The sequence below is a fragment of the Ursus arctos genome, unplaced genomic scaffold (assembly GCF_023065955.2).
Source record: "Ursus arctos isolate Adak ecotype North America unplaced genomic scaffold, UrsArc2.0 scaffold_21, whole genome shotgun sequence".
Lineage (NCBI taxonomy): Eukaryota > Metazoa > Chordata > Mammalia > Carnivora > Ursidae > Ursus > Ursus arctos.
In genome coordinates, this window is record NW_026622886.1 from 3,641,873 (window position 1) to 3,778,272 (window position 136,400).

At 54.0% G+C, this 136,400-nt stretch overlaps 4 protein-coding genes and 1 long non-coding RNA gene across 25 annotated transcripts; 4 read left to right on the forward strand and 1 right to left on the reverse strand.

Annotated features, from left to right (window-relative positions):
- The first annotated feature begins 4,130 nt into the window (after positions 1-4,130).
- DDX17 (DEAD-box helicase 17) lies at positions 4,131-24,199 on the forward strand. Of its 2 annotated transcripts, none has more exons than XM_026479269.4 (13): positions 4,131-4,524; positions 8,751-8,901; positions 9,599-9,698; positions 10,297-10,430; positions 10,724-10,789; positions 12,636-12,777; positions 13,148-13,308; positions 13,396-13,568; positions 14,133-14,243; positions 14,499-14,560; positions 15,946-16,005; positions 19,955-20,197; positions 21,182-24,199. In XM_026479269.4, the coding sequence occupies exons 1-13, from the start codon at positions 4,475-4,477 to the stop codon at positions 21,685-21,687; spliced, it is 1,959 nt and encodes a 652-aa protein (XP_026335054.2). In that variant the 5' UTR covers positions 4,131-4,474; the 3' UTR covers positions 21,688-24,199. The 2 variants fall into 2 exon arrangements, with proteins under 2 accessions (XP_026335054.2, XP_048073769.1); XM_048217812.2 differs by having other exon boundaries at positions 19,955-20,191.
- On the reverse strand, positions 23,143-35,590 carry KDELR3 (KDEL endoplasmic reticulum protein retention receptor 3). Its single transcript, XM_026479630.4, has 5 exons — positions 35,341-35,590; positions 30,882-30,982; positions 26,929-27,087; positions 26,051-26,303; positions 23,143-25,168 (listed from the first exon to the last, which is right to left on the reverse strand). Exons 1-5 carry the CDS (start codon positions 35,429-35,431, stop codon positions 25,128-25,130), a joined length of 645 nt encoding a protein of 214 aa, XP_026335415.2. The 5' UTR covers positions 35,432-35,590; the 3' UTR covers positions 23,143-25,127.
- A 2,126-nt stretch (positions 35,591-37,716) lies between these two features.
- On the forward strand, positions 37,717-44,467 carry LOC113241778 (uncharacterized). The gene is made up of 4 exons (XR_003311703.4): positions 37,717-40,350; positions 41,159-41,232; positions 43,120-43,230; positions 43,551-44,467. It is a non-coding gene; the product is annotated as an uncharacterized LOC113241778 (long non-coding RNA).
- A 1,475-nt stretch (positions 44,468-45,942) lies between these two features.
- On the forward strand, positions 45,943-68,590 carry KCNJ4 (potassium inwardly rectifying channel subfamily J member 4). 4 transcript variants are annotated; one of them, XM_057316525.1, is made up of 3 exons: positions 45,943-46,267; positions 61,861-62,105; positions 66,865-68,590. In XM_057316525.1, the coding sequence occupies exon 3, from the start codon at positions 66,904-66,906 to the stop codon at positions 68,257-68,259; it is 1,356 nt and encodes a 451-aa protein (XP_057172508.1). In that variant the 5' UTR covers positions 45,943-46,267; positions 61,861-62,105; positions 66,865-66,903; the 3' UTR covers positions 68,260-68,590. The 4 variants fall into 4 exon arrangements, with proteins under 4 accessions (XP_057172508.1, XP_057172509.1, XP_026335416.1 ...); XM_057316526.1 differs by lacking the exon at positions 61,861-62,105; XM_026479631.4 differs by lacking the exon at positions 45,943-46,267 and having other exon boundaries at positions 61,694-62,105.
- Positions 68,591-95,910: 27,320 nt separating this feature from the next.
- Positions 95,911-128,523, forward strand: CSNK1E (casein kinase 1 epsilon). 17 transcript variants are annotated; one of them, XM_057316424.1, is made up of 13 exons: positions 105,957-106,016; positions 108,837-108,912; positions 109,206-109,293; positions 116,720-116,830; positions 116,938-117,086; positions 118,454-118,682; positions 119,269-119,439; positions 120,895-121,043; positions 124,274-124,334; positions 125,132-125,324; positions 125,424-125,563; positions 126,246-126,311; positions 127,258-128,523. In XM_057316424.1, exons 3-12 carry the CDS (start codon positions 109,218-109,220, stop codon positions 126,260-126,262), a joined length of 1,296 nt encoding a protein of 431 aa, XP_057172407.1. In that variant the 5' UTR covers positions 105,957-106,016; positions 108,837-108,912; positions 109,206-109,217; the 3' UTR covers positions 126,263-126,311; positions 127,258-128,523. The 17 variants fall into 17 exon arrangements, with proteins under 17 accessions (XP_026335421.1, XP_048074034.1, XP_026335419.1 ...); XM_026479636.4 differs by lacking the exons at positions 105,957-106,016; positions 108,837-108,912 and adding an exon at positions 95,911-96,010; XM_026479634.4 differs by lacking the exons at positions 105,957-106,016; positions 108,837-108,912 and adding an exon at positions 105,632-105,805.
- Positions 128,524-136,400: the final 7,877 nt, after the last annotated feature.

Sequence of the window (136,400 nt, forward strand, 5' to 3'; positions counted from 1 at the left end):
GCAGGGGAGAGGGAGAGGAAGAAGCAGGCTCCCAGCCGAGGAGCCCGATGTGGGACTCGATCCCAGAATGCCAGAATCACGCCCTGGGCCGAAGGCAGACGCTTAACGACTGCGCTACCCAGGCGCCCCAGCCTTCAGTTTTTAGGGTGTTTTTTTTTTTTAAGGCTTTATTTTTTTAGAGAAGTTTTAGGTTTACAACAAAATTGAGAGGAAGGTCCAGAGACTTCCTATATACCTCCTGTCCCACACATGCATGATGTGGGAAAAATATTGGAGTTCGGAGCCGACAGCCAAGAAAGAATTCTTGAGATGTCTTTGGTGCAAAAAGGTGGCTTTATTAAAGCACAGGGACAGGACCCGTGGGCAGAAAGAGCTGCATTGGGGTTGTGAGAAGTGGCTAATTATATATTTTCAAGTTGGTAGGAGGTTAGGGATAGCGTAAGTCTCTAAGGAATTTTGGAAGCAAGGTTTCCAGGACCTTGAGGGAGTTAGATGTTGGGAGGAAAAGGTCATTTATTACTGTCTAGTGAAACTTTAGTCATGAGACCCTTCAGATGTATATCAGTGGGTGTTATGCTTGGGGGATGATTGCCAACATGTATCTTGGGGGATAGAGATAAAGGAAGCTTCCAAAGGAATTTTTATATGTTAAAGTAGACTTACAGGATCCTGAGGATTGGGCTAAGATTGCCTTTTGCCCTTAGCAAAGAATTAACATGAGGAATGTCACTCTGCCTGTTTCAAGGACTTGCAGTGGGCTGTAGGTAGTAAGGAAATTTAATTTTCCTTTTGCCTTTATTTCCCCCATCAATGCAGAGCCATTATCAACACTTCCACATTCACTACAATTGATGAACCTACACTGGCATATTATCATCACCCAAAGTCCATAGGTTACATTATGGTTCATTCTTTTTTTTTTTTTTAAGATTTTATTTATTTATTCGACAGAGATAGAGACAGCCAGCGAGAGAGGGAACACAGGCAGGGGGAGTGGGAGAGGAAGAAGCAGGCTCATAGCGGAGGAGCCTGATGTGGGGCTCGATCCCATAACGCCAGGATCACACCCTGAGCTGAAGGCAGACGCTCAACTGCTGTGCCACCCAGGCGCCCCCATTATGGTTCATTCTTAATGTTGTACATTCTTCAGGTTTGGATAAATGTATAATGATATATATTCACCATCATGGTACATACAGAATAGTTTCACTGTCCTAAAAATCCTCTGTACTCCATCTATTCTCCCTCCCTCCCTGCTAACCCCTGGAAATCACTTATTTGTTTATTGTCTTCATAGTTTTACCTTTTTCAGAATGTTTTGTAGTTAGAATCATACAGTATATAGCCTTTTTAGATTGGCTTCTTTCACTAAGTAATACACAGTTAAGATCTCAATGTCTTGTTATGGCTTGATAGCTCAGTTCTTTTTATTGCTGAATAATATTCCTCTGCTCTGATGTACCACCGTTTATCTGTTCACCTACTAAAGGACATCTTGGTTGCTTCTAAGTTTTGGCAATTATGAATAAAGCTGCTATAAACATCTGTGTGCAGGTTTTTGTGTGGATGTAAGTTTTCAAATCTTACAATAAATACCAAGGAGCATAATTGCTGGATCATATGATAAGTGCTTAGGTTTCAAAAAAAGATGAAGTGAACGAAGCATATTTCCTTTTTCTCCACAGTCTTGGCTGTTACTCATGAAATTCCTAGGTTCTCTGGCCTCTCTACTTAATGAAAATCTTTCTCTGTGTTTAGAAAAAATGTAATAAGCTTCAACCATCTTTGGTAAGAAAACATATATCAAGAATGAGAAATGCTATGGATTCACTTTATAATAAAAAACTTGTCTGCAATAGGAAAACTAAAAGTTCACTTTTTTTTTTTTTGGAGGTGGTATTAACCAAATAATGACATAAATGAAGAATTACATACTGTGAAAAGCTTTATGAAGACAAAGGAGCTATGAGATTCTGTAAGATAGGGACCTGATCTAGTAGCAAAATATGAATTATTTTCCCTCAGCAAAACATAGGGAGGGTTTCAGTGGACCTACCTTACGTTATAAATTATTTATTGTTATATAGAGAGCCTCAGATTTAATTACTTAACATATATGATAAATAGGCAAAACAGTCCAAATTATTCCTTTAGTGCATGTACAGTCTAAATCACAGGAGCTTAATTGCTGTATCACTCCTACGAGGTTATCCCTGAGTCTTCTTTCCCTCATATCCCACCCATTAGCAAATCATTGGCTAAATTTTCATTCAGACTGTTTCTCCTTTACCCATTGCTATTAGTCTGTACCAAGCTCCATCATCTCTTGCCTGAACTACTGCACTAGCCTCCTAACTAATCTTCCCGCTTCTGCCCTAGATCACTCTCTATTCATTCTCTATATGGTAGTCATAGGGGTCTTTTTATTGTGTCACTCTAAAAACTTTCTAGAGATTTCCATCTTACCAAAAAGAAAAGACAAAGTCCTACAGCCGCCTACAAATCCTTCAAATCTGGTCCTCTCCAGACTTTCCTCCTTGCTACAGCCAGCCACATTCTACCCCAGGGCCTTTACACAGGCTCTTTCCTCTGCCAGCAATGTTAGCTCCCTCCCTTTAGGGCTCTGTTCAAATGTCACTTGATTAGGGAGGCCTTCCCCCAGGGCACCCCATGTAACACTATGACACCCATGTACTCCCCGCCCCACAGGCAAGGCAACACTATCCCATTTCCCTGCTTCTTTTTTAGTTAGCAATATTTAAATAACATAAAAGATTTATTGTCCTATCTCCCCCACTAGGGTATAAACACCATGAGGGCAAGAACCCATGTGTTGGCCCTAGCACAGTGCTTGGCCCACGCGGCATTCAACACTTGTCCAGCGATTGTTTCCCCATCTGCTTCTACGGCCCCAGAGGCATCTGAACGACTTGTCACGAAGCTCCTTTCCTTATGCGCCTTTTGTAATAATTTAGGAAGCATTCACAACAGAGTAGGAGACAACATTCGGCCCCCACAATGAGGGGCCTCAAATCTCCCCCTTTGCACCCATCTGTAGAAATAAGCAAAAGAGACGTCAGGTGAGTTGCTCTCCGAGGGCCTCAGGGGCTCGACAATTGTGTGACGCTATCTGGCCAGGCTTGTGAGACTGTCGAGTTCAGTCCAAGGGAGAAGCAAGCAGGAAGTTGGAAACCAGTTAGAAGGAATTGAGGGGAACGCGGTCTGTCCTGGTTAAAAACACGTGCTTATGCCTTCACATTTTCTGTGTCTGAAGGCCACCGCTGTTAACCCTTCTCGTCTGGGGAGAGCGCGAAGGGCCAGCCAGGGCCTCCTGAGGCAGCGCCGAGGAATGGCGACCAAAGGACGCAGGTGTCTACCTCAACAAGAGCTCTATCCACGTTTTGGTTGTTAGCCAACTGTGCTCAGCCAAGGACAGTGTAAATATTCTGCTCAGAAAATGCACTTCAGACTGTTATTAGGGAGTGTATTAGGGAGTGCTTTAACCCAACTGGGACGTCGTCAACCGGCCACCTCCTGAAAGAACGGACAAGGAGCATCCATCATGGCTGCCGGCGACAGCCCAGGGAGAGGCAACCGAAAGAAAATGGCGCCGGGGCGCGCGGCCAGTGACGGCAGGTCTGGGCTGGCGCGGCCAGGGAGCCGGCAGGGCCATCTAGGAGCGCCAACCAGGGACCCTGAAGACCTGCCCGGGCTTGAGACGCCTGAAGACCCTGACACTTGACGACTGCAATATGGAGGACAGTTTTTGTGTCTGCAAAGCAACTTGCACAAGGAGGCCTGGGTTTCGTCTCGCGTTCGGAACCCGGCAAAATCCTCTATTCTCCAAACAGAATGCGTTACGCACACTGCGCATCTTCGCAATAGTGGGCCGGGTAACGACGCAAAGAATGTTACGTCGCGCCGGAGGCTCTTCCCCTCACCCCACCCCACGTTCTAGTTCAGGTGGCGCGAGAACTCTACGCCCGCTTCGTACTTTATTTTTCTTCTACGGACTGCAAAATGTACCCGTCTGCGCAACTGACGTAAAGTGCTTCCAAGAATACCCTTAGTACTCCGCCAAGCCCTCGGGCTATTCCAAGACGCTGTTTACGTATCGTCTCCGACGTACGTAGCGTTAAGCTGGAGCAGTCTCAGCGCCGGCCGCCATTTTGTGCAGCCGCTGGGAAGGAAGGAGACGCCTAAACCGCGGCACTGCCGGGTTTGAGCGTAGCCAAACCTACCCACTGTTTTTATAACCCCGATTCTCTGTGTTTTGCTCCCGTCTCCGACGAGAGAGGCGGCGACGGTGGCGTCTGCGACGGGAGACAGCGCGTCGGAGCGAGAGAGCGCCGCGCCTGCCGCCGCCCCAACAGCGGAGGCGCCGCCGCCATCGGTCGTCACCAGACCGGAGCCGCAGGCCCTCCCAAGCCCGGCCATCCGTGCCCCGCTCCCAGATATCTATCCGTTTGGGACCATGCGCGGAGGCGGCTTTGGGGACCGGGACCGGGATCGTGACCGTGGAGGGTAAGGGGGGAGGGGGAGAGAGAAGGCCTCGCGTGTGCGTGGGCCGGGGGGAGGGGGGAAGGTTGTTTCCTGAGGAGACCGCAGCCTGCGGCGGAGCGGGAGACCTGGAGCGGAGTGCGGTCCTGGGAGCGACGCCCCCGCCTCCGGGAGGCAAGGCGTCCTGGGACATAACAGCGGTTTGGTGCGCGGGCCTGCGGGTGGGCCTGCGCCCCGGGATCACGGGTGACCGGGGGGGGGGCGGCCTGGCGACGCCCCAGCCCCTCCTTGCGGACCGCCGTCGTGGCGGAGTGCGGGAGCGGCGCCTCGGCGCCCGGCTTTCGAGCCCGGCCGATTTGGGCAAGTCATTTGATCTCCAGGCCTCAGCGCTCATCTGTAAAACACGGATGTTCTTGCTGAGAAGAGGAGGAGGTCTCCGAGTGCGGCCTGGGAAAATCTTGACGCCAAATGGCTTCCCTTGTGTTATCTGTCGCCAGAGATCGCTCTTAATGGAACTGGAAAACTAGAGACCAAAAGGCTCATTTCTAGTTTTAAATAGATCTTTAAATCCCCTTTGGCCGTATCTCAGATAATTCGAAGGAGGCACATTGGACCGTAAAGCAGTGGAATTGTTTGCCATCTAAATGAAATTATTTGAGGAGGGAAGGGTTTGTTTTATTGTTACTATAGGGTTCCTCCCCATATTCCGTTCTTTCCTTCTCCAGTTGGACTGGGGTATTAGTTTTCCCGGCCTGACTAGAAAGTTTTTGGTGGGATAATGCCGCGGTTGAGTTAACAAGATTAAACCTGAAGTCTTCCCAGATACTGAGATTGAAATCTTAACATCAGTTAAAGGAAAAAGTTGCTTAACAGAGTAATCTTCGTTTGTGCTGTTACTTTTTTGTAATAAACGTCTTATATCTGGATAAAAAGTAATGCAACGCCAGTTATTAATATATGTGTGACCTTGTGCAATATCTTGGACCTTTGTGAGCCTATTTTCTCAACTGAAGATGGACATAATAATTGCCTTTACTTTGTGCATTGTTCTCCGGAATTGAGATACTGTGTGAAATTGTCTCTTTGTAGTGGGTGTTGTTAATGATATTTTCTCCAAACATTTTTTGTCTTTTGTGGTTCAAATACAGAAGTCCCAGACTAGTCACAAGCACTTATTATCATTTGAATTACAAAATAAAAGGGATTACTTTGTTTATGCCTTGTTAGGAAGGAAAATATTTGAACTTAGTGTTAATTTGGAGGGCTAGAAGTGGAATGTTTGCTTAGTGTTTCACAGTACAGCTATATTTAGAAGTGAATTTCAGCGCAACCACTTAAGACAAAGAATTTGACATTACCTAGTAGAAAATGACCCAGTAATTCTTATCTTAAGCTTTATACCCCAGACACTAAAGCCTAAAGAAATCCTTGTACATGTTCCCCAGCATTCATGTATAAAAAGTATTTATACCAGCACTGTCCGTGACAATATTGGAGACTGCTCATATGTCTGGATAAAGTGTGGGTATTCATACAGTAGAATACAATACAGCAGTGAAAAGAAAAACCGTGCATCAGCATGGATGACTCACAAACATAGAGTGAAAAAGCAGGTCGTGGTAAAAGAATACCTATAAGGCTACATATGACCAGAGGTGGTCGTTATGGGGTTTGTAAACTTGAAATAGGCACAGGGAGCTGCCAAGGTACTGATAATGTTCTATTTCTTTGCTGTGGGTGTTTGGTTTAATAATTTAACCATATATATGTTTAACAATAAAAGTATTTGAAAAAGTGAATTACTGATCCATACTTTACCCCATATTGACTATAAGATGACATTTTTTTTTGTTGTTCTTTTCAAACAAAATGACACTTTCATAAGGTCTGTGTCCTAATTCTACATTTACCATGAAATTTCATTTATGATTTGAATTTTTAACATTCTTAATGGAATGTTACAGAGCTGAAATGGATTATTATTTTGAAAAGGGAATGAAAGTGAGATCAGTGGATGTGTGTTTGTAAAATCCCAAAGTGATGTGCCTTGTACATTCAAACTAGCATGATATTGCATGTTAATATATATATATATATATATCTTCAGAGCTGCATTTATTGCAAAGCAATCAAAATATTTAATGAACAGTATAGTATGCCAGGGATTAGGATATGTGCATCTTTGAAGGATGGCAGCAATGTGCTAAAAAATTCTGTAAGAGGCTACACTTGAATATTGAGGTAAACTTCAATTATAAAGGTGGAAGATGGCAAATTTTTAAAGAACTCCATGTTTCAAATTATATCTGTAGTCTGGAATGATATGTCTTGGATAAATAGTCAAGACAATAGGGAGATGGGAAAAACCTCTTCCTTTCTTTGAATACGCCTTAAAAGGAACGTTACTTTCCAGAGTTTTCTTGTAGATCGTTAGTTTAAGGTCTGGGTAGCATTGGAATGCAGGAGCACCATTGAATGAAACAGCACCTTCTAGGAACCACATAAATTATAAAGTAGGCTGACAGTCTCTAAAAATTGGTATTACAATTCTTTGTAAGCCTGAAAATCTAAAGACTTAGCTTACCTATTATTTAGATCTGTGATAGTTGCTTCATTTGTAAGGGGGGTTCATCCAAGTGGTCTTTGATTATTCAATATTGAGCTTTGGGCCTGAAGGCAACTTGAAGAAGTCATTGATACTGTATCTTCAATATATGTGTGTATATATATATATATATATATCTTTGCTTCTGTTTTGATTCCTGATTTCTCTTACCAGTTCAGTAGTATAAATGGAATCCATCAAGTTCTACCTATTGAGTGTAGATACTCTGGTCCCAAGAAAATTTCCCACCATCCATCTTTGTATGTTTGTATTAAGAGAAAGTCTAGTTGAGTAAGTTTTAGAACACTTTGAGTTACAGGAAGTTGAGGCCCTTTAAAGTAATACAGCTACTGGCTGTCAATTATAAAGTGGAACCATCTGCAAGATGATGTTATGAGTGGGTTAGAGTGGAAAAGGGAATTCAAATTCAGGAGTAAGGAAACGGAATGAAAACATAGTGTAAGTGTATACTACTTGTATACAGAACAATGCCCCATACTTTAATAGGTTGAAATACAGAAATGAGGACCATCTTTTAGGAATAGTGAGAACATTGCAAGTTCGGCTAGTGGTCATTTGTATTCCAGTTGAACTTGTCTGTTAGGAATGTTAAATAAAGATTGGCTTTAAATCTGTTTGAGTTTTTTAAACCTTAAATAAGGGGTGCCTGGCCGGCTCAGTGGAGCATGTGACTCTTGATCTTGGGGTCGTGAGTTTGAACCCCACATTTCGTTATAGATTACTAAAAAGAATGAACTTAAAATAAGTAAAACCTTAAATAAGATTTACTGGTATTTTTTTGTTTATAGTTAATAGTTCTGTTTCCCTGGGAACAAAAAGGAGAAAGTAAACGTGGAGATGAAGAGGAAGAAGAGGTCATAAATCAGTTCTGGCTATTCATTAGCATAAACTAAAGGTGGAGAGTAGCCTACTAGTCTTAGAGGGGCCCTAGTAGTTTTCCTTAGATTAGCAGACAATAGGAGTGCTTACCACAGTTATAGATAAAAGGTTCAAGAAACTTCAAGTATGGGGCAACTTGGCTTGTAGTCTTTTTTTTCTTGCTTGTCCACAATGTTGCCTTTAATTTAAACTTAAACTAATGTCTTGCCTTGCCTACATGTCTGAGTATTACACAGGAATAGACTTCTGTTTTATTCAATTTAATATCTCCAGGACCACTTAAAACAGTACCTGGTACAGTAACTGTTGAGTGAATGTAGTTATGCTAATTTGTACTGAGTGCTTACTATGCCAGGTACTTTCTTAAGCGCTTCATCTTAGTCTCTGAAGTAAGTGGTAGTATTATGTCTGCATAAGAAACTGGAGTACAGAGAAGTTAAATTGTTCAAAATCATACCATAAGAGGCAGAATCAAAATTCAAACCTTTTCAGTGATTCTAGAATCTGTGTTGTAATTCCTATATTTTTCTAAGCATGGGAGTTTTTAATTTTTCACCTATTGTAATCATACCTGTAACGATATCATGGGATAGTAAAGGAAGTTCTACAAACTTTTTCTCCATACCTTTGAAAAAGAATTTTAAAAAATTACTGTTTCACAAGAAAATCTTTTGCTTGTTTATATGCCACCTAAGGTATATTGCTTTTTTAATACTAAAAAACGTAAAAATTTTGATGTTTCTAGATTTGGTGCAAGAGGTGGCGGTGGCCTTCCTCCGAAGAAATTTGGTAATCCTGGGGAGCGTTTACGTAAAAAGAAGTGGGATTTGAGTGAGCTCCCCAAGTTTGAGAAGAATTTTTATGTAGAGCATCCAGAAGTGGCAAGGCTGACTCCGGTAAGTTTTGGGGATTGATTGATTGATTTACCTTTTTTTCTATACACAATAATGACCAAGTTGACATATTAGGCAGCCTTTACTGCTGTTAGATGTTTTATTCTCATGTGGTATTTCCCTTAGATTCTTATTAAGACTGCTGGTACTCATAAGAGGAAATAGTTTAAATACATACCTAATCTATTGTTGGTTCTCATTTATTGGCTATGCTTCCCAATTTGTCATGTATGAGATTTTAACTGTATATGAGGTTCATGTCCTTTCATCTACGAAGTTAGGTTTAAAACATTGGCGGAATGTACTTCTGTTTTTTTGACCTCATTGTGATTGTTTTGGACTCTACTCATGGAATGGTTACTCGTTCAAAAAAAAGTGTGATGGAAAGAGCACTTAGTCCCAAGTTCCACTTTTTCTCCCTCTTCCTAGTTCTGACCTTGGGCAAATTACTTTTAATATTTCTGAGTATCTGCTTTCCCATGGGGAAAATGGAACTCTATCACTTGCTTCATTGACTCACAAAGTTGGGGGGATCCTTACAAATCGATTTAAGTTGACTGTATATGAAAGCACTGTAGAACTGTTAGACATGTTTTCTAGTGTAATTGTGGATTAGATCATTGTTCAGCTTGACTGGAACATAAAGTTTTGCACGTTTAGAGTAACTTACTCATTTTTTTTACTTTGTTTTCTTCCATAGTATGAGGTTGATGAACTACGCCGAAAGAAGGAAATTACAGTGAGAGGGGGAGATGTTTGTCCTAAACCTGTATTTGCCTTCCATCATGCTAACTTCCCACGTAAGTGTTCTTCAAACCAGGTTGTAATTGTTAATTTTTGTTGAATGGTAAATATGGGTAATGGGTTATTTAAAGGTTTTGATTCAGGCTCTGTATTTTGTTGAAGAGGCAGGTAGAAGCCTTTCACAAAGGTGGTAACATGTAATTTTTTTTTTAACTTCAAAGCTGGAAGTAAATGCTGTATTGTTGCATAAGAGATTTTTTATGCTTATCTAGTCTTCATTTTAAAACTGAGTTTTTCATCTTCCCCTAGAAGTTTTGCCTCTACCTTTTAGAAAACAGAACGAAATTGCTTTCTAGCTGGATATAGCTTAACTTGGCAAACATGTGACTAACAGCCTTGTGCCCATGCTCTGTTAGAAACTTTAGGGCAGTGATGTTAAAGTATTGAAGGGAACGGTAGATAGCTAAGGCAACAGTCCTGAGAGGTAGAAGTCAGCAGGTCAGAGATTGAGTAACTAAAGAAAGAAACAGCATTTCTCTTGGAGAGATACGAAGCTGCGTGAATCTTTCCTTTGTTGAGTTGAACAGTTTCGTAGGGTTCTTTTGGCTTTGTCCTTAGTTTTACCTAAAAGCACCGACATCGCTTCCCTTACAGAATATGTAATGGATGTGTTGATGGATCAGCACTTTACAGAACCAACTCCGATTCAGTGCCAGGGATTTCCTTTGGCTCTCAGTGGCCGAGATATGGTGGGCATTGCTCAGACTGGGTCTGGGAAGACACTGGCGGTACGTACCAGCAAGGGAATGTTAATGTTGTGGTAACTTATTTTGCTATTCTGATTATCCTGTTAATTCTTAATTCTTAAAAAATTCTAATTCAGCTAGTTAGGTAATATTTCAACTTTCTTAGCTATGAGAAATGTGTGCGAGTATTTTGTGTTCAAGTTTACGTTACACATAATGTGTAACAGTTGTGAGTTCTGTTTTCACTTTTGAGGTTAGACGTTATCAATTAACTGTGATAATTTAGAATAATGGCTTAGTTTTGGAATAAGACTGTTGTTCTTCCTCCCCCCCAGTATTTGCTCCCTGCGATTGTCCATATTAACCACCAGCCGTACTTGGAAAGGGGAGATGGCCCAATTGTAAGTGTGTTTATAATTCTAAAGATAACCACAATGTAATGATAACTGTGTTCCAGGCAGTGTGCTTTGCTTGTGTTTTCAGATTTCATTCTCAAACCCACCCTCCATATCTAGTAGTGATGTTATCCCCATCTTACTGATAAAATTTTGACATAGTGCTATTAAATGACTAGTCCAAAGTCATACAGCTGTTAAATGGCTGAGTTTGAATTTGAACCAGTCTTACTCTTAACAGACACTGTGTGTACTGCCTTTATATTACTTCATATTACTGCATTTACTCTGCAGTAAATTCAAATACACTTCTGAATTGCTCGATGATGCTGTGAGGGATAAGGAATTGGGATATGATGTCCCTGCCATGTGTATGTAAGTCAGATTTAGGATGTGTATTCTTTGTGGTTAAGAAATACTTCTGTAGGGGCGCCTGGGTGGCACAGCGGTTGATCGTCTGCCTTCGGCTCAGGGCGTGATCCCGGTGTTGCGGGATCGAGTCCCACGTCAGGCTCTTCTGCTATGAGCCTGCTTCTTCCTCTCCCACTCCCCCTGCTTGTGTTCCCTCTCTCGCTGGCTGTCTCTCTCTGTCGAATGAATAAATAAAATCTTTAAAAAAAAAAAAAAAAAAAAAGAAATACTTCTGTAAATGTTTATAAAGCAGTATGGTTTTCTGGTGATTATTTTCACTTACACTACTTTCTGTAAAATGTGTGTAGTGGTTATGAAACATTTTTAATAATTCTTACCTGTTTTCTTAAAGATTTTATTTCTTTATTTATTTTTGATAATAAAAAATAGTTGCATTTATTTTATTTTTTTTAATGTTTTTTTATTATGTTAGTCACCATACAGTACATCCCTGGTTTTTGATGTAAAGTTCAATGATTCATTAGTTGCGTATAACACCCAGTGCACCCTGCAATACGTGCCCTCCTTACTACCCATCACCAGCCTATCCCATTCCCCTTCCCCTCTGAAGCCCTCAGTTTGTTTCTCAGAGTCCATAGTCTCTCATGCTTCACTCCCCCCTCTGATTACCCCCCCTTCTTTATCCCTTTCTTCTCCTACCGATCTTACCTGTTTTTTAAAAATCAAGGGGTGCCTGACTGGCTCAGTAGAGTATGCAGCTCTTGAGCTCAGTGAGTTGGAGCCCCATAATGGGTGTAGAGATTACTTAAAAATAAAATCTTAAAAAAAAAATCAGCTTTTTGTTTTTACAAATAGGTACATTATTACAGTCTCCCAAATACTCACAAAAAGAATAATACATTACTTTGCAATATGAAATACATTCCATATGGCTAGTAGAATAAGCTTCATTATTGTTAGCTAATATCTCATGGATCTGTACACAGAACAGGTTGCAGTTGTTAACAGTATATGTTAACCTATTTCAAAGAGTTTTAATTTTGTGTTATTTCGATTGTGTGTAAGTCATTGTTTTTGCCAAATATGTCTGGCTGAAAGCTTAAACTAGAAGTCAGAAAAGTATCTGCTTTGCTATTACCTTATTCATCTGTTTTTTTCCTAATATTTAATCCATGGTTAAAGCCACTTACTCAGTTTGTGAGCATCGTTTAGTTAAAACTAGGTAGTATAATCTGTAAATCCACTTAAATAGTACACAGACTATAATGAATCCCATATCAAAAGTAAACCATCTCACGTGCTAAATATTCTGTTTTTTGCCACACTCCACGGAACTGTCTTAAACTCTCTGCCTTCCCCACTCCCTCACATAATTTTAAAGTACCAGATTAGACAATAGAAAAAGAATTTAGGTAACCTTTTTTGTTTTTTTTCTTTTTTAACTTGGGATAGGTGTCTTAAACATGTGTGTTTATTTCAGTGTCTAGTTCTGGCTCCTACCAGAGAGCTTGCCCAGCAAGTACAGCAGGTAGCTGATGACTACGGCAAATGTTCTAGATTGAAGAGTACTTGCATTTATGGAGGTGCTCCTAAAGGTCCTCAGATTCGAGACTTGGAGAGAGGTAATTAAAAAAAAAAAAAAAGTAAGAATTAATGTTTTTTCTCATTTTACCAATTTTTATGAACGAATTTGGAGAGGAAACTAGTGGGTTCTTGTTGGAAAAAATCAGTGTTTCAGCAGCTTAGAAATTCTCAGGTATGGTTAAACTGCTATTAAGAGAATGTTTAACATAGTAGAGACTTAAACTTTGTGGGGATCTGATGATTATGCATAAATCTACGTCATGCTTTTCCAAGTATTGTGTTAAAATTTAGCTAGTGCTCTGCACTATTGAATGCAACCACCAGAGCTGGTGCTGCTTAGTTTGCTGAGGCTTGGACAGTGTATATAAAGAATTCTTAATGTACTACATCTTTGGTTTTGTTTTACAGGTGTTGAGATCTGTATAGCTACTCCTGGGCGCCTGATAGATTTCCTGGAGTCAGGAAAAACAAATCTTCGCCGATGTACTTACCTTGTATTGGATGAGGCTGACAGGATGCTTGATATGGGCTTTGAACCTCAGATCCGTAAAATTGTGGACCAAATCAGGGTGTGTAAAACTGATGACACCCTGTCTTTATGCTTATTGCCTGTCACAGTTCCTTAGCCTAAAAGAAAGCTTTTCTTTTCCTGATAGCCTGATAGGCAGACATTGATGTGGAGTGCAACCTGGCCAAAAGAAGTAAGACAGCTTGCAGAGGATTTCCTTCGTGATTACACCCAGATCAACGTGGGCAATCTGGAGTTGAGTGCCAACCACAACATCCTCCAGATTGTGGATGTCTGCATGGAAAGTGAAAAAGACCACAAGTAAGAAGATTTTACTGCTTTGATAATGCTGTTAAACCTTTCCTAATAATTCTCCCAAAATTAAAGCATTGAAGAAGTCTGAAATTTTTTTTTTTTTAAAGATTTTTTTTATTTATTCGACAGAGATAGAGACAGCCAGCGAGAGAGGGAACACAAGCAGGGGGAGTGGGAGAGGAAGAAGCAGGCTCACAGCGGAGGAGCCTGATGTGGGTCTCGATCCCAGAACGCCGGGATCATGCCCTGAGCCGAAGGCAGACGCTTAACCGCTGTGCCACCCAGGCGCCCCAGAAGTCTGAAATTTTTTGAGGCCCCAAAACATTAAAAGCATTATTAGCTTTCCAACTATCCATTCTTTATCTCATTTTCCAGCGCATTGTGGTTATAAGCAAGGATTCTGGATCCTTAGAATTAAATCCCAGTTCGGATAGTTAACAGCTGTCTAGAAAATAACGTGAAAAGGAAGTACTGTAGCTTTGGGGAATTGGTATTGTAGACATAGCTTCCATATAATGTATGGGGGGGGTCTTCTCTGAATGTGTGCATTTTTGCTGGTCTTGTTTTCAGGTTGATCCAACTCATGGAGGAAATAATGGCTGAGAAAGAAAATAAGACAATAATATTTGTAGAGACAAAGAGACGCTGTGATGACCTCACTCGACGGATGCGCAGAGATGGGTGAGTACTGCGCAGAGGTAATTAGCCACAGGTTTTGTATTTATAGTTCATTTGGAATTTCTAAATTGGTATAATGAATGTTATATAACATTTCAGTAATGCCTGTCATGCACTTCACTCTTTGGATGGACACAGTCATCTGTTCATGTAGCCTTAATAAACCGTCACAATTCCGTGTGGTAGCACTTCTTCTTAAAGTTTAGTTTTCCTCTTTTTTAAAGATTTCTGAAATATTGGTCACTTTTCTTCTGACAGTTGGCCAGCTATGTGTATCCATGGAGACAAGAGTCAACCAGAAAGAGATTGGGTACTTAATGGTGAGTTCAAAACTAAACATTGTCGGTACTCTGTTTTAGGGATGGGCAGACTTTCTCTAAAGGATCAAGAAGTAAATACTTCTGCTTTGAAGACTGTCAACAGTCATTCAGCTCTGATGTAGCAAAAAGATGGTCGTAGGCAATATGTAAAGAAACAGCTTCGCTGTGTTGCAAAAATAAAAATAGATACTGCCAGATTTAATCCGTAGGCCAGAGTTTGCCTATCTCTGCTCTCATTAATTATTAGGGACATTTTTTTTTAGCATATCTCTTCTGTCCTTGAAGGTCAATAATGCTGGCTGTTTACACTTTTTTGTAACTTAGACCACCCTTTATTTAATAAGGTCTTGTCGTTATTAATGTTCTGGTGATGTAATGTTCATCAACCTGGAGAGCTCCCCAAACCCTGTACTTTTGGTGGGTGGTTTTTTTTTTTTTTTTTTTAAGATTTATTTTAGAACAGGTGAGCAGGGGGAGGGGCAGAGTGAGAGGGAGAGAGCATCTCAAGCTGACTCTGCGCTGAGCTTGGAGTCCTGTGTGGGACTCAATCTCACGACCCTGAGATCATGATCCAAGGCGAAACCAAGAGTTGTACACACAACCGACTACACCACCCAGGTGCCCCTACTTTTGGAATTTTATGGAGGCTTCATAGCATTGGCCTGATTGATGATAATAACTCACTCTGTAGTCCCTCTCCCCTTCTCTAGGGATGGGGGGGTGGCTAGGGCTGAAAGTTCCAAGCTCTTAACAGTCTTATAGCTTGGTCTTTCCCGTGACCAGCCCCCATCCTGAAGCTCTCCAGGATTCCACCAAGTAGTGCCTCAGCACAAAAGGCACTGTGATCACTCAGGAAATTCTGAGGGACTTGGGGTCTCTGTGTCAGCAACCAGGCAAGGTCAAAGACTAAGAATAAAAGACACTTCATAGCATCTCTGTGTACAAGGGTTTTAGGATCTCGGCCAGGACTTGAGGGCAGAGGAAAGTAGGGTTTCTCCTTTGACTCCACATCTTTAAATTTGCTTCCTCCCCCTGCCCTCTACTTTTGGTATTAATTTGGAAGGTAACTTCAGTGTCATAATTTAAGGGAAAATTCTAGCTCATTTTAATTTTGTTACGAATTGCTACAGAGTTTTAATAGTACTTCATTAGAGGTAGTTTATTGTCTGTTCCTCTGCTAAAAGCGAGTATAATAAAGATTTTCAAAGTACTATTTCTCTTGAATTTAAAAGAGTTTGGCATGTTTTGACACCATTATTTGAAGTTTAACGTGGTAAAATAAAAAGGCCAGATAGCTAGAAATGGTTGTACAGTCATTTTATAAAGATAATCATTTAGCCTTGGTTGTATAACTTGGCTTTCATGGTACTATGCTTGTTTTACAGAATTCCGTTCAGGAAAGGCTCCCATCCTCATTGCCACGGATGTAGCCTCCCGTGGGCTAGGTTTGTATAGATAGGTGTCTCTGTCAGTGGTATATGTATCTTTTGGTTTAAAGCTTTGTCATTTCAAATTAGAGTTGTATATTCGTGTGTTTAGATAAATATTTAAAAGAGACGAATACAAAGTGTGACTTTCTCCCCTCCCCCCCCCAACAACTTTTTTTAACCTTGGTTATTTTGTTTTGTTTTGTTTTTCCTTTTATTTTCAAAGTCTCTTCCTGCTCCTGACAAACAGGCTTTGGTCTGCAGCAAGGCCTAGGCATGACTATTCAAACAGTTAGAGGGACAGGAGACATTCAGTTGAACGGCTCAGCTTCTTCCTGGTTTTATTCTATTTTCTGGCTGGATAGAAAGAGCCCGATTGAACCTGGCTCTTAGAAGCTAGTGTCCGCAGTTCTCCCTATACCAGTCTGTCTGTGCTAGATGTGTGTGTGGAAGTCCAATTCCATGAATGCTAGCATAATACATTCTTGGATTAAATAAGTCTATAAATGTGTTACCATTCAGCAGTTAAATCTATATTGCCCAATGGTATTTACTGGCGTAAAATTATCGTGTACACTCAGTTATCCCCTCTTCCCACCCATGTTTCTGTCATCAGTGTGCTGTCTTCCAATTTAAGAACTTCATTTGAAGCTCGTGTTCTTTTGGAGTTTTCCACCCATTATGATTTAAGATTTATAAACCATTTTGTGGTACTTTATCCCGTTACTCTGAGGTAAACCAGGTATAACTCAAACCTTTATATTAGAAAAAGATGACATTTTTATCACAAAGATTTTTAAATTATTGACAGGTATTGAATTTCTTGCCCAGTAAGGTGCGAAGTACCATATTCCCTTGTAATACTTAACATAAAGTGGATAAGTGTTCAACCGGAATACAAAAGAATGAAGGCTTTCTATACATTGCACTCATCATTCCCTCCTTCAGAGGTGGTGACCTGCAGCCATGACTGAAAACTGTCTCTGCCCTCTGAGGTCATGTCTGGATCTGTGCGGTTAGAACTCGGGCCTGTTGGGAGAAGAGGCTGAGGCCTGAAAGCAGTTTACACAAAAGCTTTCAGTGATGGTGGTTTTTAAACAGGCTTGCTATGTGCTGGTAGCTTCTTTGTGCATCTTGCCTAGACAATTAAAAATATTTGTTCCTTTTCCCCCTGCATTTCTAAACCAAATCAATTGGCTACCATTAGAATAATTTAGACTCTTCATCCCACCCCCACTCATCCAAGTGAGGGGAGAGGGAAGGTACCTGAGTCTGTTTCTTGTTACTCAGCATCAGTGCTTGTTTTGGGCCCCTTTGTTTGCTGCCTTGTAAAAATCAAAAGGAGGGGGAAAACCCACCAAAATGGCAGAATGCTGACCAAGGTCCTACAAGATCCTGGAAAGTGAAGGCTTCTACCTCACAGACAGGGGTGCAATTTTCAGCTGAGTCACCAGGCCTTTTTTCACTTCCTGTCGAGCGATGGCCTCTTAAATGTTCCCTTCAGGTAAGTTCTTCACTTCCCATAGTTTTATGATAGTCATCCTCAGGAAGCCACTATTCCCTTTCCACTGGGATAGTTTTAATTTTTCCTTTTTTTTTTTTTTTTTTTTTTTTGTTTAAACTACACACTGTGAAACTAAAAGTATTGAATTTATTTTGTTTTGTTTTTTAACAGAAGCTTTGATATCAGCTGCAGATCACTCAGTACATGGCCGAGGCAAATCTACATTGGCCCGAAGCAGCTCTAGATGAGCCTATTGGCTAGTTTCAGTCCCTCCCCATTAGTGATTGGATATCAGGCCATGTCCTAGGGCTTGTCAGACAAAAAAAGTTGTTATCTTAGGCAGCTGGCCAAAACAATAACTTTTTCAATTTCTTACCCTGCTACAGCATCTTCTCTAAAGGCAGCAAGATAATATTGTGGCAGTGCACAAATAACATCAGGGCAGGCTTGACTGGAGAAAACCAAATTCTGCGCTTGCTCCTATGTGCCCGCAGCCAGCTCTATGTGTATACACACAGGACACCTTTCTAGTATGAAGACCTGGCACCACATCTGTCCCCTGGTGAACCCCTCCAGAAATACTCCCAAGTCTTAGGTTCTGATCTGTTGACTCCAGTTCCCAGTGCTTTCTGCTAGGAAAGCACACATCTGTGTATTCAGGGCAGTCCCTCAACTTGCTCTGCTGCCCATGGTCTGACACCATGGGACTGACGAAGGAGCATTATCCTAGCTCTGAAGATGCGGCCATGGAGCACAATTTCCCATCCCCCCACCTTCTATCCATCCTGGCCCTGTACATTTTTGTTTTTCCTTCGTTGCATCAACGACCCTAGCCGGAGACTCACGCTGCCCCCTGTGATAACTGCCTTCTCGTCTTTCTGGTGTGATTTCAGGACTTTAGGGGTCAGTAAAGACTGAGGAGCCTTACTGTAATAAGAAACAGACATAATGCCCCTTTCTTCATAGGCCCTTTAACAACAGCTGAATTTTTTTTTTTAATCATCTCCCCTTTCCCCCTGAAATTAATCCAGTCTGGGCAATAGATGCAGTCTGACCCTTTGGATGTAACTTACATTTTTTTATTAATTATTTTTTTCTACAATCACCCCAATTATCCTTGGGGGAGGCGTTGGAGGACCTGAAATTTTTACCCGAACCCAGGTTCTCCGGCGCTTGGCAACCAAATGGGGCTACAGAGAAGCATCTAAGCCAGTTCACAGAGCGAGCGTGTGTGGGGACTTCTCACTGCCACGGACCCTTGATGCATGCTCCCCGCGCTCCAGTGGTCCCGTGTCAGAAGGCGGAGTTTTCGAAAGGAGGCCGCCAAAAATAAAAGGCAAAGAGACGGGATCGGCTGCAGCGGTTTCCCAAAGGAGGAGGGAGTGTGCATCGGTCTGGTAACAAACAGAGAATGTTTTTTAATTATTTATATCACAAAAATCTGTGTTTTATCTAGGATATTTTCTGGATATTCTTTGTAAAATGCAGATTTTTTTCCACAAAACATTAGGATTCTTTGTTATATTAGATTTGTTTGTTTAAGTAGGTAAAAATATACATTTAGCTGAAAGCATTACACTAACATTTACATACTTTAAGCATTAGGAGGTTATTCAACCCAATTCCCAGCAGTGGATAGAACATTAAACTGTCTCAAGGTTTCATGGTTTTTCCCACCCTCTTTGGCTATTTAATTTCCCAGGTTATGTAGATAATCTGCAATAATTAAAGCAAGTACTGAGTTGAAATAACCTTGAGTTGAGCAAAAAAAAAAAAAACCTCATTTGGCAGAGCTGGGCTTGGTAGTACAGTGAAATTTTAGTGTAATGTGCTCTTGCGGAAATTGAAAGGGGAAAGATAATTCGGATAATTCTGCAAAGGAAAATAGGTGTGTACTTAACTTTTTTAAATATGAGAGCAAACATTTTTTAATACAAGTATTTCAATTAAGTCTCCTTGAAAATGTAGTAATAAAGTATATGAAGTTTCTTTTTTCATTTTGCTCTGTGACTGGTTTAAAGGTAAGTTTGTTATATTACTGGTAGATTTTGCCAGGCTTCTCCCAACAGAGTAGAAGTAATTTGACCTTGTACCTTATTGGTGATACCACTTATTTTCTACGTAGACTTTCCAGTTTTGAAAAGGAACTGGAATTCGGTACAATTCCTGCCGGTATGTTGGTTAGAATGAAGAGGCAGGAGTTTGGATGGTTGGATGGGATTCCCTTAGGATTTTACAGCTGATAAAGACACCACTTCCTGTGCATGTCCCAAGAATCATTAATCCTCTTTTACTCTGTTGGGATGAGTCTTTCTTTGTTCCTGTGCAGAGTGGTTACTAACTTAATCTTCTTTCCTCTTGCTGTCATCTGCATTCGTGCTTCCCACCTGTTGTTGGCATGTCCTTTACCTTCTCTTTCCCTGCCACATCAACCTACACACTGACTCATCGTTGGTTTTGAAGATGTGGAAGATGTCAAGTTTGTGATCAACTATGACTATCCAAACAGTTCAGAGGATTACGTGCACCGTATTGGCCGAACAGCCCGTAGCACCAACAAGGGCACCGCCTACACGTTCTTCACCCCAGGGAATCTAAAGCAGGCCAGAGAGCTGATCAAAGTGCTGGAAGAGGCTAATCAGGCTATCAATCCAAAGCTGATGCAGTTGGTGGACCACAGAGGAGGCGGCGGAGGAGGGGGTAAGGGTAAGTCCTGGAGTTCTCCAGGTACTGCCAAAGGTATCTTTTTGTGCTCATTGTGTCTTTGTTTTCTTTTTTTTCCCCCCCAAGTCCTGTGAAGGCTTTTGGGTATGTTGCTTAGTAACAGAGGACAGTGATGAGTAGTTTTTCATAATCTCTTCTAAGTAAGATCACGTGAAGGGGGAGGGGGGCTGCCATGATTGTCCTCCTTGTGCAGCCCAGTATTTCCATAGACAGTAATATAAAACTGACTTGTGTTTTGAAGCACATGGTGCATGTTCAGAATTAAGCTGAATTCTTCAAAAGCCTTAGTGTATGTTAGGTTTTTGGTTTTTCAGGTGAAGAGTAATTTTATACCATTTTATGATTAATAGAGACAGGCGTAGTTAATGAATCTGAAAATTGGATAGTTGTAAAATATACTAGGATCGGAGCTTCTTGACTGCCAGTTTGGTATTACTTTGTCCCAGACTTTGTGCGTGCTGAATCTGTTAAAATTATCTGAGCAGTTTCTTAAATAATAAGGTTTTTGTTTTTTAAGTGGGTTTGGAATTGAGCCTAGGATTCCAAAGTTTGTGAGGTAATTCCGATGCAGTTAGCTCCACAAAGCAACATTTGAGAACCACTGTGTGCCAGGTAGGGTGCTCCGAACCTAGCTGCTTGTGTTTTTTTAACCTGTGGTAAGTCACCTAAACTTCTTTACCATTGTTCCTGCATTTTGAACACTGTGTTTTCTTGGTAAATCCTCAGGGGAAAAAGGACCTAAAACAGTGAGAAGTTGAATGACCTTTAATGTCCACCATTCTTTTGAGTATGTCCTATTAACGAATCAAATTTTGGGTGTAGTTTTTAAAGTAACAGATTTGGAGGCTGGCCTAGCTAGAGATCAAGAAAGAAGTTTGAATACTCTTGTGCCTCGTCGAGTTTTTACATCTGATTGTGTTTGGATTGTATATCTGGCATTAAAAATATCTCATGTCCTCCCCTCAGGAGGTCGTTCTCGATACCGGACCACTTCTTCAGCCAACAATCCCAATCTGATGTATCAGGATGAGTGTGACCGGAGGCTTCGAGGAGTCAAGGATGGTGGCCGGAGAGACTCTGCGAGCTATCGGGATCGTAGTGAAACCGATAGAGCCGGTTATGCTAACGGCAGTGGCTATGGAAGTCCAAATTCTGCTTTTGGAGCACAAGCAGGCCAATACACCTATGGTCAAGGCACCTATGGGGCAGCTGCTTATGGCACCAGTGGCTATACAGCCCAAGAATATGGCGCTGGCACTTACGGGGCCAGTAGCACCACCTCAACTGGGAGAAGTTCACAGAGCTCTAGCCAGCAGTTTAGTGGGATAGGCCGGTCTGGGCAGCAGCCACAGCCACTGATGTCACAACAGTTTGCACAGCCTCCGGGAGCTACCAATATGATAGGTTACATGGGGCAGACTGCCTACCAATACCCTCCTCCTCCTCCTCCCCCTCCTCCTTCACGTAAATGAAACCACTCAAGTGGTAGTGACTTGTGCAGACTTACTACAGTTAAAGGAACGCTGTCTTTCCCTTTTTTTCTCTTCCCCTTTTCTTTCTTTTTCTTTTTTATTTTTTCCCCAACCATTGTGATTTGTCTTTCATGCAGATTAGTTAGAATTCACTGCCAGGTTTCTTCTGTCCGCCAAAATGATCCAGTCTGTAATAATAGATTTTGTAAAAACATATATATATAGCCGACTGGAAGAGATTCCCCCCCCCCCAACTTCTTGCATGTTGAGGATACTTGAGCTATTTTTCATCTTAAAAGGTATTAGGCCCTTTTGTGGGAGCCCTTTTTTTGTTGTTGTCCTGAGTTGGGGGGGGAGGGGGGAGGGTAGAGGGTTGAATTCTGCAGAAGAAGATGGCATCTGTGCTTTAGGTTGCTCTCATTACTGGGTTAGAAAACCAAGAGGGAATTGCCTGCACATTTTCTGTAATGCTTTTTAATGTTCCTCAGGCCTGATGAGTTTTTAAGACAGTGCTTTGCCATTGTCGTTTTGGCTGATTGCTTGTTAAGTGCATTTGACAGTTTAAAAAAATTCCTAATTGGTTTTGTCTCCCTTATATTCTGCCTTGCCCCTTCCCAATTACTGAAAAATAACCATTTTAGTCCAGTTAGACATTGAATTTTTGAGTTTAAGTGTATCTTTTAAATTAAAAACCCCAAGTGTTTATTGCGATGGTTAAATGTAGCATCTCAGCATCTGGGTGGAAGCTGCCTGTTTTTCTTCCCCACATAACCAGGGACCATCTGTGACAAACATTTTCCAACTAGATAGCTGCTCTGAGCAGAGTGAACATAAACGCTCACTGAAAATTTATTAACCAGTTATAACTTAACCAGTTAAGTATGCACTCACCTGCAGTATAAAAACCACCTTTAATTATAAACAGAATATACTCAGTGGCAAATTTTATTTTTAAATTCAGTATCTGTAGAGCTAGAATAAAAGCACCTCTTTGCTAATACTCAGCCCTTTTGGCCAAATTATCTTGAATAAAGAATCTTTGGGGTCTGTTAAGAAAGCTCTTAATTCTCTTCATACTCTTCTCTGCAGTGCTTTGTAACAGCTTTGGGATGCAAAATTTCTTCAGCATCCTTTTGCACTCAGCTTTTTACAGGTAGGTAGTGCTTAAGTTACAGAGGACTTAAGTCCTCACTTTTCTTCCTCCTGAAGGTAGGTGAGTTTGTCCCCTTCATAGTGATACTGTTTTACTGAGACTTCTGTAGCACATGGGCCTAGAGGGAATGTTCTGCTCTGCGTTCACTGTAACAGGACAGGGAGATCAGACAGCCCCAGAACCCTCTTCCATATCCAGTGTTAGACTATTAATTTTTTGTGCTATTATTGGTATTGTTCATTAACAACGTAGTTAAAGGGGGAAGGCTCCACTGCTTCCTTTGGCTAAGGCCTGAGGGTGCATGCTGGTTTGTAATATCTAAATACTTGAGGGGTTTTTTGTTTTGTTTTTTTTTTCTTTTTAAAATTCTTCAGGGAGAGAGAAGGGATGGTTTCTGAGGGGTTCTGAAAGTATGGTTGAATGTGCAACATACAGGTAGGTTGTCAGCATCAGCTGAAATGTACGCATGTAAGAACTTTGACATGTCTCCCCCCCCCCCACTTTCTTCTTCCTAAATTACTTCTTTTTTCCCCTTCTTCTAGAAGTTGAGGCCGAGGGAGGATGGTAGGCACAGGAAACTTGGCAAAACTGCTCTGTGCTTTTAAAACCAAAGTGCCCCCTCACCCCCTGCCAAAAAAGAAAAATAACTTTATGGTGTAAGCACTGACCAGTCCATTATAGATATTTCTACACCAAAATTCTGATTGTTTTTTAAACAGAGGTGCCACCACAAGGGGTGTCCTACTTCTATCTTGCGGGTCTTAAAGCATCCCTTTGTGGGAAAGGTTTCTGGGCAAGCAGGTGGTATTTAGTCTGCTGCTTGCTTCCCTTCTTCCGCCAGAGATGTTGTCATAAATCAGAATAACAGCATATTCCAAATCTCGAAAGCTATTGTGGCCTGAGCACAATTGAAATCTAGCAGTTTTTTTCCTATATAGCTTTAGAATAACTCTTCTGCTTCTCTGTCACTCATAATTCAGGTTCTGCCTTTGCTTCAGAACATGAGCAGGAGAGTCCTCATGTGATGGTAGTTGTTGCAGTCATGGTTGAAACTCATTAGGGAAAGGATTTCAGTACTAAGCTACGGGGCTGCTTCTCCCCAATTCCTCCCTAACAATTCATTGTGTGGACTTCTCTCATCTAAAAGGTTGGTGGCTTTCGCTTGGGATCAGTGCTCTATTCATGTTCTTGCTGGTCTCTGAACACATTCCTGTTGCGTTAAGACTTGAAAGATTGTAGATGTGTGATGTTCAGGCACAGGATGCTAAGAGCTATATTACTATTCTTAGTTTGTAAATTGTCCTTTTGATACCATCTTGTTTTCTTTTGTAGGTATAAATAAAACACTGTTGACAATAAGGTGTGAACTTTTTATTGCTTGAAAATTCTGACTCTAGCCCAGTAGTATTCTTTGTTTTTATTTGCTTCAAGACCAAGGTTGGGGGGGGGTTGTTGGATTGAGTAATCACTTTAGCACCTAAAAATGTGTAAGGAAAGTGGGACTGATCGGTCTTAATCGAAAAATTTGAGTCACAAAGCAACAAGGCCAGGCACCAAGTAGGTGAAGACTTGGGCATTTGTTTCTTCGTTGGTAAATGGTTGTCATGGTCGTCGTACCCGCCTAGGTTACTGGGGTTAAAGTACTGTGTGCAGCTGCTGTGAACTACAGCAAGACCCAAGTCTGTTTTAAAGGTGAGGCAGGAACAACCAGTTAAGTATGCACTCACCTGCAGTATAAAAACCTAGCCAAAGCTGATAAACTTGGCTTTTTGCTTGTGCCTTGAAGGCAGAAGTGAAGTAACACACCTGTAAGACTAGATCACCTCTGTATCAATCACTCCCTAAACGTGGTCTATCTGGAAAGTGAAAATCACATCGCATGCGTCTAGTACTTGAAGTCTGCTCTTTAGGGACATTTGCCTTACGCACAGACACCTTTCCGGATGGGATTGACTTGTTCCTTAGCATGAGGCTCACACTAGGACTTGGGGGAGCAATAGTTTGACCCATACATGGGTTAAGCACCTAAGATTTCTTGATACCCAGTTGATGTGAGGCACCATGCTTGTATAATTGGCCTAGGTTTTCTATTGCTGCTATAATTTAAGGGACAGATTGGTGAGAACGTCTTCTAGGTAGAATGATCAGTGCTTTGCTGAAATTCACACTAAGCATTTTTCTCATTTTCATTTTAACATTTGGCCCGAGCTCTGTAGAAGTCCAGGAGAACATTTCAAATAGTTTGTTCAGTGTCCTTGTTAAGGTGTTAGAACCATCTCTGGGGCCCTCAAATTGGCATTGGAAGACTTAACTTCTTTCCTTTAAGGACTAGAAGAAAATGGGAGATGAAATGAGAATTGATTGCAATGATGAAAAGACTCCCTTATTAACTGCAGTGTCCTTGATCCCTAGTTCATAATAGCCGTTCGGCTGTTCAAGCCAAGGGGGAAACTTCATCCCAGGTTAACTACAGACTCAGTAATGCACCCCCACCCCTGCCTCCAGTCTTGGTTACTGATCCCACTTTCCCTTAGGCCATAAACTCAATAGTTGGCCTCCATTTCTTTTTCACCTGTGTCCAGTGCCTCTCCACTGGACAGCTGTCCACACATGGGTGACCTCTTGAACTGCCACTGCCCCATCCCTAGTCTCCCCACTTCTCCACTGGACATCTGTCCACACACGGGTGACCTCTTGAACTGCAACTGCCCCATCCCTAGTCTCCCCACTTGGCTGCCTTTTACTCTCCACAGCAGCTGCTGGGCTGGTTCTGTAACTTTCCACTTGGCACTTTGCACTTGGCAGTGCAAACCTGTAACCCCCGATCTTGCTTGACCTCTGAGCTCTCCAGCTTTACAGGTTGTGATCACACTAGCCTTTATCACACCGACCTGGTTCCAATCTCGGGGCTCCTCCATAAGCTATTCTGTGGAATGTTTCCCCTATATTTTCCTAACCAAGTATTACGTCAGATGTCCTCCCATAGTTGTCTTCTCTCTACACAGTGTTGCCCAGTACATAGAGTAGCTAACTGGTCTGTGTTTTTTCATGGTACTTGTTTCCTGAAAAGACTTGTTCATCTTCGTCACTGAAATAAAAGCACCACGAGGGGCAGAGACTTGGATCTATACTTTCACCTCCAGATCCCCTCCTACCAAATGGGAACTCCCTGTGCCAGTGCCAGCAGCCCTGCTCTGTTCCGGCACCTACCTTTGGTCACGTACAAGTAGAAGAAGTCACAGTAGAAGATGGTTTGTACTACCCCAGACACCACTGCAATCTGGTCGTAGAAGTTCTCCGTCTGGTACCGCCTGATCCAGTTAGCCAGGTAGAGGGCCCGGTAGAGCCCCAGAAAGAACAGGTAGTGAGTAGTAATGGTCTCAGCCTCTCCCGTTTTACTGATCATGAAGAGCTGGGGCAGGATGGCCACTGATTCCAGGTAGATAGAGAAAGTCCACAGGATCTGAGCCAAAGAGAAGTGGCCAGAGGAGGTGGATCAAGACCATGAAGGGGGCCATTTCTTTAAAAAAAAATGTAATTACTAAAATAGTATGTTTACTGGAATAATCTAGTGAAGCAAAAAAGTTTCTGAGATAATCATGTACCATTCCACCCCTGTCTCTGTAAATATAAAATTTTTAAAAGATTGAAGCAAACTGCTTTTTTTTAATATCACATGAATATTTCTTTAGAAGGTAATTTTTAATTGTTGTAGGACTTTGTTGTCTAAACTCATCTTAATTGAAGCCTCGGGACTTGCTGGTAGGTATGTTTTCAGCCCCCCAGGTTCTTGGCCGCAGCCCAGACCTACGGAGTTGAAATCTCAGCCCGGACTGCGCTCTAGCAGCGTCTGTTGGACAGAAGGTCTCAGCAGCCGTAAGTGGTGCTGTGATGCCTCCTTTGTTAACATAATGACTATTTGGATGTGCCCGTTTTCAAATTACCAATTTTTAAACTTGTAACAATATATGAGTAATAGTCACGGCTGTACCAAAAAGCAAGTCCAGATACTACAAAGGATCCAGAGGGAAGGATGTTAGGGAACGTGTTTACCTTTCAGAATTAATACCCTGGGTCCCTTCCCTTACCTCCAGGGGAGTAAAACTGTAGTTCTCAAGAAAGGAGAGGCCAATGACGGGGACCAGAAGAAACTCCAAGCGGAATGTGTCATTCTCACTGTCAAATGTTTTCCGAAATTTCCCATAGATCATGTACACTGTGACATAGGCACAGAGGAGAAAAACCACCTAACAAGGGAAAGAGACACATGGGAATCAAGTCATTTTCCAACCTATTTGCTGGGCTTCCAAGTCCCGTAGTTGGGACCTGACAAACAGAGGGCTAGTGCGCTGCCCCAAGGGGGACAAACTGAAGTGTGCGTGCAATTTCTTTGAGTCATTGGCCTAGATTCTGAAGCGAATGACCCTTTTGTTAAGTAACTCCATGCTTCTAATGGGGACTGATGGCACTAACCATGAAGACTCAAAGGTGCCCAGGCCTTTTCTTACTACAAAGTGTCAGGGAGAAGACCAGGGTTGGTCTCTGGGGATTTAGCAGTGGCTGGAATTCCAGGGCTCTTAACTCAAATCCCTGGACCTGCCTCAGTGACTTGTGAGCATTCTTTTACCAGGAACTGACATCCTTGAATCAGCTGATGCTTGCTCTTAGAAAAGCTCCTCTCCAGCATGTGATGGTTTTATGGTTTGGCCTCTAACCTGCTAGGCCAGAGGTTCTTAAATTTGTGTGTGCATCAGAATCACATAAATGGATGCCTTTTTCCCTCCCGCCCCCAGTTATGGATTTAGTAGGTCTAAGTAGGCCTGAAGATCTGCATTTCTAGCAAGTTCCTATGTGATGCTGATGCTGCTGGTCCAGGAACTCACTGGCCTAGAGAACTCCTATTTGTACTTCAAAACTCAGATTAGTTTCTCACCAGAATGAGGCAAATAAATATACTTTGTGTCACCATAGCCCCATGGGAACACATTCACTGCCACCCACGATCACATGTTCTATAAATGTCTGTGTACCAGTCTCTTTCCCCTATGGGAGGTGATTTCTGTAAGAGGGTCCCGACTTCCTGTCCACCTCCGAATCCCCAGCCCCTAACTCAGGGCCCAGCACAAAACATGCTGGAATGAATGAATGAACCAATGAAGTGGTGATCACTTCCTCACTTCACAAATGGAGAAAATGAGTTCCTACAACTCATTCGGCCATGCTGAGGGCTGGGTCTCCAGCCCCTCCCAGGGCCGTCCAAGTCAGACTCTTGGGCAGAGGAAAGAACTAAGCAAGGAGGTGGTTGCTATTTCTGTGTTGACTTTAAGTAAAGACTGTGATTTTAGAACCTCAGACCGAAGTTCACACAGTTAACACCCCACAGATGACAACACCGTCCATTCCAACAAGATGCCTGGAATCCCAAAGGCACATCTCTGATATGGAGGGGAGAGAGAACTTGCCTTGGTTAAGTATCTGCTGGGTGTGAGGCACTTTACATATATTCTCTCATACAGTCTTCACAGTAGTCCTGCAACATACGTACAACTCCCCTCACACAGCCTTTCTTCCTTAAAAACGGAACTATTAGATGATACGCCCAACTAAAAACTACATTTCCCAGCCTCCTCTGCAGATAAGGATGGTCAGTAATGTGCAGGTGAAAGTCACTGGGTACGGTTTGGAGAAAGCTCTTTACACAGGGCTTGCCCAGCTGGCAGACACCCTATTGCTTTCTCCCCTTCTTCCTCCTCCCTGCCCAGAATGTGATGTGATGGTAAGGAGTTCTAGCATCCATTTTGTGACCCTGAGGCAACCTTGAAGGTAGATGTCACATCTGGACTCTGTATAATTTGCAGGGCCTCTTAAAGAATTAAATTTCAAGATGGCAACAGCAAAGCATTAAACCTGTGTGGGGCTCTCTTGAGCAACGGCATGGGTCACACATCCGTGAGTCCTGGTCACACTAAAGATGATGGAGCAGAAAGTTAAAAGGAGCTGCCATCCCAGCCCTGCACTGCCCACCGCCAGACTCCACGTTACGAGTGAGGTAAAAATAAGCCTTTATCTTATTAAAATAACTCTTTTTAAAAAATATTTTTTATTTTAAAGAGGGAGCACGAGCAGGAGGGGCAGGGACGGAGAATCAAGCAGACTCCACCTGAGCATAGAGCCCGACGTGGGGCTTGATCTCACACCCCCGAGATCATGACCAGAGCTGGAACCAAGAGTTGGACACTGAACCGACTGCCCCACCCAGGCGCCCCTGAAACGATGTTTATTTTAAGTCTCTGTTACCAGCACCCAAGCAGTAACATTCCAGTTCACGGACTCTGAAACCTGTGCTCCTTTCGCTAACCTAGGCCACCTTGAAGAGTGAGGATGGCTGAGGGGCACTGGCTGGCTCCGTCAATGGAGCATGGGACTCTTGATCCTGGGGTCGTGAGTTCAAGCCGCAGGTTGGGTGCAGAGCTTTAAAAATAAAAAAAGAGCTAGGATGACTGATTAAAAAGCTCAGAACATGGCTCACCCCAACATCACCTCTAACGGTTATGGCCCAGAGTGTAAGACATCGGTGCGGAACCAAGAGATGCTCAGTTTCTCCTAAAAAACGGGGCCAGGCTTCAGAGCAACAGCTTCCTTCCACAAAATGAAGTCCAGCCTGGGGACCCGCGCCGTCTGCCCTCCCGCCTCCACGGGCCAGCGCCTGCTGAGCTCCCCCCTGTCCTTTGAACACACCCAGCTTGCTCCTGGCTTCGTGGTCTCTGCACCGGCTCCTCCTCCTGCTTGGAATGCGCTTCCTCTGATCGTCCCACGGCTGGTTCCTTGTGTCTCACACCTTGGCATGTATGTCACCCCTTCAGAGAGGCCCTTCCTGGTCATACTCCCTAAACAGCTTCCTATTCATTCTCTTAACACATCACCCAGTTTTTAAAACCTTTTTTTTTATGGGGCGTCTGGGTGGCTTCATTGGTTAAGCAGCTGACTTTTGATTCCAGTTCAGGTCCTGATCTCAGGGTCAGGAGTTCAAACCCAAGGCTACAAGCTGGGCATGAACCCTACTTAAAATAAATAAATAAATGAATAAATAAATAAATAAGAAAGAAAGAAAAAAGAAAAGAAAGAAAAAAAAAGAAAGGAAGGAAGGAAGAAAAAAAAGAAAGAAAAAGAAAGAAAGAAAGAAAGAGAGAAAGAAAGAAAGAAAGAAAGAAAGACTACTTAAACAAGCAAAAAAACCTTTTTTTAAATTAAAGGAAACGTCACCCTATTTTAATTTTTTGCATAGGTTCATCCCTAACCAAGGTTTTCTTGCTCGTTTTATTATTTGTCTCCCCACTTAGAGTGCAGGTTCCATGCGAACAGCAGCTTCCTACGTCTTCTTCCAGCACCCGGCTCATAGTAGGTGCTCAGTAAACAGCTGTCAAATGGATGTCAGACGAATCATCTCTCTGAAAGCTCAGGGTTCATGTTTGATTTTTTTGCTTATTTTTGCACCATTATAATAGCTAACCCGTACTGACTGTTTAATATATGACGGCTATTGGGGCGCCCGCGTGGCTCCGTTGGTTAAACGTCTAACTCTTGGTTTTGGCTCAGTCGTGATCTCAGAGTCGTGCGACTGAGACTGAGCCCGAGCCCTGCTTTGGGCTCCGAGCTTAGCAGGGAGTCTGCTTCAGATTCTCTCCCTCTGTCCCTCCCTCCCCGCCCCCCCCCCCACGTTCTCTCTCTCTCTCTCAAAATAAATAAATCTTTAAAAATATATACAAGATGGCTACTGTGTATTTGCCTGCATTACCTCATTTAATTCTCACCACAAGCCCTCTGAGGTGAGTACTAGTATTATCCTATCTTGCAGATGAGCAGAGAGAGGTACACAGGGAGGCCAGAGGCCCCGCCCGAGCCCAGGTCCCACAGCGGCTAACGACACAGCCGGGATTCGCATCCAGGCCCGCCGGCCTCCACAGCCGGAGTTCCCAAGCGCACCATCTCAGTTTGTGGGGCTCAGCACGCCCCGCCCCCTTGGCCACCACCCCGCCCTCACCTTCATGACCGTGTTGTAGACGGAGATGAAGTTGGTGAACAGGTCCAGGTACCTGGTGGTGAAGACGAGAGCGAAAAGGATCTGGCTCTTCCCAGAGATGCCTGTGGCCAAAGGAGGACGGGAGACGATGAGAACACAGGCTCTTAGGCCCACCGACACTCAAGAAGCCCAGAGCCCGAGCTGAAAAGGCCTGCAGGGTGTCCAGTCCCACTCAGTGACAACACCCTGTCCCCGCACGGTCCCTCTCTGAGGGTCAGGAAACAGGCCTTCCCGCTGGGGGAGCACAAACACCGAGTTCCCAGCGCCCCGGCATGGGCCTGCCCGGGTTCGGAGCCCGGCTCTGGGGAGGCTGTGGGGTGCGGTGGAAGCTTCTCTTCGCGCCACCCCCAGGGTTCCACTGACGGTCCCCAAAGCTCTGTCTTCGGGAGAGCAACTCACGGACTTTACAGGGTGTCAGTTCACCAGGGAGACCAGAGCTCGTGGAGGAAAAAGCAGGACCGGAGGAGCATTCTGTTTTCTTTTCCCAATTTTAAAAATTAAAAATGCCTTTTTTTTTTAGTTATAAAAGTTATAACTATTTTACCCTTCATAAAACAAAAAACAGAATACAGAGGTATAACTTAAAAAAGCAGGAGTCACCTGAATCCCAGACTCAGTGTGCGTCCTCCCAGATCTTCGCTGGCTCACGTATGACACACACGTGCACACATTAAGTTCACAAAACTGGGGTCATGCTTTTCATGCTATCTCCTCACCTGCTTTGGTCTCTCTTTTTTAACTTTTTATTTTGAATTAATTTTAGATTGGCAGAAGAATTGTAAAGATAGTACAGAGCAGTACACCCTTCACTAGCTGCCCCCAACGTTGACATGTGCTTCATGACAGGACATTTACCAAAACTAAGACATTTGCATTGACACAGCACTGCTGACCAAACTCGGGGCTTTATTCACTTCTCCCGTTTTCCCACCGACACCCCTTTTGTGTCCCACAAGCCAATCCAAGAATCCTCTCTCAGCTGTCATGCTCCTGAATGTCCCTCTGGCCACTTCTGCTACATCCTGGAGGTGGGTCCGGGCCAAGGCGAGCCCAGCCCTACTTCCCGCTCCTCCTGCTGGACGGACAAGCCCACGCCAGTCCGGACACCTCAGCAAACCACTCCCATCAATGATGCCCGCGTTTCTGATCCAAAGGTCGACTCTGTCCTCACTCACCCCACCTCCCCAGAGCCAGCTGACGACGGTGTCTGTTCAGAACCACATCCTTCCTCTGGCTTCTGCGACCATCCACACTGCTGGCTAGCTGCCCCTGGCTGCTCCTGTTCTCACCTCATGGCTGGAGGGCTATCCCGGCTTCTTCCTTGTCCCTGTGCCATCTCATCCCACACGCCAGGGGTGCCCCAGCTCTAGACTCCCCTCTGAGTTCTGACCAAACTCACCATCTCCCCTCAAGCCCCTCCTCCTGTCTCCCTCCTTTGCGAATGCCACCACTGTCCCCTCCATGCTCAAACCAGGAAACCAAGAGCCATCCTTGCGTCCCTCCCCGGTGTTCCTCCCCCTCCATCTTCCCCAGCTCCACTACCCCCACTTCCATGCCCCTTGCCTGCCCAGCGCCCTACCTCAGGGGGTCTCACTGGTCTCCCCAAGTCCGTCCTTGCTGCCAAACCCCTCTATTCCCACTTACCAACCAATGGTGGAACGACTGGGACTTTGGCACCAAGAAGTGACATTACCTGATTAAGGGTCTGGTTCCTTTATTCGCCTAAATGGGGCCTTATCTTTTCCTCTGGTGCTGGACATTTTGGGGAGGGGGACAATTTTAAAGACGGAGGATGAATACTGCTGAAGCCCCTAACATTCTGGAGGGTGCTGGGTCCCCGTGCCGGCCTTCCTACCAGTATGGCAAGCCTGAGCCTCGCACTCATGGTGAAAGGAGCAGCCTCACACAGGTGGGACAGCACGGACGGAAGCTACACAGGACCCAGCGAGAACGTGAGTGCCCCGTGGGGGTCTGGGACTGGGACTTAGAGCGGCGGCGCTGGCTGTGGGTGAGGGAGCCCCCTCCCCCGGCGTGGGGTGTGGAATCCAGGAGCCAACGCTGAGCTGAGGCCAGCTCTGGGCTATGCCTGCTGCCACCCCATCTCACAGAGGCCCCACAGAGAGGTCCTCAGCACCATTTCGGAGGGCCCAGGAGGGGACTCTGGTAGGGGACAATTCGCTACCCACTCCCCCCAACGGCCTTCCCCCACCCCTCCCCTCTCTGCAGCCTCAGCCTGCCAGGTTTCCGGACTTTGCTCACATTTTCCTTAGTGCTTGGGCCCCTGAGCACAAAGGTTTTCACACTCCCTTGAAAGCAGTGAAAAATTTCCACCAGAGCAAGCCACGCACAGAGACCCAAGACACAGAAGAGAACACGAGCTGGTACCTGGCCAGAGTCCCTCATGGGTCCACTGAGCACATAGGGGACCCGCTGCAGCGCTCCCTCCATTTCACAGATGGGGAAACTGAGGTCTGAGGTCACACGGTGAGTCAGTGGCTGAGTGAGAACTAAGCCCCAGTGTCCCACCTCTGTGGGGGGTGGGGAGGATCTCAGGGAGACCTCAGGGAGGGTCTCAGCAGGCTCTGAATCTCAGGGTGGACAGGGCTAGCATCCAGGCACCTCACCTCCTCAGATTCCAACCAGGCCTATGCCAACCCCACTCCGCCACTCCACACACACACAGGATCCACCACCCAGCTGCCCTTTCCCTCTTCCCATAGCACTGAGCACGTCTAACAAACCATATCATTTACTTGGTTGCTCCGACGGTTGCTTGCGGGCAGTGTCCCACTGCTAGAAAGTCGGCTCCCCCAGGCCCGGAGGCTCTGCCCCAGTTGTCCAAGTTATGTCCGGGGCCTAGGGCCGGGCGGACAGAATGAGCTGGGGAACAGCGCCCCCTCCTGGTCATGGCTGCTCATCCCGCCCAGGGCCATCCGTGGAAGTACCGGGACAGGTCCCAGCGAGCTAGATTCCTCGCCTCACCAGAGCTGGGAGCGCCTCTAGGGGCTCCTGCCTCACTTCCCCCCGTGGGAATCTGAGGGGCCATGAGAGCCTATCTCTCCAGAGACCAAAAACTGGAATGGCCTGCAGGTCCAGAACACTCCCTCCGCAATGCCTCTCACGCCAGCGTCCACACCTCACCGCGCCCCGCCCCCCCCCCCCCCCGCAAGCCTCCCAGACTGGCAGACTCCCCGCTGCTCTGTCTCCTCTCTTGGTGGGTCCACACAGCTTTCAGAGTGACCTGCTTCAGGTCCCTTCCGGGCCCCCTCCCCTGCTCCCCAAACTTCCATCACTCCCCAGTCCTGACTCCCTAGCCTGAAATACAAGGCCCCTTCACATTTGGACCACTGGCCCCCTGCCACTCATCTCCCTATGGACCCCCCCCCCCCAAATCGGGCTGCTCGCTCTCCCTGGGGACATGCCCTGCCCTCTGCGACCTGTGGGCTTTTGTACCCCCAATGCCCTCCACACAGCACACCCTTCCTGGGCGACACCCTGCCCGTCTTCCAGGACCCAGCACAAAGCGGCTCCCTCCACGAAGCCTTCAGGGGTCTGCTCTCTGCCTCCTCGCCCCCACCCAGCCCTCACTCATCTCTGTATCCCCTCACCCCAGTGCCAAGCACAGGATGGGTGCCTCCGGGACACCAGCGGGCAAAGATGGCTGCAGGAGGCTTGAGCAGCCTCTTAACGCCCTGAGTCTGTTTGGCGACCCCCAGTCCCGCCGTAAAACTTCTCCAAACCCCCAGCAGGACATCCAGACTGCTGGGCCAAAGGGGGGCCTCTCCTGCCATCCCTGGGCTTCTGCTCAGGGGCAGCCCCGTGCTCACCAGGGCCCAGCCTGGTGTCCCTCCTGCCACATCACAGCCGCCTGTGCCACTCGCAGGCAAGGGAGGGAAGAGGGACCAGCCCCAGGGGCTGTGTGGAGGGGGCAGGGGAGAGTGGTGGGGGAAGGAAAGAGAAGGCCCCGGGAACTGGAGGCCATTTCCTGTGTGCATACCTCCCGCCCCCCCCCACCCCGCCCCACCTCCGGATCCCACTCTGGGCCTAAGGCCTCCAGCTCCTACGGAGCAAAGGGAGCCCCTGGCAGGAGCGAGAGGGGGTCACCTCCTCCTCTTCCCACTAGCGGTGGCTGTGCCAAGGCAGGGGTGGCGCGGGTGAGTGGAGGCACAGCCCACCTCCTCCCTAACCTCCACGGATCCTCCTTCTTTGATATGCTACAACTTCACATCTTCTTTGCAGCTGAGCTGTGCAGAAACAGTTTCAAGCACCGGCGAGCCCAAGTCCTCACCCTGAACGGAAATTCGGGAGCCCCCACCCGGGCCTCGCGGGCAGGCGGCAGCGACCCGCCCGCGCGGACGAGGCGACCCAGGTGGCCCAGCCCCTCCGCCCCCCGTCCCCCGCCGCCCGGGGCGACCCTCACCCGAGCAGCACTTGGACCTCCAGATCTTCCCCAGGAGCAAGATCATGGCTAGGAGGTGGCTCAGGTCGCCGAGGATCCGGAACACGTTCATGGTGCCCCCGGCGGCCCCGCACCGCTCGCCGCCAACTCCCGGGAAACTTTCTGGCGGGCGAGGCGGCTGCCACGTCCCCGGCCCGGCTCTGCGTCCCGCGCGCCGCCGCCCGCGCTCCGAGCGCCGCGCTCCCGGCCGCCGCCGCTCCGCCAGCGCACTCCGGCCGGGCGGTGACGTGGCCGGGCCGGCCGCCGAGCCAGGCGGGCCAGGAAGCGCCGCCGCCCGAGACCCCGCCTCCCGCCCGCCCCAGCGCCGCGGTCCCGGGGCGGGGCGGCCGCGGCCACCCGGGGGCTTCCGGCCGCGGCCTCTGCGGAACCCCCGCGGCCCCCGGGGGCGGCCACCGCGCCCCTCGCGCCGCCTCAGTGCGCTCTTCTGGACCCCGGGTTAACAGGGCGGGGGCCGGGGTGGGGTTCCTCCGGCCAGCGCTTGGGGGCTGGAAGTAGCCCATAAATTTGACCCACGGCCCCTGTCACCATCAACCTGGGGTTCAACTCCTCCTTCCTCGGAGCCGGACACCCCGCCCTCTCACCTGTTCCCTGAGGGAGCCGCCTTGCTCCGCCCTGACCAGTAGGAGGGGAAGGTGGTAAGCCGGGGCCCTCAAGTTTGGAGTCGGGCTGACCGCGGGTCCAGCCTCCCCGCAGTGGGCTCCGGTCTTGGCCTCGGTTGACTCGTCTGTAGAATGAGGTGACTGTATGAAAGATGTCTGTCAGGGAGATCCAGGGCCCCCCTAGTGCTTTCCTCTCCTTGGTACGACAGATGAGAAACAGGAGCACAGGCCAGGACGCTCCAGAGGGCCGGGGTGTTGGCCACCAAGGTGGGAGGCCGGAAGCGTGAAGGTGAAGGACACCTCGGGGCAGGAGTCCTCCCCATGCTGTGTGGCCTGAGCAGGTCCGCCCACCCTCTCTGGGCTTTCCTCTCTGCATCTATAGGAGTGGACCGCCTAAGCTAAGGGCCCTTATTACCGCCCTCCTTTTGACCCCAGTGGGCCCTTGTCCCACGCAGGCCCTTCATCTCTTCCTAAACACTGGCCTCCTCCCACCCCCATGCCCACCACAGCCAGAGAGGCTTTGCTATGATGGAATCTGTCACTCCCCAACCCGTCACCCTCCCATGGCCCGCTCACCATGACTCCCAGGGCAAGGCAGGCCTCTGAGACTCAGCACGTGGTCCGAGGGCCAGCAGCATCTGTCTCACCTGCTGGGAATGCAAGATCCCGAGCCCCACCTCACACGCACTGACTTCGAATCTGCGGTTCAAGAAGATCGCCGGCTGATTCTTGGGCACGTGGAAGTTTGAGAGGCACTGATCTAAACGACACTATGAGGGAGGTACCACTATTATTCCCACTTTACCCTGGGGAAACTGAGGCACCGAGAGGTTAAGTCATTTGCTTAAAGTCACGCAGACACTAAGTAGTGGAGCCTAGATTCCAACACATAGTCTGACTCCAGGGTTTACGCAATTAGTGCGGTTTTTTAAAGATTTTATTTTAAAGTAATCTCTACACCCAATGTGGGGCTAGAACTCATGACCCCAGGATTAAGCATTGCATACTCCTCTGACTGAGCCAGCCGGGCACCCCCAGGGTTTATGCAAATAAATGAACACATTACTCTGTAGGTCACTGTAGGAGATGATCTCTGGTACCAGAGATGGGTGAGCAGGGGTGGGTGCCCATTTGTCAAAGATGCTGCAGTGGGGGCTCCTGCCCTGGCAGGGAGGTTGGGATGACAACAGCCTTCAAGTACGGAGGACTGACTGGGTGCCATGCATGGGTCAGGCACGTTAGTGAGCTCTCTCCATTCAGCCTCGACAGGCACCCTCCCAAGTAGGCTTTGCGTGCTCACTTCGCAGGTGACAGCTATGGAGGTCCAGGGAGGTGAGGTGCGTGGGCCAAGTCTCTCTGGGAGGAGGAGTCAGGCACTCATGTCGGGGCTGTGACAGATTCTCAATGGGCTGCTCTGTCTGTTCCCTGCTCCCCCCTCCCAGTCCTGCCCAGATGCCTCTCTTCCAGCGTCGCCCAGAGAAGGCGGTGGCTATTTAAACCCCTCAGGTGTGGCTACGGTTCTCGGCCCTACCAGCTGGCATCTCCTTCTCAGCGCCCACCTCCTCCCCGAGCCAGGGAAAAGCACGTGCATTTGCCATTTGGTGAAACATCTGTCCTCCTGAGAAGCAGTCCCAACTGCCAGCGGGGGCTGGAACAAGGCTAGTCTCCTTTTCCCTCTCTTTCTCCAGCACCGCCCCCCCCCCCCCCCCGGAGAACTGACCAAGGCCAGGGAAGGTCTGAGAACCATGGTGGTGGAAGGGAGAGAACCCAGGCTGGGTGGCCCCAGGGCCAAGATCTTGTCCTGGGCCTGCCACAGTGGTCTTGAGCCTGCCAAGTCCTCTCCTTGGGCCTCAGCTTTCCCATCTTTAATGGGGATAATAAAGAGGAAAGTATTGCCAACTAGTGACCTGGTCCTCCTGGCATCTAGTCTTTCCAGTCTCCCCAGGAAACCAATACTCTCTCTGTCTCAAGACAGAGAGCTCATCACCCCCATTTTAAAAAGATTGATTGATTGATTGATTTGAGAGAGAGAGAGAGAGAGAGCCCACAAGCACTGGAGGGGGCAGAGGGAGAGAAAAAATTTCAAGCAGATTCCATGCTGAACGAGGAGCCCAACTCGGGGCTCATTCTCACAACCCTGAGACCATGACCTGAGCCAAAATCAAGAGTTGGCTACTTAACCGACTGAGCCACCCAGGCGCCCCATCATCACCCCCATTTTACAGATGAGGAAACTGAGGCTCAAACTTGTCTCTTGCTCCCCTGGGTCACATAGACCCCTCTCCCCAAAGTTCTACCACTCTGTTCTTAGTAATGAGCCCTGCCTTTCTCATACCTACCCCATCTTTAAGGTGGAGCATTTTTCAAAGCTCCCTGTGGAGAAGAGGGAAAATCATGAGCTCATTTAAAACCCTCAGCCCTCGCCCATGCCAGCACTTTGGCCACCTGCACCATCAGACACTCTCTGTCCCTGATGCTGGGTGGTTCTGGGCACGTCCCTCATCCCTGCGAGCCTCACTTTCCCGACACCCCAAATGTGTCTGCTGTAGGAATGCCATTGGGGGGAAGCCAAGAGGGAAATTTCCTTCAGCTGGAAGGGCAAGGGTTCTTTTTTCCTCATTAACAAAGCAAATTGTATATTCAAAGTCAAAGGAGAGAGAACGGGGGAGTAACTCAATTATAGGGAAAAAATGTGTATAGTAATCTCTTTTCCTTCCTGGTCCTAGCTCATTGTTACACTTCACCGCCCTATTGAATATTCTGCCAATTGCCTCAAATTCTGTGCGGAAGGAGAGTGTGGATGTAAAGTGAGAACCACTATCCTGAGGATACTTCACCGCCTAATTGGCTGCCTTTCGCTGGGCAGGGCCCTGGAAAGAATGGGGAGCTGTGGGTCCCTGCTCCTGGGACTCCCTGCAGGTCAGTAGGGGCCGCTGTGGCTTCCTTACACGCATACACGAGTGGATGCTCCCCTGTGGAAGGAAAGAACTCTTCCCAGGCAGCCCGAGGTCCCACTCCAGGGGCTCGGTCAAGTCCATTCCCTAACCTGGGCTGAGGGCAGCCATTCTCTTCCTGCGGTTCTGCCCCAGGTGTTTGGGAAGCACCCCCCTCCCCAATATCTTTTGAGGGACATGCAGCAGGGCAAGTGCAGTCCAGTTTTTGCACAGCAGGAAACCAATGTGCCAACCCTCTCCTCCACTGTCGGATCCAAGCATATTTGTAGAATACCAGCTGTGTGCCGGTGCCTCACAGGTTGAACCTAGAGGCAGCCTCGAGGAGCCCTTGGGGCACTGTGGGTGGTGGTGTCTGTGCATGCATTAAATATAGCACAGATGGGAGTAGTTACCCTGGGTTGGCAGAGAGTGGAGAGGAGGATTGCAGTTAGGAAGGCTTCAGATGATGCCCCAGTGGGTTTTGCAGGATGAGTAGGAGCTTGCCTGAAGGACAAAACCTGGGAGAAAGGAGTAGGAGTCCCAAATAGAAGTAACTAGGTGCAAAGCACAGAAATATGATACAACCCACTCTCCCAGCACATTTTATTTGTACAACTCTTTAAAAGAGGCCAATAAATGGGAAAAGAGAGGGGAGGGGGGAAGGACGAATGTCAAGGTTAGACAGATCTTTGTCCAAGTCTCAAGTTTCACCACTTACTGATGAGCTGTCGGAATCTGGGCAATTCGTTTTATCTTTTCAAGTCATACTGTTCTCATGGGTAACCTGGGTATAAACCAAGTACTGACTTCGTAGGTTAGTTATGAGAGTCGAAGTTAGCTAGGTACCTAAAGCGCTTTGCAAGGAGTAAACCACTCAACAAATGTCAGTCCCTTGCTCCCCTTTACGGGACACCGAGGCCCAAAGAGGGCCCGTAAAGCAGAGCCAGGAGAAAACACAAAAATTCTGTGTTCTCAGAAGGCGAGCACTCCCTCGCCGGTTTATTCCAGAAGTGCAAAAAAAGACAATTAAAAATAACCTCTGGGCCCGAGGAAGCCTTCTGGGGCGTTAGAAGTGTTCTGTATCTTGCTCGAGTGGTGATTACACGGGTTTTATGCATATGTAAAAATCCATCGAGCTGTACTCTTAAGACGTATTACAGTTTGTAAGTTACACCTCAATTAAAAGAAAAAGAAAAACATAACAAACCTTGCGACGCGGCCTCCCTTCGCCAATGGCGACAGCTGTCTTTCTGAGACACCAAAAACCACTCTGCGAGCGGGGCAAGCCCAGTGCCCTGCGCTCGGAGTCGTGCTCCGCGCGCCTCGGCCGCGGCGAGGTTCCCAAGGCAACGGCAAGCCGCTCGCCGCGTCTCCCGAGTGACGAGGCGTCAGCGAAGACCCGGAGGCCGGATCGAGGAACCGGAGCCACGGAGCGAACGGTGCGCGGGGGTTGTGGGGTGGTGGCTGGAGAGAGATGGTGGCTAGCCAAGGGCGGAGGGGAGCGACTGGTGCCCTTCGTCCTTGTGCTGGCATTCTTGAGGGCCTCTGGCAACCACCGCTCCCTAGCCCTGTGGCCACAAACTGCTGGGTGAATACACCCCTGGGATTCACTCTCAGCTTTCCAGGTGGAGAGATGGACCGCCTGGCTACTCCCCAATATCACAGAGAGAGGCAGGGACCCAAGCAAGCCCCAGTGGTCTGCTTTCCAGTTTCTGCAGTCCGGCCAAGTGGAAGGCTCGTAGGTAGAGCTGGGTGCGGGCACCTTCTTGGGCTCTGGTTCCAGCTCAGCCAGGAGCTTGCTGTGTGGTCTTCAAGTCCCCTCTCCTGCCTGTGTCGCAGAGATGCGACAGCACCACCAATATCTCAGAGTAACTCTTACCAAGTGTGTGAAATTACGAGTGTCAAAGTGGCTTATAAACTGTAAAGTGTTGCGCACCTGTTAAGGACCATCGCTGCTGCCACTCTATTGTCTTCTTGTCCTCATCATCAGTCCAGCCCCAGCTGCAGGCTCGGTGACAACCAGATGCCCCGTGAACCTGGGGCTCCCAACTCTCCATGCCCAGAGGTTTGCAGTCTCTGGGTGAGAGTTCCCTCCAGGATGTCCCCCTTCCCGAAGAATGGACCCAGCGTAGCTCTCCCAGGCCCCAGGGATCCTTGGATCCCCAGACCACCTACTAGAGGGATTCACAGAGACAGCAGCCTCCACTCACCCTTCTGTAACCCTCCTCCTAATCTCCTACCCCGTAGCTGGATCTAGAAGTCCCCCACCAAGTGAGGATGTCTGCAGAGTCCAGGACGTGGCTCCTGCCCAGAACCTGATGGTAACACCATTTAACGCTCTTTGGATGCCACATGCTGGGCATGTGTTTGTACGGTCGTGTATTCGTGAGCTGTGAGACCGTATACACATCGGGGTGCGTGTGTGTACACGGGCCAGGCATGCACGCACGCACTGGTGTTTGTGTGTACTTGGGATTCATACTGGAGTATGTGTATGTAAATGTGTGCATTTATGGCTGCGTGCCGTGTGCCCGCAGGTGTGTGTTGTGTATTTGAGGCATATGTGTTCACCCGTGCATCTATTTGTGTCTTTGGTGAATATGCCCGTCAAGGGGGCATCTGGGGCCTGCACTTGTGTGCACAGGTGGGTGTGTCACACTGGGAGGGCTGTAATTGTGCACGTGTAGGAGTGTGCTGGGGATTGTGGGTGCAGGGGCTCTTTTCTCCCCCGTCTCCCCTCATCTGGGTGACCTTCCTCCAGCTGAGGGCTGTGGCTGAGACCACAGGCATGCCCAGACTAGCTCTTGCCCCCCTGCAGACCAGGGGCTGCCCAGGTCATCGGCTTGCGCCAGTCTTCGGGCAGTACAGGCAGTGGGAGCAAGGGCGGGTGGGTGAACCTGGGTCCAGGGCTCGTGTGCCACCCCCTCCCCTCCTGGCCTCCTCCCCTCCCCACAGCAGGAGCAGCAGCGGGAAAGGTTGGCGGAGGGGGGCTATTTTGGGAGCGTCTCCTTAGCAACAGCTGCCACGGCCGTCTGTGGCGGTTTCTCTATAGGTGCTAAAATATTCCACCCTGGTGACTACTGAGTGCTGGGGGGTGGGCGAGGGTAGGAGTGGAGGACGGGAGAGACCCCTGCAATCTTCCATTCCCAGGGCATAGCCTGCTGGGATGGGTCTTGGCCCTCTGGACTCCCCTTGCCACTTTCCCCCTCATCGGTCCCCACCCCTCACGGCTGCTGGGACTTTAGAGTTCGGAGGCAGGCCAGCTGTGTCCTGGTCCGATTTCTAATCTAAGCAGCTGGGCTGCCTCTGTTTGTCCCATCTACAGAATGGGTTGGCCAGACTTTAAGGAACTCTCTAAGTCCCAACCCCCTAGACTCTGTGACTCTGGCATATTGAAGGGGCCCGTCTGGTGTACGTCCCCTGCGCCTCCCCCCGCTTGGCCTAGGCCCTCTCACCTGCAGTCCTCCCGGCCCTCTGCACAGGCTCTCAAGGGCTCTGTGGGACCAGGGAGGCCTGGCTGGGCTCCCAGAGTGAGCCAGTTCGTGAGTGCTCTGCTGGCCTGAAACGACCTTTCCCCCAAAACTGGGAACCGATTCACTTCTGGCTCAGACCCTTGTTCACTCCCACTCAGACCCTGGGCAAGGCACGTCCTCTCTCTGCATCTCCATTCAGTTTCCTCACCTGTGAACCAGGGATAGTCAGAGTCTCCCTCATGAAGACATTGTGAGAATCAGATCTGAGAATGGAAAATGGGCCGATGTCCAGTTTTTTGCCATCATTACCCATCAAACTTCAGAGCAAGTCTCACCCTTCCAGAGAGCTGTCCCTGGCTATGTAACAATATGACCCATGCCTCAGTTTCCCCATTGGTAACAAGCACCTGGATCATACAGTTCTTGTAAGGGTTAAATTAGATGATGCCTGTGAAGGCCCAGAATGGTGCTGGGCTCATGGTATCACCCCAGGGGGGGCCTGTTCTCACTCCTTCCGGGGGGCGTTTCTGTGTTGAATGATGACAAAGTCTACTTGCCCTTTGGGGACCCAGTCCAGACTGTCCCATATCACAGATGAGGCTTCTGAGGTCCAGAAAGGATAAGCAACTTGCCCAGGGTCACCCTGGTTCTGACATGCAAGCCTCTCTCCCCTGCACACCTGTCTCACATTCCTCCCCACCTCCACCTTCCCACCCCTGCCCTTCTCAAATACAGGCTGGACAATGGTAAATTCTCCCCCAGTCTTCTGTCATCTCAACAGTGGGACTATTATCCTATGCCACGACAGGGTGTCATACAGATGAGGACACTGAGGCACAGAGAGAGGTGAGCTGCCCAGAGTCACACAAGGCTTGGAGGGGAGGGACACTTTTTCCTGGGGTCCCTGAACCTCTCTCTGGCTGGAGCTGCCCTTTCTGCCTCTCCCCACCTCCTCCCAGTCCACCCTTGGCCTCCACCAGACCCTCCTTAGAGGAGATGAGCAAGGCGGCGGGGGGGGGGGGGGTTTGCAGCCCCAGGACTAGCAAGTGACCATTACCAAATGTTTCCTTTCAACCCTACGACGTCACAGCCACCAGGCCTCCCCCTCCCATCAACCAGAAGTCACTGTCCCTGAGCCCCCACCTTTTCCTTAAACTTGTGCCCAGTGACATCGAGTCAGGACTGATCGCACAGGAACAGAGGATCTGGATGTGCAGATGCGTCTGTCTCCATCCCCCCGCACCCCACATCTCCAGGGCCCCTGGCTAGGTGAAGACACCACAGGTCATTCGCCTCACCTGCAGCCTCCCAATTTCCACGGAAAGATGTGATGGTGACCAGGCACTTATGTGACCCAGGATTCAGATCGCTGAAGTCCGTCCATCCGTTCACACCGAAGACGCACGTGAAGGAACGCCAGTCCTGGCTGCCTGCTTGTGAGGACACCGCAGAGTAATGAGGGAGATGGCCATGGAATGGCTCATCCGCTGCGGGGCTCTGCGCAGTGTTGAAGGGAGCCCTGAGAAAGGATGGTCCCGTTTACTGAACACCTACTCTGAGCCGTGACTTTCTTGTGCACCTGCCTCCCCTAATCTGCCCCTGTGAGGGGAGGGACTGTTAGGGACCCCATTTTACAAACCGGTTTGATACAAAATTGGAGTAGCAGGGCCGGATGAATGAGTGAGTGGGTAATGAATGACTTCTGCTGGGGGCATCAGGAGGCCCTCCCCGGGGAAGCAGGGGGGAGACTGGGCTGAGAGAGCAGCAGGCATTCTCTGGGCAGAGAAGGAGGAAGGGCACTTCAGGCAGGAAGAACAGCACGGGCAAAGGCAGAGAGGTGCGGAAGCATCTGGTATGTTCTGGAATCTGTGGGAATCAGGGTGTATGTGTGGGTATATAGGGTGCTGGGTAAGGTGGGGCCTGACTGTACATCATGCTGAGGAGTTGGGACTGGATCCCAACTGGAGGTGGGGAGGATCCACAGAGAAGAGAGACAGTCATGGTGGTTAGTGTGTTGGACACATGCTCGGGGATCAGCTTGGAGAAGACGCTGGAGATTTTGTCTTCAAAAAATTCTCAATCCGGCTTTGGGGTGCCTTAGTCTCTCTGCCTCTTAACTGAGACTAGCCACAGATGGCCAAGCTCCCAGGGAAGTTCTTCTGCTGTCTAACAATAGGTGCTCTCTCCTCCTCCACCCTAGAGAAGGAGCACTTTCCCTCCTCAGGGGTCGGGGTGAGTGGCAGGGTGGCCAGGGAAGTGGCTGGCTGGGGGGGGGGGGGGGACTGTGAGGTGCTGGGGACTGCTACCCATAGCCCAGAATGTGGGGCCCAGACCTGGGGCACACTCAGACCGGGATCCTTCCTTGTAAAGACAGTTTGGAGTAATAGGGACACAGAGAATAAGAGACTGGGGTTTGGTCCGGCTCTGCCACCTCTGGGTGACCTTGGACAAGCTCATGACCCTCTTTGGCACTCAGTCTCCCAGTCTATAAGATGAGGGTTGCTGTCTAGGTGACTGTGATGGTCCCTCCAGCCATGCCACCTCGGTCTGCCGGAGCACAGTGCGTAGGGTCCTTAAGTGCCGGTACTTCAGGAGGGGAAGGGGATCGCTGAGCAAAGTGGCCGGGAGCCTCCGAACCCAGGACAGACCCTCTCCCACTTACCCCCTTCCCGGCCCAGAGGAACCCAACCGACCTGCCCCTGGGGGCTAGAAAACCCGGAGCGGATCCTCGGAATGGGTTCTGGGAGGAGCGCTCCTGGAGGGAGGAGGAAAACCCGGGCAGGATCCGGGGCAGGAGCGGGGCCCAGCAGCCCCCAGCCCCCGGCCCTGCCCCACGCGGCCGGCCGACCGAAGGGGCTTTGAAGACCCGCTGGGCCGCGGGGAAGGGGCCGGGCCGGCCCGGGCCCGGCGGGCCGCCCGGGGCCCGGGGGCCCGGGGGGGGGGGGGCGCGCGGCCTCCGCACTGGGGCGCGGGTCACGTGTGAGGAGGGGCGAAAGTCTCGCAAAGCGGGGCGGCGTGCCGCGAGTTGGGAGTTCTCGGCGCGCCGCGGGCGGCGGGAGCTCGGGCTCCCGGGCGAGCCGGGGACGCGGCGGAGGCGCGGGCCTGGGTCCGAGACAGCGGGGGCCGCACCGAGAGTGGGAGGGAGAGAGAGACAGACAGAGAAGGACAGACGGAGACCGGGAGGAGGACAGAGACGCGCAGGGGAGAGAGACAGGGCAGAGGCGGAGGGAGGCAGGGGAGACACTGGGAGGGCGGCCGGGAGAAGACAGAGACCCCGCAGGGAGAGACGGAGACACCGGCACGGGGACCGAGGAGACCGGCAGAGGGACAGAGGGACAGAGACCCAGGGGGGCAGCCGGGGTGGGAGGCGGCGGATCCCGGGCCGGCCAGCCGCGGGGTTCTCGGGGCCGGGGCCGGAGGCGAGCGCCGCGGGGCAGGGAGCGGAGCGCAGGGCGGGGGACAGCGCGGAGTGACAGCGCGAGAACAGCGGGGGGCGGCGGAGGGCGGGCGGCTGCGGCGGGGGCGGGGGGCGCGAGCGCGGGCGGTCGAGAGCCATGGGCCCCCGGACCCCCGCGCTCTGAGCCGGGGCCGGCCCGACGATGCTGACGCCCAGGCGGCGCCGGGGGCGCGGCGCGGGGCAGCGCTGAAAGTTGGGCGGCCCGCGGGGAGCGGCGCGGGACGGCCCCGAGGCGCGGAGACCCGGAGACCGACGGACAGACCCACAGGCAGCCGGGGAGGGGGGCGGCGCCGGCCCGCCGAGTTCGCGGGGAGGGGGCGCCGGGACTCCCCTCTCCCCGCCCGGGACGCCGCCCGCCCGACCGCGCCGTGGGATGTAGAGCCGGCTCGCCGCCTCCTGGACCTTCGTCGGACCCTCCGCCCCGCGGTAAGCCGGGCTCACGCCCACCGCCGGCGCTGTCCGTCTGTCTGTCCGGCCGCGTGAGTGTCTGTGTGTCCCGTCGAGGGGGCGGATGGGAGCCGTTGGCCCCGTCCGCTCAGCGCCTTATCCCTGCGGGTCTCGGATGCCAGGCGCGCGTTCCGCGCCGTCCCGGGAGCTGGCAAGCTCTGTGGCTCTGTCGCTTTGTCCGTCGATCTTTCGGGAGCGTGAAGGTCTGGGTTGTGGCCAGAAAGGCGGAGAGGGGTGGGTAGAAGAGGCCTTGACCTCCTGCCCCGGCCACGACCTTTCCCTGCCTCCACCCACCCCCAGTTGTCAGCCGCTTCTGAGGAGCTTCGAGGCAGGTGACTCCTGCCTCGTGGCGAAGGGTGGGGGGGGGGTCCCCTTTCCACTTCCCCGGCTGCAACCTGTTTGCAAATGGCCCTCTGATCCGACAGAAAACAACATCCCACTTCTCATGCTTTGAGCATCTACTTTAGGCCAGGTGACCCCAAGGTGGGGGGACAGGGGTCCAGTCAAGGAGGTAGTTCACATTTCAGAGCCGTAGAGATGGAGGCTGTGGAGAGAGGCGAAGACTGCTCTTCTCTCCCTACAGGAGAGCCCCAAGGAAAGAGAGGTCTGAATGAGCCCCTGAGCAGGGAAACTTCCCTGCCTCCCCACCAGCATCAACATCACACTTCTGCCTTCAGGGCCTAGGCTCTAAAATGGGGAGAGGATGCCGGGAGATGGTAGGTGGGAGTGTGGTGGAGGGACTAGAGGCAGGGCAGGCTGGCGAAGTTGGCAAGTCAGGTCCTTGAGACCAGTAGGGTGCTGAGCAAGTGGTTGAGGGAACGGGGAGCTGAGGGACGGAGGTCCCAGGGCCACGGGTGCAAGACCCAGAGAGGAGCCAGACCCGTGTGTGTGTGTGTGTGTGTGTGTGTGTGTGTGTGTGTCCGGAGTTTGGGGAGCTTACGGGGAGGACTTTTGGGGGCCTGAGAGCCACACTGTAGCCCTGCCTTGGCCTGGGATGAGAGGAACAGAAGCCAGAGGAATGTGGTGGGATAAGATCTGGGTTGCAGACCCAACAAAGGCTATTGGCCATTGAGCTGACCCGTATCCAAGTTGGAGCCTGGAGGGCTGAGCCTAGAACATTCGACTGTTCTCCACAGGGAGGAGGGCTCCTTCTGGGGTTTTCCACACTGGGAAGTGGGCTTCACATACCCTACATGCAGGCTCCTGGAATCAGCTCACTAGCTGAGGGACCAGCACCCTGAGCAAGTGACCCTCAGCTTCCGTATCTGTGGAATGAGGACACAGCTCTCTGCCCCACTGACCTCCAAGGGCTCAGATGAACTGAGAGCTGTTCACAGGTTGGGGAGAGTGCTGGGCAGACGACAGTAAGGACTCATTTTACCTTTGAGAAGGTGAACAGCTAATGGGGAGAGAGGATATGGCCTCAAATAGAGGATTGACCAAAAAGGGGATTGTCCAGAAATTAGAGGGGGACCTGGGGCTTCGAAGCTATTCCTCAGGAACCTTTGGTTACCCTTCAAAAGGAAGCTCTTCTCCCGGGGCGGGGAGAGCCTCTGGGGTGACTGGGAACAGACGGAGCTGGCCTTGAGTATCTGCTGGGTGACCTTGGGCAGCTGGCTTGACCTCTCTGGGCCTCAGTGTCTTAACTGGAGAATGGGGATGTTGGTACTGACTTCATTGGGTTGCTGAGTGATTTACAGACGATGTCAGGTCTCTGAAAGCAGCTTGCAAAAGCCTGGAGCATAGTAGGTTCTTAGACATTTGCAGAACACAGAATGAAGTAGGTCTAGGAGATGCTGTGGAAAGATTTCTTAGCTTAGGATAAGAGGGAAGGGGAGGAGGAACAGTGTAGGCTTACAGGGCGGGTTGGTTCTTAATGTGGATCTGGGGGAGGCGGGGGCGAGAGCTGAGGGGGGTGTGAGGAGGAGGGGGCCCCTCTGCAGGGACCACTGAGTCACGAGGACATGTAAGCGACATGACAACCAGCAACATGGTAACCAGGAGACTAGTGGCGGTGGGAAACGGAGCTGGAGCGGTGTGTTGGGGGGGCAGGACTGGCAGTCCTGGGGCTGGAGGGTCCAGGGAGGAACCAGGCTGGTCTCTCAGAGTGAGGAGGGGACCCTGAGGCCAGGTGGGCTGGGGCGGACGGGGGGCCAGGGTGGAAGGAGAGGAGGTGACTCCGGGGTCTGCCGGGCAGGGGGGCTTCTCCTGCACCTCCCCAGGCTCCTCGCTCCTCTCCTCCACATCTCCACTTTTCATGCCTCTCCCCCCTAGGATGCCAAATTTGGCTCACGCAATCTGTCGTCTCTCTTCTGAGATTGGCACCGGGACCAAAGCCGAGTGCATTACATGCATTACATCACCGCCGCTCCCCCTGCACGAGGAGAGGGAGGGACGGAGGGCCGGGGGGCAAGCGGCCAACCTTCAACTTTCATTCCTGTCTTCCTGCTCACTCTTGCCGCCTCAGTCCCAGGGGGTGGGGGCTTCCGGAAGCAGCCAGGCAGGGCCTCGAGGCAGGACAAGGGCTCCGATCTTGGAAAGACCCCAGGGCCAGGGCAGGTCAGACCGTGTTGCTGTCCCCTGGCTAGGTGGCACCGGGGCGGCAGGGAGCCCAAGTTCAGGACGATCCGTCGTTGCCTCGCCGGGTGACCTTGGGCAGGTCCTCCCGCCCCATGCCCTGTGCAGGTCTACCTCTGTGTGGAGGACAGTTGGCCACTCGAGATCTTGGTGAGTGTCCTGAGAAAAAGATGCCCCTGAGCCCTGCTGCTCTCCTGGGCACAGAGGAGGAGGCCGGCATTTCGAACGGCTCTGTGGCTGACCGCCGCCTTATGGCTCCATCTCCACACCTGTCAAATGGGGACGAGAGAACCCTCAAAGGCACGAGGTGTGAAAGAGATAGTGGACGTGAAGGTGAGAGACAGGGGAAGAGACAGGGTCTCTGGCCCTGAGCCAGCAGACCCTCAGGGCCCAGTGGCTCCCTGCGTGCTGGGCGGGAGGTGAGGGGGCAGTGGGATAGCAGCTCAATACGACAGAAGGCCTGGAGCTTAACTCCCTGGGCTGATGTCCTCGTTTTATAAAAGTGGAAACCGAGGCCCAAAGAGAGAAGTAGGCCCCCACCGCACGGTCACAGTAGTGGTTTGGGGGTAGAGGAAGTAGAGCTGGGGCCCGAACCCAGGGCCCTGGCTCCCAGGCCTGCCTGGAAGTAGGTGGGCAGGTAGGCAGATACACACCCTGTGGAACGCTCTGGCAAGACCGGGCAGGACCCAGGAGCTTGGAGGGCCCAGTTCTCACTTTGGCCTCCTCTGTTCTCCCTTCCTGCTCCCTGGCTCCCCTCGTCTCCACGGTCCGTGAGCATTAATCCCATCCCTCGTTCAGTAAACTCGAAGAGCTCCCTTTTGGGCTCATTTTAAAGCGAGTTCCAAGCAGTCCCAGGCAGGGACAGGCTAGATTTGGGGTTAAGCTAGAAGATCATGGCCCCTTCTAGAAGATTCTCAGAGCTGGAGGTAGAGAAAGATGGGGAGCCTCTGTGGCTGTTTTGTGAAATAGTGAGCTCCTTATTCCCAGAGCTATTTAGCAAAACTGGATGAGTACCTGCCAAGAATCCCGTCCCAGTGAGTCCTGCTTTTGGGTGAGGGTGAATGACACCCCCACCTCCAAAATCCCAGGAGTCTTTCATATCCCAGGAGAGGCTGGGGAGCAGCACCAGTCGCTTCCCCGGTTTCCAGCAAGGAACCTCACATTCTTACGCCAGGCATTGGGGTAGGAGCTTTTTGCAAATGCTTTCTCTTATGATCCTCCCAACAACCCTGCAATGTCGATTTGGTGACCCTGTGTTACAGATGGGGGAGCCATGGCTCAGAGAGTCTATGTGATTTGCCCAAGGTCACACAGCAGGGAAATGGATGAGTCTGGATTTGAGTCCCGGCCAGTCTGATTCTTGGGGGCTGTCCCTGGGACTTCCTTGAGAAAAGAATGGAAAAAGTCCCTCCCCTGGGCTGGGGTTTGGCAGAAGATGATGTGTCGCCCCCACAGCATGACACCCCCTCAAGGATCCTCTGGGGGCTCCATTCTGAAGCCATGGATATAGACGGGCACCCAAGGAAGAACTCACTTTCCGAAGGGGAAGACTAAGGCACAGGGACAAAGAATGACCTGCTCAAAGGCACCCAGACAGTCAGATTTGGGCCAGGGGGTCTGTTCCCTGCGCTGGTGGGTCAGGAGGGTCCTTTGGGCCGACGACGGTTTGAGGTCTGGGATCAGAGGTGCTGACTGCTCGGTGGTTTGGCAGAGGGCTGAGAGAGTGCTGGCTCTAGGCTAGGGCTGTGGGTAGGGGGGCTGGCCTCAGGAATGCAGAGAAGGGCGCAGAGAGAGAAACCAGCAGGGACCGCAGGTCCACCTCTGTCCTCCCGGGTCCTGCCCCAGCGCCACCCACAGATGTCAGTGTCGTACACCCTGTGAGGTCATGGAAACCTGTGGGTGGAACCTGCCTGGCAAGAGAGGAGGAGCTTGGCGCCAGCAGCCTTGGGTGTGGCTCCCAGGGCGACCTTAGGTCAGTTCGACACCCTCCCTGAGCTTGCTGTGTGAGAGAGACTCTGGAAGGAACGGTCTAGTTCCACAGTGTAGCTGCCGGAGGTCTGTTATCTCAAAGTGCTCCTCCCATCCCCTCAAGGACCCTGGGCCCCGGGCAAGGGGCAGGCAGGAATCCTGGAGGTTGGCATAACCTTTAAGCCTCCCGGGCGACTCAGCCCTCCTTGGGGTGTGGGGGGAATCTCCGGGCGCAGCCCTTCTTCTCCTTTTCATCTTTATTTTTCTCCTGCTCCCTCTTCCCCTCTCTACGTGGGCTGATCGCTGCTCAAACTTTTAATTCAGATGGTAATTGAAATAATAATACGGGCTGAGGCCCCTCTGCTTGTGACGCTGCAGCTGGTGGAGCTCAGCTATGAATAGACCTTGAGTCACACACGCGCGCGCTCCTGCAGGCGCGCACACGGGGCTCGCGGGGTGGTGGGTGGGGTGCAGCGTGGGGGGCAGGGTGGGCTCACGCTCCAGCTGGCTCTGGGTCTCGGCCCCCTGCTCTCAAAGGCCTGGGACACTTCTGCCCCTGCCACCCACTCTCTGGTCCCTATGGTGAAGCCGCAAGACTTGGGACATCCACGGTCCTCTCTGTCTACAGAAGGGGACACTGAGGTCCAGCAAGGGGGAGTGGCTGGCGGGACACAAATAGAAAGTGGCTGGGACGAGGTTTGAGCTGGTGGGTTTTGCTTGATTCTAAGACCACTATTCTGTTTTAGGACACGCCGGCGGGCAAACAGGGGAGGGGAGCGCTGGGGTGTGGCGCTGCCCCCCCCTTTGGTGTCCCCCTGCCTCAGTCCTCCCAGCACACGCTCGCACGCTCTCTCGCGCTCTGGCACACACTCACACAACGCTCTCCCACGGTCCCTCACACGCACACTCAGACGCCCGGCTGCTCGGGGAGGTGGTGCCGTTGCTTGGTGGCTGTGCGGACAGGGAGGTTTTCTTGGGGGTCCTGTGGCAGGAAGGGGGACAAGCCCCCGCGTGCCAGGCTCTAGGCTAGGCTTTGTATTCATGGTTTTACTGAATCCTCCTTGCCACCCCGCGAGAGCCATCACTCCCACTTTTCAGTTGAGTAAAGTGAGGCTCTGCTAGAAGCCCGAGTCTGCCCAAGGTCCGGAGGGTAGAAACAGCCATACACCGTTGTCCTGCTGGAATGCTCCCGGGTCCGGCCATTCTGAGACGGTCCCTTTGGCTTGCTGGAGGAAACGTGCATCTCTTGCAGCCCGGGGCTCCCCTTTCTCGGCCTGTGCCAGTTCCCCCGTTCCTCCCTGGGGCTACCTGGCCAGTGATTGACCAGCTCTCGTGCCAGCAGCCGGAATATCCGGTCTCAGTGCGCAGGGGGAGGCGAGGTGTCCGTGAGGGGCATTGGCAGGTCAAGGAGAGAGGCTGCCAAGACAGGTGGTCCTTGGTGTTTGGGCCCCAGCTGGAGGGGTGTCGGGAGAAGGTGTGGTCATGGTTGTGGCCCTATCAGCTGGGAGCGTTGGTCTAGGCCTGCTCAGGTGGACCCAGCAGGGGCCTCTGGAGGGCAGAGGGGACATGCAGCCGGACATGGGGAGTGCAGTTGAACAGCGGCACCCCTGGGCCTGGGAAGATGGAGAAAACTCTCCCCAGCATTTTCTGGTGGCCCCATCTGCTCCTGTATCTGCTTTTTCTCCCATACACTTCTGGAACATGGAGCAACTGAGCCCAGAGACCACAGTGAATCACCCAAGGTCACACAGCAATGGTGGCAGAATTGGGGCCGGACTGGCCCAGGGCTCCTGACTCCTCTGCCTCCCATCCCCGGGACTGCCAACACCCGTCCCCTCTCTCACACACTCCCTATCTTGGGGGAGGGGGGTTGTTTAGAGGTGGGAGGGAAGAGCTGGGTCTCTTCAGGCCCCTCTCTGGGAAATCCCCAGACTGGAGGGAGGGAAGGGGCAGCAGCCCCCCGTCACAGCTGAACAAGGAAGTCTGCCCAAGTCAGGCAGGCCTGGGATTGAATCCCAGCTCCCCCTGCCCCACGTACCCCTTGTGACCTTGACTGGGTCACTGTCCCCCCCTGGGAACCTCTCTTAGCTCCTCTGTGAAACAGGGACAACCTGTGGCCATGGGGGATGTGCTTGGCTTTTCCCTTTTGTTGCCCTGTCTCCTGTCAGAGCCCAGCTTTATCTGGGCTGCAGGATGAGAGGGGACCTGAGCTAGGCCAGGGAGGAGAGGGTACATGACTGTGAGGGACTGATCCCATTTTACTGAAGGGGAGATGGAGGCCTTGTAGAAGGAGTTTGCCCAACCTCAATGTGGTGGCAGAATTGGTTTTACCATCTGGCCTCTGGGCCCCCCACCCCCCTCCCAGCGACGTTTCTCCCCTATCCTCCCCTGCAGCTCCCCTCCCAATCTTGACCTCTATCCCAAACCCCCACTGTAGGCCTGAGAAGAAGTCCAAGCCCTCCGTCCTGTGACAGTTAAGGCTCCACTCAGCCCAGGGGACAGCTGGAATGGGGGCCAGCGATTTGGAAACTCCATGGGACCATATAGGGGAGACGACAGGTACAGAACCCGAGGTGTCCTGGTCGTGGGCAGCAAGGTGGGGGAGGGCCGAGGGGCTCAGTCACTCTGGCACATGCGCAGCAGAGCCCCCTACACCCGTCTTGGTAGGGAGCTCACCATCTCCTGGGGCAGCCCACTGTGTCTGGAAGGTTCTGTTAATGGATACCTGCCTCCGACTTTGGCTTTTGCTCTGAGGGAACCAGCCCATTCCCTCCAGGAGGGGCGACTAGCTTCCCCCTGCTCCCCCAAGGCTTCTCTCCTCTGGCCTCCGTAGTCCCAGTTGAGCCCCGCAGATGGGAAACAGATCTGGCTTCAAGTCCAGCTCCACCCCTGAGTGGCTGTGTGGCCTTGGGCAGTGTATTCACCTCTCTGAGCCTCCATCCCCTGACCTACGGGATGGGTTTGTGCCCCTACATCTGTGGGCTGCTGGGAAGATCCGTGAGCTTTGAGAGTAACACGACCCATCGACCCATCATTGACAGGAGCTGCCGTGTGGCCCGACGAGTCAGGGGCGACTCCTGCTGATTGCCAGGCCCCAGCCCCCATGCTCACTGGCCTCCCCTTCAGACGCTGCTTCTCTCATTATACTGGGTGTCAGCGCCTGCACTCTCTGCCGAACCCTCCAGACCTGCTTGGGTGGGGGCAGGGCTGGCTGAGCACCCGCGCCAGGCCCAGCAGCTGCAGATCCTCGGGCCACCTGACCTTGGAAAGAGCCTCTCTGGCTGGGTTTCAGAGCCATCCCCCAGACACTGGGCAACAGGGAGGAGAAGGAGCCAGGTGGGGCAGAGCGCGGGCATGGCCTCATGCTGGAGCCGGCCTGGGTCCCTGGGGTGACAGGCCAGGAGATAGGAGAACAGCCTGACAGCCAGTCAGGGGACGGAGTTACAGTTATCAGCTGCACTGATAGCACGGCAGAGCCTCACTCCGCACGCTCTAGTGGGCTGCCCGGGGAGGGGGTGAGCTCCCTGTCACGGGAGGTGTGTAAGCAGCTTCTGAATGACATCTGTTAGGGGGATGGCAGCAGGTTCTGATATAGGGCCAGAGAAAGGGATCAGACCCAGAACCCAGAGTCCTTATTGTCTGGGCCACGGGATGGAGGTCCCGTGATCCTAAGAGTCTAACAGACTGTTCCAAGGATTCCCTCATGACCTCCAACAACTGTCCCCACAGTTGTACCCTCCAAAAGCCCATGGTCCTAGCATGCGCAGTCGCAGCTTCGAGACAGGCCCTAGAGGCTTGTGCCCATCCGGGGACACTGGAAAAGAAAATAGACAAACCCTAGATCCCCCATGTCAGCCAGTTCAGGGCTCCAGAGCACCCGGCAGCTCAGGGGTCCTCCGAGTACGTCCGGGTCCTGATCCGTGAGTGGCTGTGAAATTGATTTAGTGAGCTCACTACTTATTTTTTTAATGAAATAAAAAAGAAAATGTCAAGTGCTTCATATGTAGCGAGCGTATTATTTTGCAATGCTCTTGTTACCGTTTTTAAAATATATATGTTGTATAATGAGTAGCAACGTACAACGTGTTTGTTTTTAATCTGGGTCTTGGTCAGAAAGTTTAAAAGCTACCGCCCTGTATAGAAATCCTGGAGGCAGCACTGACAGAGGCTGGGGTGTGCAGATCCCTCTCTTTTCCAGGATGCTCAGTTCCTAAGAGTACAAGTGGCGAGAATTCCAGGATGCCACTCTCCTATCCTCAGACCTCCCTTCCCTGGCCCAGCAGCCCATTTCGCTCAGGGCTGTCAAGCCCCACAGTCAGCAACCCCCACCCCCACCCCCGCCGCAGGGCTCAGGGCCACTCTCTGCCCAGCCCAGGCCCAGCCCTGCTTCCCCTTCCCATTTCCTGCTTGTCCCACATCTTCCCGAGGACCTGTCTCGAAGCCCTCTGGCCTTGGAGACCCTTCGCCTCCTGTCCTCACCTGTTAACACGCGGAGCTCAGCTCAGCAAAGCAGGTTGTGTCTTACTCAGTTCTCTTCCGCCAGCACATGGTAGGTGCTCAGTAAACGTTCATTCATTCCACAGGGATTTGTAGGACACCCCTGAGGAAGCGCTGCGCTGTGGTGCGGACACACCAGGCGGGAGGGCGGAGGCCACACTAGCTCAGCTTGGTTTAGGGATGGATGGATGGATGGATGGATGGATGGATGGATGAATGAATGAATGGAGTCTGAGAGTCTCTGGCCTTAGGAGCCAGCTGGACCGATGGCCAGAATGATAAGAACGTAGCCCTCTGCCTGGTGTTGTAGGCATCCCCACAGGGACAGTCGCTCACGTCTGAGGCTGAGCAGGAGGTTGGGGTGGGAGCGGGGGCTGAGTGTGCCTACCCCTGTCTCCGGCCCCTCTGAGTCCTGTCTGCCTGCCCCAGCCTTCCCGGCCTCTCCCTCCAGTCCTGCAGCTTCTCTTAAGGGCCTAGAGCCTTTGGCGTGAGTCAGGGACCCCTGCTCACTCCCCTGGGAGTGAAGGGGACACCTTCGGAGAAGCCGGTGCTCTCCGGGAGGGGGAGGCACAGGCCCCGGGCCCCCGCCGTCCTGCACTCACGCCAGTGCCGCGGAAGCTGTCCTTCTGGCCTCCACGCAGAGACCACCTCCGCCACGGAGAGGTTCTCCCTGACTACGGTGACAAAAATAGCTCCTCCTTGGTCACATTCTGTCACATCCCCTGCTTAGGTCCCTCACGGGAATGGTGACACGCGGATCTTGTTTCTTTGTCTGTCATCAGATGTTTGTGAAGTGTCCACTGTGTGCCGGGGACCGGGGCTCCGGGCTGACGCAGAGATTTGAGATCCCCGCACTTCACGGTGATTGTACGGAAATCCGTTTGGATCAGAGAAGTGCTGGGAGGGTCAGGACGCAGACAGAGAGGACCCCGGGGGCTTCTTGGAGGAGGCAGCCTCTGACTCAGAGCTGAACGGTAGCAAGGTGTGAGCAGTGGCGACTTGGAAGATTTCAACCAGAAGGAACAGCCTTGTCAAGACCGGAGATAGGATTAAACTTGAGATGTTCAAGGAACAGGGAGAAAGGCCTGAGCGGAGAGGGGTGGGGTGGGGTGGGGAAGAGGCCGTGCAGTTGTGTGGTCGTGATGTGGCCTGGAGCAGGGGGGACGCTGCAGACTGGGTGGACAGCGTGGGGGGCCGGGGTCCAGGCCCCAGTCCCACAGTTCACCTTCTTGGGAAAGCTTCTGGCCCCGGGTGAGGATGAGAGGGACCTTAGCCACCTCCGGGGTGAGGATCAAAGTTGTGGCCCGGGCTTGGCCCACAGTAGACACTCAGTGTCAGTTGTTGTACCATTATGACGATGATTGGCTTCGGGAGGGTGGAAGGCCGATGCCCAGGCCTTATTTGAACGAACTCCCCCCCCCCCCACGCCCAGGTCACAGAGGGGGAGGGGTGAAGGGGAGGGGCCCTCAGGCTGTCTGGGGATTGCCAGGTTTGCGTTGCCTCTTAGCAGACGCCGCTGAGACCAGGAGCCCCGTCCGCCTGTTGCTGCTTCCAAGGACAAGTGGGGTGGTCGGGGTCCGTGGTATTTTAAGCCAAGGCCGAGCCTGGCCACTGCGAGACGTGGGCATATGGAGCTGTAGGAGGGTGAGAGGGGCCGTCCGGATGGGGGGTCCTTCGGGCTGGGAGGACTCGAGGAGGAAGGCAGGGGCGAGGAGCCAGGGCCCCCTTCGGAGCCTGTGAGCCCTGGAGAGGAGCCCTCAAGGGGGCTGGGGAGAGAATGGGAGGTGACGCCAAGTCAGCCCCTTCCAAAAGGGCTTTCTGCACATTACAGTTTACAAACTTCCCGTCCAGCGCCGCGTTTCGTCTTCACAGCGTGCCTACGAAGTGGGTGTTCTTCCTCCCCGTCTTACGGATGTGACTCAGAGAAGTCAAGGCATTTTCTCATGGGCGCACAGCACAGAAGTACAGCATTCTCAGGCTTCCTGGGATCACGGGCCCTTTTGAGGACCTTATGAATGCTCTAAGCCTTCTCAGAAAATACACATATGTATGCACTAATTTTAAAGCCTTCTATGTGTCTTTTTTTCTGTAGGTAATACATTCATATGGCTCTAAAATTAAAAAGACACAAACAGGAATACAGTGAGAATTCTTCCTCCTACCCATCCCCAGCCACCTGCTTCCCCTCCCCGGAGGCAGCCAGTGTCACCAGCTTCCTGGGGCTCCATCCACAGACAAGCCCAGACAGGCAAATATGTGTGTCTATAAATTTCGTTCTCTCCTTTTTCCCACAAATGGTAGATACTATACTCAATGTTCATCACTGTTGCCTTTTTTTTTTTTTTTTTTTTTTTTTTTTTGTTAAAAGACACATCTTGAGGACCCACGTGGCTCCTTACAGGGCTCCCTCTTCCTTTTTTGCCGGCTGTGGGATGTGCCATTCATGGATGGGCATCGGGCTGCTTCCAGGCCAGGCTGGGCAGACAAGGGGCCCAGCTCCCCTCCTGTGTGACCCTCTGCAGGCTGGGGTCCCAGGAGCGCACCCAAGTGTCATAGGCAGTCCTGTGGCTCTCCAAAGCCACCCAGGTCCACACAGGGCGAGGCAGGAAGTAAGCCTGGGACTTGGCTCAGACTCGCCTTCCCCACACCTCCCTTCTTCCCACACCTCTTGTGAGGCCCATCAGAGAATCCAGGGAACCCTGTGCCGGTGCGGGTGACAGGTGTTAGCCCCCACATGCCCCACGGCCCCAGGGGACCCTCTCCTGCACCGTCAGCCCCAGCTCCTGAGGTCTTGTTTGCTGAGAGGCCGAGGTCGGGGTGGTGATCTCCACGCCAGCCTCCTTCCCCTGCTGGGGCATGTGCCCTGGACGTGGGCTGTGCCAAGGCCACCTCTGCTCCTGTCCCCTGGCCCACCGCAGCTACCGCGTCCCCAGCAACTGGCCTTCTCTGGCGCCCATGTCCTCACTTCGCCCTTGGTGGCTGGGGAGGGACAGCATCCCAGTGGGAAAGGGCTGGGGGCTGCCGGCCTCACATGGTCTGGGCAGGTCGGGGCCTGCTGGGCAGCTCTGCTGAAACTCCTCTTCTCCTGGCTCTGGTTGCTGCTCCCTCTGCTGTACCGGGTCCTCGTCCCTGTGCAGGGGGTGCCCAGGGGCTCTGGGGCGCTCCGCTCCCCTCAACATTCCTGCCTAGGCAGCTGCATGTGCTTCCACAACTCCCAACACCGCCACAGGGGTCAGCATCAAACAGCTCCGCCCCGACCTCGACCTCGGGGCCTGACGAGCTGCGGACTTCTCCACCCGCACACCCCACGGCCACGGCGCGCTGCAGACCATCACTCCTTAAATTGGGTCTTCTTTCCGCATCCCGTTGCACCTGTTCCCAGTACCCCTCTTCCCAACAGTCCCATGCAACCCGCCACCGCACCCTACAGGCCACCGTCTGGGCCCAGGAGGAGCCCACCCAAAAGCCTCCTGTGTGCATGGCACCCCGAGCGGGGCCCCAGCACCTCTTACCCCGTGGGTGCACCAGGCCCAGACAATGGAGGCCTCCGAGGCCAGACCAGGGCAGGGGGCCCTGGGAGCCACATCGAGGAGGGGGTTGGGTTTTTTTTTTCTTTTTTTAAGTAGGCTCCACGCCCAGCATGGAGCCCAGCACGGGGCTTGAACTCACACTCCTGAGGTCAGCGTCATCATTGACATCAATGAGCTGATGTCAGGGGTCGGCCTTAACCGACTGAGCCCCCAGGCGCCCTAAGGTGGTTTTATTTCTTAAGCCTGGTGCTGGATACACAAGACTTTATTGTATTATTCTTTATCCCTATTTATCTTAAAGATTTCACATGAAAATTGAAAAGATCCAACCGGCAACACCCAGCTGCCTGCCCACCTGTTTCCTGTGACCGTGAGGGCGAAATCCGTAATCCTCCCCACCCCCTACCTCTGGGGCCTCAAGCTGGGCAAGTTTGCCCTCGCTCCTCTTGCTCACTTCACTCCCACTAAGTGGACTTGCTGCAGGTTCTCAACAACGCCAAACCCCTTCTGGAATGTTCTACACCCCACCTTTCACACAGACACACAATTCTCCACACCGACTTGACTCCCCGTCACTACTCGGGGCTCAGGTTCAATGTCACTTTCTCAAAGAGGCCTTAGGGGACCCGCGCCAAACACATCACGCCGAACTTCTCCTTCAAGCAGCTTACCACGATTTCTGACCGCCCAGCTGTGCGGATGCTACTACGCGTACAGCGTCTCTCCCCGGCTGAGCCATAAGCCGGGTGAGTCCACGGCCTGGGTCTGACCCGCAGCAAGGGTGCGATAAATAGTAATCTTGGAGCAACTTCGGAGGAAGAATGCGCAGCAGACCAGGCCCTGAGAAGCCACCGGGAGGCTGTGGGGGATTGAATCCCACCACCAATGTTCTGGAAAAGAGGAGCCTCCAGGGATCTACTCTCACGTTCCAATCCCTGTATAGAAGAAGGGCACAGGTGTTTGGGGACAGTCCGTTGGGTGGGACTGTCGGGCCAATCGAGGCCGCTCCTGTGGGGCTGGTAAGCTCCCGTCAGTGCCGGGGCCAGGCGCTGGCTGGGCAGGAAAGGGCACAGCTGCAGGTTGGAGCAGTGACCCTTGGCCCCCAGCTCCTGCTATTTGGCCGTAACCAGAAGGCCTCTCCGGACATTCTGGGGAACTTGCTTTCCAAGCCTGTTCACCTGCCGGCTGAGTGGCTGGGCGGGAAAGTTGGGAGTTGGGGTGCAGCGCTGGAAGAATGAGCCAGCTCACCCCACACTACTCAGAGCCCCTCTGGGAGCCCAGAGTCTCCTGTGCATCCAGCTCTATGATCACGGACCAGGTCCTGGCTCCAACTTGCCCTAGAACCCAGCTTCTCCTTCCCCAGAAGGACTGACTTCACAGAGCCTGGCACGTAGTAGGGCTTGATCAGTGTTTCCTAAGTGGAAGAAATGTGGAACGTGACCGTGAGTCCTCCGGCCAGCGGAGTCAAGTGTTTAATGGACGTGCTCTGGCATCGACCGCCTGTGTCCAAATCCTGGCTCCACCACTAACGGGCTGTGTGACCTTGGACAAGTTGCCGGACCTCTCTCTGCCTTCGTTTTCTTACTTCTAAAGTCAGGATAATGGTAACTTCCTCTGGGTCACGGCGGGCATGGCGGGAATTGATCAGCGTAAAGCACTCAGGAGACGGCCGCCACGGAGCAGGCGCGCTCAGTGCTCCGCGTGCAGTTGGCAATGTCACACTGGCGGCCGGTGGGGCAGGGCCTCCGTGTGCGGTGGGGTTTCGGGGTACGGAAAGTAGGAGGGAGAAACGGCGTTCATTGAGCCCCCACTCTGTGACAGTTGGCAATGCACAGCTGGCCCTCCCGACCACCCTGCAAGGTAGGCATTACCACGTTCCTTGGCCAATGAAGACGCTAAGGCCCAGAGAGGTCAAGGGGTCTGCCTGCTCCCACTTCCGGCCCAACCCGCCCCCCCCCCCCTCCACGGAGATTGTGGCCACTGCCCTAGCTCAGCTGCTCCCTGGGCTCGTGTGGGAAAACAAACGGGCAGGGCCCTGTGATGGGTGCAGGGCGGGCTCTGGCGACGTGCAGCTCAAATTCAGGGGGAGGAGGATAAGGAAGGACTGGTCAGCCCCGGGAGTGATCTGTACCCCTTAGTGATCACGTAGGCAGCGCTGGACACGTGATGTGTGTGCTCCCATTTAGTCCTCCTTACAGTTTTATGAGGTAAGGACTATTGTTAGCCCCACCCAGAGGTGATGAGTGCAGGGACCAGAGAGGCTAAGTAATTTGCCCAGGGTCACACAGGCAGAAAGTGGTAGAGAATCCACTTCGGACTTGGGTCGAAGCGAGTGCAGGGGGAAGCTGTGGGCTCTTGAGACTTGTGAAGACGGGGCAGTCAGACCTCCCGGGTTCTGAGGAGCAGCACAGCGGCCTCCAGAGGGCTGCGGGCAGGAGGGGACACACTGCCACAATGTCCCCCATGGCTAGATCCATCTCCAGCTCCCTTTTACTCTTGGAGGAACACGGCTCGGCGGCCAGGCCTCGAGCCCTTTCTCACCCCCGTGCAAAGCCCTGTGTGTCAGAGCTGAGCGAAGCCTCACCCAAACCGGCCGGTCAGGCCTAAAAGGCTTCCATCAGAGCTGGGGGAGGGGCAGGCCCTGGGCTCCTCAGGGGGCTGGGAAAGGGGACAACGGTGCCAATTCCTTCCACATCCCTCAGGGAAATCTTCCCACCCTCGAGAACCCGATCTGGGTGCACTGAGTTAGCCCCTCAGCGCAGCCTCCCCTCCCCTCGCCTCGCCTCGCCTCACCTCTATTGCCCTGTGCCTGCTTCCTCTGGTAGAAGAAGAGTCAGCCTCCCTGTCCGAGCCCCAGAGGGGTTCCGGGATGAATGGGGCTGTTGGGACTCAGGAGCACCCAGCAGCTCCCCTGCCTTATTTCAGACTCTGTGCTCGCGCCTTGTCTCACTGCGTCTTCCTGCTCCTGCCAGGGAGCAAACATGGTCCCGCATTTTGCAGATGGAGATAAGGAGCACCTGGCTGGAGCTGTAGTGAAGCCAGGACGTGACACTGGGTTTCCCGGCCCCCAGTCCCCTGTCCTGTGTCACCACCACCATCATCACCACCATCAGCATCCTCACCACCACCACCACCAGCGTCCCCTGCATATTCCGTGCATTCCACCTGCAAAGCCCCGTGGAGCCCTCGGCCCGCATTTCTGTTCCTAGTGGTTCTCACACTCGCCTCCACAGGGGTTTGGTGAGGTAGGTACTGTCTCCGTGATGTCCACTTTGCAGATGAGGAAACTGAGGTCCAAAGGGGACACGCTAGGAGGTGACAGGGCCGAGACTGAGAGCCAGGACTCGCCGCCCAACCACGAGGGCTTAGCCAGCATGTTCTTTTCCTAAAGTTGAGAAGGAGCCGAGTGGAGCGGATAGGCAGTGAGAGCCGAGGGGCTCAGAGGAGGCAGGGCTGTGGCTGGCGGGGCAGCCAGGGAAGATTCAGAGACCAGAGGGGCTGGGGCTGGGCCTGGGGGGGGCTGCGGAGAAGCACGAGGGATCCGCGTCGAGCGGGGCTTTGTGGAAGGCGAATGCAGCCCGATGCCGGAGGCTGGGGACCGGGGTGAGCCGGGAACCCAGAGCCAGCCAGACCTGAGTGGGAATCCCAGCTTTGGCGCTTCTGCTGTGCGACCCCCATCCTCGTCCCAACTCCCCCAGCCTCCAGCCTGTGATTGTTCAGCTGGGAAGAGAAATAATAACCCTGCTAGTTGCTGTGGTTGGTGCTTTAATAAATACTTGTTAAATAAACAAAGGGCTGCAGTGACGGTTCAGGGAGACAGACCAGGCGGTGCCTGGCAGGGAGCTGACACTTCCAGAAGGTTCCTTCCCTGAGAGCAGCCACCAAGAAGAAGAAGGACGACAGGTTCAGCTGGGCCCCAGGGCTGAGCAGTGTAACCTCGGGCAAGTCATTTCACCTCACCTACTGTCCCATCTAGTAACAGTGACATGCATCAAGGCCCTGCAGGCTGGCTAAGTGTCCCCGCCTGCGGCCTTCTGCCCCCACCTCCTGCCCTCTAGAGAGCCTGGCTGGCCCCGGTCCCGGGAAGGGCTGCTGCTGAGGGCTGGGGGCCGGGGTGACATGCCCCTGCAGCCACCAGCGATTCTTCCATGCGTGGGGTGGGTGCACACGGGGAGATCTGTCCTCACAGTCGGCCGGGGTTGCTAGAGTCCCCCTGGGGCTGCTGTCACTTTATCAGCTTTTCTTTGCCAAAGGGAGTTGTGGGCAAGGAGGGGGCATTTGGTGTCATAAAATCAGAGGGAAAACCTAATGACAGGCGTGGGGTCTTTTTCCTGCCTCCTCTGGACCCGTGGCAGGCAGGGTGTCCGGCCCTCCTCCTCCGGAAGGAGCAGGCTAGTGATGGTGCCAGCGAGTTGACAGCCCTGCTGGTCACCTTCACTATCTCCCTGAGGCCGGAATGTCCTTGGCTAGCTGCTGCCTCCCTGCGCCACAGCCCTGCTCTTGGCCTCAGTTTCTCTAGTTGTTCAGTGAAGTCTGGCCTAGGGGCTCCAGATCTGGGACATTGTCAGCACCATAAAATTAAAGGAAAAAAAAAAAGTTTGGTAACTGGCACAGCATCTCAACCCTTCACTTTGCCAAGAAAGGACATTAAGTTTTTAAAAGCAGCCGTTATCTCCCATCCCTCATTTCCCTGAAGAAAGAATGTTAACCCTGAAAGGAGTCTTGGGATGCACTCATGATCAAGGGTAGTGACCAGCTGAGGAAGCTGGCCCGGAAGGGAAAGGACTTGTCCAAGGTCACCCTGCAAGGCAGTGAGGGGGGCCCGGCCTCCAGAGCCTCCGCCGTAGGAAATGTGCCGAAACCGAGTTCTTCCATGTGTGTTCATTTCCTCGCACACTTGTTGCAAGAGAATGAAGACCAGCTCCCTGCCTTCCGAAAAAGTACGGTTTGCTGGTGGACACGATCCAGGGGTTGTGCTCTCTCCAATAGGACAGCTATATTCAGAGGGGCTGATACCCAGTCGTCAAGGCCTCTTGCCCCTCTTCGACCATCTGTGCCCCTTCTCTTCTGCACTTTCCCCTTGGGCCTTCGCTGGGAAGCCCCGTGTGACAAACAAGGGACAGAAATCCTGGCTGTCTCCCAGTGCTGTCACGTGAAAGCACGATGCCAAGCTCCGTACTTTTCACGTGCCGGCCGGGCGTTGTGCGGGTCAGCCCACGCGCTGGCAGGTGAGCCTCTCGCTCTTGCCGAGGGAGTGAGTGGTGACAGGAGCGCGCGCTTACTTGAACGGGTCCCTGCAGACAGGGCCCTCACCAACCGGGGGGGTCTCTAGGGGGACAGGCGGCTCACAGGCTCCTCCGTGGTGGTGGGTGATGGGTCTGGGGGAGGCTTTCCCATCGGCCCAGGCGCGGACACTCCTGAGCACGGCTGAGCCTGGCGGAGCAGAGCCAGGGGCACAGGGCCTGGAACATTGCAGGGGTTGAGAACACTGCTGTGACCAGGACAGGGGAAGCAGGGGTGCAGGACAAGCTGTGCCCCCACTGGGCCGAGATGTGAGGCTGGTGGGGATGGGGTGATGGAAAGGCAGGGGCTAGGGGTGACGGTTGAAGCTGGGGGTGGGGGAGTGTCGGGTGGGGACATGCGGAGCCTCAGGGCCGAACGTGGAGCCTGCAGCCAGGCTGATCCTGCCACTCGCATTCAGGACCGGGGACAAGTGGGCTGTGCTGCTGGGGGAGGACCAGCAGCCTAGCGTGGGCAGGGACCAGCTCCCTTACCCTCAGCCCTGGGCCCTCCTGGAGTGTGGGAGCCCCAGAAAGAGACTTCTCCTGCAGCAAACCGCACCCCAAGCTCTCCAGGGAGGAGGCCCCTCCTTCCAGGAGCACCGTCACCTGGCAGGAGCTCTGGAGTGGGCAGGAGCAGCCCCGGCCCAGGGCTGGCCCGCCCTGCCTCACTCTGGGACCCTGAGCCGATCCATCCCAGGTCTGCACTTCCTGGGCCTCAGACACAAAGTAAGCGTCTCGAACTCAGTGATTTCTGGTTCCTTCTGGCTCTGGTTCCTTCTGCGGTGCTGCTGGAGGCATTCAAGACAGCGGGACAGAGCAGAGAGGGGGATGGTTAGTGAAGGAAGACCTCCCTAAAAGCTAGAAGGTGCCCCTGGCCCCAAATTTCTTCAGGGCTCGCACCTGGAGCCCTGGCTGTTAGGCCTCTGGGGGAGGTGGCAGACAGGGTCTGGGACTCCCAGCTCAAGTGACGACCTCTTAGGGGCCCGTCTTGCACATTGTCTGTTAGATCTTCAAACCAATGGGTCTCCCGGGTCCTATTTTCCAGATGAAGAAACTGAGGCTCCCAGCAGCCAAGTGACTTGCCCATGTTGTGTGGTGGACGAAGGACTTCGGCGCAGGACTGCGGGACCCGGGGAGCAAAGGCGGGGAAGGGAGAAGAACCCAGGGTGGGGGGTGATCGCGGGGGAGGTAGGGGGCAGGGCTCGCTCTCCCCAGGCCTGGCCGAGGGAGGGAGTTTCTCCCGAGAAGAGGCGCAGGCAGGCACCAGGCTGTTGATTTCTAAATTACAGCGTTGGCGCGCCCGGTTGCTGCGGCAACCGAGTTGTCCTGAACGGGGAAGTGTATAAACATTGCCACAGATGCACAATTAGATCAGGAAGAAGAATAGAACAGAAAATAGAAACTTCCAGCCTTATATAATTCTGGGCCAAAACGTTACCGGGAGCCCAGGCCCAGGCCCAGCCCCGCCAGCGGCCAGGGCCCCGGGCAGCACCCTCTCTCTCCCGGGGCCCCAGGGGAGGGGAGGGCTGGAGGGAGGGTCTGGCCTCCGTGGGCCCAGCTGGGGCTCCTGTCGCCCTGGCGGGGTGCGGGCCGCCTCCACTGAGACACAGCTGAAGGGGCTGACAGGCAAATGCTGCCTCTCGCCAGCTTCCTCCCGCTCTGGAGACGCGGGAAGACAGGCGGGAGGGTGACCGGCTTTCACCAAGCACCCACTCTCTCCTTGGGTCCTGTGAGGTAGGCTTTTGATCCCCGTGTTGCTGCAGGTGAGGGAAAATGAGTCTTCGGAGGCGTCACGGCGAGGCAGTGGTGTGTCCGCCTTCCTGCCTCCGGGTGTCCACACCCTGACACCGTGGATGCTGACAGCACCTGGGGGCTGAAGCTTAGACACACCTGACTTTGGATTGACTCAACAGCTGTGTGGCCTTGGGCAGGTCACTTCCCTCTCTGAGCCCTGCTCTCTTAGCTGTGACTTGGGAATAGCAATGCCTACACAGGGGCCAAAGCTTGGGGCTCCCCCCTCCTCCATCTTGACCACCACCATTGGTGTCTTCACCCCCTTCTGTTCCCAACAGGTCTGGGGACAGGACAGGAACCGACATGGGGCCACGGGTCCCAGCACAGTCTAGTAGGACTTTCTGCAGTGATGCAAATGTTCTTTTATCAACTCCGGCTGGTCATGGCAGCCGTTAGCCACAAGTGGCTACTGAGCACTTGAAGTGTGGGCGACTGGAGTTAAAACTGTATTTAATCTTAAGTAAATGAGTAAATGTCCAAAGCCACAGGAGGCCATCGGCTGCCCTATGGGACAGCCTGGGAGGATGTCCAGCCCCACAGGGAGCCAAGAGGGCAGAGGCCGAACCCAGGAGGCGAGCAGGGGCCAGAGCGTTTGCTGCTCCCTCCGCTCAGGGTAAGGGGGCAGATGGTGGAGCCGTGACCAGGGTCAGGAAGCTCCCCGGATGGGGTGGGGGCCCAGGAGGCTTGGAGGAGGTGGCATGAGGGCTCCCCTGGCCACCTCAGCTTCTGGTCCCTGGAGGCACAGGCTCAGGCCCCCGACACTCCCTCCCCGTCGTCAGAAGCGCCTCACCTGCCACATTCTGCCCACAGGGCTCCTGGAGGTCCCGGGTCCTAGGCCCGGCTCTTCCCCTTCTGAGCGTCTCGGGGCGTTGGGGGGGATCCCCGGCCATCAGCAACTCACCTGTCGGGCTTCTCCCCCCCCCCCCAGGCCCTGCGTCTTCCCAGGTGACCACGCCGGCTTCAGGACATGCACGGGCACAGCCGCAACGGGCAGGCCCACGTGCCCCGGCGGAAACGCCGCAACCGCTTCGTCAAGAAGAACGGCCAATGCAACGTCTACTTCGCCAACCTGAGCAACAAGTCGCAGCGCTACATGGCGGACATCTTCACCACGTGCGTGGACACACGCTGGCGCTACATGCTCATGATCTTCTCCGCGGCCTTCCTCGTCTCCTGGCTCTTCTTCGGCCTCCTCTTCTGGTGTATCGCCTTCTTCCACGGCGACTTGGAGGCCGGCCCGGCGGCGGCGGCTGCAGCGGCGGCGGCGGCGGGGACCCCCACGGGCGGGGGCGGAGGCGCGGCCGCCCCAACGGCCCCCAAGCCCTGCATCATGCACGTGAACGGCTTCCTGGGCGCCTTCCTGTTCTCGGTGGAGACGCAGACGACCATCGGCTACGGGTTCCGCTGCGTGACCGAGGAGTGCCCGCTGGCGGTCATCGCCGTGGTGGTGCAGTCCATCGTGGGCTGCGTCATCGACTCCTTCATGATCGGCACCATCATGGCCAAGATGGCACGGCCCAAGAAGCGGGCGCAGACGCTGCTGTTCAGCCACCATGCGGTCATCTCGGTGCGCGACGGCAAGCTCTGCCTCATGTGGCGCGTGGGCAACCTGCGCAAGAGCCACATCGTGGAGGCCCACGTGCGGGCCCAGCTCATCAAGCCCTACATGACCCAGGAGGGCGAGTACCTGCCGCTGGACCAGCGGGACCTCAACGTGGGCTACGACATCGGCCTGGACCGCATCTTCCTGGTGTCGCCCATCATCATCGTCCACGAGATCGACGAGGACAGCCCGCTCTACGGCATGGGCAAGGAGGAGCTGGAGTCGGAGGACTTTGAGATCGTGGTCATCCTCGAGGGCATGGTGGAGGCCACCGCCATGACCACCCAGGCCCGCAGCTCCTACCTGGCCAGCGAGATCCTGTGGGGCCACCGCTTCGAGCCCGTGGTCTTCGAGGAGAAGAGCCACTACAAGGTGGACTACTCGCGCTTCCACAAGACCTACGAGGTGGCCGGCACGCCCTGCTGCTCCGCCCGGGAGCTGCAGGAGAGCAAGATCACCGTGCTGCCCGCCCCGCCGCCCCCGCCCAGTGCCTTCTGCTACGAGAACGAGCTGGCCCTCATGAGCCAGGAGGAAGAGGAGATGGAGGAGGAGGCGGCGGCCGCAGCGGCCGTGGCTGCGGGCCTGGGCCTGGAGGCGGGCTCCAAGGAGGAGGCGGGCATCATCCGAATGCTGGAGTTCGGCAGCCACCTGGATCTGGAGCGCATGCAAGCCACCCTCCCGCTGGACAACATCTCCTACCGCAGGGAGTCTGCCATCTGACCTCCGGGCCCCGCCCTCATCGCTTCCCGCAAGAGCCTCTGCCGGGGGTGGGATGCCAGCACATCCCCTCCACACTCAGGACAGAGCTGACCCTGGCTCCGTGGACCTTCTGGAGGGAGGTGGGGGCTTCAAAGACTGGGGAACCCCTTCCTATTGACTCCAGAGCCCAGGCCTGGGAAGGGCCCAGGATACCCTCTGCCCTGTCAGCCTACCCACTGGCATCTCGGGGACCCCAGACCCACCACCCTTTTCCCACTGACACTTCAAGGACGTGCCCCCTTTACTCTCCGAACCTTGGGGAAGGCGGCTGGACTGCTGGGGGGTGGGCATCATGGAGTTCTGGGGTGGGCAGGGGTTAGTGTGGGGGGAGGGAGGGTGGGGGTGCGTTTCTTTTGCATGACTGTGACCTGTTGCTCTTGACTTTCTTTTGTAAATATCTATAAATGGAGAGATGGAGGCACCAAAGCCACCTTCTGCCATTTGTACCACAGGACGAGAAGGTGCAGTCCCTCTCTGTGAACCCCTCCCTCTCCCGGGCCCGGGAGCCTAGCCCCTTCCCCCACGCAGCTGGCTGGTGCCCAAAGCCAGCCATCTTGGCCCCTGGATGGTGTTGGGTTTGGGTGCAGAGGTGGGACCCCGAGGGGCAGGATGAGGACCATCCCTCCCTGCGGTCCTTCCAGATCCCTGGGGTCCAGCCCAGAGTGACAATGGAGTTTGTAACTATATATTTTTAATAAAGTATATGGTCCATTAGGGGTAGGCTGGTTGCAGATGAAAAGCAGGGAAAAAGAGAGAGAGAGACCATGATGTGCGTGTGTCTGTGTGTGGTATGTATGTGTCCCTTTCCGAGACCCTGAGCCCTGGAGGGGACGTTACCACCTGCCATTCTCCTTCCTGGGAGCAATGGGCAAGATCCTGCGCGGGCCTCAGAGGACCTGGGCTTGAGCCAGAGTTTCACTACTTCACAGCTGTATGGCTGCCAGCAAGTTGCCCATCGGCTCTTGGCCTCAGTTTCATCATCTGTAGAATGGGATGAACCAACCCCCCCTCCCAAGAGATGATGGGCAGGAAAGCCCTGTGTGGGTGGCAGTAACCCTCTGTAACCCAGAGGGAAGGGGGAGGGGCCTGCCTGGTTACAGCTACACGCGGGGACACACGCCAGGCTGGGCCCGTGAAGTTGGCCTCAGGACGCTAGTGAGAACGGCTCTCAGGGGGCAGCTGGGGAACCTGGTCCTAGTCGGACTTGGTTTCTGCCTCACTGTGGGTGGGACCTTGGGTCAGTCCCTTCCTTTCTCCGGGCTTTGCTTAGCCTGTGCTGTGTAACAAACCACCCCAAAACCTAGACGACAGTGCGTATTCTTTCTCGAGGCTCCCTGGGTGGACTGAGTGCTCCGTTGCTCGGTTTTTGGGGCTCACTCCAGCAGCTGGGGAACGTCAGCTAGGCTGTAAGGTCCAAGATGGTCTCGTCCACATGTCAGGTAGTCAGTCTGGCTATCGGCCGGGGCCTGTCTTCCTTCAAATTCCTTCACAGCATCTCAGGGCAGTGACCGAAGAGGGTGAGGGCAGAAGCTACAAGGTCTCTTGAGCCTAGCCTTGAACTTGGATAAAGTCATTTCCACGGCATTCTCTTGGCCAATGAGGTCACGAGGCCAGCCCAGATTCAAAGGGTGGGAAATCAGACTCCAGCTTCTGGGAGCATGGTAAAAGTCACGTGGTAAAGGGTGTCCACTCCCGGGTGGCGTTGTGGCCGTATGTGGTAGTCTGTCACAGAAACTTTCAGTTTGAGAGCTCCTTCCAGCTCTGCCTCTCGTCCGCGTGCCAACCGCAGACCCAACAGTCGAGGCGTAAGGAAGCAGCGGAAGCCCTCGCTGCCCCAGGAATCTTCTAGCTAAAAGGTGCCACTACCTCAGGAGCACAGGGAAGCGGCAGACAGGCTCACCTACTGAGAAGTGCTTTGAGCTGCTTTGTGAATGATCCCGGTTCACCAGCCCTGGCAACGTGGCTGCCATTTGGGTAAGACATTGTGCATCCGACGTGCTTTCACAGTTTAACAAGAGAACCCGAGGCCTCTGTCCTGGAGAAAGAAGCTAGCCCGGGATCCAAGCCCCTCCACCCATAACTTTCCTCATGCCTCCCTTCACATGACACCCTTCCCGGCCCTTCATTCACTGAACTCTGACCGAGTCCCAAGAGGCAGGGGGACAAGGATGGTGGCCTCAGTCTTTGCGGGGGCCCGGGAACTAAGGGCCTGGCTTGAACCAAGGTGAGGGTGGACAGAGGCCAGGAGGCCTGCTTCCCTTTCACTCACCCTCTCCCACACGGGGGCTAAGGGCGGGGCAGGGGCCGCCCCCATCAGGATTTCCCAGAGTGCTCCTGTGACCTCTGCCCCCCCCAAGGGCCTGGGGAGACCACTCAGCAAGACAAAAGTGCAGCTGCCCCGCTCTCAGAAGCCCTGTGGTGCCCTTCTGCCAGGTGAGAGCACCCCTTGTCTCACCTCCCGCACAACTCATAGGAGAGGGAGGGCCTCCCCAGTCTCATCCTTAGTGAGAGGAGCCCGCCTTCATCTGCAGTGGTGCTTTGACGCCTGGGTAAGAGGACCTCAGACTCAGGCACCCCTGGACTCCAGATCTTTGACCTGGCTCCTATCTCAGAGGTTAACATAAGCCACGACCTGGAGGACACAGGAGAGGCAAGCTTTGACAAGGGCTGGGAAAGCAAGGCCTTTCTGGGGCGCCAGAGCGGAGTGCGGGCGTGGGCGCTGGGGCGGGCCCAGGGGGAGGGGCCGGGGTGCCGGAGCCGGGAGGCAGCAGGGAGCTGGAGCTGCAGGAGGCTCCGAGGCCACGCTGGCTGCTGCAAACCCTTGCTCGCTCTGCTCTGCGCTGACTCACCTTCCCTCTCCCACCTGTTCCCCTTTCTCAGCCCTCCCACCTGCCTTCCCCCCTGCTCGCTGGCAGGCAGCTCCCCTGATCTCTCTCACTTCACTGGGGCTCCTGGCGGCGCTGAAATGGGGGGGTCGCTGTATCTGGGGTGGAGGAACTTCAGGTATCATGGAGCCTGCCACACGGAAATGGGCTGGCTGAAGGGGAGCTGCTCTGCCGCACCCCATCTTCCCAGGCGCACCTCCCCTCCCCTGCCTGGGCCCTCCCACTTCCCCCCTTCCGTCACAGCCCGGGGGAGTGGTGGGCGGCAGGGAAGGAAGGAAGGGATATCAGGTGGGAGAAAGAGAGGAAGAGAAGTGGGGGCAGGGGGGGGGTTGGAGGGTGTGGTCTAATGAAGCTGGAAACCTCCCCCTCATCTTGCCTCAAATCCCACCCTTCAGGCATAATTCCTGTAAGTTCAACTTGCTTCCTTCCCGCCTGGTTCTGGAAAACCTATTCCTTACAAACTCAGCTCAGCTGTTTCGCCTGGTCAAACTGCCGCCTTATCCTTGTTGGTCCTTCGTCAGATCACCGGCTGTGACGGGGGCGGGGGCCTTCTTCCTGCGTCTGTCTGGCTTTTCTCACTGCAGTTTTTTATGGGGACTGACTTTTCTTGGTATTGATGGCGTCTACCTATTTTCCATTTTTAATGACTACATGCTGTTTATAAAATCCTAGAGCTCAGGGGCGCCTGGGTGGCTCAGTCCGTTAAGTGTCCCACTCTTGGTTTCAGCTCAGGTTGTGATCTCAGGGTCCTGGGATCGAGCCCCACGATAAGCTGATGAGCTCCGTGCTCAGCACAGAGTCTGCTTATCCCCCTCCCCCCTCCTCCCCTCTGGCCCTCTCCCTCTGCCTCTCCCCCTGCAGGAACTCTCTCTCTCTCTCAAATAAATAAAATCTTTAAAAAAATATCTTAGAGCTCAGCAGCACAACCCCTCGCAGGTAGGCCTAGAGGGAAGCATCCTTGAACCCCACTGTCCTGGACCCCAGCCCAGTACCCTTCCCACTACTACACACGGGACCAGCTCCATAACTTGTGGGACCCACTGCAGAGTGAAAATATGTGTCCCTTGTTCTGAAGTCAGGGAAACTGTGCCGTTGAAGGCACCCAAGTGTAAAGCTCTTTCCTGTCTTCAGATTACCTTCTGTGCTCCCTGTGTGTCCCACAACGTCCTGTTGGACTTCACTTACAAAACACAAGTTCAAAGAGAAAATGAAGAATGTTAAGACAGAGCTACAGAGCCTTAAACCCAGCTTCGGTCCCTCCCATGAAGCCAGCCAGCCCTCTGACGAGCTCTGCGGCCTCCGCCTTCCCCTGGAGGACCGCGACGAGCACGAGCCCTTCTCCACGATACACAATGCCTTGAGCAACATCTCTGTGCAGTTTGTGTTGTTGCGGTGTTTTACTTGTTCTTCTGGCGGCTGTTTGCTCCGACGAAGGACTAACAGAAGTCTGGGCTATGTTTGCCAGACCGGCTCCGAATGCAACCCCAGCAGCGGAATCTTTCTGCAAGGACAATAGAAAGCTGAGTTCTACGGATGCCAAAGGGGAGATGTTTCAAAACCAAGCTCCCCTTCCGGCTTCTCAGGGGGCTGCCTACTGAGAGGGTGAGTGCCGATGAGGGACCGATCTGGCCAGGGGGCACAGCAATGGCACCAGGGCAGCGGCCAAGGGCAGAGAGAGGCATGCATGTGCTTATTTCTAGAGAGGAGAGAGCATGGCTGTGAGAGGCAGAGGGTCTCAGCCTTGAATTCTGCCTCTCCCACCTACAAGCTCTGTGACGTTGGGCAAGTTGATTCTGTCTCTGAACCTGTGTCCTCATCTGTAAAAAAAAGGGCCATTCATATCTCTCTCACACGCTGTGGGGACTAAATGAGATCTCATATGTGGCCAGGTACAGCATGACATGGGGCACATCAGTGGGCCCAAATAAATGTGAGTTCCCTTCCAGAAAGGGTTTTGAAGGGCTTGCCATATGAGACACAGTTTGAAAACTGACCTCTGAGCTTCCTGGCAGCCATGTAAAAAGGGAAATCAGATCACTTACAGCTCAGTATATGAGGAGAGGGAGTCTAGAGAAAGAGCGTGGGTTCTGATTTACTGTGTGATCCAGGGTCATCTCTTCCCTTCTCTGAACCTCATTTTCCCCATCTTCAAAGTTAGGGGGTTGGACCTCATGACCTCCAGGGTCCTGACATGTCTGACAACCTTCTTTTCCTGTGTCCTTCACTAGATGGCGGATGTCTTGGGGAAAGGGTGGGGAAGGACAGAACCGGTACTTGGCACTGGCCGAGTCAATTGTCCCCTCCCGCACGCACCGACCACCTCAAGAATCCATCCCCAACTCCATCCATTGACTGCCTCACATCTGGTATAAAGGCCCTACACCAGCCCCAGTGGGAACTCCCCAAGCAGAGGCATTTGCCTGCACCCTGGCCATCAGCTCAAACATCAGCATCACTGCTGTAGATTTCAAAGGGCTTCTGTGTCATTCATTCATTCATTTATTCGACAAATACTTGTTGAGCACCCACTGTGAGCAAGCAAGACCCTGGTCTAGGAGCAGAGATTCAGCACTGAACTGAACGAGTACAGCTGTAGCTGGGCCCCCAGCCCTTCAACCCCAGACTGAGGCCTCTGGCCTGGGTCGTGCTCCCAACGCCAGGTGGGACCGTGGGCCATCTCTGCCCCTCCCCACGTAGGCTTGGGACAGCGAGCAGGGCCCCCTGGTTTCAGTTGCCGTAACTGTCCGTTGTGGCCATAGGCTCCAGGGCAGCAGGGCACGTCAGCCAGAGCCCCTGCTGGACAGAGGCCACGGTCAGCCCTTACGGTGCCCACAGTGGGAGGGAGGCCAAGAGGGGACCCCTGGGTACCTCATGGGCCGGGGAAAGGCAGGCTCAGGGAGACATCTCGCAGGGGGCGGGAGAAGAGCCTAATCCAGAACCAGGCTCCTGACCCGCCACCTGTCCCTAGGGTCACCTCCACTGGAAGCCGCCACTTAGAATGAGGGTCCGGAGGCCCACACCTGCCCCTCATGCTTCTGGGGTCTTCCCTGCCAAGCAGAGCAGAGGCTCAGCTAACTGTCCTCCCTTAGCTCCAGGACCTTCCCTGGCCTGTCTGAGCCCCCTCTGTCCTCCCCTCCTCCCGAGCCTCCCCGTCAACACCTGGTCCAGGGGCTAGGGTGACTCCACGGACGTGGGAGAGGGTTCGGGGGTGCTGCCCAGGGTGTGAGGGATGGAGGGCATATTACACACTGGGGTGGGATCAGGTGACAGGGACAGAGGGGCCATGACAGAGACGGGGGAGTCCAAGAGACACAGAGAAACAAAGAGACTGAGAGAGACAGTGAGAGAGCCAGAGACAGAAAGACGAGAGACAAGGCAGAGAGAGAGCGAGGGCCAGCCAGAGGGAGGCAGAGGGAAGCTTCCTCGCCCGAGCACAGCAACACAGAGTTGGAGAAAGAGAGAGACACGCTCAGGGTGTCAGAGCTGGGGAGGGCTGTGGGGTTGGGAATGTGGGGGTGGCCTCCCAGCCCTGTGTTTGGAGCCTCTGGGGTGGAGACAGGTGGTAACTCACCTGTCCCGTCACCCTCCTCCAGCCCCGGGTTAACCTCCACAGTCCAGAGCTCGAGGTTAATCTCAACCATCCTCCCCGGGACAACGGCAACAATTTGAAGTGTCTGCACTTCCACAGGCTACAAAGCCTTAAGCTTTGATTTCTCACTGGACATGTGTCATCAGCCCTGCGAGGGGGATTCTCTTCCTAGCCTCACAGATGGAGGCACGGAGAGGCCATGCCTCTTAGCCAAGTTCTCACAGCAATGTGCTGCTTTCCCCGGGCCAGCCAACGGAGGCTGGCCTCTCGGCCCCTGGGCCACAGCAGAAGCTGGCCGACAGGAGAGGGGGGCCGGTAAGGGGGTACATGTGGGTTGTCAGGCGAGGAGGTAAAGATCGGGGGGCCTTTCCCTGCAGACAGTAGGGAGCCCTGGGCGGTCTTGGAGCAGGGGAGTGAGTGACGGAGGAGGCAGCCGGGAAGCTACGTGTGGCAACGGAGTGGGCTGGAGAGGGAGGCAAGCAGGGATGGAAGCTGGCTGGCCAGGAAGGGGGGTCTGGCCTCCGGGCAGCCTTTGAGCCTCCTCTGGGGCCTCTGGACGACGCTGGTTGGGGCAGCAGGAGCAGGAGGGGAGGTTTCTGGGCTCAGAAATGAGACAGGCAGGACTGGGAAGCTGCCAGAGGAGCCCCAGCAGGGGTGGGTGGCAGGACAGATTAATGACGGGGAAATGCAAGGGGTGGAATGACTCCCATCTTCTCCATGACAGGTGAGGGGAGGGAGGACACGGGCAATGGAGCGCGGTGAGCTGCAAAGGTGGAAACCTATGGAGAGGATGGGCAAGGCTATTTATGGCCCAGTTCCTGCAGGAAAGGGGTAGGCAAGGAGGAGGCCGCAGGTGACCTCGCCGCCCCCGGGCAGCCAAGAACCCAGGCTCAGGGGAAAAGAAATCAGGCTTCGGCTAAGGAAGGCCCGGGCTGACTTTGTTGCTTCAGGAAGGAGGTAGCAGAAAGAATAGGCTTCTTGAGCCCACAGCTTCCCTGATGGAGCCAGTGGCGTCCCTTGCTCGCTGAGATGTCCTGTGCGACGTGTTGTCCCTCTCCGGGCTTCCTCTGTAAGGACAACATGATAACAATTGCTCTTTCGCAGGGGTGAGGACCCGCAGACTGAGCGTTCCCTCTCTTCCCTCAGGGATGGGGAGGCCTCGGTTGAAGACCTGGAGAATGGGTTTGCTGGAGGCAGGGCAGGGAAGGCAAGCTCGGAACACTCTCTCTGCCCTCCTGGCCACCTGGCCACCCCCAGCCCTCTGTCGGTCTCCTGGAGACGGGTCTCAGAGCATGAGAGCTGGACAGGCCCTCTGGGACCTGATTCCATCTCTTTGAATTACAGATGGGGAAACAGAGGCCCAGAAGGGGAAGGGACCTGCCTGTGGGTGTGTAACTTGCATGTCCAACAGAGGGAGGAACATGCCAGGCCTGACCCTTCTTGGCCTCAGACCTGTCTGTGAAATGCGGATGACAGTGGCTTCCAGCCTCTGGGGCCTGGACCCCCGGAGCTGACGCGTGCAGAAGTCCCCGCACACAGTAGGTGTTCAGGAAACAGCCGAGGCTTGTGCTCATGGAAGTCGTGCTCACGGACACGGCTGTGGTTAGGAGTGCAGTCTCGGGCATCATGCAGACCCAGGCTGAATTCCTGGCTCTGCCATTGCTGCTGAGTGACCTTGGATGAGTGATCGGTGTCTCTGAATCTGGGTCTGCTCTATAAAACAGGGGAAGCCCCGGCTCCTACCACACGGGCTGCCGGCGGCGTAGAGGGAGGCCGTGAATGAGGCATCAGGCCACCAGCCCCCTCAGCAGCTGTTGTCCTCAAGCGCCTGCCAGCCTGTGCCCCTCTGCCCCCCACCCTGTCAGTGTCCACACCTCGCCACTCCTGCATGGGGACAGCCTGGCCTGGAAGACACAGAGGCGACCTCTCCCATCCGGCAGAGAAGTGACTCCAGCTTGGCTCAGGCCCCCAGAATAGAGTCCTGTGTTAGCTTCCAGCTCCTCCACGGAGAGGCCAGAGCTCGGTGCGAGCGTATCTGGCAGCCGACGGCCTGCACCAGCACCCCATCCCAGCCCGCCAGCCTCTGCCACGCTGGGCCCTGGAGGCTCGCCTGTCTCCTGGTAACTGCCCCCTGTCCCGGGACCCCTGGGCCCTCCACCAAGGCCGCGCGGCCCGCTCCTCCTGGCTCGGGTCCAATTCCAATTCCAGTGGAGGGTCCCCATTCCACTTGGACGCTGTCTCTCCCACAGAGCCCAGGACCATCATGTTCACCGGGGCCCCAGATTCCCACTGCTTTATTCAGATGCGTCCCCTGCATGTGTCCCCAGCCCCATCCCAGAGACAGCACAAGTTCTCTTGGGGGCAGAAGGAAGGATGCAGGACACATTAGGAATGCACCCATGCCCCTTATTCATCCAACCTGCAGAACCTTCTCCCCAGGGCGAGGCACCTGTGCTTCCCCTGCCTGGGATGCCCTTCTCCTTCATCTCCAGCTGGGACTGGAAACCAGGCTGCCTGGGTCCGTGCTCTGAACCACTCTGCGGTGCTCTGAAAGGATATCCAGAGGGATGGCATGTGCATAGCACAGCCTTAGGAAAGAGGGCTCAGCTATCACCAGGCAGAATGTTCTTGGTTTCTATAGACACTAGGGGACTTCCCCCTGGTTTTACAGAGCAGAAATGGGCAGAGAGAAGTGCAATCACTTGCAAGGTTGTACGTTGGCGAGTGCAGAACCTGGGATCGGAGCCCCGGGGGCCTGTCTCCAGAGCCCACACTCTGCACCCTTACAGCCTCGGGCCCTGGGCTGGGCTGCGAAGACGCTTGCTAAGTGAGGAAATGAAAGAAGCCACTGATGGGCTCCTAGCCTGTGGGCCCACTGCTCACCAACTGGGCATCTTTCGGCAAATCGCCCCGTGCAGAGCCGCGGCCTCACCTGTCAAAGGGGAGCTGGCTGAGAACTCCTTTCCCGGCGGAGGCAGGGGGCTGGGAGGGACCCACATCTTGGGGACCCTGAACCCTCAGATCTGGTGAGTCGGCAACGGGGAGGGTGTGGAGATGGGTGGGAGGTAGACTGTGTGGGCAGTGGGGGAAGGTGGAGGGCTCAGCATGTCCCAGCTGCGTCCCATTCCTTAACCCCAGGGGGGTCAGTCAGCTCCTCCTGGTTAGAGGTCAAGGCAGAGGCTCAAACAACATTCCCAGAGCCCCTACGCCCCCCACCCGGACCCACCCGGGCTCCAGCCTCGCAACTGCTCAGCAGGAAGGAGTCTCTCTCAACAGTCCCAACAGAGTCCAGAATCCTGCCTCCTTGGTCAGGCCTGAGTCACTTGCCCACTCTGAGCCCACCGCTGTGGGCAGGGCCGTGGACCCCTCTGATGGGCCGGGCATGATTTGTGGGCAGGAAGAGGCACTCGTCTTCATGGGGGGAAGGACAGCCTGAGGGTGGGGAGCGGTGGCCAGAGGGGCTGAGAAGACAGAGGGGAGGAAGGAAGCCAGGAACCAGGGATGGGAGAGAGAAGCGAGGCAGGAGATCCACCTTCTCCCACCTCAGGCAGCTTCTAGTCAGACCGACACAGAACCCGGGTGTCGGGGGGACAGGCTTTGCCAGGCTGTGTGACCCCAGGTAAGCCGCACCATGTCCACGAGGCTCAGTTTTCTCATCTGTAAGGTGGGGTCAATAGTGGCACCAGCCTGGGGGGGGAGTGTTAAGGGCGTTAAGCACTCGGCTAATGGCAGTTATTTTTATCTTCATCCTTCAAAGTTCACCTTTCAGTCCCTGCGCACAGGCTGACCCTGGCTCAGCACCACACAGTTGGCCCAACCCCTCTGTAGGCTTCATGACAAGAGCTCCCAGTCCCGGGGGGGGCACGGGCAACCCCATTTTCCAGTTGACAAAACAGGCCCCCAGCTGGTCAGAGCCACAGCTCCTTCCATCACAGCAACTGTGGGTGGAGTTGGGTAAAGATGGGGGAGGGAACAGTTCCTTGCCTCAGTTTCCCCTCCTGCAGCGGAAGAAACCAGAAGGATCCCATCCTTCCATCCCTAGGGAAGTCCACGCCAGATAAGCTGTTACTTGTCATTCTCACCTCGCCCCCCTCCCGCCGCGGGGCCTTTACTTCCACGGGGTCCCTGCGCCGTTCGCGGGGTCCCTGTCCCACACCGCCGCCCCGTGGCGGCCTCGGGGACGGCAGGGGGCGGGCGCCCTGCCGCGCGGAGCACCTGTACCCCAACCCCGCGGGGGAACCCCGGCCGCTCGCCCGCTCGCCCGCTCGGTCCCCGAGGCTTGAGTCCTGCGCCCTCAAACCTTCCCACACGCCTCACGCCTCCCGGCCACCCACACCCAGCGTGCGGCTGCACCCGGTCTCAGGGGCTCCTCCACCACCGCGGGGAGGACTCATGGTCCATTCAGCCGGTGGCGTGCGGAGATCCGGGCTCCGAAGGTGAAGGCACTTCCAAGGTGACGCAGCCAGGAATGGACGGATGGGACGGAGGCGGGGTTGGAGCCCAGGTGTGACTTTGTCCCCGTATTTTGTGTGGGGTACCAGAGATTGCAAAGTGCTTTTCGCAGACATTAGGCAGCCCAGCGTGGCCCCCACTGTGGCCCCAGCCATCCGGATCAGACTCTCGGCTGCGCTGTCCAATGACAGTAGCCGCGACCCACGAGGAGCCCTTGAGTCGTGGCTTGTCCGAGCTGAGTTGGCTCTAAGTGTAACACACACACCCGATTTCCAGGACTCGGGCATCCAAGGGGAGCCTGGCTGGCTCAATGGATAGAGCAGGGGACTCTCATCTTGGAGTCTTGAGTTCAAGGCTGACTTTGGGTGGAGGACTTACCTTGAAAATAGGTAACATAAAAAGCATGCATCTTGGAAAGGGTCTTACTCTTTTTTAAAAAAATGCTAAATATCTCTAATAATTTTTCATTATTGGTTACATGTTAAAAATGATATTTTGGATAGATCAGGTTAAGTAAATTATATAATTAAAATATTTTAATTGATATTGTGAATACATGTATTAAATATATTTTAGTTTTATATATTAAATCTAGAATTAAAATTTTCTGTAAGGAAAATTTCACTCTTTTTTTTTATTTTTTTTATGTAATTACTAGAAAATTTAAATTGTGAAATGTGGTTCCTGTTTGAGGTCACATGTTTCTGCAGGATAGTTCTGGACTAGATAAACAAAAAGTGCCCATTTCTGGGCCCAACGCTAGACCTCTGGCAACCCTGAATTTTAACAAATCTCTTAAGGGATTCAGCAGACACCGAAGTCTAAGTTTAAACTCCAGGAAGGTGTCTGGGGTGTTCACTATTCTATTTCTCAGGATCTGGCATGGGGCCTGGCACGAAGTAGGTGTTCGCTATATATTTGTTGAATATTTGTTGAATCTTCATGGAATGCTCATAGTAAGGAGAGGAGATAAGACACCTTATGAAAGAGTGATTAAGGAATTCTGTGCACCCACTAAAACCCCAAAATTGATTTCTATGTACTGAGAGGAAAGATGGCCCGTATATTTGCTAAGGAACATCATCGATGTAATCCCATCAAAATATTTTTATATAAAGGACAAATGACCTGATTTCTTCAACAACCAAATGGCAAAAAAAAAAAAAAAAAAAAAAAAAGAAAGAAAAAGAAAAGAAATAGAGTAGGAACCCCCAGATTGAGACTTAATTAACCAATCACACACTCTGATGGCCTTTGTTTAGACCCTGACTCAAACAGACTGAAAAAAAAAAAAAAAGACATTTGATGATGTTAGGGAATTGTTATAGGATGGTAATGGGATTTGGGGGTTTAAGTTCTTTTCTTTTACAGATACGTCTTCAAATGTTTAAGGATGAATTTACAGTATGCAGGATTTGCCTCCAAATAATAAGGGGTGGAGAAGCTGAGGGGGTTACATAGTTGATTTGGTGTATGTCTAAGCAGTTGAGGGGCACGTGGACGCTCGTTTTATATGATTGCGGGCTTCTGTCCGTGTTGAAAAGTTTCTGTAATATAAATACTTATTGAATAAAAAATCAAGTCATCTCTCACTAAGGTCAACTGGTAGTAGTTTATTTGTAGGCAAACAAATTGTCCTTCTTTGGAAAAAGATCAAAGTCAAAGGACTTTTCACTATATTAATAAGACAAACGAGGCGCCAAGGCAAAAGCATGATGAGATAAGAGGAAGGAGCATATAACGCCAAGAAGATATAACAGGTCTAAACTCACACACCTGCGGACCTCAAAACATACAAAACAAGGAGAAATTAGCAAATCCGTTATGATAATTAGCGATTTCCTCACAACTCTTTTAAGGACTGATAGATGAAGAAGACACAAGAATCACTAAGGATATAGAGGATAGAGATGAGACAGATACCCAATATCATTAGTCACCAGGGAAATATGTAAATTAAAGCCACACTGAGTTGGAATTTTACTTCAACTAGCTTAGCAAAAATTATGAGTTTCACATCTGGCAAAGATATGGCTCAGTGAGGACCCCCATCGACTTTGGGTAGGAGTAAAAACTGGTTCAATCTCCTTGGAAAATAGCTTAGCTTTGCCTCGTAAAGTGGACCACCTCACACACAGGATGATTTAGCATTCTTCGCCCTAAATTTATTATTTAAGAATACATATATATGTGGTCAGTCTGCAAGGAGAAGCAGAGGGGGCGGGGGGAGCGCAGCTGCAGAGCCGTTCAGGGGTATGCTTCTGAGAAGTGTCGGCAATTTTTACAGGGTCTGTTGTGTTCTTGAAATTGTTTCTCTTTTGCACGTACGCCTCACAATACAATTGCTACGCCTATATATTTGTACGTACCACACCTATACGGAAAGGTGTAAGAGGTTGGAAGGAGACCCCAGACCCTTCGCAGTGGCTCTGCCTAGAGAGTGTTATGGGGGGGGGGGCCAAGGATAGAATTCATATTATATTCATATATTTCTGGATTGTTTGCATGTTTTTACAATAAGTAATTTTAAAGACCCAATTAAAGCAAACAAAACAAAACCCAAATAACATTAACATCAGGTGGGAGAAAACGCCACAAAGGCATTTTATTTTATTTATTTTATTTTATTTTAATTTTTTTAAAGGAAGGTCTGTGAGGATAGAGAGCACTTTTTTTTTTTTAAGATTTATTCATTTATTTATATGACAGAGAGAGACAGCCAGTGAGAGAGGGAACACAAGCAGGGGGAGTGGGAGAGGAAAAAACAGGCTCCTAGCGGAGGATCCTGATGTGGGGCTCAATCCCCGAATGCCAGGATCACGCCCTGAGCTGAAGGCAGACGCTTAAGGACTGAGTCACCCAGGCGCCCCCCATAAAGGCATTTTAGGAGGCTGATTGGTGGGATGGAAAGAGCCGCCACGGTTTGGTGAATCACGTGATTTCCCAAAGGCTCAGTTTTCTCATCTGTCAAATGGGCCTCATGGGGTCTGGTCTCATGGGGTCTCTGGGTGAGGTGGGATGGGTGGAGGGCCTGGCTCAGTCCTGGGTGCTCAGTGGTCAGTACAGGAAACGCCCCTAAGTGGGGCAGGAGTGTTTGGGAGTCTTGCAGAGGGGATGGAGAGCAGGACTGGAGACAGACTTCCAGCTGGGAGGTGTGGAAGGCTCCTGGGGGGGGAACCAGGAGAATGTGGAGATGGGGTACCAGAACGGCCTATCTGGTTGGAGGATAGGGGTGAGGAGGAAGGGGCTTATATATAGGTCTGGGGATAGGGGCAGTGCTTCGGGGTGAGCTGGGGAGGGGAGAAACTTTCCTGAAGACCCGGCAGAAAGGAGGACAAGGGCTAACGCAGGCTTCCTTTGGAACCAGAGAAATCATGCAAAAATATGCAAAAGACCATGCAAATGAGCCTGGCTGGTGGCTGGTGGAAAGAGGACCCAGCTGGGATTTTGTTCCCAGAGCGGGGTCCGGGGCCACCTGTGACATCACCTAGGGAACTCATCCTGGACCCCTGCCACCCTCAGACCTACTGCTTCCATCCTCTGGGGGCTGCAGTCCAGGAGGCCACATGTGTAAGGAGCTCTCTGGGTGACTATTTACTTCTGCACTCAGTGGGCTGCTACATGGTAATGCATTATAGTTAGAGCAAGTTAGAATAGATGCACCTTCCCTTTGCACATTCCTGGGCCATTCTCTGACTATTCCAAGTCCACAGCATCTCTTAGAAATTCACTAGGGGCCTGCCCCATGCCTGGCACAAAAGAGACTCCTGTCCTGTCCCCAGAAGCTCATAGAAAGGGGAGCCATTTGCACAAGGGCCCCAACAGCCCCATGTCCATAGCGTCTCGCAGCCAAGTGCTCAGCTGGCTTCTTCTCCCACAAAGCTTTGAGCTCCCCAAGGGCGGGCCTACCTCAGTGTCTTAGGTTGGGTTCCTATAACAAGAATACCACAGACTGGGAGGCTTCAACATCAAACATTTATTTTTCACAGTTCTGGAGGCTGAGCGACCAAGATCAAGGAGCCGGCAGATTGGGGATCTGGTGAGGCCTGCTTCCTGGTTCATAGTCGGCCATCTTCTCGCTGTGTCCTCGCAGCGCAAAAGGATGAGGGACTCTCTGGGGCGTCCTTTCTAAGGACACGAATCCTGTTCATGAGGGCTCCATCCTCATGACCTAATCACGTCCCCGAGTGCCCCCCAATATACTGGGGTTAGGATTTCAACATACAGATTTGGGGGGACACAAACATTCCGTCCATCAGAGTCAGGTCAGCTCAGATAACACCCACAGCAGGAGGACAGGTGAACATCCCAACAGCAGGCGCTGACAAGACCACCCTGGTTCTGTCTGGGACGCACAGGGGTCTTGGACAGTCTCTTCAAATTTGAGACAAGTTGCTGGTGGAGCCGAACACGGGTGGGGGCCCCCATCCAACGTGCTCAATGTATCCCTCTCCCAGGGGACCCCGCCTGGGCTGAGGGCTCCTCTCCCCGCCTGCCCAGGAGCACTGGGAGCCGAGCCTGAGGTCCACCTCAGTGGGAGAGCAGGAAGTGTGGTCCCCTCCCAAGGGCTGCATGGAGACCTTCCCCGGACCACCCAGAGGGGTAGCGAAACACTGAAGGAAACTCACTGTGGGCAGGGGAGGGATGGAGGGAGGCTGAGCTCACCCCCAGGGGGACCAGGGCCTGGGCTGGATGCCACCTGAGTTCATCCTCAAGACAGCCCGGAGCGAGAGGAGGCACAGAGAGGGTAAGGGGCAGCTGCCCAGGGCCTGGAACTCCCTCCGTCAGGTCCCACAGCCTCGCTGTATCGGGCCAGCACCTAATCCAGCCGTGGCCTGGACCCGCACCCCGCTCACCAACACTCAGGGCCACCTGCTCAAGTGACACCTCGTCCCAGGAGCGTCCCCGGTTTCCCTAGTATAAGTGAACCCATTCAGGGCTCTTCTAGGGGTGGCAGGCTCAGGCCTGAGAGTTTTGGGGGGTCAGGACCGGTCTTCTCTCAGCTCGTGGTCCCCGCGGCCGCCGGAGGCTTGGCACGGAGGGGTGCACACCCCCCCACCTCCTCTGACCCGGACCGGGAGGCACCGCCGCGTCCCGGCTGCAGCGCCCGTAGTGGCCACACGGGGGCAGCAGGCGAGCGCCCTCCGCGCCGCCCGCCGCCTGAGTTCTAGTCCCAGGGGGCCATTGCCAGAAAGCTGAGGGAGGAAAGGGAGATGAAGAACTTGGGCCTGGGTGTGGCTTGTAGCTGGCTCTGAGCTGGGATCTTGGGCAGGTCGCCTCATTCTGGGAGGCTCAGTTCCCCCATCTATCAAATGGACTAGGCTGCTTGCAAGGAAATTTTTGACCCCGGTAATCCTGGGGTGAGCTTTAGTAACAAGTGGAGAGGGGCTTTTGTGCCTTGGTGTCCCTGCTCACAAAGTGGGGTCCCATCTCCACCTAACAGACACCTCTCATCCCCGGGTGGAGAAGAGAAGCTGGAGAGAGGGAGGTGAGTCCCCTGAGGTCACACCTGACTCCAAGCCCAGCACTGGCCTATGGAGACCCCCATGTGGATGGGGAACCTGAGCCCCGAAAGGGGAAGGGATTTGTGGTGCTCTCGCACGGAGGACAGGGCAGAGGGGTGCCTCCGTCTTTGACCACTGCTCTCTCCCAATGCCTCCCCGGACGTTTAAGGACTTAGCAACTTCACCCCCTTACCTTTATTTGGAAAATCACGCAGAACAAGAATTGGCAGTCCATGCCGCACACAGGAGAAGGGAGACGCTGCAGAAGCCCCATGGGAGGTCCTGGACTCAGGGAACAGCCCCCCTTCACAAGCTCTGGCGTGTCTGCCACAGCGGGACCTGCCTCCCATCCGGTCCCCTTCCATCAGTCTCCCCATGGGCAGCCTAAGCCAAGCCCCTTCCATCTCCCTCCAGAGGGAGGACAAAGCTGGGGGTGGCTTTCGAAACCCCTAAGCATGGTGCCTCCCACGTGCACAGCACAGCACCTACAGGAAGCAGATGAAGACACTGAGGTTCAGAGTAGCTCAGAGGCAGGCCACGACTTGAACCTCCCTCTCTCCAGGTCTATCTACACCACTGAGCCGTCGTCCCCTTCCTACCTCAGGGTAGGAAAGAAAGACAGAGGGGCTGTTTGCCGAGCCCCCACCACAAGCCTGGCCCTGACTTGAGGGCTTGCCTTACTGGGTCACGTGCTCCACCGACAGATGAGGATCGAGCCATGGCCACTAGAAGGAGTGAGCAGATTGGGATACGAACCCAGGGCAGCCTGGGTCCCACACCTGGCACAGAGCCTCGGGTCTGCCCTGCCTCCTGCTTCCTCCTGTAGCCTCAGAGCCGAGACAGCAGGAGGGAAGCAGGTTTCTAGAGTGGCCTGGGCAAGTCAGAACACTTCCCCTGTGCCTCAGTTTCCCCAGTCTCACCCACTGACAATGCAAAAATGTATTGAAGACCACCTTCCAGCTGGCTAGGGTAGCATGTTCCAGACAGGGCCGGTGTTGGGGGAGAGCATCAAGCGCCAGGCTTCTAGGACCCCCCGGGGGTGGGGGAGGACACAGCTGGGACAACCAGGGCCACCAGGGCCGGCATCAAGGACCATGGGGAGGGGTGCAGAGGATGAGGGGCTGGTGTCCTTGTGGCCCCAGAGCTGCGCTCCTCCGCCCCCCCCCCCCCCCGCGCTCAGACCCAGGCAATGCCTAGCCTTGGCAGAGGGCGGTGAAGGCACCCTCCCAGGCTGCACTCAGATCCAGGGGCTGCCCTGGTCAGAGCAGTGTGTCACGGGACTGCCAGAGATTCCTCCCCCCTTCTTCATCATCATCATCACGGACTTCCAAGAAGTTCAAAGAATTTCCTCCCCCGGCCCCAGTGAAGGCCACTCTAAGGAAGCGGGAGGCTGGGCGAGAAGCCCTGTGGGGGCCCCCCTGCTGGGATGCATGGAGTGGGCTTGAAGCCGGAGGCTTTGCTGCGTGAAGTCTCTGCTGGGGGGTCAGGGAGACTTCTCGGAGGGGGTGGCTTGTCCTCTGAGCTTTAAGAAACGGGTCGTCCGGTTCTGCTCTCATGGGATTCCTGGAGGAGTCAGATTCACAGAGACGGAGAGAAGGGTGGTTGCCTCTGGCCGGGGGGGAGGGGGTCAGTGTTCAGCGGGCACCGAGTTTCAGTTCCGCCAGATGGGGGGGGGGATGCTGCTGGCACCACATAGGGAAGGAACGTATTCACTGCCACATAACAACGGCTAACGTGGTAACTCTCAACTTATGTATATTTTACCACCATTTAAAAAAGTTATTTTCATTTTTAAAAAATAAATACATGAGCAGGAATGGGGCTGGCAGAGCAGGGGAAAGGGGGTCCTCCAAAGTTGCAGAACAGGAGGGAGAGGGTGTCCCCAAGAGGCAAGGACACCCGAGTGGGAGCCCTGAGTGTGAAAGGGGAAGGAAGTGGGGCCCTGGTGGGGACCTGCAGGCAGGGCACGGCCAGCACACTCACGACTCCTTGGTCACAGTCATCCGGTGTCCCCACACCTCCCACCCCGCCCAAGACCCCAGCCTCCCTTGACAGAGTCACACTGGGCAAGACACTCCAGGCTCCCGAGACCTCTTGGTCACTGTAACCCGGGGAGTCTTAGAATCCTCTTGCCCCCTGCCCCTGCTGTCACGCACACCCCTGGCCTCTGGGAAGACCCCCCCCCCCAGCTCTGTCCTCTGCTAAAAAACTCCTGGGATCCTATGGCCTGCAAGAAATGACCCAGAGGCTTTGGTCTGGCGTTTAAGGCTTCTGGTCTCTGGCCCCAGCTGACCTCTCCCAGCCCTCCTCCAGAGTGGCCGGGCCCCAAAATCACCCTGTGGGCACCCACGCCTCCCAGGAGCCCACACCCTGCCTGGTCCTTCCCTGCCTCCTTCGCCCTTATCCTCCCTTCCTCTAGGAATGCCCCTTCCCACCCTCCAAGCCTGACCTCGCCCCCTCTTCTGAGCACGTCCTGAGTCCTCCCCAGGGCCCTGGGACCTTCCACCGTGCAGGGCCGAGTCTTCACAAACTCCAGGCTCTTCCTGGCGCCAGCGCATAGTAGGGGCCCCGGCAGACTCTGCTAGGAGGTTTGGTGAAAGCAGGCCCCCTGTCCGCCTCCCTGCAACCCAGCAGGGGCAAGGGGGGCTGCCAGAGAGTTAAGTATCTGGAACCCTGGGTTCCTGCCCTGTCCGGCTTTGCTGTGTGACCTCAGGCAAGTGTCTCCCTTCTCTGGGCTTTGGTTACCACCTTCTAGGAAATGTGGCTTCCTGAGCAGTCAGTCCCACGGAGCATGCTCTGTCAGGAATAGTAAAGGTGGGGCAGAGGGAGTCATCGAAGCCACGATCTGAGGGTGGGGCCCAGATGGTAAGAGGGCCAAGGTCACCACGGCCACAGTGGAGCTTTCTGGGTGCTCACCCCCACCCCCACCCCAGAGCTATGCTCGGCACTTAGCTGGGGCTGCCCTGGGCTGCTGGAATGTCAGGGAGGGGCCAGAACTTGTCACTATCACCAGCCCCACAATCGTCTTCTTCATCACCACGTCATCATCCCCGTCCCCATCATCATCAAGAAGTGCAAAGAATTTCCTTCTCTGGAGGGCATCTCTGGCCAGAGACAAGCCAGCTCCCTGCATACATAGCGGACTGGACAAGAAGACCTTTCTAGATCCCTGGAAGGGGGCCTGCAGGGAAGCCCCCGTGTCCCGGACCTCTTCAGGGGTGCAAGGGAGGACAGGAACCCCACCTAACTGAGCAGGTGCTGGGCCTTCTCTCCATAAGCTTCCAGGCAGCGTTTTTGACCCATTTACAGACCGGACAACTGAGGCTCAGAGAGGTCAAGCTTGCACAGTTGTGAGTGCATGAGGTGGGGCTCACACCCAAGTCCTTTACCCTCTGTTTGCTCCTTCCTATGCCTCTGGGCACATGGCACAAAGCAAAGAAAATCTGCCTCTGAGAGTGGCTCCTTTCATAGCCCCAAGTTCCTCCCGCCTGTGACTTTGTGCGCTGGGAGGGTGCGGGCGTTCAGCTAGGAACCAGGCTCTGGAGCCTTCCTTCCCAGGTTCGAATCCAGTTCTGCCCCTTAGCAGCCATGTGACCTTGAGCCACAGGTCCCAGGCTGGCAGCAGGGCTGAGGGGGTCAGTATGTGGAGACCCATTAGAACAGAGCCAGGCACACAGCGGACCCCCCCAGAAGCACTGGCTAGCAGAATTCTCATTTCCCTGCCAGGCAAACACCTCCTCCTCCTTCATTTCCTTCCTGACCACCCTCCTGGGCCCTGTCCCTCCTCCAGAGCCTTTCTCATCCTGCAAGGGGAGGGCCGGTAACCCCCCTGCAGCTCCTCACTCCAGATCGTGTGCCTCTTGAGCGCGGGGTGGGCTGGAGTGGCCTGCCGCCCCCTCCCTGCATCTGGGGCCCAGCCCAGGCTAGCCCTGGCACGCCCTCAGGTCAGCTGATGATCCAATCGGTGAGTGTACATCCATTTCCTTCCCCCACTACTGCCGGCCACCTCCTCATCTCCCAGGACTTTGTAGAATCTTCCCTGACCTTCTGCTGCCCCGTCTCACACCTCAGGCCTCGTGCTCTGTGAACTAGATTCTCCCAAGCCCTCATCCCTCCACCCTTCAACACAGGATGAGGCTTCTCGTAGGATCTCTCCACCACCCTGCACACCTCCCGGCCTCAGTCCTGCTCTCCAGGAGCCCGGAGTCCTGACATCCCCTGCCCACTGGCTGCGTGATGTTGGGCAAGACCCTGCCTCTCTCCGAGCCCTAGGGATGTCAGCTGTAGAAGGGGGAGGGGAGCCCACCCCTCAGTGGATTGCCCCGAGTGTCAGAGAGGGCGGGGAACTCTTCGTACCCTGGGGAGACTGGCACACTTTGAACAGCTGTATTAGCGGGTGCTGGATGCTGGCCGGAATGGGAATGGCGTGGTGGAGCGTGTTGGGATATACTCTGCCAAAGCCCCTCCCCTCTCTCAGAAGAACTAAGCTGAAGGTCCCAGCTAAGTGAGAGGGAGGCTTGTGTCCTGTGGCCTAGAAATCAGAAGTCCTGGGGCAGATTCATTCCTCCCCTGGCCTGAGCCCCGGCTCTGGGCCAAGACCTGTGCCAAGCACCGGGGACCAGGTGAAGCCACAGTCTCTGTCGCATGAGAGCTGAGAGCCTTATGGGGAAACAGTTCTGGAAGCCCTTCCCTACCACCCAGTGTGAACCAGGAAGCCAGACCAGGGAGGCATGCCTGCTGCGGAGGGCAGCCAGGGTGGGGGGTCCTGGAGGGCTTCCCAGAGGAAGTGGCCCCAGGACCGGACTTGGCGGAAAGCCACTGCTGCACAGAGGTCAACCTCCACTGGCGCCCACACTCCCTGGTCAAGTCTCTAAAAGCTTCAGAAGGAGGCAAATTAAGACTTGAAAGAAACTGCCATTCATTCCGTCAGAAAATAATCCCGTTAATTTAGTCAAAGAACCACTTCATTGAATTTCTTTCCAAATCCATGCCTGTTCAAAAAGCCAGTGAGTCCCGAGCCTGCTACATTTAAAGTCAACTCCCCAATAATCCAATGAATGGGCCTGTTGAGTCAAGTCTCTGGTGAATCTAGCCCAGAATCATTCCAGTCCTATGACTGCTTATTCAGCCGTCTTATCCTTTTTATTTTCTTTCCTTTTCTTTTTAATAAAGTGTATTTCAGGCAAACAATAGTACACTTTGGTCAAATAACCAGAAAGTTCAGGATGAAGAATGGCCAGCGCCAGTTAAATGAGAAATCTGTCATGCCTGCTGGCCAGCTGGGGGTGGCATTGTGTGGGGACAGGGCCGACAGGAGTGTCCAGAGCCGTGAACGTGAACGGAACGTTGGCTCCCCCGCTGCACCCCAGGCTCATAAGCTCAGATGTCTTTCTCCAGCTCTGAGCCTCAGTGTCCACATCCAAAAATGGGGAGACCACTGTGAGGTTTTATATCAGGAAACCAAGAGGAGTGCCCTACCAGAGGATGCCCCGTCTCTCCTGCCCTCCTCCACCCCGGGCCACGCAGGAGAGGAACCAGCCAACCGTGCACCCACGGAATCCCCTCTGTGTGAAATGGACCCTGAAATGTGTAATCTCATGTAATGTTTGGCATGGAAAATGTTTTCACGTGGACCGAAATCCGAAAGTTAACACAGGGGGTACAGTAAAAGTCTCCCTCCCGCGCCTTGCCCCCAGCCCCCCATTTCATCTCCTGGAGGAGAGCAGCGTCTCACCAGCTTCTTACACAACTGGCCAGACATCCGCCTATAACATAAACAGAAGAAAACACATGCACCATCTTTCTCCTCCCTGCCTTTTTTCATAAAGAGACACTGGTACGACCCAATGGTTTGTGGACACCTTTCGCCGTTGGTCCTAAAGAGCTTCCTCATGTGTATGGCTTCACTATGGTCCATTGGTTGAATGTTCTAGGATTTATTTTCTCCGCCCTTTACCGATAGACAGAAGGTATTTCCAGCACACGCACACAGTGCTGTGAATAATCCATCTCCCTCCTACGCGCTTATACCTGTAAGACAAATACCTGGGTTTGGAATTCCGAGGGCCAAGGAAACGTGCAGGTGTCAGATTGATGGATGTTGCCGCTGCCCTCCTTTGGGGCTTTACTCTCCCACAAATGAAGATGCCTGTTCCCCCAGGGACGTGCCGTCGGTGTGTTTGCCAAATGTCACAACTTCCCCCACCTGACGGGTGAGTGTGGAATCTCAGTGTCATTTTATTTTGCATTTTTCTTCTTTTGAATGAGGCTACAGGGCCGCCTGGGTGGCTCAGTCGGTGACTTTGGCTCAGGTCATGATCCCAGGGTCCCGGGATCGAGCCCCACATTGGGCTCCCTGCTCAGCAGGGAGTTGGCTTCTCTCTCTCTCTCTCTGCTCCTCCCCACTGCTCGTTCTCTCCCTCAAATAAATAAAACAAATCTTTTTTAAAAAAATGAATGAGGCTGCAGTCTTGATCTGAGTTCCAGAGACCTTCGTATTTCCTTTTCTGCGAAGCCTGTTTTTATTCTTATTTTCTTATTGATTTCTAGGTGTTCTTCGTATATTCGGGAAGGCACGATTTGCTTGGAGCTGGAGCTGAGGACTGGGACTGGGTGACCTTTCTCCTTTCTGGGGCAAGAGCTAATGATGCCCAGGTCTCTCTCTCTCCATTTTTTTAGGCACTTGAGGGCAGGGACCCCAGATGGGTACAGCATCCGGGCCTCACGGCCCACCGAGCACTCATCTCTGGACTCCTAGTCTGGTGTTCTTTGCACGCCTCACTTGGCAGTAAGTCTGCATATTCCAAGTGTGTGATGGACCAAACCACACCCTCTCTCTTCCTGCTTCCCAAGGGCAGACATTTGTGAGACTATGTCCATGGTGAGGAATGGAGTCTTTGACCACAGCCGAAATCACACCTCAGGCCTTATTCATATGGTAGACCCGTTCCTCTGCCTTTACTCCCCATGGCAAACTCCTACACATACTTGAAGGCCCAGCTCCAGGGATGCTTCCTCTGGGAAGACTCCCATGACTTCCATCTCTTTCTCTCTTATGGTTCTGTCCACCTTGCCTGTGTCTATATTTAGCAGAGCAAGAATGGTGTTTTCCCATTTCTGTCATCTGGAACCTCCTGACGTGAATTAGCAAATGACTCATCAAAGAAAGGCAGGTTTCTTCACCATTTTGGGCCTCGGTTTCCTCATGTGAAAAGGAAGAGCATAATATAGAGCCCGCCACAGAGTTGTTGAGAGGATTAAATGCATCAGTTCACGTAAAGTGTTTAGTACAACACCAGGAATAAAGCAAGGGGCCAATAGGTGGAGATTATTCACTAATTATTACTAACCCTGTGACCTTGGGCAAATCACTTCTCTTCTCTTAGCCTCAGGGTCCATTTCTATAAGCTGAAGAGTAAAAGAGCAGACTTAGGCCGTGATCATCAATGGATGCTAACGTGACTGGCTCAAGTGTTGATGGGTAACTTTGTCACAGACGACGAGGCTACCACCTAACATCACTGATCAACCTTACCATCACTAAAAGGTGCAACAGCTTGGCGCACCCCAACTGCTCTGAAGCACCAGGAAGAACACGGCATCATCTGTGCAATAGTCTTGATAAAATCATTGGGTCCAAATCGAATCAAGCCTCCAGCCTCTAGCATCTACATTTCAATTAGCAGCTTATAGGAAATATGGGGGAGAGTGGAACATGTCAGAGACACCACAGGGATGCGGTGAACCAACATAGACTGGACGATCCCATTTATATGAAATATCTCCAGCAGGCAAAAGACAAAAGTAGATGAGTGGTCACCAGGGGAGAGCAGGAATGGGGAGTGACTGTGAGTGGGTATGAGGTTTCTTTTTCTGGTGATAAAAATGTTAGAGAATTAGGTGATGGTAGTGGTTGCAAACCTTCTGAATCTACCAAAAGCCACCAAATTGAACACTTCGAAATGGTTAATGTTGGGGTGCCTAGGTGGCTCAGTTGGTTAAGGCTCCAACTCTCTCTTTCTCTTTTAAGATTTTATTTATTTGAGAGAGAAAGCAAGAGAGCAGGAGCAGGCAGAGGAAGAAGATGAGGGAGAAGCAGACTCCCTCCTGAGCAGGGAGCCTGATGTGTGGCTCGGTCCCAGGACACCCCCCCTTTTTTTTTTTTTTGAGAGAGAAAGCACAAGTGGGGGGGGTGGAGGAGCAAAGGGAGAGGGAGAAGCAGATTCCGCTGTTGAGCAGGGAGCCTAACACAGGGCTCCATTCTAGGACCCCAAGATCATGACCTGAGCTGAAAGCAGATACCTACCTGACTGAGCCACCCAGGGGCCCCAAGCCACAGGTCATGATCTCAGGGTCATGGGATGGAGCCCCGGGTCAGGCTCCACACTCAGCCGGGAGTCTGTTTGCGATTCTCTCTTTCCCTCTCCCTCTGCCCCTCCCCCTACCACACTTGTGCATGCTCTCTCTCTCTCTAATAATAATAAATAAATATTTTTAAAAAATGGTTAATTTTATGGAATGTAAATTATATCTCAATGGAAGAGACAGAGACAGAGAAAAATTTGAAAGATATACCAACCAGATATAACAGGTGGGCCTTCTGTGGATCCTGATTCAAACAAACCAACTGGAAAAAGACATTTTGGAGACAAATTGGGGAAATTTGAACATGGATTGCCTATTAAATAGTCTAATGAAAAAAATGGTGTCACTATTGCAGGGTGTATTAATTATGTGTGTGTTGTTGTTTTGCAAAGTCTTTATCTGTGAGAGATAATTACTGAAGTATTTATAGGTGAAATAATATTATATCTGGAATTTCCTTTAATAAAATGTAGGTGGGGGATGGATGAAACAAGAATGGAAAAAGTTGGTGTTTGTTGAAAATTAGTGATGGGTATATGGGTTCATTACACCATATTCCCTCTACTTTTTAGTATTATTTATTTATTTCTAAAAAGATTTTATTTATTTATTTATTTATTTATTTATTTGACAGAGAGAGAGAGAGCACAAGCAGGGGGAGCAGAAGAGAGAGAAGCAGGCTCCCCACTGAGCAGGGAGCCCGAGGCAGGGCTCCATCCCAGGACCCTGGGATCATGACCTAAGTCGAAGGTAGACCCTTAATCAACTGAGCCACCCAGGCGCCCCTACTTTTTAGTATTATTTAAAATATCTTGGGGTTCCTGGTGGGCTCCAACCGGGGAGCGGGAGACTCTTGATCTCGGTGTCATGAGTTTGAGCCCCACACTGGGTGTAGGGATGACTTAAAAATAAATCCATAAATAAACTGTAATAACATAAAATATCACTAGTAAAAGGTAAAGCAATAAAAGGATTGACTTCTGTTTTCTTTTTTATATTGTATCAACTTCTCCAATTTTCTAAAATAAATATAGATCGCTTTTATAATCAAAAAAATATATCAAGGCTACAAAACTAACCGACGAGGTCGAGCAAGCTGACGTCCCAACCTTGGAGCTTGGTCTCTGGGAACCTCTCCTCCCTGGGTCTCACCTGTGCCAAGGCAGCCTCCGAGCCTTCCCAGCAGGAGGGAAGAGCTCACCCACAGGAAGAGGGCTTGCTGAGGCTCCTCAGCTCCCTTGCACTCTGCCCCTCCCCTTCAAGGCCAAGGGCAGACAAACCCTCCCCCTGGGTCCTTCTAGCTGGGCTGAAGCTGGTGGCCCTTTTAACCTAGTGGCTAGTCGGGAGGGTGTTTGAAAGCACCCCTTGGCCTTGAAAGAGAGAAAGGGTCTTTGACCCTTTTTATCCGTGCGACCTGGGGAAACAATCTCTCAGACCTTGGTTTCCTCATCTGTACCCTGAGGAAAATCATAATTCCTACCACAGGGCTATTGCAAGGATTACATGAAAGGGGCTTATCCTAGATTATAGTAAGCGCTCAATTAATGAGAACATTTTGCTGACATAAGGGAGCTTTGTAAAAGTGATATAAGCCCATTAGGAGAAAATGCAGGAAACAGAAGGATAAAAAACAAGCCTCATAATGCCTCCACCCAGAAAGAACCACAGTGAGCATTTTCTCTCCAGGCTCTTTCCTGTGTATAAAAGTGTATTCTGCTTTTCAGTACAACTGCGATGCTGCTATCAACACACATTCACGTCCTGCTTTTCTTCTTGTAACATTATAACACATTTCCTCATATTATTATAAGCTGTTTGTAAACATAACTTTTAATGGTTATGTAATATTCCATTGTGTGTTTGTGCCGGTCACCTCTGCCCTGGGTGTTGGACACCTAGACTAGTTCTAATTTTCACCATTATAAAGAACGCCACAATTAAAAAAACACACACACGCAGCAGAACGCCACGATGAACTTGTATTCTGAATGACTTCCTTGGGTAGATTTTCAGAAATGGAATCGCTGGGTCCAAGGGCAAGCATGTATTTAAAGCTTTTGGCTAGGTGAAGGCTGGTTGCCTTTTCAAAGAAGTGGTGCCCTTTCTTTTTGCCACCACCAGAAGGCTGGCGTTTCCAACACAGAACTCTGCCAAAAATAAGCAATCTCAGGTGATAGAAAGTTGATGAAAACAGTTTTCTGGCTACAGGCATCAGATGCCAGATTACCTTTTCCCAACCCCCAAGGTCTGAAATCACACTACTTGGTCACTAGTCACTACCCTCCCTCTACCCTCCTTTCCTGGTTTCCTCAGCAGAAAGGGTCTGAGGAAGTGTCCTACGGAAGCACAAAGAGTGGGGTACAAAGAGAAGAAAACACTCGGGGAATCAGAGGCTTCCTCCGTCCCTCGGACGTCATTCTTTACCCAGGTGATTTGAACCTGGAATCTGCGGACCCACCAGTTCTCTGTAAACCGGGGGTGGGAGGTGGACAGGTGGGATCAGGGGTAGTGGGGATCCCAGCTCTTTCCAGGTTTCTCGAAGTGACCCTCGCTGAGGAAGAGTAGGACCTCCCCTTCCAGCCCGCCCACCCCCGAGGGCGCACTTGGAGACTCCCTTCGGCAGGTGTTGCTGATGGCTGGGAGTCCGCCCATGGGGGCGGCGGCGGCGGCGGGGTGGGGCGTGCGGGTCGGGAGGAGTGTCCCCAGCGGCTCACCCCGCAAGCACGACAATCACGAGCGCCTGGGGGCCGGGAAGCCGGGGCGTGGCCGGGAGGCCGGGGGCGGGGCTGGAAGGGTGGCGTCACGGCCCCGCCCCCGGCCGGCTCCCTCCTTCCTGCGCTGGGCGCCCGGGCCGAGTCCTCACCTGAAGGGACAGGTGTGCTCATCTCGCATCTCCGAGGCCGGCCCGCGAGTGTCAGGTGAGCCTCGGCAGCAGCTCCGGCGGGGGGCTGGGAGGAGGGTCCGGGGTGGGGGTCCTCCCTGGACGCGGAGGGCAGTCTGGTCAAAGCAGGCTGCTCAGAGAGGCGGAGCCGGGCGTCGGTCTGTGGAGGCGCCCGTTGCTCCCCAAACTCCTGCGTTGTCTCTTGCTTATAGTCACGTTGTGCTGAAAACGTAGGCTTTGGAGGGATTTGAAGGAGAGGAAGTTGAAGAGGAAACAGCAGGTTTCCAAATATTTCAACCACAAATCTATCATTTTTTGTGCATGATATCTTTTCTTCGTTGTAAAAGTAATGTGCATGGGTTGACTGTTTGGCAAATGGGGGAGAAAGAGTAGGAAAGAAATCGCCCGTGGTACTAACACACACACACACACACACACACACGCATAAAACAACTGCGGATACTCTGGTGTATTTCCTTTCCCCCCCCCCCCGTCTGGTTTCTGGGCACAATCATGTTAATCTCATTTTATCATACTGTATTTACAATTTTTGTATCTTGCTTTTCTCAACATTGTGTCGTAAGCATTTTCTCTGTTGTTATTAGTCACCCGTGTATGTGTAATCATTATTTTTAATGGCTGCATAATGTTACATTTGAGGGAGGGGCCATAGTTGGGTGCCATTCTGAACACTTGGAGGAAGGATTTGAGGGGGAGACGGGGAGGTGTCATAGGAAAACATGGGCTCTGGGTCAGACAGGCCAAGACCTCCACCTCCAACACTGGGGTTCAAGAAAGGCCTTTTGTCAATTTCCACATCAGGGAAATGGATCCGTAAAGCTACTTCCCTGGAACGTTGTGAGGATTAAGTGAGCTAATTTATGTAGAAAGCCTTCCCCACCACCCTCATGGTTCTGGCAGAAAAAGGGTCCATGTGTTTGTGAGTTTGGAGGAGGGATTTGGGCCAGCCGAAGCTGCTGAGGGTGGAGAGGGAGAGCTGGTGACAGCGGGACAGGCTCCCCAGAATGGAGATATCTCTGGGTCTGGGGCAGATGGGCTCACATCCACTCGGCATGGGCCAGGCCCAGACAGGTCCCCAAGGCAGGGCTGTGACCTCCAGGCCCCTGGAAGGGTTCAACCCCTTGGGATAAGCCTCTGGAAGGGCTTTGGGAGTAAGAGGATTGGCAGAAAAGTAGGAGGGAGGGTGAAGGTGGAGCTTTGTAATCAACCTCTTGTACAGATAAGGAAACTGAGGTTCAGAGAACAGGGGATTTGTTCAGGATGCACGCAGGGAGCAGTAACAGAGTAGGTCTAGACCCCAGGGCTCCCAACGCCCGTAGGGATCTCTAAGCCAGAGACTACGTGATTCTAGGGGAAGGAGGAGGTCAAGGCTGAGTCATCAGCTGCACTTGTACCAGGCTAAGGTAAGCTGAGAGAAAACAAATGTCTGTTTTTTGAGCCTCCATTTCCTCATCTGTGAAATGGGATAATAACTCCCCACCTACCTACTTAGTCCCCACTGTCAAGCCTGTCCATTGCCAGGTAGCCAGGGCCTCCTTCCATTTTCAGGGCCTGTCAATCTCTGCTCATACAGCACCCCCCCCCCCATGACCCCTTCATCTTCATGGCTCCCCTGGCCATCTTCAGAGGGGGGGTCTGGGTACCTGTCAGCTGAATCTGGTGAGTACCTCTGGCCCCATGTCAGTTAGGATGGGAAATTCCATACTCCCCTGACCCATCTGCTTCTAGACCTGGGAGATTTTGTTCTGTGTTTCTAATTTGGCCTTCCTCTCATGTGCCTCTACAGCGTGCCACCTCTGGATGAGAAAGGGCTTCGTGCCCTGGGGGGAGTTCCTAAGTGCTAAAAACATCCTGTAGTGAGGGTCCGGGACCCTCTGAGGCCACCTCTTTCTGCCTGGCCTGCCACTCCAGGACAGTAATAAGGATGTCAGCCTTCCCTAGCCATTTTAGTGCTCTCTGTCTTAACCCTGGTCACACTGATTTGTAGTGACTTATTCTGGGTCCTAGGGCTCCCGGAGTAGATGCAGTCTATCATTCAGGTACCAGACTCTGGGCTACAGGCTTTCTGGGCATCGTCTCTTCTAATCGGCCTGAGGTGGGGACTGTGGCCACCCCCATTCTGACACGAGGGAACTGAAGTTCAGGAAAGTTCTATAAACTCGCCCAGCCCCACAGCCCAGAAATAGGTGATAAAGGATCTGAGCTCAGCTTGCTGAAGTGGGGTCTCCGTCATGGCTGGGGTCCTCCAAAGCTAATGTAAACTACGGTTGCGTACCCCTTCTGTAAGGATATTTTTGAGCCTGCATTTTGTATTCGGATGCATATATATTTGTTAAAACGTGGGTATGTATGTTCAGCTGTGCTAATGTGTGCGTTATAAAACATACATTAAGATAGAACATTTAGAAAGCTAAGATTAAAAACTGGATAAGAATACAAATTCTGATCTTTCTTCCCACCCCCAGTGGATCACTTAGTGAGCTCCTGGGGTGCCAGCATCTACCTTGCAGACAGCTACGTTAGTGGTCGCCAGAAGCCCCTGGATGCTTTCGGAGTGGGTGAGTGGGTTCCTGATGTCCTGAAGAACAAGGGGGCCCGTTCAGTGGGGGCGTCAGACACACGGGCAGGTTCCCGTTGGCGTGCACTGAGGAAGACGAAGGCGGATTGGGGTGCAAGCTGTGAGGCAGGGTGAGGCCCCAGGGTGGGTCTGGAAGGGTAAATTGGAGTCCTTCATCACCTTTATGAACATTAGCTCATGTTCTGGTAAACTCTCTGAGCCTCAGGTTCCTACCTGTAAAACAGGCGGGGTGATCTCCGGCTCATGGGATGGCTGTAGCGAATTCAGCAAGAGCCCGTGAGAGGTGCCCATGGTAGTGCCACATCGTCCAATAAATGCGAGTTTGCTCATTCTCTCCCTCTTCTTCCCTTCCACGTGCAAAACACCAAGCTGTTCTGAGCAAAACCAGTGGATAAATCCCATATTTAGCGGCTTGGGATTAAAGACCCTGCCTCCCTCCACCTTCCTCATCAGGTTTCTCCCCCCCACACACACAGGGAGGGGGATCCTGGGGGCCATTTGATCCGTCTCCCCACAGGGGACCCATCACTTTAAAATGTCTGAGGTTCCAACCATAGCATTGGCTTGAGCTATTCCTCTCCACCCTCCAAATCGACCCACCTTCAAGCCCCTACTCTTTCTACCGTCGCCAGTGGCAACTCCCCAGTTTGTCCACGGGAGGGGCTTGGTGGGCAGTCTGGTAAGAAGGGGTCTCAGGGACTTGTCTGGATGCTGAATCCGTGTAGCCCTTCGCCTCAAGTTAAGAACTCCCCCGTGGTGCATTTCACAGGACGCCCTGGGTGGAGGGTGAGGGGCAGCTCGGCACCCCTTGGTGCCCCCGCTGATGCCAGGCCACGTGGACCTGTCCCGTGGGGCTCACCGTCTAGCAGGTTCTCTCTGGTATCCTGAGTCCATCTTTTTTTCTTGTGCACACCCAGCTGGCCCAGGCAGATTGTCAGCTGGAGGCGAGCAGGGCTCAGCACGGATCCCAGGCACCAGGAAGTGTTTGTGGACAGACGTGTGACAGGGTGCTGACTTGAGAAGCGTTGCTGTGGGAATTGGGATTATTAGCCGTGGCAATCATCGTAATTCCCGTGGCCCAGTTAATGAGTGGTTGTGTGTCCTGGAGATGGGATTCCTTGGATTCCCAGAGGATGGAAGGAGCGCGTTTTGGAGCGAATTGGCAGCGGCGCAAACAGTGGGGTTGTGTTGAGCGGAGGGGCAGCGAGGTGACAGGCCAAGTTGAAGGAAGGACGCACACGGGTGGGAAGGTGGAGGGTGGGCAGAGGTGAAGGCAGTGGCCCTTGGGTGATGCTGGGGTGTTGTCAGTGCTCCCTGCTCCTGTGCCTTGAGAGACAGGTGGTCCCAGCCCCTCTGGGAGTTGAGTCCCCAACGAAGACCAGCAGCATAGGGAATACCCAGAGGGGGTTTGCCTGGTGGAGGGGGAAGGGCCGAGAACCCACCATGAGAAGGGGTGGTTGGGGTGGGGAGGAACCACAGGATAAGTAAGGCCTGTCCCTGAGGGAAGGCCGTCAGGCACCATCTGGCCCAGGGATGGAAAGTGCCAGGCCCTTGCCTCCACCCCGACGACCACACACCCATAGCAGAATTTGCTCATTGCACAAGTATTTACGGGGCACCCATTACCCATTGGACACCCACAGGAGCACCTATAAGAGGATTTCTCTCTCTTGGAGCTTATGTTTAAGGGCATTAAAAATAAACAAGTTAATGTTTTCAGCCCATAGTAAGTGCCATAAAGTAAATAAGGCAGGGTGATCCAGTAGGAGGAGGCAGAGGGGAAGGGGGCCTGCTTAAGATTGTGTGGTCAGGGCACCCAGTTGGCTCAGTCGGTAGAGTGTGCGACTCTTGATCTAGGGTTGTGAGTTCAAGGCCAGCGTTGGGTGCGGAGCTTACGTTAAAAAAAAAAATTGTGTGGTCAAAGGAGGCCTCTCTGAGGAGATAACTTTTGACTTGTGTTCGAGCCATTGAAGGCAGCCATTGAAAACCTGGGGGGGGGGGGAGATAATTTTAGACAGAAGGAATGATGAGTGCAAAGGACCTGAGGTAGGATGAAATGAAAGAAGAAATGAAAAACGGTAGTTCGAGATGAGGTCTGAGAGGCGGGTAAGGGCCGGATCATAGCAGGCCTGAGAATGACCATGGATTTCGCGCATAGGACAGAGGGAGCATTTGGTGTATTTTCAGTAGTCAAAGGATGTGACCTCACAGGTAATAAGCCGCTATGGTATCCAAGTGAGAGATGCACGCGGTGAGAGGTGGCTGGGGTCAGAATATAGTTGGGAGGTGGAGCTGATGGGATGTGCACACGTTTCGAATATGGGGGAGGGGGACAGAAAGCCCTTTCCCGCTGGGCCCAGATGTGCATGACCTCTGGGTCTTTCTCAAGAGAGTGCCTCAGATGTAGAGTGTATCGGGCCTTCCCCAGCCAGCCCAGCCTTTAGTTTATAGATGGGGAGACTGAAGGAGGGGCCTTAGAGGTCTCCTTGTCCAGCCCCCCAGAGAGGGGCTGTGAGTTCTCCCAATTCCTGCTGAAATTCAGTGGCTGAGCTGGAACTCAAATGTGGGCTTCCTGGCCCCTGGTCCAGGCTGCTTGCTACCCCACCCTGCTGAGTCTCCCCTGAATATGGAGGAGGGAGGAACCACTGCCAGGGAATGACCAGGCATGGCGATGTGGTGAGGTCACCAGGAGAAGCGTCTAAAGGCAGTGGAGTCTGGAGAGGCCCGGGCGAAGGCCTTGATTGGAGACAGGGCACTGCCTTTTGAGCAGTCAGAGGTGGGTGGAACATCATGGAAGGGTCCGGGGGCAAGCTGCCAAGGCCTCGCTGGGCGAGAAGAATGTGCCAGGGCAGCATTTTCCGGCTGGCAGGCTTGAGGAGGACCTCTTGGAGCAGAGCCTGTGGTGGGCCATCGACCCTTGGGGGTCTTGGGAGAGGCGTGAGTAGCCGCTAAGAATAGAAAGACTCCAAGAAACTTCCCGCAGGGGCATCCTCGAGCCAAGGCCGTGGGTGAAGACAGAGGGTGGGCCAGCACCCCCCTCCCCCGCCCGGCTTTGCCCACCTCCTCCTGAAGGGGGAAGGGGAAAGCAAGGAAAGAAGCAGCTGGAGACCCAGCCTCAGGTGCTAGAAATCCAAGTCAGGGACCTGGATTTCACTCCCTGCTGGCTCCCCAGAACCTTGTTAATGTCTTCCTCTTCCCCAGGGCCGCTTCTGGGCTAAGTTGTTTTTGTGCGTGACCATCTGTATTATCTCCCTTTTACAAATGAGGCTCAGAGAGTTTAAGGAATTCTCCGAGGGTCACACAGCTAAAAAGTGGCAAAGTCAGCATCGGAAGCTGGCTTCTTAACCGCAGTGGGCTTCTGTCTTGGGCTCCCCTTTGTGACTCTGAGCAAAGCTCCCTGGGTCTCAGTCTCCACCTGTAAAATGATAGAGCTGGCGTAAATGCGTCCCTCGGGCCCCTGTGGCTCTTGATGGGGGGGGGGGGGCTCCAAATTGCTCCTCTGGGATTGGGGCTCAGGAGCCCGAAGGAGGGCCTGGGGACTTGTTTTGGAACTGTGTTCACCGCCAGCCTGGGAGAAGGGGCACAGCCTCTACCAGGCCACTCGGTCTCCACTTTCTCCGCAGAGGGCGGAGGTGAGGGTTGGATGAGTCAGTGCAGGTAATGTGTCTTGTAGAGGGCCCGGCACACAGTAGGTGCTCCATACATGTAGCTCTTGATGTTTTGTCCGAGGGTGAAGGCCGTCTCTTCAGACGATTCATTCACTCATTCAGCAAATATTCATTGACACCTCCTATCCCAGACGCTGTTCTTGACACTGGTGACCAGTGGTGTCCCCAAAATAGCAGTAACTCCCTGCCTTTGTGCAGCTTATGCTCTAGTAGGGGGCTCAGACACACACACACACACACACACACACACACACACACACTCACTTCAGATAAGTACCGTGTAGAATATTATACAGAGATAAATGCCAGGAAAAAATGAAGCAGCAGGGGTGAGGCGGTGGGGAGGGGAGGAAGTGCCCTAGTGAGGCTGGGATCTTAAATGAGGAAGACTCGAAGGCCTCCCTGTGAAGGGGATGAGAGCCAAGGCCTCAGGGAGGTGAGGGAATGAGCCACGCTGCTATCTCAGGGAAAAGCATCACAGGCAGCAGGAACTGCCAGGGCTAAGGCCTATGTAGGGCCCTTTGAAGGACCATCCTGATGTTTAGTAAATCGAGGGGGGGTGCCCACAGGCAAGACTTGGACCACAGATCCCTTTGGGAGGACTGAAAGCTTCCTCCCCACCTCTGATTTCTTCTGCGATATCATCGTGTGGGCTGCCAGTCCCGGAGCTGTCCTCGAGGTCCCCAGCCCACTGCTCCAGGGGCTGGGGGGTGGGACAAGTTATGTGCCAAGGAAAGGAGTCCAAAGTGTCAGATTGGAAGCGTGCCGGGGAGTCTGTCCTCCTGACCCAGTGCAGAGCAGCTCGTCTCCGGGGTGGGACCCACGTGAGCTGGGACTCCACTGACAGCTGTTGCTCCAGGCTGAGGGCATCTTCTGGGTGAGTGAGTGGGTGTGCAAGGAGTGGAACTGGGAGGAGCTCAAGCTGGCCACACCCTTGGGCCTTCAAGTTGGGAGTTAAATCCCAGCAGGAATCATTGAGAACCTAGAATGAAGAGAGAAGTCAGGCCCAGAGGCTGCTAGAACACCTTAAGATTTCTTTCCCTTTGGAATCACCTCTAGTCCTCTTCTGGGTTTTGTCTCAACTCTCAGTTTTTCCTTTGAGCTGAGCTTCCAAGCTCTTTAGAAGTACCCTGGGGGCTGGTCTTCTAGGGGAGTAGGAAAGAGAGCTCGGGCTCACAACACAAGTAATCCGGGGCAGGGTGTGGGGAGCATTCTTCTAAGGGAGACAGCGGGGAGGGACAGCAGGAGAGAGCCTGGGAGCAGGCCTTAGGGGACTAGTAGGTCTTAAGAATGGGTGGCCCAGGGAACTGACCAGGATCCTTCACAGGGGGGTGGGCAGGGAAGCTGAGATTTTGTGGTGGTTGAAGCATGTCCTTAGGCAAGCACTGGTGAGAGCCTCAGACGCCCTCTCTGTAAACCAGGGAAAGAATAGAGTAGGATTTAATCTGTTGTTGTTTCAGACGTTAACCACCTCCCCCAGGGCCAGGTGCTTATAGATGCCAGAGCTGAGTGGTGCTAGTCCCTTCCTGGAGAGGGAGGCCAACACTGGAGGGTGGGGTGATGAGGATGGAAGACACTGGGGTACATTCCACGCCTGCTCAGTCGGCCTGGGCCTGGGCATGTTGTCTCACTTTAGGAGAACATGCGGCCACACAGGGGGCTAGCTTCCCTGGAGGCTGGAAGCAGAGCCTCGGGACGCAGGGTTGGTGAGATTGGGATGAAAACAGATGACAAAGGGCAGGGCACTGGTGGTGGCTGGCTTTCTAGGACAGGGCCATACTTGGGGACCCTCAGGGGATGAAGGAAGTCATAAAAATGGGTACAACAAGCTCATGTCATGTGAGAAACGAACGAGGTAAGTGGCTGCTGCCCAGGCCAGCTGAGCGTGGCCAGAGCCCCATGTGTGTTCAGACCCAGGGTTGCCCGTTCTCCCAGGGTTTCAAGAGAAGCAGGGAAGATGGACCTACGAGTTGAAATCGGCCCATTTAAAACATTGGTTATCAATTAACAAAGCAATAGAAATAACAACAACAACAAAAAAAAAACCACCACGCAGGTCAAGCAAAGCCCACTACCCTGGCTGGTGACCCTGCTCTGGCAAAGGGGGCACTGAAGCCAGGTCCTAGCCCCTGACCAGCTATCTTGCTGTGCTGTGTGGTCCTGGGCAAACGCCTCCCCTCTCTGGGCCACATTCTCCTGGTCTGGGAGAGAGAAGTCCGATCTGCGGGGTCCCTGTGTGTGACTAAGTCCCTCAGGCTTGAGGGAAGATGTGGTTATTATGGAAGTGACTCTTCCTGGGAACATGCTTCCGGGATTGCATCCAGTGCACTCTGGAATTTTGCGGGTCCACCGTCACAACTGTGTACGCGAGTGGATGTGTGTCATAATTTGGAGCTTTGCGTGGCGCAGTGTCAATACCATCATTTTAATAACTTTGCCCTGGAACCTTTCATTGGCTACGCCGGAAGCGGGTGAGAAGCCTTAATTAATTCTTCCAGTGACCTGGGGAGCCAGGGGTCTTCCTGATTTGCAGATATGGAGAGGCAAGAGCAGAGTTGGGAGGTGCCTTAGCTAACCTTGCACCCCTGGGGATCCTGACTTTGCTAATTCCCCGGGCATGTGCGGGCTTCCTCATTAAACCAGTGAGACCAGGATCAGGGTTTGTGCCCATTACAGTCTGAGCTGCTGGAAGAGCTGGGAGGGTCCCTTCTATGGGGTGAGGGGTGTGGGCGGTGGTGAGGGTAGCTGAGCCCTGGCTTACCTCCCTGGGTCTTTTGTCAACGTCACTCTCTATCTCCTGCTCCTGTCAGATCACTGACCCCTGAATCAGCCTGGCCTGCAGTACTCAGAGCCCCCAACTCTCCAAACATTCTTTTCTTTGCGGTGGCCTTCATAGGGGCCCACTGCTTTGGTTGAGAGGAGAGAGAACCGGGAGAAGAGAAGGCTTTGGATCTAGAAAACCCCAGCTTTTTGTGCGCCCGCCTCCTCCCCACCCCCACCTAGCTTTTTCCACCTGTGCCCCAGACTGGATCAGGGTGTCGGTGGCTGTGTGTGTTCCCCGGCCCCACACGTAAGACCGCGTTCCTGCAACGAGCTCCTCGCCAGGCGGGGGGGGGGGGGGGGGGGGGGGGGGGAGGAAGGGGGCCGTGTTTCCCGGCTGCGCCCCCACCCCCACCCCGCAGCGTCCTCGGGAGCCGAGGGCGCGGGCCCTTTAAATCCTCCGGGGCGGCGGCGGCGGGCCGGGGATGACATCAGCGGTCGGGCCCGGGGCTCAATGGGAGCCGGCGGGCGCGCGCCGAGCGGGAGCGCGCGAGCCGGCGGCGGGGGCGGGCGGGCAGGAGGGCCCGGAGGAGGGAGGCGGCGGCGGCGGCGGCGGCGAGAACCCAGAGCCAGAGCCGGGCCGGGGCCGAGCGGAGCGGAGCGCGGCGGCGGCGGCGGCAGCTGGGCCGGGAGAGGCTGGCGCGCCGGGCGGCTCCGCGAATCCTCCGGCATCCGCCCCGGCGGGCCGCCCCCGCCCGCGGCAGCCCCCCGAGCAGCGGCCCGGCACCGGCGCCTTCCCGGCGGGGTAAATATTGGGGGGCCGCGGGCCCGCGGAGGGGCGCAGACCCGGGGGGAAACGGGGCTCCCTCCGCCTCTTTGTTTTTGCGCGAGAGGGAGGGGAGGGGAGGGCGGACACACGCGCGTTCGCACTCGGGTACGAGGTGGGGGGGCAGCCCGGGCGCCGCCCGCTCGGCCCGGCGAGGACAAAGGCGCGGCTGGGGACGAGGAGGAGGAGGGTGACTATTATTTTGCAGGCTTCACCGGGGGAGGTCCCCCCAGTCCGGCCCGCCTCCCCCTCCCCCAGCTGGACCCTTCAAGGCCCCAGCCGGCCGAGAGGCCACCCCGGGGCTGTAATTGAGGGACGCTGCGGGAGGGGGGGTCCGGGACTGGGGCGCTGGGGGCACCCGAGACAGTTGATACTGTTGATTCGGGCTTCTCGGCCATACCCTGGGCTTCTGTGTGTTTCGCCGGACAATCGGCAGCGCCTCCCCCCTTCTCTCCTGGCTCGGGGTTCAGGACCTGGGGGTCAGCGAAGCTGCTCCCTCATGTTAGATGGGGGCGCTCGGGGGCGCGCGGTGGGCCCCGAGGTGATGCGGTGTGTGGTCACCCAGCCTCCGATTCTGTTTTCCTTTGTGGAGAGAAAGAAAGGGGTGGGGGTTATTTATCAGATCGGATTCTCCCATTTCTGCCCGTGAGAAATCCATGTTTTGCAAGTCTCTGTGGAACATGAAACTATGTTTGTGTCCGGGTTATCTCCGGAGAGAGGATTCCCGAGCTCCTCTTCACGCCCAAACTCAAAGTGGGGTGAGCCCCCTCCCCAACTTTGCCCTTAGTTCTCTTGCATGTGTTCTTGGCACAACCTTCCGCAGGGAGAAGGATTTGGGGAGAAGGGAAGGGGATCCAGAGTGTCTGAAGTTGCGCCCAGCGAATCCCTGGGCTTGGGGCTCCTTCGCCTTCCCTCTAGAATGTCCCTCCAATTTTTATTTTAATGGTCCAGTGACAAGGGCCCTGGCTGGGGTGAACGGGTGTCAGAGAGTAAGAAAACTGCCCATGTGCTCTGCTTCTTGGTAGTTTGGGTAATTTTTTTAACCAGCTGAAACTCCGGATTTGCGTCTCCTTTTTTTTTTTTTTTTTTACTTCGTTTATTCCACCCCCCCCCCACCCCCCATGGGAGAAGCGGCAAAGAACTGGAAAGCTTCTCCTTTTCCTGAGTCGATCCGTTCTCCTCTCCTCTGGGAGGCTTTTTAGGGGACAGTGCTGGGACAGTGTAGGCTCTCCCTGGGGCCCTGGCCCCCGGGGCTGGGTGGCTAGCGCCCGGCAGTGGTTTCCGGCAGGGCTGGCTGTGTGCGCCCTCTCTTCTCCCCTTCTCTGCCCACAGCCCGGTGAGTGGGGAGGGGCTGGGGGGTCATGTGCGGTGTATTTATGTAAGGCACCCAGACGGAGGGCGCGGGTATTTATATAACCCGGCGTGGGTATTTATGTAATATAGGATGCGGGTATATTTATGTTCCTTTCCTAACCTGCGGCTTTCCCGGCTGCCATGTGTGGTCTCTGAATTGGTGTTGGCGGAAAAGGGACTGGGGGGGCAGTGTTTGTGTATGTACACACCCGCGACACCCCCTCCTTCCTTCCCCCCCTGCCCCCCCGCCCCTCCCCACTGTGGGGCCCACGGTGTGTGTCTGCTTTTCTTTCTTCCTTTGGAGTGCACACACAGGTCGCTGTGTATGTGCAAAGTGTGGCATGTGAGTTTTCTGCAGATGTGGAGTGTGTTCCCCTGGCAGCCACGGCACCTCAGCCAGGACCGGCCAGGCGTGTGGGCAGAGGTCCTTGATTGAGAGCCCAGAGTTTGGCTGGCATGGGGTGGAGGCTACTTCCTTGTGGCCGTCAGTGAGGGGCTAGTGGCGGCTCCACTGGGAGTTGCGTGCTGGGGCTAGATGTCTCTCCTGGGCAGGAGCTGTTGGCTTCTTGCCTCTGCTGGGGGGCAGAGAGCCACAGCCTGGCCATCTGTGAACCAGATCTCGCGCATCTCCCCTCCCAGGTGGGTCTGGCTTTGGGGATAGCGTGTGGCCTAGGGAAGGGGCCCGGCTGCGGTGCCCGATACAGCTGCTTTTCCGTCTTCCTGCTTTGCTCCCCAACCCCGGCAGGAAGTAAGTCCTGTCTGGGTCCTAGGTGAGGAGGCCCCGCCACCAGCTTGCTGCTGGGGAGTGGGGGGCAGGTGATGTGGCCTCTCTCGGCCAGAGTTGCCAGTCTGCAGAGGGAGGCCCCTCTCGAAGACACTCTGAGATCGTAGGGATCCCCCATCCTTCTCCCTGTTTCATTGTCCACCGTCCCCTGCCCGCTAACTGTAGAAACCATCTCCTGGCCTTTGAGTTTCCCCTTCTGCTGGCCAGGACCTCAGAGGGCAGAGGGTCTCTACCAGTGTGGCCCCTGATGTCGCATGAGCTTGGGCACCCAGGATGGGGCACGGGAAGGAGGGGAGCCGCTCAAATCAGCATCCCTCCCTCCCTCACCTCTCCTCCCGCCCCAGAGCCTGGTGGCCAAAAGCCTGGCTTTGGTCTCCCCCTCAGTTGCTCTATGGGGCCTCTAAGGAGACCCTCCTTCTAGTCTTGAAGGAAGCCAGCCCCAAACTCTCCATTCAAAAAACGTGTGGAAAGGCCTGTGTGAGGTGCTTCGTGTCATGAGGTCGAGAGGGAGAAACAACTGGATGTTCTGAGGGCCCCCTTGCCTGCCTGCCCTCTGAGTTGGAGAGGAGGCCTCTGTCCTGCAGGGCACACTGTAAGCTGGCAGCTTCTGGCCTCTGAAAAGACTGGGCCAGGCTGTGGAGGCCCGGTGTCTGATTCTTGTTGCTAGAAGCATGGGGTTTGGAGGTGGGGGCAGGGGACCCTGTAGTTTCTGAGGCCTGAAGGGCCTGAGGAACCCCTTTGGGACCCTCCGTTCAACATGTCCTCCCATCCCTGGAGGTTAGAACTTGGTTGCCATGGTAGCACCCCCAAAATGATCAGCTCCTGATCCCTCCCTTCCCCATCACCCCCTTTGTCTTTGATTTTCCTTTTAAGGTCTTGCTGCGTTGGGACTGGCCTGCCCCTGAGAGGCTCCTACTGGAGGGTTCCCAAATGAGTGTCCCCTGAGGAGGTGCTTGCTTGGCTCTTTTCTCTGGGGCTTCATCTCCAATTCCACCTTCTGCCTGGCTACCCTCAGTCTGCCTCAGCTGTTCTCACATGTGGAGGCCATCGGCCCACCTGACACCTGGGTGCCAGGCAAAGCCGGGCCAGCTCTCTTCTTGTGCAATGGGAGGGAGAATGTCGGTCTCCCAAGTTCCTTGTGTCTTTCCCTGGCCTGTGGGGGGGTGTGGTGGGGTCCAGCCGGCGAGGCTCCCTTCCCAGCTCCCCGCCTCCCTGATCCCTGTGTCTCTGCTTCCTCTGCAGTGAGAGTGAGTCATGGAGCTGCGTGTGGGGAACAAGTACCGCCTGGGACGGAAGATTGGGAGTGGGTCCTTTGGAGACATCTACCTGGGTAAGTGTCCCTAACTCCAGCTCAGTGGTTCTGGGGCCCCTGGGACAGCGCTGGGGACAAGTAGGAGGAAATGTGCGGGGACCTCAGGCTCTCCAGCCAGAACTTGGCTCCAGGCCTCCAGTGGCACGTTTTTGGTCATTTTGTCCCCAGGGCCATGCCAGGTTGGGGGTGAGGCGGGCCAGGGGGGTCCTCACACAGTCGGAGGGGCGGGGCTCCCACTTGCTACAGTCTGGACAGAGGAGGGTATTTTTAGCTCTGGTTTCCAGCTGCTGATGACCTGGGTCTCCAGCTGGGCGTGGGAAAGCCCAGGCTGGGGTAGCACCCCTGTTTCTTGCCTTCTGGGGGAAGGATGCTGGTAGACAGAAGAGGCCTGGGCTACCACTCGCTTCTAGCTGGGCCGCCTCCCTCTGCTCTGGCCCCTAGAATTCAGCCCAGGCAGGCTTCGGAATGACAGTGATGCAGGCTCTCCCAGTAACCTCTGGGTAGGGGTGGGGATAGGGGTCTGGTTGTAGTTTTCAGGATCGTTCTCTCCGGATGTGCTTCCTGTTGAAAGTCTGAATTGGCTCTCATGTTGTCATTTTAAACAAATCGCTGACATCTCAAGCCCATTCCTCGACCTGGCAGAAAAGAGTCTCCTGCCTTGAAATGCCGCCTTCTCGGCTGCCCGAGGGCATGCGTGGTCAGGAGTCACGGCCCTTCCCTTGCAGCTGTCCGGCCTGCAGGGGAGAGAGATCCTGCGTCTGCGATCAGTAATCGTGAAGGAGTTGACAGAGCAGGGTGTCCAGCCCCTGGGGTTTATCCTCATTCCTGTCTCTTGGCCGCTCTTTTCCTCCTTGGAAAAGCAAAGTAAATAATTTCTGTCCTGAGCGGAGAAAAACAACCAGGCTGTATGCTGTGCTCATGGTTCTGAACTTGGGAGGCCGTGGGGGGAAGGGAGGGGTGTCTCTTACCCAGTGGTCTGGGTCTCTGCCCTCTTGGGGTATGAACTCTACTTCTCCGTGAGCTGCCCCCTTCCCCCTCAGAGGGGACAGGGAGGGGACATTGTCTGAGCACGTAGTTGGTGCTGGGCAGGGTCATGTTGGAGTGTGGTCGCCCTGCACAGCAGCCGATAGAGACGGAGCCCTGCCGTTCTGCACACGTCAAGAAGCAGGTGCCCTGTGGTCAGGTTGGCCGCCCAATGTTTCTCTTGAACACTAGAAAAGGCAGTCTTTCTACTCACAAGAGTGAGAGAGTGTGACAGAACATGGGAGGGAGACGTCAGACAGACCCAGGTTCCAGACCTGGCTCTGTGCAGCCGAGGGGAAGTCATGCGGCTGCTCTGTGCCTCAGTCTCCCCATATGGAAAGTTTGTGTGATGATGAGGCCTCGCTGACCAAGGCAGCAAGGCCCGGAGAAGCAGCTTTTGGCACAGATGCACATTTGCTCCTAGGAAACATCCAGTCCAGGGCCTTCTTTGTGCAGAAGGGAGCAGAGGCCCTGAGGGGAGGGGCAGGCCAAGGTCATTCAGAAAGCTGGTGTCCCTGGTCCATGTGGGGGGACCTCCCTGGGGCCCAGACTTCCTGTTTATCTAGTTCATTTTTAAAACTCGGTCTAGATTTACTTCTCTTTGTACGGGCTCTGGCGTAAATTCTGCCAGGGCTCGGGTGCTGGCTTTTCTTCCGTTAGCTGTGTGCCCGTGAATGGGTGATGACCTCTGCCGGTCTTGGCTTCCCCATTGGTAAAATGGGGTCACGAGGCCTGCAAGGTGGTGAGCAGGGCTGAGATCCCGGGGTGCACAACACCTGCGCGTGTGCGGCCCGGCTGCGGTGCTTTCGTGTGGTGTCCTCCGCCAACCCGCAGTCTTTTTTGGGATTTGCTACTGTCAGAGGATTCGGGTCCTCTTGGGCCCACTGAGTGGGGGTGGGGAGCCAGTTCTGCCCTGAGAGCAACTCCCCTGTCCCGCTGCTGCTGGGTGCTCAGGCCCCGGGCGGCCCTGGCCTGACGCCGTGTCCTGCCAGCTCCTTCCTGGGCTCCTGTCTTGCTGCGGGGACAGTGGGGATTGTGGGGCCTCCCCGGCTGGCCTCGCTGGCTGCCTTTGTTCAAAGCTCTGGCCACATTCTTGTCACTGGTGCCAGTGCCAGGGCCTGACTCCAGATGGCCTCTGCAGGTGGGGCTGGGCGCGGCCTCCAGGCCCTGCTTTCCAGGATCGGCCCAAGGCGAGCACTCTGTGGCTGTGGCTGCAAGGCCCACGGCTTCTCATGAGGGTCTCGGGTCAGCTGCACGGGCCCAGAAGCGGCTGAGACCGCGGCCCCCCTCCCACCACTGGCCGTGTGCCCTCAAGAGCCCCCTATACTACACCCTTAGTCTCTGTTCCTCGGTTCTAAATGGCGGGGGATCGGTGCTCCGCAACAGGTGGTTGGGAGGGTGCTTTGGTCTACACCTCCAGTGCAGCCAGGTCCCTGAATGTGTGTCTGTGCTGGTGTCTGAATGAGCCCCCGTGGGAGGTTGGTCACCCGCTCCACCCACCCAGGACTTCCCCAGGCCCCAGATCCCAGGGCTGGCCAGCTCCAGGCCCTTCTCTGTGTCCAAGTGTGTTTTCCAGACTGGCCCATCCCCCCACACGGCCACTGTAGCTAACTGCTGGGTCACCTCTACTGCCCCTGCCCCTGCCCTGGCATTTTGCACTGAGTCAGAGTTCCCCTTTGTTGCTCCCACAGAGGGTGAGCTGAGTTCATCCAGGGCAGGGCTGCCCCAGCTGGTCCGGGCCTCAGTATGTGTCTGTTGGTGGAATGAGTGAGGTGCTAGACAGTTGGAATAGAGAAAAAAGCCTGGTCTTTGGGGACTCATGTTCAAATCCTAGCTCTGCCCCAACGAGTCCTGTTACCTTGGGCCAGTTACTTAACCTTTCTGAACCTCAGCAGTGAGAATTAAGGGAGATCAGAGAGGGCTGGTGGCTTCCCGACAGAACTCCGAGGCAATGGAGGGGCCTCGAGGTGACGGGAGCCTGGCGGGGTGGGGGGCAGCCCTCTGTGGCTGTTTTCCAGCACTCGCAGGGACCTGAAGGCTTTACCTGAGAGCAGGCTCCCTGTCCTGGGGAGTTAGTGTGGCATTTGATCCCTTGACCTGCATTATTTCAGTTTCTGTACGTGTCAACCAGAGGTACAAGCAGTAGCCTTGCAGGATGGCTGGGGGGGGGGGGAGGGGAGTTGGAGGGGATAAAGGGCTCCTCCTACCCTGCCCCTCCCCGTCTAGGGGAGGGGTGTTCTCCCCAGCACCTCTCCTCCCTGCATCTGTCTGCTGAGAATCATAGTGCTAGAGGCCCTACTCTCAGAGTGTCTAGGGCTCTGCCTCCTGCCTGCCTGGGGTCACCATCAGCTCCTTCAGTGTCTCCCTTGCCCCTCACATCCTCTCCAGTCCTTCCTAATATGTCAGTGGGTCTGAACAGGGGTGGGGGTGGGGGGCACATTTGTCCCACAGGAGCCATTTGGCAAGGTCTGGGGACATTTTTGATCAGTGAAACTGGGGACATTTTTGATCAGTGCCAGTACCACTGGCAGCTAGTGGGTGGAGGTCAGGGATGCTGTGAACCATCCTACAATGCACAGGAGGCCCCACAACAAAGAATCACGCGGCCCCAGATGTCAGTAGTTCGGAGGCTGAGAATCCCTGTAATAAGGCATGCGTACCTGGCCCGTGGAGTCTCAGGCTCACGGCCAAGATTTTAGCTTGGCATTTGAGACCCTTCTGATCTCTCCTCGCTCACGTCTTCCACAGTCCTCTTCAGTTACCTCAAGCTCTAGCTGCACCAAACCGCTCAGAGTTCACTGCACCCCACTCCCGTCGGACCTTTGCACGTGCTGTGACCTCTGGCACGGTCCTGCTCACGCCTCTGAGCCCGTGCCGCCTTTCCTACCACTGGCCTGCCCAGGGTTAGGACACTGGGCTCATGTCTGAAGCCCAGGGGCCCGTCCTTACCAAACCCAACTTCCGCTGAGCACTTACCTACGTGCCAGGCACTCTTCTTCTAAGCCTGTTGCCATTGCAAAACCACCTCTCCCACGCCACGTCCTCACTGCCCTCCAGAAACGTGTGTGCCCCCCCCCCGACGAGTGTTGATATGCCAGAAGCAGTTTACAGTTTGCAAAGTACTTTTTCTCCAGTTGCTCACTGGATCTGCTAATCTATTTCCTTTTTAATTTTAATTGTATTTTATGGGGCTCAAAACTGAAAACACACAAAACCAAAAAGCGAAACACAAGAACACGCTGAGTGAAAGAAGCCAGTCGCAAGGGATCACATATTGTATGATTCCATTTAAACGAAACGTCCAGAACAGGCAAACCCATTGAGACGGAGAGTGGATGAGTGGTTGCGTGGAGCTGGGGCTTGGGGGAGATGTGGAGCAAATACTGAAGGGTCCTGGCATTTGGACACGGTGAAAATATTCTAAAGTTGATTGTGGTGTGGGTTGCATAGCCTTGTGAATATCCTAAAAACCACTGAACCGTGCACTTCAAAGAAGTGATTGTGTAGTATGGGGATTATATCCCAACAGAGGCGTCGGGTAAAAGTGGCAGCGCATAACCTAGGATCCAGCGCGGTGTCGTCCCCCCTGGGCTAGGGGTCGCCGTAGCCCTGCCCGGCCCTCGCTGGTTTCTGGGGCTTCTTTCCCATGTTTTCTTATGTAGATACAGCCAAACACAGATCCAATTATTTCCCCCATCTTTTTATTTTTTCAAACTGGAAAGAGCATAAAATACATACTGTTCTGTACTTTGCTTTTTCACTTCCTGTATCTTTGAGATCTTTCCTCTTCTGCACAGAGAGCGCTTCCTCATTCTTTTTCCATTGTATTCCGTGTTATTGATGGGCCATTCTTTATTTAACCAGGCCCCAGAATGATGGACATCTGGGCCGTGTCCAAGTTTTGCTGTTGCCAACAGCCCACAGTGAACCGCCTCATCCAGGCCTTTTTTGCACTCACGAGGGTGTTGAGTGTACCCCCCGAACTGGGAGCCGGGTTTCTCAGTTCACACCGGGGCCACTTGGGGCGCGGTGCCCACTGCCCCGCAGCCCTGCCGCCGGACAGCACAGGCGTCTTACCGCGGGGCTCCGCCAGTCACAGGAGGGGGTGCTCTTTGAGGACCATTTGCGTTTCTCTTACAAGGAGGTTGAGCATCTTTTCATATGGTGCGCCATTTTTATATCAGCGATTTCTTTCTCATGACGTGTCTTTTCGGACCCTTTACCCTGTTTCCTTTGAGCCTTTGGTCTTTTTCCTGCTGACGCGTAGGAGCTCGGTAACATATTAGTGCCGTCAGCCGCTTGCCGCTGGTAAGTTACGGGGGTATTTCTTGGGACTTGTTTTGCTGGTGCTTTGGCCATGGAGAAGGGATTCCCTGTTTGGATGGAACGGACACATTTTTTTTTTTAATGGTCTTTGGATTTTAAATCAGGGATAAAAAGCCTTGCCTATCCCAGAGGTGTAAGGCAATTCTCTCTTTTCTTAGATCTCATTGTTTTCTTTTTATTAAGTGTTGAGTAGATACAAAAGAAGACATACAACAAACAGGCACCCTCCCTCTCCCTTCCCCGCAGAGGAGGATGTGCCTGTCACCTTATAGACCCCTGTCACCCCATCATGCCCGCCCCCCCCCCCCGCTTTCCCCTCACAGAGGGAACCACCATCTGACAGTTGAAATTGTTCCCTCGCATTAAAGAGTTTTGTTACATTTGTATCTCTAGACTTAACCCTGTTCAGCATTGAGTGTTTTCAACTGTGCCTGCATTCTCCTGTCTTCCTCTCTTTGAACGAGGGTGAAATTCACATAACACGATGAACCATTTTCAAAATACACAATTCAGTGGCATTTGGTACATTCCCAATGTTGTGCAACCACCATTCTTATCTAGTTCAAAGCATTTTCATCACCCCGAAAGAAAACCCCGTACCCATTAAGTGGGCACGCCATCTCCCCCCCCCCCCCGCCCCGCCCCGGCAACCACCAGTCTACTTCCGGACTCTACAGATTTACCTCTTCTGGACATTTCCGAGGGTGGAATCCTGCGACACTTGTGCTTGGTGTCTGGCTTGTTCACGTAGCACGTTTGTAAGGTTCATCGATGTTGTCTCATGTGTCAGTCCTTCATTCCTTCCTGTGGCTGAATAACGTCCCGCCGTGTGGAGAAATGTGTTCAGTTTCTCCGCACAGCCCGTTGCTGGGCACTGGCTTGTCTTCGCCTTGAGTTCTCGTGAGTGATGTGGCTCCTGGCTCTCTCGTCCTGAGCGTTAAGATGCTGGGAGCTGCCCGCCGGGCGCATGGAGCCGAGATGTGTTCCTTTGCCCTGCCCTGTGGCCTTCCTCTCTCCGATCGCATCGCAGCTTAGCCGTTCTGATGTTGGACGTTCAGGTGGTTGGGAGTTGTTATGTTCTTGTCCTCCTGGAGCTCTCATGTTTCTGAGCGGCAGATACTCAGGAGTGGACTTGCTTGGACAAGGGTTAGTGCGTGGTCAGCTCTACTGGGTGAATGCCAACCTGGTTTTCAAAGCGGCTCTGCTGGGGCGCTTGGCTGGCTTGGGGTTCTGAGTTCGAGCCCCACATTGGATGTAGAGATTAGTTAATAACAGCAACAACAACAAGGGCAAAGCAGCTATGCTAACTTGTACCCCACCTTTTTCTTTTTTCCACGCAAACTTTTGCTTCACTTGGGGTTTCTCCTGGTGTGTGTGGGGTGACCTCTGGTGTCTTTTCTCTGATGGCTAGCCAGTTGTTCCAAGGGCGCTTACGGCAGAGCCTCACCTGTTCCCCTGACTTGAGACGCAGGCTTTCTCCCGTCCTGGCTTCTTCCGGGGCTGGTGTCTGCCCCTGGATCTTCCGCTGTTTCAGGCACTGCCGCTGCAGTTACGCCTGGCCTCTGTCTCTCGGTCTGGCCCCCGGCCTCTAGCTCAGTATCGGAGCTGGGGAAACTGAGGCAAGGCACAGTTTGAATTTGGGTCTTTCTTGGGACTTCTTGAGGTAGAACCTTGCCCCGCTCCCTTCTCTCCTCCTCAGCCTGACATCCACTGACCTCACTCCTCTCCAGCTTGGTGGCTCCCACTCTCCTGGATACAATTCCTTTCACGTGATCTGTGAGCCCTCTGCAGCCCATCCCAATTCCCTTCACGTCTGGCCTTCTCGCTGCACCAGCCTGTGACTCCGTGAGATGTCCGCAGTTGCTCCTGGCCTTCCCCTCGCACATGCTGCTCTTCCCCCTCTCCCCTGCCGCCCAGGCTGGGCCGGGTGTCCGCTCTGCCCACAGCCCTTCCATTTCCCTTGGATGCAGTGCTGGGCCCTTTGCCGCCTTTCTGGCCTCCCCCAAGGGGTGCTGAGCTGCTCAGGGGCAGACACCCAAGTTGGCCCTGGCTGAGGGTGACCCAGGTCCCTTGTGCCCCTCCTCCGCCCTGGCAGGTGCCAACATTGCGTCTGGTGAAGAAGTTGCCATCAAGCTCGAGTGTGTGAAGACGAAGCACCCGCAGCTGCACATCGAGAGCAAGTTCTACAAGATGATGCAGGGAGGAGGTGAGGGCTGGGCGGGGCCCGGGGGCGGAGCCTGAGGAGCTAGGGTGGGGTGTGCGTGCATGCGTGCCTGGGGGGCCCACCCTGACACCCACATCTCTGGTCCTCAGTGGGAATCCCATCCATCAAGTGGTGCGGAGCCGAGGGGGACTACAATGTGATGGTCATGGAGCTGCTGGGGCCCAGCCTCGAGGACCTCTTCAACTTCTGCTCGCGCAAGTTCAGCCTCAAGACGGTGCTGCTCCTGGCCGACCAGATGGTGAGTCCCCGCCTACGCTCCCCAGCCAGGGGCCCTGCCGGGCTTGCGGCTTGGCTTGCGGCTTTCCTTCCGACCTCTGTTTCCCCACCGGGCACAGGGTACTAGCCCTGCCTCCTGCCTCTGGAGGATGCCACAGCAGGGGGCAGTGACAGGGACATAGGACAGGCTTGGTTCCTGGACCATTGGGTGTAGAATAGGGGGGGGTTTAAATGCAGATCTCCAGGCCTCCTGGGGTAGGACCGGGACTCTGCCCTCGGGTGATTCTAAAGCCAGTGATCACACAGACCTGGGTCGCACCCCAGTGGGGTGTGTCTAGGTAATCGCTAAGCCTCTGTGAGCGTCCGCTGCCTCAGACGGGAGTCTCCGCTTTGCTGGGCTGTTGTGGAGTCGAGCGGGACACCATGCAGTGCCTGGATCGGAGCAGATGCGTGCCCACTGATAAGCAATCCTTAGATCCTGAAGCCCTTTACAAGCTCAGGGCAGGAAACGTTTTTAAAAATAGAAAAGCGTAGGATTTTGGACCCGGAATGATACATGAGCTCCTGTTGGTAGGCAGGGGTCTGGGTCTGCGGCTGGCCCGCGGAGGTCTGCACACGCCTGCGGTTTTGGGCTAAATGTGTGTGTGCAGAGGGGCATTGTCAGATTCTCCCAGGTCATGACGCTCGGTAGGAAATATTGGGCCAAGCCAAACGAGGCTATTGGTTTTCAGAAGCCTGGGACCCAGAGACAGGACTGACTTGCCAGGGGACGTATCTTGGGCATACACGTTAAGTTTCTGACATAATGGGTCAAGGAAGGGTCTGTGTGTCTGCTTGACTTTGGTGTCCTTTGTAAGCTAGGGGACAAATCCTGTCTTTTGTCCTCCCATCTCTGTCACCCCACCTGAGTTGAGGCTTCACTGGTGCCCCTCCCTCTCCTCCCTTCCCCCACAGTCTGGCTGCCAGAAGAGCCTCTGAAATGCCTGTCTAACTCCGGCTCCTCAAGTCCGATGAGTAGAGCCAAGCAGCAAAGGCTTCCTTGTGGGCCTAGATGCCTTTCTGGGCTTCATTTCTGGATCTTGCCATTAGCTCTCCTAGCTTACTCTCTCTCTCTCTCCCTGTCTCGCAGCAACCTCAGTGAGCTCCTCTTTCAGAATTCCTGTCTGTGTCACTTCCTCCAGGAAGCCTTCTCCAACCTGTCCCCTGAAATCATCTCACATAGTTGCAGAGACACAACGTTCTCCCTTACCCAGGGCAGGGACCACGGATGTGTGTTCTCCGTCCCTACCGCCCCAGCCGTCAGGCCCCAGTCCAGGGCCTGGCCCCAAAGGCTTGGTGAAAGCCTCTCCCTGGACCGCTTGCTGAATGACGTGCTGTCCCCTCCCCCAGATCAGCCGCATCGAGTACATCCACTCCAAGAACTTCATACACCGGGACGTCAAACCGGACAACTTCCTCATGGGGCTGGGGAAGAAGGGCAACCTGGTGTACATCATCGACTTCGGCCTGGCCAAGAAGTACCGCGACGCCCGCACGCACCAGCACATCCCCTACCGGGAAAACAAGAACTTGACTGGCACTGCCCGCTACGCCTCCATCAACACCCACCTGGGCATCGGTGAGTGTGTGAGGCCTGGGAGCCACGTGCACCCGTGGGCTAGCGGGCCAGGCCCTGGCTTCCTGCAGCTGGGTGTATGCCCGAGCTGGGCATGGCAGGCCCCTTCACGTGCCTGACTTCATCCGCCCAGCAGCCTGGTAGAGCGGGGGGGACAGTCCCCTTTTCATTGTGTGGGGGGCGTGGGCTCACAGGCGCAGCACGGATGCTTTGGGTTGTGCGGCTTGGCAGGTACCAGAGTCCGATTTGACCCCGGCCCTCTCTGAGGCCACCCTTGTGCCCTGTGCCCCGAGGGGGCTGGCAAGGAGGCACCACCATGCCTGCTGTATAGCTGTCGAAGGAGCTGGAGAAACTAGGCCCAGACAGTAGGAGAAGCTGGGCCCCGGGCCTTTTCCTGTGGAAGGGTTACTGTAACCTCTGTCTGTTCATGTTGGAGTTGTAGCTAACCGGCGTGCGGGGCCGTGGGCTGAGGGGGTGGGGGCGGTGCCCCTCAGCTGAGGAGCGGGCCCTGGAGGAGGGGGGACCTGGCCTCAGTTGGCCAGGAGCTCCAGTGGACCCTGCCCCTCACCCTGTCCCCGACTCCGTGCAGAGCAAAGCCGTCGAGACGACCTGGAGAGTCTGGGCTACGTTCTCATGTACTTCAACCTGGGCTCCCTGCCCTGGCAGGGCCTCAAAGCGGCCACCAAGCGCCAGAAGTACGAGCGCATCAGTGAGAAGAAGATGTCGACGCCCATCGAGGTCCTCTGCAAAGGCTACCCCTGTGAGTAGCCCCGTGGGGGAGGCGGCTGGCCTGGGAACCCCTGAAGGCCTCTCGGAGGGGAAGACGAGGCCACACAGCCTGTGTTGGACCACCGCTGCCGCAGGCGTTAGTCACAGGCTGGCTGTCACTGCTCGGCCCCTCTCCCGCCTCATCTCACGAGGGCTTCGTATTAGGGGAAAAGCTAGTTCTTTCCCGCCCTGTGAGCCTCCTTTACCATCCACACAGGACAGGCCCGTTCTGACACTTCTGCTCACCACACGTGGGGGGGTTCCCCCCACCAAGCAATTCTCTGTGACACCCATTGGGTGTCCTGTAGCTTGACTCCATTTTGACATGGTCTGCCTGGAGATGGCAGGAGATCGCACAGGTTCGGGGTTCGATCCCACGAGACTCCCCCCACCCCCCACCCGATGCCGGTCACGAGACCTGCTTGCCACCTGTGCTCTGACCGGCTGGCTCTGAGGTTGCCATGCCCCCTCTTCAGCTGGGATGAATTTGCTAGAGCAGCTCATGGGACTCAGGGCAACTGACTTTGTACCACTTTATTCAAGGCTGTGATAAAGGGTGTGGATGAACAGCCAGATGAAGTCGGACATAGGGTGAGGTCTGGGGAGGGCGTGAGCCCGGGGGCTTCTGTCCCCTCCTGTACGGGGATGTGTTCACCAACCCGGAAGCTGTCCAAACCCCATACTGTTGGGATTTTTATGGAGGCTTCCTCGTGTAGACATAGCGATTACGAACTCCATTTCCAGCCCCTCTCCCTTCTAGAGAAGTGTCTGGAGGTAGGGCGCTGAAAATTCTAAGCTTCTAAGCATGGCTTGGTCTTTCTGGTGACCAGCCCCCACCCATCCCATTAGGAGCCCACCCAGAGTCGCCTCATCGGAACAAAAGATGCTCCTAGCACTCTTAGCACTTAGGGACTTACGAGGGTTCTGGGCGCTCCCGTGCCAGGAACGGGGGCAGAGACCAGTATGTACTTTCTGTTAGCCACGAGGGCTCTCCCCGCCCCTGCTTGCCAGAGGAGGGGATGGAAGTTTGCCTCCTGTGGCTTCGGTCACGGTGGGAATTCCCGCTGGGCCCTCGACTGTCCTTTGGATCTTATGACAGCTCTTGACCTGCCATCCGCATGCCCGGTCCCCAGAATGATTGGCAAGGGCAGGTAGAGCTGTGGCCTAAGGCCCTGCGGTGCCCCTTACTGCGAGGGGGCGCTTGCTCCCCGTTCCCAGCCCTCTGGGTCTAGTCGAGTCTTCAGGGCTCTGCTCACCGGCACGCGAGGGTTTTAGCGCCGTAAGGAGGACCGTCGTTCTGCTCTGTCATCCTCTTGTGTCCTTTCCTAGATTGAAAGTGTTTGGAGGGACAGTGGTGAGGGTGGGTAGGACAACCCGGGGTACGGCGGGGAGTGGGGTGCCTGGGGAGCCTGGGCCTCATGGTGGCCTTTTCTATGACCTCTGCCAGCTGAGTTCTCCACATACCTCAACTTCTGTCGCTCGCTGCGGTTCGACGACAAGCCGGACTACTCGTACCTGCGCCAGCTCTTCCGCAACCTCTTCCACCGGCAGGGCTTCTCCTACGACTACGTCTTCGACTGGAACATGCTCAAATTCGTGAGTCACCTGGAGGCCAAGGCGGGCTTGGGGGACTGGACGGGGAAGGCCCCGACTCCTGAGGCCAAAGTGACCCTGTGGTGGGTGGGGCTCCCGAAACAGGGGGGCTATGAGCTGGACAGTGCAAGCGACCTCGCTGGGCTCCCGGAGTCCCCGCGGTCCCCCCACTGCAGCCTCATCTGTGGTGACCGCGCGTGCCGCTGCGGGCAGCGGGGCCCAGGCAGGGCACCACCTCCCGCCAGGCCCAGGAGGACCTGGCCGGGCCTTGAGTCCCTCCTAGGTGCCCTCGGCGGGGCGTGGATGGCACTGGCGGGCCCCCCGGCTGTCCTGATTGTCGCCTACACCACCCTGCTTTTGCTCTTCTGCACAACCCAGGCAGCTGCCTTCACCGTGGCCCCTCTGGCCAGCCTGGACCCGTTTATTGTGGTTTCTTTCTTCCTGGTCATGGGACCCTGGGTCTTGCTAGGCGGTTGCTCTGTCTCCCTCTTTTAAGGGTCTTTGTGGGGGGGGGGGGGGAGAAGCGTCCGTCAGCAGTTCCCGGAGCTCCGGAATCTGTGAAATCGTGTGTCTTGTTTCACATCTCTTCTGGAAAAGGGGGCTTCCTCGAGCCAGGCTCAGCCCCGTGACAACGAAGCTATTGTGCTGCCCTGCCCCCACCCCTGTCCTTGTGCCGGGCCCACGTACTCGCCCTCATACTGGTAAGGACCCTCCGAGGCCTGGCCTTTCCAAGATTTACCACGTGGCTGGGCGAGCACAAGAGGCTGAGCCTCTGCTGTGCTCTCTGTCCCTTCCAGGTGCCCGGCGCCCCTGGGCACCCAGGGCCCTCCAGATAGGCTCATGGAGGAGGTGGAGGAGCTGCCCCCCCAAAACTACTGGCCTGTGGTCTGGACTCCGGGGCCCCAGTTCTGACGTCACCAGGTGTGTCTGAGCCCATCGGGGCCAGGCCTGAGGAGATGTCCCTTGGCGTGGTGGGGTGCAGTGGACAGGGAGTGGCGAAGGCCCTGCCGTGAGATTCTTGGGGATGAATCAGCTGTCTGATGAACCGAGCCTGAAGGAGGGATCATGTTCATTGCCCTGGAGGGCCTGGCGGGGATGGGCGCCGGGAGCAGCCGCAGCAGGACCCCGACGGTGGCCTCTGTATTGAACCTGAACTCATTAAACGCCCCCACCTGTACCGCGCTTCGTGCTGGTGGGCCTCTCCTTTCGTGGCGGATGCCAGACGCTCAGGCCCTGGGGGCTTGTTCTCCTGGACGCGGGGGGTGGGGGGGGAGCAGCGAGTAGGCTTGCGCCCATCTTCTCTCTGGGTCTCAGGCGGGGACCTGGTACTGTTCCCTAAGGAGTTCGACAGAGGTTGGGCGGAGAACCGCGGCCCCACGGGCCAGGAGACTCGAGGGGTGGGGGTGGGCGATGGGCAGCGGGGCACCTTTCACCCCAGACCTTCCAGCTGGGAGTGTGGCCGAGGGCCAGGGGCCAGCTCCTCTCGCCAAAGAGCATTTGTGGCTCAAGGCATCTGGACACTGGGCACTCACTCCTCCGTGTAGGAAGTCATTCCGGGGTTGGCTTCGGGGACGGGCTCGGCCCTTCCTGTCAGTGTAGCTCCAAGAACGGGTTTTACGTTGTCGAGCTTGGGCCACGCAGTATGGTAGCCACTGGCTACGTGTGGCTGCTTCTTCGTTAAAATTAATCAAAGCTGAAGATGTGGTTCCTCAGTCGCGTTTGCTGCACTTCACGTTGTCAGGCGCCCGCGTGGCTGGGTAGTGGCTGCCATACCAGCAGGCAGACGTGACCACTTCCGTCCCCACGGGAAGCTCCCTGGGACAGTGCTCTAGACGGCTCCTCCCAGAAGCGCTCATGGGACCGTCCAGCTGACAAGATCTCCTCGCAAGCCAGGCCAGGAGCACCCTCCCCGCCATTACTGACACACCCCTTCCCGGGGTCCCCTTTGAGGCAGGCACTAGAGTCAGAAGCTGAGTAGAGGTGCCAACAGCCTTATTCTGCACCGATCTCTGCCTCGAGGGGCTGGACTGGATCACGGGGCGCCTTTGACCCCAGCCCCACCACGGTGAGCTCCACCGTCTGTACCTGCCTGTTGGCGAAGCACCTGCAGACGTGCGACGGGGACTTTCCACGCCATCACCCCACGGCCAGGCCCCCAGTGCCAGCACCTACCTACGGACTGGACCCCAGGCTGCGCACCAAGGGCTACGGACCCCTGTGGGAAGGATCCCGCCCTTGACTAAGAGTATCTCTCCTCGAAGTGGCCACCCCATTCAGCATCAGGGCCCCGGCATCCCTGGATCCCCGGAGCCTGGGACGGTGCCCGCAGCGCACGGAGCCGCTGTGTTCCGAGGTCCAACCAGCAGGCCAGGAGGAAACTCGGTGTAGCCAAGGACAGGGGTCCACACAACAGGGCCGGATGCTTGTGTGACTTTGATGTTGACCTTTTGTGTTTTCTGTGGGCAAATAAAAGCCAAGAAACCTCCCCGGTGTGCATTTCTTGAGGCGTCACTGGTTGAATGGAAACGTGGAGAGTGGCTTCTCCTGCTCTGGGGCTGGCCTTGACCCGAGCCTGCTGGGGTCACCAGGGGCAGGGGCTCCAGCCCTCTGTGCAGTCGCTCGCCCCAGGGCTGTAACGCTCTGAGCGGACCCCTTGGCTTCACTGGCCTCATTGGCCCAGGCCGGGGAGGAGCTCGTCCCTGCCTGGCCCGCAGGTCCCCTGAGCCCAGCTGCAGCTCTCACCGCAGGCCTGCTCTGCTTTTAGCTGAGCCGCTGCTCTCTGCTGTCCTATCACCGAGTGAGCCTGGGGCCGGGGGAGTGGGTAGAGACCGGAGTCAGGAGCTAGAACCCTGGTGGTTCCAGGCCTGCCTGGACAGGCTTGTGGGTGGGAGGGCTGGGGATGTGCGTCCCTCCTAAGTCCTCTGGGGGTACAGGGTAGGATTGGGTGGCAGAGGCCAGGATTCAAACCCTGGCTCCGCCCCGAGCTGTGTGACCCCACACAGGTCATGAGGGCTCCTTGGGCCTCGATTCCTCACTGGCATTTAGGGATCATTCTGATCCCCAGCCCCTATCTCCTGGAGTTGCATAAAGTCAAGGGGCACCCCCAGCCCTCATTTCCCAAGGACAGCAGGGCTTTCTCGGCGAGGTCCCTGGGAGAGACGGGGCTGCAGCAGCCTGCATCCCGTGGCCCGTGAACAGGTCCCCCACTCAGCCTGCAGCTCTCTCCTCCACAGATGCGGCCCCCCTCATGCCAGCCCCCTGCCCTTCCCTGTGGACGACCCCAGGACCAACTAGGTAATGCGGCTGGGTGCCGCTCCCACGTCGTGCTCCTCTCTCTGAGCCTTTCTCCTTTCCTCCTGCGCTGGGGTGGCAGCGGCTGGAGGGCAGGCCCTGGGGGCTCACGGAACCCTTCGGCCCCAGCCTGCCTGGTGGGCCTCTCTTTCCTCCACTGGGCATCTACCCCATTCTTCCTCGAGCTCGCCCTGAGCTCCTGTCTTGTCCCAGGGCCGGCAGCATCTGTGCGAGCCCCGGGGCCTCCCCCACAGCACCTGCCAGAAGTCATTGCAGGTCCAGGGACGGGGAAAGAACAGCCTTTGACAAGCTCCCCTGGCCGGCGCCCTGGTTCAAACGCTGGCCCTGCCTTTAGCCTTGTTCCTCTTTCTCTGGGGCTCTGAACACTTGCCCTGCTTGTTTGGAAATGTGGAGGGGCCGAGCGCTTTGGAACACGGTAGGGGCCAGGCTGGGAGGGCCAAGGAGTGCCCTTGGTCGTTTCGGGGCATTAGCCCTCCCAGCTCTGCCTCAGCCCCATGAGACCAGGGCAGAGTGACCTTGCCCTGCTCCTCAGACCCAGCTTCCTCCTTCCTCCCGTTGGTTGTGTCGCTTTGTTTCTCTGTACTGTGTGATGGGGAGTCATTTCCAGGCCTCTCGGGCTTCCTGCCTCGTGGGGAGGAGGTTGGACCAGAGGGTTTCTAAGCTGCATCTTCCCCGGGCGCCCACACGGCCTCCTTGCCTGTGCTCTGCCCTGCGGGAGCGCTGAATCTCAGAGCACCCTGACCTCGCGGGCCTGACCGGGTCTCATCTCGTCCCCACAGGGTGCAGCCCGGAACCCCGAGGACGTGGACCGGGAGCGGCGAGAACACGAGCGCGAGGAGAGGATGGGACAGCTCCGGGGGTCCGCGACCCGGGCCCTGCCCCCTGGCCCGCCCACGGGGGCCACCGCCAACCGGCTGCGCAGTGCCGCCGAGCCTGTGACTTCCACCCCAGCCTCCCGCATCCAGCAAGCTGGTGAGCGGGGCCCGTGGGCCGTGGTCTGGGCCCGAGGGGGGCCGGGGCAGCCGGGGACCTGGACGCTGAGGGCGGCCTCCCCCGCCTCTCGCCCTCCAGGCAGTACCTCTCCCAGAGCGATCTCACGAGTCGACAGAGAGAGGAAGGTGAGCATGAGGTTGCACAGGGGTGCGCCCGCCAACGTCTCATCCTCCGACCTCGCTGGGCGGCAAGAGGTCTCCCGGATTTCCGCCTCCCAGGTGAGCGGCCCTCACTCCGCTCTGCTGTGCCTCACCTCCGGGCCAGGCCGCGGCCTGGAGGGCGTCGGGCTCGCTCTGTTCCCACCTCTCTGATAACCTTGGAGCAGCCCCTTCTGTTGAGCAGGGATTGGCTTCATTTCATCTCCCGCGGTTGGCTTAGCCCCCGTGAGCAAAGTAGAAACTGAGGCCCAGCAAGTGGTAGAGATGGGACCCTGCCTTCACGACCAGGCCCCAACCCGGGTGGGCAGAGGGGAGCTCACAGAGGAGGGGCTCGTGGTCCCCTCCGTCAGGAGGTTCCCCTCGGGTCCCAGTCGGCTGAGGGTGGAGAGTTGGGCAGATTCTGCCGGCAGTCTCACTTGGGACCCCGTTTAGACTGGGCAAGTTGGGAAGGGGGAGTCTGTGGTTGCCCAGGAAACGTGTCCTGGCAGAGGCGGGCAGGAGACCGGCTTTGGTCCTTTTGCCTCCGGTGGCTGAGCCTCAGGACGGGCCTCGAGTGGGAGTCTGGTGGCCCCGATGTGCGTGTGGCCCAGAGCAGCTCCGTCCTAGGGTCATTGAGGTCACACCCCCTTCCCTTGGCTCCAGGGGCGGTGGGGGCGGGCGGGCGCGGAGCTCCGCGGTGGGGAGAGACTGGCCAGACTGCCATCATTAGCGGCTTATGCCCTCTGTACCTCTCCTCCCAAAGACAAGCGTGCCATTTGACCATCTCGGCAAGTGAGGAGGAGCCGCCATCGGACCAGTATTTGCTTAGGTGAGTGAGTCAGCGTCTGCTGCAGACGCAGCCCAGCCAGGTCTAGAAACACCCATGGCCCCGGGGGGGAGATGAGTGGATGTTGTGGAGTCGTGGGGGGAGTGGCAGCACCCCCCCCCCCCCCCCCCCCCGCGCCAAATCAACAGCTCTTGAGAGAATTTACGTCAGAGCTGCTTGGCTCAGCCCAGTCCTCGCCAGCTCATTTCTGCTGGAAAAACTCTTCCCCTGCCCTCAGGCCGGTCCTCCATCCTCTGCCCACCCCCCTTGCCTGAAAATAGTCTGCAGAATCAGTTCTTAGCAGAGAGGATCCCAGGGCCCACACCCCGTCCTCCCCCAGGCCTTTAGTCCTGCCTCAGGGCTGTTGAACAGGTCCTGCAAAGCACTGGGAAGAGGGTCCTGTACGTAGGAGTTGGTCTGCTGTAAAAGAAGGCCCTTGGTGGCCTCCACGAGCCCTCTGGCCAGCAGGAACCTCGATGGGACTCCCATGGCTGGGACTCCCGGGGCCAGATGTGGGCCTGAGGCTTGGGGAAGGGGAGGTGGTGGAGGTTTGGGGGGGGGGTTGTGGGGGGAGATGTCTGAGCTTCCTGGGGCATATGTGCATGGCAGGGGGCTTCGCCATCTTGGCCTCACCCCAGGACATCCTGAGCTGAGGTGCTTTGCAGAAATTCATTCCATAGATAGAGCTGGGACGGGAACCAGGGCTTGCCTTCGCCGGCTCTCAGGTCCGGGAACCAGTCCTTCCACGGCAGCGTGGGGCGTGTGGCTCACCGAGAGGATGAGGAGGGAGAGAGATGTTGTTCTTCCCAGGAGACTGGAGCGCCCACTAAGTCCCCGGAGAGGGAGCAGCTCAAAGCCTCGGGACAGGAGTGTGGGGACTGCAGGTGGTCTGGCGGATGGGCGGCCAGAGGCAGACATGCACCTGATCTGTCTTCTCTCCCCCTTCTAGTGTCTTCACTGTATTTTCTTTTAAAAAACAACAACAACAAAAAGATGGGGGAAAAAACCACTCAAAAGAACAAAAAGAAAAAAAAACCCAGCATAAAACCGACGATGGATTTTCTTTTTTTTTTTTTTTCTTTTTTTTCTTCTTCTTTTTTTTTTTTTTTTTTTTTTCCGCCAATGGCAAGAAGATGGGATGCCTTCAGCACAGAGGATTCTTGTCCCTACGAGTTTTCCCACTGTCCACAACCTTCAGGCTGCCAAATGCTTCCCAGACACTGAGCTACACATGCGAGATGCCACGGCCCAGCCCCAGCCAACACCGACACCGGCCGGCCGGGAGGGGCTGTCTCTGTGTTGGACATGCAGCTGGTCAGGTGCCATCAAGAGGCGGCCTGAGGAGCCGGGGAACGGTGTGGTTGGTCGGGGGCAGATCCCACTGGGTGCTGTTGAGCCTTGGACCCCAGGAGACAGGCACAGCCCCCCTACTGCCCCGCAATGACTGTGGCCGAATCTCTGTGTCGGGCTGCTTCCAGGGTCCCCTGAACATCTGGGTCTCTTCTTTGTCTCTCCAAGAAGACTTTGAGGAATGGGTGGTGAGGTGGTGGGGGCTGAGATTCCTTGTGTGCGTGTGTGTCTGTATCTGTGGTAGCTCCCAGGACAGCAGGTGCCCTGCCCCACCTGCCAGGCGGACTTTCGGTTCTCATCCTCCTAACAAGGACACGGGGGTAGGCAGTGACTTCCGTGGCCCTCCAGAAGGGCCCAGACGGTCCTTGCCACTACCGACCCCTGAGACTGCCAGCAGCCTGTGGCAGCCCCATCTCCTTTCCCTGGTCTTAGGGCAGAATCCGTGGAGACCACTTCCAGAAAGCATCTGGCTCCTGGGTTATAAATTAATTCTCCGGTCCTGACACTCAGCTGGTGCCCCACCCTCCCCGGTTTAGGCCTCTCTCTCGAGGAGGAGCCTGGGGTCAGGGCTGGGCACTGATTTATCTACCCCTCCTAGTTAACACCCATTTTTACTTTATTTTTATTTGTTTCTCCGTGTGTGTATTTCCTAATTTATTTACCTCTTTTTCCCCTTTTTTCTTTTTCTTTTTTTTTTAATTAAAGAGCAAAGCTTTTTATTACTTTGTAATTTAAAAAACTGAAAAAAAAATACTGAAGAACTTTGGGGGGAATTTTGTACTTTTTTCCTGTGTAAATATTGGACTTTTTTGAGCTTTATTGTGGTTGTTAATTTGAAGTAATAAAGTAGAAAAGGATAAAGTGACATGGGCAGTCGTTGGTCCACCTCTTTGCTCTGGGGGTTTCTGCCCAAGCAGACCTGGGAGAGGGTGTGGTGGGGTGAATTGGGGGTGACTCGGCCAGTGATTGGTGTTAATCTCCCAGCCTTCAGATGGGGAAACAGTGCACAAGTAAAATGACTTGTCCAAGGTCACACAGCTATTTTCTCTGGCAGCAGAACCGGGATTCGAACCCCGCCATTGACCAGGGAGCCCTGTGAGTGAGGGTCCTGGAGTCGGGTTCTGGTGCCAACTGTGCCACCAGGGGCTGTGGGTGCTTCCTTCAGTCCGCCCTTGATAAAGGAGCAGCCCTCAGCCTTGCCTGCCTTTGTCTCGCCGGCTTAAAGAAGAATTTGTCAGTTTATCCAACACCGTTTACATTTCAACTTCTCATTAACCCAAGAGCCACTGTTTGCCACAACCAACCCGCAAGACAAGAGCAAAGCCACCTGACTCATCAGTCGGCCTGGAGAGAGGGCAAGGGCTCGGAGAGGTTCGCCAGGGGGCATTTTGAAGTCCTGGGTGTAGCTCAAACCCCCAGAACGAAGGTCCCTTCTGTGCTGGCATTCGAAGACCCTGTGACCCCATAGCCTGGCTCAGGCCCGGGGAAGGGTCCTGCTGGCCCTCCGCGTAAGGCTCAGGCAAAGCGGGTCCTTATTCACAACCATCACAGGTGGGGGTGGGTTGTTACTCAAAGCCAAGAAATACCAGAAGGCCCGATGGTACACGCCATGCACTGGAGCTGACCACAGGAAAGCCCGTCGGAGAATTAGTGACCCCCCAGCTCTCCATGCCCTCCCCTCAGCACCTTTTAGGCAACATACCTGACATCAAACCATAAGTGTGGTGTTACCACCTCCAGGCCTGGAGGGAGAATACAAGGGGAGCTCATTTTTTTTTTTAAGATTTTATTTATTTATGTGAGAGAGAGCCAGCGAGAGAGGGAGCACAGCAGGGGAGTGGGAGAGGAAGAAGCAGGCTCCCAGCGGAGGAGCCCGATGTGGGACTCAATCCCGGACCACCGGGATCACGCCCTGAGCCGAAGGCAGACGCCCAACGACTGCGCTAGCCAGGCGCCCCGCTCTTTTTTTTTGGAAAATCTTTATGTGTAATCTTTTGCAGCAAAGACCTCAGTAGCTAGTAACGCTAAAGTGTTCTGTGCTGTATTAAAATTCCAATTTTAATATTACTACTAAATGTATACCTATGGAGTAAAGAAGTGTTTTTACAGTTTGGGGGGGTTATTGTCCTTGGAATACGCTGTCAGAGTACAGGGCCCAGAAGTAACTTGAAATTATTCGTTTCTCTGTGTGGTTATTGTACTGATTTTAATAGTGAGTTAGTGCTCTCCCCTCCCTCCAGCCCCGTCGTTTGCATTTTATTTTTTGGAGATGTTACATATACGAGAGTCAAGCTATATAAAAAGTTACAATCTGAGAATCACTCCTGTTCCTGGCCCCACCCCCGGCCCCTCCTACCCATGATCTTCGCTGGTTTCTGGTTCATTCTTCCTGTTTCTTATTTGGCAAGCTTATGTATATGGGAGTGGGTGGTGGCTGACAGTCTCTGAGGAAGTGACATTTAGCTGAGGCCAAAAGTGACCAGGATGTGTCAACCATGCAAACAGTTTATTTTTATTAAGTATGCCAAATAATCGCCCAGAAATTTTACCCAGACTGGAGGGGGCAAACATGCCACTTGGTGAATCATTTTCATTCATGCAACAAACAAACAGTGACTGGGCTAGTGTGGGTGCCAGGGATGCCAGGTGCTGGGCCGAGGCGGAGTGGTATGCAGGGGTGGAGGCAGGGAGGCCAGGGCTGGAGTCCAGAGGGCCAGCTTGGCTCCTGTGACCTTGGGCATTGTCTGGGTCCTGGTTTTCTCCTCTGTAAAATGGGGGTGATAATACTTGCTTCAGAGGGTGGTGGGATTAAATAAAACCACAGAACAATGTAAGGGTGAGGTCACTGAGGGCTCTCCACGTCGCACCTTGTTCCCAACCCTTTGCTCAGACTGATCCTATGAGATTGGTATATAATGATGCCCATTTTATAGATGAGGACATTGAGGCACATAGAAACCTGCCTAGCTTCATGGCCAATGCCTTTAATCCTCACTATACCCAGGCACTCGTAAATGCTCGGTAACAGTAACTATACTTTTCAAACATGAGATGTGACCTTGGCTTCCAGGGGCTCACAGCCTAGTCAGGGGAAAGAGACAGACTAGCCAATGGCTCATCCCGATCCAGAATCCGGTGTGAGATGTTCAGTGTGAACTAGAAACAATGGAGGGAGGGAATGTGTCTGGGGTCATCAAGGACGGTGTTTGAAAGATACTTGACCCGAGCCTGGAAATGTGAGTAGCAGTTCGCTGGGGGACAAGGTGAGGGAGAGTCATTCCCAGCCGAGGGAATAGCCTGTGCAAAGGCCCACAGGTATGAAGTAGCTTGACATTCTAAGAGAATTCCAAGCACGGGGAGGGAGGGAAGAAGATGCAAACGGGCTGACACCGGAGGACACAGAGGTAATTGATTCCACAGAAGTGGGGATTCTTCGGAAGGCTGTTCTTACCTGAAGCAGCTCATTCTTTTCGGGAGAGGGAGAAGCAGGCTCCCCGCAGAGCAGGGAGCCCGATGCAGGGCTCCATCCCAGGACCCCTGGATCATGATCTGAGCCACAAGCAGATACCTCACCAGCTGAGCCACCCAGGCGCCCCAGCAGCTCATTCTTCTTGAGCCCTGGTTTTCTGCTCTGTAACGTGGGAGTCATCACGCGGTACAGAAGCCGTAATTCCCCACTAGCCCGACCACTTCAGTGCCTACTCTTCCATCTGCCAGCACCTGCAATGTGCGAAGGGACTGACCAGGGGAGTGGGCCCAATGGACGTGAACTTGAAGAATGTGCATCTAGCAACAGCGGGCAGGGAGACTGGAGGATGGAGAAAGAAGGCAGGGAGAAGGGTTAGGGAGTCATGGTCACATCCCAGGCAGGAGGCTTCCAGAAGGCAAGGATGTCTGAACCGTTTCAGAACACGGTCTGTTCCAAGCCCGCTGAGAGAGAGGAGTTGAGGCTCTGGGGTTACCGGCCTGGGAACCCCGCAGAACCACGGAGCGAAAGCAAGTGACGGAGAGGTGCGTTCTGAGTTCCAAAGCAAGGGGAGGCGGCCAGGGGGGAGGGGCAGGGCTGGGGGCGGGGCATCAGGAAGGAGGGCACGGTCAGCGGACTCCAAAGAGCAGTGGCAGGGGTGAGGCTGCCAAATAAAGAGGTTCTGGCTGATCATTGCGTCCTAGTTCCTTTTTTTAAAAATTGGAATATAATTTAGAAAAATGCGCATATACTAAGTGTACAGCTCCATTGCTCCTCACCCGTTTCTATTCACCTGGGTAATCGCCACCTGATGAAGAGGTAGGGACTGGAGGTGCTCCAGCAAGCTCCCTCAAGCCCCTTCCCATCCAGTATTCCCCCACGCCCATGCATACACAGGGCACCGCTCTTCTAGAGTCTCTCAGCAGCTGACCTTCTGACTCTGGGGAACAAGAGCTGGAGCAGGGGGCGGGAGGAGGCAGTGCGCTCAGGAGCCTGACCCGAAGAGGAAGACCTGGGCCTGGGGCCCACTTGGGTGGGCAGGTGGGAGGAAGTGGTTTTGAGGGAAGAGGTGTGCAAGTATTTAGAGGCCAAAGAACCCTTGAGGAGGGGGACCAGTGCTGGCAGCAGCAGGTTGAGAGGAGCAGGGAGGGGAGGGGACACCAGGAGAACCTGGTCTGGGACAAAAGGAGGGGCAAGGCTTCCAGGGAACTCACTTCCCCTGCAAAAAAGTGCAAGCCCCTCGTGTCGCTGCGCTGCTCCCTCCTGGGCGGTGGCATCCCGGCTCCATTCCTACCTACAGTTAGCAGCCCCCCAACCCAGGGCATCCCAGGGAGAGTGGATCGGGGGACCCCTGCAGCCTGCTCCAGTGGGGGCCACCCCAGCAGAGCTCCAGCGAAGGGAAAAAGCCTTCTCCTCCGACATCCTCTCTCCCTCTGCCGCTCCCCCATCCAGGCTCTGGCATAGTTAGAGCTCAGAACTCCGAGCCCTGCATCACGTCCTCCTTCCCGGAGCCTACCCCATGGGCGCCCACAGAAGCACGTCAGTCAGTCCAAGGGGTAAACACATTCCCAGCTCCAGCCTCACACGGCGATCCCGGGCACGTATGACTCTGGCTCAAGCCACACTTGTCTGGGGCCCTGCTGGCCGGTGAGGGAGGAGGCATCTGGTGGGCAGGATCCACGTTGCCCTGGGGACATCAGTCCCCCTCCCCTCCTCCTCCCTGCCAAATCTTCTTTCACCCTAGCCACAGACCAACAGCATCTCTCGATGGTCCCGACTGTGTGAGGCTGTGTCCCCGGCCTGCTGAGGGTCAGGAAGCTGCCCGGCAGGGCTTGCTTTCATCAAGGCCGGGCTGCCCCTGAGGGAGAGGCTGTGGGGGTGGCGGGCAGCCCAGCCAGCTGCGGGGTTTGAGCAGAGCGGAGGGCCCAGCCCTGGGGCTCAGGGAGGCTGCCCAGGGACCCCTGCAGGCCCCTGGGAGAATGGCATGGCAGGTAATTACACCTCCCAAGGCTTTTCATCCCAGCATCTTCAAAGCACCTATGATTAAGGTGCAGCCCCTTTGAAGTTGTCCCATCCGGAGTTACCCAGTCAGGCCTCTCGCTTCCTCCTCTCCTCCCTCTCATTAAAGCCTCTCTGAGGGGGGCGCCTGGGTGGCTCAATCCTTGGGCATCTGCCTTTGGCTCAGGGTGTGATCCTAGCGTTATCAGGGTGTGATCCTGGCGTTATGGGATCGAGCCCCACATCAGCCTCCTCCACTGGGAGCCTGCTTCTTCCTCTCCCACTCCCCCTGCGTGTGTTCCCTCTCTCTCTGGCTGTCTCTCTCTCTGTCAATTAAATAAACGGAATCTTTAAAAAAATAAAAAAATAAAAAATAAAGCCTCTCTGAGAAAACCCTGAACCCTGCTTCCCTAGCTCCCTGCCTGCCTCCCCACCCCCCCCAAGCCCCCACGTGCGGTGGACCTCCCTTTCCCGAAGGCAGCACTCCAGGATAGTTGTTGGCTGCAACCTGGGATTTTGTAGAGAATCTGAAACATGTTCCTAGGAACTCCAAGGAAATTGGCAGTAAATCCTTCTTTTGGGCCTGTTTGCATTTGCTTGTTTGTTCGTTTTGGCTAGATAAATTAGAAGTGAGACTTGGCCTCCCCTGCGTTAGAGGGACAGGTGTGTGTGTGTGTGTGTGCGTATGTGCGTGCGACTGAGAGATGGAAAAAGAAGCTTCTCTCCTGTGTCTCCAACTCAGGCTTTCTTCAAAGCAACCTGGAAACCATCACCAGCCACATTCCTGATTTATACACATACCCCCCAGGTGGCATCTCCAAGAAATGGCCTCGTTCTGCTGATGGCCACTGACGCCCACCCCACCCCCAGCGTCACCACCACTACAGGAGAGGCTGTGCGAAGTCAGAAGCATTTTCTCTTGCTGCCTGATTTTCCTAGTCCCTGGGGGGGCTTGTATGGGTCCTGGGTTCATGTCACAAACATGTCCTCATCTGCCAGATGGCAGTCACTGCTGCTTGCTGATCTAATAAAGAGCTTTAGCACATTGCCTGCACATAGTAAATGCTCAGTAAATAATAGTCGAGCTGCCCGTGATGACGAGCTCACCAAAGCCAGCCCCGGTGTGTCAGGTTCTGGGAATGCGAAGATGATTAAGACCTTGTCCTTTTTTGCCTTCCATTTATAGGAGCAGTATTCTCCTGACTTCCAGAAATTTGCTATGCATTTTAGATCATACACACACACGCATGCATACCCCCCAGAAATATACACGCACATATCTATTTGCATAAATGAGACATCCAGTACTGAGATCGTTTCCCTGCCACTTAATAACATGTCCAGGGGAACTGATGTTTTATCAGGGACCCCAAAGGAGGGGCGGAACGGAAACGGGGTGGAGGTAGGAGTGGGGAGCATGTTCCAGTGATGCGAACTGCAGCGCCAACGCCCTGACTCCAGAGGAAAGATGGCTGCTGGAAATGGAATCGCTGATGGCAGTGTTTGAAGCAGGTTTGCTTAAGGAAACTCAGCCCAGTTTGAGCCTGTTTGTGTTTTCGTTCCAAACAGGAATCCCAGAAAGGGCCTTCTTACTGCTTATATTTGAAAACAACACACGGAGTGCTCCTAAGGTGCCAGGCCCTGTGCTCGCAGCCTTACTCGTGTTACCTCATTCCATCCTCACATTAGCCCTGAAAGGTGGGTACTGTTATTACCCATTTTACAGATGAAGAAACTGAGAACCTAAACGATTTGCCCAAAGTCTTACAGCCTGTCCGTGGTGGAGCTGAGAGATTTGAACCAAGTGATCTGGCCACAGCACAGGCTAAAGGCCTCAGAAGAGCCACCGCTCCTGATGGCTCTGTCCTAGCTCCCTCCATGTCTGCCGTTGAAGTCACACTTCAGAACCCTGTCCTTTCTGGGTGACCCTGGGAGAGCCACTTCAACGTTCTGAGCTGCTGAACATCTGACGGTTCTTCCTCCCCAGCGCTCTCTCCTGGTTCTTCCGGACATTCCATATTCCTTAAGAGACTCACCCACCCGTCCCTCTCAATACTTTTGGTTCAGAAAGGGCTGACTCCACCCCCTGGCTCGGGGGGGCGGGCCACGATCTAGGCCTGGCCAATTGGAGCACTGCATTTCCTGGCTACACTGATTGGCTTAGAGATGGGAACGTGACCCAGACGGGCCAATCAGAGGCATTCCTGAAACAAAACTTTGAGAATTCTTGAGAAAGAGGTACTCTGCCATTGTCACTAAGGGGAGAGACCACCTGAGATGAGGTCAACGTACAGGCGCGCGCACACGCACACACGCAAGCCAGAGAGCCATAGTGTCCCAGTGACCGTGTGTGAGGCCTTCAATCCATCTCTGCTGTTCACTTCCTACTTGAGTCCATAAATTCACTTTCTTTGTTTAACTTGAATTGGGTTTCAATCTGTTTGCAACCAAAAGGGTCTAATTCAGGTAAAAAGTTAGCTGGGTCTTCAGCAGTCACGTTCTGTAGACCAGAGCACAATCATCAGCCGTGTGCACAGTAGTGTGCTGACATTTTCATATATCTATTTCTCAGGACAATCCTGCCAGATGGGTTGTTCTTACTTTCCACTACTTACTGATGGAGAAACTGAGACTCAGAGAGGCAAAGCCACATGCCTAAGGTAAGGTACTCTGCTAGGAAGTAATGCAGCTAGGTCTGTGCTCTGTCTGCCACCCCATGCTGTCTCTCCAGGGCTCCAGGCCAGGTCTCCCACAGCATCCTTGGGGACAAGTAGGAGACACAGAGGCTGCAGGTAAATGGATCTGGAGTGCTCTGGGCTCTGGGCCACTCATCGGCTTGCACTGCTGAGGCCTTGGCTCTTACCTCTGCACTCCCCCACCAAATGCTAGGAATGGATTTTGGATGCAGAGATAACCCAACCTGGTCTCTACCGTTGAGATATTCTCAGTCTGATGGGGGGAGACAGATGCATTCAAATGAATTTATAATGCACAGTGAGAAGAAAACAGAAGGAAACCATAAATCATTTCTTTAAATAATATTTTTTTCTTATTTTGAAAATATTACATGCTTTTTGCCAACAAATTTTGGAAAATACAGAGAAACAAGATGGCGGGGAGGGGGAAGTTAACCAAACCAAGATGCATAATCCTGCCACTTAGAAGTGTTGTTGACACTGTTGACATTTTGTCACACTTCCTTCCAATCTTTCTTCTAACCTTTTTTTTTTTTTTTTTTACAGAGTTCAGATCGGGTTGTCATGCAAATTTATTACTTC

What these genes read in the sequence shown, in the direction of transcription:
- KDELR3 (XM_026479630.4), bottom strand. Translation starts at nt 35,431, where the DNA reads ATGAACGTGTTCCGGATCCTCGGCGACCTGAGCCACCTCCTAGCCATG. An exon ending in TCTACAACACGGTCATGAAG is followed by an intron (nt 27,088 to 30,881) that starts GTGAGGGCGGGG and finishes TTCCCTTGTTAG; the next exon opens with GTGGTTTTTCTCCTCTGTGC. An exon ending in ACAGTTTTACTCCCCTGGAG is followed by an intron (nt 26,304 to 26,928) that starts GTAAGGGAAGGG and finishes TCTTTGGCTCAG; the next exon opens with ATCCTGTGGACTTTCTCTAT.
- DDX17 (XM_026479269.4), top strand. Translation starts at nt 4,475, where the DNA reads ATGCGCGGAGGCGGCTTTGGGGACCGGGACCGGGATCGTGACCGTGGA. An exon ending in CGGGATCGTGACCGTGGAGG is followed by an intron (nt 4,525 to 8,750) that starts GTAAGGGGGGAG and finishes TGATGTTTCTAG; the next exon opens with ATTTGGTGCAAGAGGTGGCG. An exon ending in CGACGGATGCGCAGAGATGG is followed by an intron (nt 14,244 to 14,498) that starts GTGAGTACTGCG and finishes TTCTTCTGACAG; the next exon opens with TTGGCCAGCTATGTGTATCC.
- CSNK1E (XM_026479636.4), top strand. Translation starts at nt 109,218, where the DNA reads ATGGAGCTGCGTGTGGGGAACAAGTACCGCCTGGGACGGAAGATTGGG. An exon ending in ACTGGAACATGCTCAAATTC is followed by an intron (nt 121,044 to 124,273) that starts GTGAGTCACCTG and finishes TCTCCTCCACAG; the next exon opens with ATGCGGCCCCCCTCATGCCA. An exon ending in CTCCCGCATCCAGCAAGCTG is followed by an intron (nt 125,325 to 125,423) that starts GTGAGCGGGGCC and finishes CTCGCCCTCCAG; the next exon opens with GCAGTACCTCTCCCAGAGCG.
- KCNJ4 (XM_057316525.1), top strand. Translation starts at nt 66,904, where the DNA reads ATGCACGGGCACAGCCGCAACGGGCAGGCCCACGTGCCCCGGCGGAAA.